The sequence below is a fragment of the Osmerus eperlanus genome, chromosome 25 (genome assembly GCF_963692335.1).
Source record: "Osmerus eperlanus chromosome 25, fOsmEpe2.1, whole genome shotgun sequence".
Classification (NCBI taxonomy): domain Eukaryota; kingdom Metazoa; phylum Chordata; class Actinopteri; order Osmeriformes; family Osmeridae; genus Osmerus; species Osmerus eperlanus.
In genome coordinates this window covers 4,024,173-4,168,351 of record NC_085042.1, presented here as the reverse complement: position 1 = coordinate 4,168,351, position 144,179 = coordinate 4,024,173, and the positions used below count along the sequence as shown (strand labels likewise).

Below are 144,179 nucleotides of genomic sequence, written 5' to 3'. Positions count from 1 at the left end.
GAAGGGTGGTAGGAGGGCCTGACACATACACATGAACACACACACATTTAGAAACACACGCACATGTAGAAACACACAGACATGTAGAAACACACACAAATTTAGAAACACACACACACACGTAGAAACACACACACATTTACAAACACACAGACATGCACACCATTACAGTTTTTCTCAATTGCTAAGACACATTTCTTGAATGTGTACTGTGTTTTCTCCAAACTCTAAACACACATCTTCATACTTACACTGTTTTGGCCAAACCCTTGGCTTTTGACCCAAAATCAAACACAGTAGTCAAAACCATATTATCTGTCGTATAAACCTAACTTTGCATTCAAAATACACACAAAGCCCTCAAATAAATTCAACCTTCTGAATACCTTTTAGACACTGCTGGGAGGAATTGAAAACACTATTATAAAAAGGTTTTCAAGAACCATTGACTATAACGTGTCCCTGAATTTTAGATATGTTCCACCTCATGAGTTTGACATGATGTCATAAAACTCACAATTACTGCAATTGTCCTTCTTACAGGCTGTTTATTTTCTATTTACATTATACAGCAATTGCATTTTGAGCTATTGTTACTGTAGTGGTCACAGTATACAAATAGTAGTACTGTTAGTCAACAACACAAATGTATTGCTGTAAATTGTAATTTGGGGAACAAAGGCTAAGAAAACAAGGAAATAAACAAATAATTTTTACCTGGGTAACAGAGCTTGAGTACAGTACTGTTCATTGTGGGTCAGCATCCTATCTCTGACCAGGGTCAGGCCAGAGATTTTCCTCAACATCACAGGCAATGTTTTCTTTAGCCAAACAGCAGGGAAAATGCCCCTGAATGCCTGAGCCATCCATGACAAGACTCAAGAGCAATGTCCCCACAAACTTCTTCCATGGCTTGGAGAAGGTTGTTCTGTCATAGGGATTTCTGTCATAGTGTGGCATGGATCTCATTTGAGATTGTTGTTGTTCTTCCTCTTCCTCTGCCTCTTCCTCTCCCTTGTCCACCTCCTCTCATTTGGACAATTATTCTTTTTCTTCTGATATTTGCATCCATGATTTCAAAGTACAGATGAGCTTACCTTTGTATTCATTCCAAACCCCTGATTGCTTGTTGAGTATATTTGCTTGTTAGTGCTTACACATGGATAATTGGTTGTTAAGGGTGTTTGAATTGCGCTGTTTTGGGTTTACTTATCAAATGGCAGTGTTTTCTGAATGACATAATGGTGATAATTGTGTCTTAAAGTAAGAGGTGTGTTTAGACTTTTGCAAAGAAGTGTGAATGAACCTGAGAAATGTGTCAAAAAGGGTAAATTGTGTTTAAAGACTGGGGTACATGGTCTTTCTGCTGGGATTTGGCAAAATGGTTTTGTGGGGATGGCTTACACATACCATTTTTGTGTGTTAGCAATCGAGAAAAACTGTAATACACCCACATTCGTTTAACACGCAACAACGTTCAAACCTGGACGCGCTCCCACATTCATAAACACGCCCACATTTATGGACACACACACACATTTATAAACACACACCCGCGCACACAGTCATCCCCACATTTGCAAACGCTCGCACGTGCACACATTTATGCACGCGTACACACACATTCACAACACACACACATTAATACACACACACGCACACACTGCTCTGAGGTAATGGATGGATTGTAAGCGAACGCTGACGTCTTATTCTTTTATAAAACATTGCCTCTGCTGCTCTCGGTGAAAAAAGGTAGTCATGATGTATTTAATAAACAGGATGCCAACGTATATTGTTTATGGACCTGGTTTGGACTGTGTGTGTGTTTACATCTGTGTGTGTGTGCGTGTGTGGACTGGTGTGTGTGTGTGTGTCCGTCCCTAAATCCCCTTATTTGTTTCCTCAGTACTACAGTTCTGTGTTTGATCTGTAAACACTACAGTATTTCTGTGATCAAAGGGTCGTCTCATCAACCTGCCTATCTCCAGTCTAGCCAGCCACTCCAGACAGACCCAGCACCAGGCCCACATCAAAGATCCCTCATTAGTCCACTACACCTCTTCATAGTCCACTACAAAACATGCAGAGGACTTTAATAATGGCCTTGCCTGGCATGGTCAAGCCTTTGTCTGGTCTGGCCTGGTTTGGTCTGGTCTGGTGTGGTGTGGCCTAGCCTGGCGTGATCTGGTCTGGTAGGTTTACTCTAGTTTGATCTGGCCTTTGACTGGCCAGGCATGGTCTGGTCTTATGTGTCTGGTTTGGTTTGGTCTGGCCTTTGTCTGTCCTGACCTGGTGTGTGGTGTGGTGTGGTCTGGACTGGTGTGGTCTGCTCTTGAGACAGAGAGATATTGAGACAGAGAGAGCGAGAGAGGAGGAGGGAGAGAGAGGGAGAGACAGTCAATTATACAGGTCTATAAAGAAGCGTTTAGGGACCAGCAGACAGTCATCCTCCTGTTACCCAGCCCATTCATGCCCCCCACCAGGGACAGGAGGGAGGGGGTGATGGAGTGGCCTATTCCTGCCCCTTTCTGCATTCTCAGGGCCCATATCCCAGCAACAGCACTCGGGGTGTGACCCAGAGTCACATGGTCCCATTCAAGTTCTAACCAGAGGACCCACACACGCGCGGACACAAACACACACCGACGCGCACAGCAGTCAGGACATCAGGACCTGTCACGCTAACTAGAACCCTGACTAGGCTCTCGTGTTCTGCAATTAGCCCCGCCCTCCTCCCAAGGGACTACGCCTAATCACCATCAACAGACAGCGCAAGACAGGAGGTTATCAAACACACTCACACACGAATAATACACAGACACATATCACACACACACACGCACATGCACACTCACACACGAATAATACACAGACACATATCACACACACATGCACACTCACACACGAATAATACACAGACACATATCATACACACATGCACACTCACACACGAATAATACACAGACACATATAATACACACACACGCACACTCACACACACACACACACATATCATACCCACATGCACAAGCACACACATTCGCCTCTTTTTCAACCCCACTGTCAATCATGAGGTCATTAAGACAGCTTATTCATGATGTTCCCTCTCTGTTTTGGTGCAGAATTCATTTTGAATTATTGGTTTGAGGAAAAATATCAAATGTAATGATATTTAATCGTTAATATACAATTGCAGTGACATCATTTTTCATGGTAACTTTGTTTAGTGTCATTTTGGGAACAGTTGGCTGGAAAACACTTCATTGAACACAGCCTATTTCAATAAAACACCAAAGCATTTAAGCCTGATGTATTTTCAATTAAATATGAAAAATACTTTGTAGCCAAGAGAAATTAAGCAACTTACATAGGTGCAGAGAGAGGTTTAGTTGATTCACACACACACACACACATACACACGCACATACACACACTAAGTCTGAATAAGATTTGTTTCTAGTCTCTTCTTCATGTTAATTGATGTATATGCTGCACTTATTATTTACACTGTTATTAATACAAGGCCAGAACTCTAGGGTTAACCTGAACCCTAACCCTGAACTCTAGGGTTAACCTGAACCCTAACCCTGAACTCTAGGGTTAACCTGAACCCTAACCCTGAACTCTAGGGTTAGGCTGAATCCTAACCCTGAACTCTAGGGTTAACCTGAACCCTAACCCTGAACTCTAGGGTTAACCTGAACTCTAACCCTGAGCTTTATGGTTAAACTGAACCCTAACCCTGAGCTTTAGGGTTAAACTGAACCCTAACCCTGAGCTTTAGGGTTAACCCTAAGCTCTTGGGCCAGGTCCGCCAAGAGTTCAGTCTCAGACATAGGCCTACATCACCACTCACCAGAAATCCAGATGACAAACAGCTGTACATCATGTCATCTCAACAGAAAGAGCCCAACCTCTTCCATCCCCTCCTCTCCCCTCCTCTCCCCTCCTCTCCCCTCCAACCTTGCAGACCTTGAATTGTCGCGCCGCTGATGGTGTGAATGCCCCATAAGCCTCTGGAATGGTCCGATCAGACTAAGTTTACAGTAATAGTTACCAGAAGGGCTGGTCAAAGTATAAAGTAGATCCAGAAAGCAGTTCTGCCCCCCTCTGGTCTGTTAGGGTACTGCAGGGTTCCACATAGCTGACCCAATTCAAAATTCCTCAGAAACAGACTTATGGAATGTGTCTCTAGATCATTCACACACTGCACACAGACACACACACACACACACACACACAAATGCACTACATACACAAACGCACACACACACACAGGGCTATTTTGTAAATGTCAGGGGTTCTGAGCAGAGAGAGAGGGAAATAGGGCTGCCGTCTCCATGGGAACCCAGTTGAGATTGATGAGCAGACGTTGTTTACACTATCGCTTATTCAGGATGAAAGATGAGGGCTCCTCTCATTCACTGCCATTGATTTGCACATACACACACACACATACACACCCAACCCCTCCCCCTCAACCCCCCCCCCCACACACACACACACCCTCCCACACACACACCCTTGGTGTCCTTGCTTCTCCAGTAGCCAAGGTTAGTGTCGATGTGTTTTCATGTGAGACTTCAGATCCACAGAAGGTCTCCCATGGAGAGACTGAAATGCAACACTGGGATCCAGTTCTGCACCTGGGGAGAGGGTCGGTCAGGGTGAGGTAGGGTTTGGATTAGGGGTAGGGTGGTAATTCATTAATAATGTAGAATGTTAACAAAGCATTCCATTTAACGGGGCACCCCCTTGACATTACCGTAACAGTAAATCAAGGAAAATATTACCTTGTGCAATGTAATAATTTCAATAATCTGAAACCATGATTCCCCCCCCCCTCTCCAGAGTAGAGTCGAGGATGAACATGTAAAGGTTAAAACAAAATTGACCAATTAAAGCGGGGGGGGGGGGGGGGGGGGTGGAGGAGGGTGGTAAGAAAGAGTTTGGAGGAAAGAGGTGATGAGGGGTGGTGTTGTGGGTTAGGGCCAGGGGTAGTTAGGGCTAGGGTTAGGATCAGTGTTAGAGGAAAGGTTCGGGTTAGGATCAGTGTTAGAGGAAAGGTTCGGGTTAGGATCAGTGTTAGAGGAAAGGTTAGGGTTAGGATCAGTGTTAGAGGAAAGGTTAGGGTTAGGATCAGTGTTAGAGGAAGGGTTCGGGTTAGGATCAGTGTTAGAGGAAAGGTTAGGGTTAGGATCAGTGTTAGAGGAAAGGTTAGGGTTAGGATCAGTGTTAGAGGAAAGGTTAGGGTTAGGATCAGTGTTAGAGGAAAGGTTAGGGTTAGGATCAGTGTTAGAGGAAGGGTTCGGGTTAGGATCAGTGTTAGAGGAAGGGTTCGGGTTAGGATCAGTGTTAGAGGAAAGGTTAGGGTTAGGATCAGTGTTAGAGGAAGGGTTAGGGTTAGGATCAGTGTTAGAGGAAAGGTTAGGGTTAGGATCAGTGTTAGAGGAAAGGTTAGGGTTAGGATCAGTGTTAGAGGAAAGGTTAGGGTTAGGATCAGTGTTAGAGGAAAGGTTAGGGTTAGGATCAGTGTTAGAGGAAAGGTTAGGGTTAGGATCAGTGTTAGAGGAAAGGTTAGGGTTAGGATCAGTGTTAGAGGAAGGGTTCGGGTTAGGATCAGTGTTAGAGGAAGGGTTCGGGTTAGGATCAGTGTTAGAGGAAAGGTTAGGGTTAGGATCAGTGTTAGAGGAAGGGTTCGGGTTAGGATCAGTGTTAGAGGAAAGGTTAGGGTTAGGATCAGTGTTAGAGGAAAGGTTAGGGTTAGGATCAGTGTTAGAGGAAAGGTTAGGGTTAGGATCAGTGTTAGAGGAAGGGTTCGGGTTAGGATCAGTGTTAGAGGAAGGGTTCGGGTTAGGATCAGTGTTAGAGGAAAGGTTCGGGTTAGGATCAGTGTTAGAGGAAGGGTTCGGGTTAGGATCAGTGTTAGAGGAAAGGTTCGGGTTAGGATCAGTGTTAGAGGAAGGGTTCGGGTTAGGGCTTGGTTGCGTGTTCTCAAGAGTTCCAGCAGTGAAAGCTGTCTAAGCACCGCATAGGGACTGCCTGCTACTGCCATACAGGAGAGAGGACCCACTAAAAGCCCAAACTCATTACTATAGTTAGACAACTGTTTGTGTGTGTATGTGTGTTAAAAGCCTGTTTACCCCGTATAGCAGCCAATTAGACACAAAGCCAGCTCCTGTTGTTATAGTCCTGTGAATGGAGATGCACTGCTTAAAGCTTTCAAGAGAGAGCGACCAACGAACACACGCATTACAGTTACAGAGAAAGCCCTGTCATTACCAAAAACGCGCGCGCGCAAACACACACACACACACATTCGCTCTCTCTCTCTGTGAATTAAAAAACGAACTACGCCATGCTTTCAAAACACAACATTCATTATGTTGCGTCGAATTGGCGTGGAACAAGCAGGGAACGGCGGGGCCAAGTCAAGTGCGCTGATTTGGCTGGTTATCCTCGCCACTGTAGACTCATTAACAGCACTCAGCAGGACAGAGAATCAAGATTCATTCACCTCCGGGCGACCACTTAGCACTGGGGGGACAAGCCGGAGCATTGTCTCCATGGCGGGGCGGGGGGGTGGGACGTATCTGGTAATTACAGTTTTTCTCAATTGTTTACACACAAATACTGGTACTTGAGACACAATGACCACAACATGTAACCCATGCACCAACCCCATGAACCAATTCTGCTAAACTACAAGCACAATTCCTGCTTTACACTCAAATTGCAGTTCTAAAACACACTTTTTTCAAAACACTACACACAATTCTCTGCATTTGGCACAATTTTCATGAAGAAAATCTTTTATTTTCACAAGGAACACACTGCCATTCAAATACGCACACTGACTGATCGCATGGACAAACACCTGTCACACAGTTTTACAATTAGCAATCAGAGCTTTAGCATAAAAGGGCAACAGGTGACCTCTTCTGTTTTTGAGCAATGGATGCCAACATTGGAAACAGAGGCAGAGGAGTGAGAGTAAGAGGAGGAGGACGGGGAGGACGAGGATGAGGAAGGCCAAGGACCATAATCTCTGATGAGATCCGAGCCACTTTGGTTGACCATGTAGTCAACCATGGTCTAACAATGAGGGAGGCTGGGCAAAGAGTACAGCCAAATTTGAGTAGGTACACTGTAGCATCCATCATCCGGACTTTCCGAAATGAGAATAGGTAAGAAATCTACTCTCACTACAAAATTGCAGTAGGCCTACTGCATATCAATACAGTAGTCAATGAGTACAGTAGTACAGTATTGCCTGTGGACTGTTCTGTAGGACTGTAAAAATAAAGTATGTTTCAAGTATTTGGAAAATGTATTCCTACTTTGTATTCCTTTCACAGTATTTACAGTATTTTACTATTTGTTTGGCAGAACTGAAAGATTACCAACATAAGGTGGTCGGGAACGTCTTCTGTCTCCTGAACAGGAAACTGAAATCATGAACATGGTCCTAGAAAATAACACCATAACATTACGGCAAATACAAAGAAAAATAATAATAATGTAACTGTATACACTATACAGTAAATTATTCTGTTGTTTTGTATGTAGACCACTGTATGTGCAACTTTGTGTTGGTTGGGATGTACACTGTGTACATTGTTTTTCTGGGAAAAATACGTAAAATATATTTGTTACCGTGTATTTCTGTGTTCTGAGTATAAAAACAATATTCTCAATATTTTACAACACACTTATGTATGTACTGTCTGTAGTAAATGTAACACTGAACAAAAAAGGCCTAACTTACTATGATGAATGAAGTGTTTTCCACTCATCATAGTGTTTTACATTGAGCACATCAGTGTTCAAATGGTTCTTATAAATGTCTATTCATATGATGGTTTGTGTTTGTCATTTGAAAACAAAATACCATTCTGAGATTAAATAACATTGTTTTGAATGTTAAGTTTAATTTTGCAGGAGAAGTGAGGGGTTTTGCCCATTGTGTGTGTGTTTTTTAGATTTGTGTGTAGAGTTCTGAGAGTATGAGGTATGCATTCAGAAAATGTGTGTAACCAATCGAGAAAAACTGTAAACGGCTTCTTATATTATGGAGGCGGCAGCGAGATAAGTCGGACTATGGGTTGGAGGGGAGGAGAGGAGAGGGGAGGGGAGGGGAGGGGAGGAGGAGAGAGCAGGAGAACGAACCGGTGTACAGTAAAACAAAGACGTATGAACTGTCTGGGTGGAGGGTAGAGACGTGGGTGGAGGGGTCTGGGTGGGGTGGGGTGGAGGGACCTGGGTGGGGTTGGGTGGAGGGGCCTGGGTGGGGTGCACGTCGTCTCAGATAGTTTGTCAGGCCAGAATGCAGACTGACAGGCAGAGAGATTTGGGGCCGTCCAGGGACCTCACACTGGCTGCACACAACTCACATAAACACAATCTCCCTTGGCTTTATTCAGACTTGCTCTCTGCTCTATTACACTCAGCACACAGCTGCCACAAACACTCAGACTGCCTATCAACAAGCACGGAGATTGAGGGAGAAACAGAGGGATGAAGGGAGGGAAGGAAGGAAGGACGGAATACAAATGGAAAAAGAGGGACGTTGAAGTTTGAAGAGTGAATGAGAGAGAGAGAGAGAGAGAGAGAGAGAGAGAGAGAGAATGAGAGAATGAGAGAATGAGAGAATGAGAGAATGAGAGAATGAGAGGGAGAGAGGGAGAGAGAGATGTGAGAAACAAACCAAGACAGTGGTTAAGGAGAAGGTGGGGAATGGGATGGGGGATGAGGGAGGGAAGGAGTAGGGCAGGAGGGATGGATGAATGGATGAGGGATGGAAGGGTGACGAATGGAGGGATGAGGGGGATGGAGGGATGAGGGATGGAGAGATCAGGGGGAGGGAGGGAAGGAAGAAGGGAGAGAGGGAGAGAGGGAAGGGACTACCCCTGGACAGACAACAGGCCTGGAGATGGCCGGGTGATTGATAAGAATGAGCAGTAGAATCCTACACAGCCTGACTCTGCTCTTCCAACCCTAACCCTTGCCTGATCATGGTATTGATCCCAGAGCCGTCGATATGCTGCTGCTTTCTGAACGGGCCTGGAACAATTACAGCGCACAGTAACAGTGATTATTTAGAGGCACCACACACACACACACACATGAATCCATCAAATCTGGCTAACTCCAATCTCTCCCCTTGTCTGTGGCATTGGTGTGACATTGCACAGGTCATTAAAAGTAATCTAACCCTAATGTCAGAGGCAAATCTATTTATGTTGATACTATTCATGGGCTCTCTTTCCATGACATTGATCAACACTGTTTGTCTAATAGGAAAATAATAAACAATTACTGGGCCAGACGAGTAATGTAATTGTTTTTCTTCAGTAAATCAGAGGCTCATTCAGCCTGGTGTTAGAATGTGATCAGCTGCTTCTAATCAATGATGTAACAGAGGGGGAGAGAAGGGGGGGGGAGAGAAGAGTGAGGAGAGAACATGGGGGAGAGAAGTGGGGGGGGAGGGAGAGAGAGAAGGAGGAGGGAGAGAGAGGAGGAGGGAGAGAGAGAGAGAGAGAAGGAGGAGGGAGAGAGAAGAGGAGGGAGAGAGAGAGAGAGAGAGAGGAGAAGAGGGGAGGGAGAAGGAAGAGAGGAAGGAGAGAAGGAAGAAAGATGTGGGAACGATCGAGGCGTTCCCTGTGCGCTTATGTTCATCACAATCAGTGGATCAGCCATTGCCTGCTGCGTTTGTTCGTGTTTGTTCTGTCTCAGTATTCCTTTCGACAATATCCAGGACATGTTAAGCTGTGACCCACGGTGGATTGTGTACCAATGACAGACACGGGTCTGCCTGATTGTGCACCACCCGTTGGCTGCGTGTTCGTTTTCTCCATTTCACTCGAAATTCTGTCGTCTGAGCTTCGCACCTCAGACAGAGACGTCGAGACTTTTCATACTACTGCCTGTGATCCGGTCGTTATCCTTTTCAATGTTATTCTCTCTCCAATCAGTCGAATTCTATACCTCCTAACCCGCAAATGACACCCCTAGAACGTGGATTTAATTTCGGACACCATCAATGTACCCTTTCTTGTGGGTCTTGTGTTCTTTGTTTCTGTTGTGATGACGGTAGTTGGGGAGACAAAGTACTGGCGGGAAAAGGCAGTGCCCGGATATGGTACTGGACTTGTGCGGGGGGGGGGGGGGGGGGGGGGGGGGGGGGGGCCCAATCCCGTGACCCTTAAGGGACAGATAATGGGTGTTTTTGCAGAGGAGTCTTGATTTCCCCTTGGTTTATATGCTCTTCTGTTGCTTGTTTTACCTTCAGTTGTTGAGTTCAAGAAACCCCTCCTCTTTGCACCCTACTCAGTTGGGGATCATTGCGTTGTTCGTCATCCCCCACAGTCACCTACTTATGAACCCAGAACCTGAACGTAAAGTCACACTGCTCCGGTGGAGACGGACAGGAAGTTCTTCCGCAAAATAGAGAGAGAGGAGGGTGGAGGGAAGAGAGGAGAGAGAGAGAGAACGCATTAGGGAGGAGTGCGTGAGTCCATGGACATGTAGACAGGAACACAAAGGCGTTCTTCTGTCTGTTTCTCTCTCCGTGTATGCATAATAAAGAGAGATGGAGAACTCAAAGAGGCTTTCTATTTGTTAGGCACTAACAAATAGAAAGCTACAGACAGGTCAATGGAAGGACAGAGATGGACAGAGTGACGTACCGTGATAAATAATTCTGTTCAATTCAAACTTTATTGACAGACTCAGAGTCCAGATACACAGACAAAAAACTAACTGACAGAAACAAAACGACAAAGAAACACAATAAAGGATTCAAGGTTTTAGAAAGAAGCAATGGACATCGCATATATGCTTGTTGTCTTGCCAGGAGACAGCTGTACCATGTCTCCACCTCTGGGATTGGTAGCGTGAAGTGCAGAAGTGGATGTTTGTTCAAACCAAGATGACCTTATTTTCATTTCATTAAGTCTGCAAATAAACGTATACACCTAAAAACTGCTAGGAAGTTATTGACTCCTGCAGTAATAAACATTTCACTTGCACTTTTTCTCTTTTCTCTCATGGCATCATCATAAGGTACTGAAAGTTTCTGTAGAATTCATCACACTCACATTCTAAACTTGCACAAGAGAATGTTAGCTTGTGCATGTATCAATGCAGCATTGCCTATGAATATCATCATCTGCCATTTGTTCGCAGTATAATTTAGATTCAGTCAGTGTGTGTGTGTGTGTGTGTGTGTATGTGTGTGTGTATGTGTGTGTGTATGTGTGTGTGAGAGAGAGAGAGAGAGAGAGAGAGAGAGAGAGAGAGAGAGAGAGAGAGAGAGAGAGAGAGAGAGAGAGAGAGAGAGAGAGAGAGAGAGAGAGAATCTAAATCTTTCAGATTAGGACATATTAGAATATCTCATCATTTTTTACATTTGTTGACGCTGTTTGTTTTAATGTTGACCTACTATCTGGCCTGGGCTGTAATGCAGGGTCTCCATTAAGTTGGTGGAGAGGCTGGGTGGAGAGGAGAGGCTGGGTGATGGATGACACCAGCAGGTCACCTATAAAGCTCAATAACAACAACTGCATCCTCTCTGTCAGCGAGAGACACACGGACACACACACACAGGACACTGACATAAGGTAAGTCTGACAGAAGAAGACCTACCTCTCAGGAAGTGAAGGGAGAGCAATGGAGAGCGAAAGAGAAAAAGAAAGAAAAAAAACTAAATGCACGTGTGTCCATGTTTGTGCACGCGCTCGCGTGTGTGACTGCATTTGCGTTGGGTGCGTGTTGGGTGCCAATCTGTGTGTCTAATTCATGTGAGCGGCATAATCTCATTAGAGCGCATCTGTGTTTGACATTTCAATATAGGTCCGCTAAAAGCCACTCCACTAGTTAACATCAGCATTACCATTCATCTGACACTCCATAGCAACCGCTCGGGGAGGCAGGGGGAGGGGGGGAGTGATTTCCTCTTTATTTCCTAAACACACACTCAAACACACACACACACTCTCAAAGACAGGTTAAAAGGAGGAGAGGACGAGGGAAGAGAAGGTGAAGGAGTAAGGGTGGAGAGAGGAGAGACAGAGGGGTGAGCAAGAGGACAGGAAGGGAAGTAGAGAAGTAGAGAGGGAAGTGGACGGAGAGGGAAGATGGAAGAGAGCGAGTCAGGAGAGAGATGAGAGGAGACAGAGGGGAGAGAAAGAGAGGGGAGAAAGGAAAGAGAGGGGGGAGACTGGAAAGAGAGAGAGAGAGAGGAGCAAAAGGAAAGAGAGAGGAGGGGAGAGACTGGGAAAAGGAGAGAGAGGAGAGGGGAGAGATGAAAGAGAGAGGGACGAGAGGGGAGAGACTGAGAGGGAGAGTCTGATAGACACCAAATGAACTAATTATGATGGGCTCCATTTGGCAGGATAGGGGTCACCCTTTCTCCTCTCCTCGCCTCGCCCCCTCTTCTCCCCCTCCTCTCCCCCTCCTCTCCTCTCTCTCTGACAGTTCAATCTCCCCCTCTCGCCTCCCTGCTCCTCGCCCTAATTGTGAGTGAAGTCTTCTCATTGGATGGTCTCGTCTGGCATCTCCTCAGAGAATGGGGGGGTGGGGGTGGTGGGGGAGGCGGGGCAAATGTCAGAATGTTATCAAAGACAGCAAACAGACCAGACACCATTGGAACATACACACATCTAAACATGCACACTACACATCTAAACGCACATTTGTCCACATAAATACATCCACACAACAGCATAGGACCGACTTGAGAGACAGACAGAGGGAGAGAGAGAGAGAGAGAGAGAGAGAGAGAGAGAGAGAGAGAGAGAGAGAGAGAGGGAGAGACACAAAGACAGAGCGATGAGGGAGGGAAAGAGGAGCGAGGAGAGGGGGAGAGAGGCAGACACAGGGGGGGTAAAGGGAGAGGGTGGGAGACGGGAGAAAAACAGAGAGAGGGGGAGAGAGACAGAGAGACGGAGAGGGGAGAGAGAGGGGGGAGAGAGACAGACACAGAGACAGAGAGAAAAAGAGAGCGTTGACGTGTGCATGTGCAACGTGTGTTCCCAAGCAAATAGATGCAGTATTGACTGGAGCTAGAGAGGATTGCTACACTACACTAGAGAGAAGCAGATCCCCCCCCTCCGCCCTGACACACTACAGCACTCCAATCTAAGCAGAGAGCCCTTGACCTGTACAACCAGGTAGGTGTAGCTGATGGGAGGAAGGCAGGTTAAAGGAACCAAATACTTGTATTTCTGAAGGCCCCCCCCCACCACCACCATCTGACCATCACACCACACGGCCTCCCAGGTCCCCCTTATGCACAAGCCCACCAGCACATCTCATCTCCGGTGTGTGTGTGTGTGTCATGTCGTGGGTGTGTTTGCGTGGGGTGTGTGTGTGTGTGTGACATCTGTGCAGGTCTACTGTGCCGAGCTGAGAGGGTTCTGAAGGGTCAGCTGGTGGAGACTTAGGAGAGCAGCAGCCGTGAGGATAGGACCACTGACCCAGAGATGACAGAGAGAGAGGGAGGGAGAGAGAGGGGGGAGAGAGAGACTAGAGAGAGAACAGACTAATTGAGGGTTAAGGAGAGGCTGATGGCACACTGCAGTTTCCCACGGTACAAGTTTAAACCAACGCAATTACATCTGGAATGATGTTCACCCGGGTCTGGACCCAGAACTCCCTCTGGGTCGCCTCACAGTCGCCATAGATCTGGGTCCAGTTCAGCTTTCCTGAGGAGCTGATGCATACTACACTTCCTAGAATCCTTCTTGTTGATGTAGCTCAGTTACAAATAGCAGGGCACTGCAATGCATGATGGGAGTCAGAGTCTGTTTACACACCCCGACCAGGCCTCTGGTACATTATTAAATTGAATCTCTCTATCTTACACACCCACAGGGACACAGATCCTACTTGAATTGTTGCTGCTTCAATCAAATTCTCCATCATAGGTTATTCTATTCCGTATGGTGTAGTGAATGTTCTAGAGCCCCTATTGCGTAAGAACCAGTCAAGCGGAGTCCAGGTTAGGATCAATATATGAGACACATCTACTGATTACCCAAGAGCAAAAGTGCATTGCTTATGGACACCTACATGTGGTCGGTCTTTGGCTAATTTTATGCATGACGGTGGACCGCAAGATCAGCAAAATGTTGCCTCTGAGAGGATTTACATCAACATAGTTGGTCGTCATTGTGTCGTTGATTTTATCATGTGTAATTTCTTTAGATTAAAGGGTTACATTTCCAGAACGAATTGTGTGCTAACTTTGTTCACACATTTCGTTGGACTGAAGGAGCGACCGTTAGCTTCTGGAAGCTTCCAGCTAGTTTATGGTTCTGTCGCTACATTGGAACTCTTGGGTTCTGATCCTCTTGACATTCACTAGCAGCCTATAGAAACCTCCAATAAATAATATACTATAAACCTAACAAATAAGTCCTAACCTGTATGAGTTATTATATTTCTCAACAAAATTTGACAATTAACATATTTCAAGTGAGAATTTGAAAAATTGATTAATTCACCTGAAAACAGGATAATTTAAGCTAAGGATAACAACTGAGAACAACCTAGCAGTCAGTATAGGTGAGCAGATGGAAGTATGGAAGGAAAGTGTCTTGTGCAGCAGTTGAGTGAAATGGAGTTTGATGGAAAACCGCAGGTCCAACTCCCGTGAAATTCCACATCGTCGTGACGATAATGTGTCCCAACCTTGATATATTCACCTAGCCTGACCTTGAGCTCTGCACAGGCTGGAGAGAGACAGCCAGAGGAGGATCATATTTCCTCATCAGCCCCCCAGCAGAGGAATGGGCCTGGTGCTATTAGCAAGATAATGGCTAACTAGCCTGGCTCTACTGGGGGGCGGTCAGGCACTGAGTCGTAGCATCCACTAGCCCTATTCGCATGCTTAAGTGAGTATGGGAGAAGAAGACATGAGACCAATGGCCACCTCAGCGACCCCCAAAAGATTAGTCCCTCTTTCAGTCTTTCTCTCTTTCACTCTCATACAGACTCACAGGAACACTTTAACGCATGCGCACACACACCTGATACGCACACGCACACACACAGTCTGATGAGATGGGGCTAGATATTCTGGTCAGAAGTAGTCACGTTTGCAAAAAGCAATAGTCAATTACAACAGGCCAGACTGGGGATAATAGCCTGCTGGTTGGAGTGTGTGTGCGAGCGTGTGTGATTGTATGTGTGTATCTATTGAGTGAATATTGGGGTCGTATTCCCTTTTATTTGTGCTACATCTCCATTTCTCAGTTATTCATTTCACAGCAGACAGATCTTCATCATTAGTGAGATTCATCTGGCCCACGGTGAGGAGGGGAGGGGATAGAGGTAGAGAGAGAGACAGCTAGTTAATCTTCAAAACACAAGGAGGAATGGGACTAACAGATAGAGAAAGCCCTGTCCTTCTCTATCATGCGCCAGACTCTCCAATGAATACACCAGCCAGTGAATAGAGAGTGCAGCCTCATATTCAACATCTTTGTTCAGAGGGATGAGATGCTGGCTAAATCAGACACTGCCAAGTTGCATGCATTATTCATGGCCCTGGGCAGCGCAGCATGAAGAAAACTGAGGGGAGCAAAGGGGAGCGGAGGAGAGGATGGGGGAGGAGAGGAGGGAACGAGAAGGGAGGAGAGGAGGGAAGGAGAAAGGAGGAGAGGCCGAGAGAGAGGGGAGGAGAGGAGAAGATGGAAAAAAGACACAGAGAGGAGGAAAGGAGAGGGGAGAGGAGAGGAGAAGAAGAGAGGGGAGGAGTAAAAGAGAGGGGAGGAGAGATAGGGGAGGAGAGGAGGAAAGGAGAGGGGAGGAGAGATAGGGGAGGAGAGGAGGAAAGGAGAGTACAACAATGTCATTTTTAGCTATTTCTTTTTCTATACATTTTAACCTTGCCAATATTGTGCATGTGTGTGTTTACACTGTGATGATGCCCTACGACGGAGGGAGGGAGGGTGTCATGTTATCATTGTTCTCATTGTTGATATCAAATGAACTTCAGGTGGAGAATCAGACCTGATGCTTACAAACACACACACACACAAAGTTATCCCTTCGCTGGCAGTGTTCCTTGCAGTGTTTGTATGTAAGACATGGTCCCAGGCAACAAGGGATGGGTTTTCACTCAAAACCTCATAGATCTCGTTGTGACGGACATAAGGCACCAAATGAGATGAAACCCATTAAAGTAGTGGAGGATCAGTCTGCATAAGTAGCAGAACACTGCCTCCATCTCATCCCTCTCTCATTCCCCATCCTCCTCTCTCTCGCTCGCGTTGCCCCTGCCCTCCCTTCCCGTAGAATTTTATGGACTTAAGTGTCTCTTGTCATCGCCTCATTGGTCAAGACAGAGTTCCTTTACACCTTATTCGCAGAAACAGAGAGAGAGAGAGAGAGAGAGAGAGAGAGAGAGAGAGAGAGAGAGAGAGAGAGAGAGAGAGAGAGAGAGAGAGAGAGAGAGAGAGAGAGAGAGAGAGAGAGTTACAGAGAGTTCTGTAATGCTTGATTAGCTGAATGAGAGGACGAGAGACAATGAATCCCCCAAGAGATGTGGACACTGGTTTAAAACATGCTTGTGCAGGTGCACACCTGGGCCTTTCGCTTGTTCATCCCAAGAGGATTTGGAATGTATACATCAGAGAAAACACGTGTCAATCAAGGAAAGGAGTGGAAGATAAAGAGGAGGAGAAGCAGAAGGACGAGGCTGGAGGAGAGAAGGAACTCTCCTTTGATGTTTTCTTCTACACTCCCTTTGACCAAATCACTCGCTTTCTCTCTCTCCTCCTCCTCCCTCTCTCTCTCTCTCTCTCTCTCTCTCTAATACACACAAATACACACGGACGCACTGATTGAACTACCAATCAGAGTGCTGTCTGTCTAGCTGTCCTCCGGGTAAATAGCAGGGTTTCACTGAGGCAGTATGAGATGGAACCACTGAAAGATGGTTTCAATCAGTTCCTGTAGCTTTGCATCAATCTGAGAACAACGACAACAGCAGGATGACCCGCTCACCATCTATTCCCCTGTAACCCAATAAGGGATGTGTGTGTGTGTGTGTGTGTGTGTGTGTGTGTGTGTGTGTGTGTGTGTGTGTGTGTGTGTGTGTGTGTGCGTGCGTGCGTGCGTGTGTGTGTGTGGAGTGTTGGGAAGGGTCCATACAGAAACCAATCATGCCAACTTGTTTTTATATCTGCTCCTGTCTGTCTGTTTCTCTCTAAGTCCACCTGTCTGTCTGCCTCTAAGGCTGCCTGTTTATGCACTAGACATTTACCCAGAAGCCCTTGCAACCTCATCATGACCCTGCTGTTTCATTATTGGGCAAATGGAAATGCAAATCGCTCGCTTTGCCGCCGACGCCAGACATTTATTAAACTAAAAGGTTTAATTTCCATTTTTCTTTGCATCAGCCTTATTTATAAATGTTGCGCCCTATGAAAGACAGTTATTCTGTCTCTTCTGCGGCATCTTAACTCATTAGCATGGAAATGGCCAATCAATCGCTGCCCCGGCAACACAGGCCTGTTTCCCTGTGTATTGTGTTCTCACTGGCCAGCAGCACAGGCGTGTGCACACACACACACACACACTCACACACACACACTCACAGACTCACACACACATTGCAATAAACATGCAATTTACTTTATGTAGCCTACATTTATTTGGGTGGGGATTAAACACCTAAGAAATAAACGTACAAGTTTAGTGTGTACAATAGTTAGAAATCCATTCATCAGATTATCCTAGCATGGTTAGAAAATTACATAACATTTTAGAGTGTCATATAAAATTGTGAAATAAAATACAAAGTAAAACATTAACTTCTAACGTGATTAACTTCTAAACTAGCTGCTGCATTGGTAAATTGTTCTACCCAATATAATCATTCAATGTGATAGCAGTCCAGTTATAGATTTTGCTGTAGTGGCGTACAGAAATAGAGCTAGCCAGCAAGCCTGTGAGAAGATGTTTTAAACTGGGGGGAACTGTCTGCCAACTACAACCAAAGGATGATGTAATTGTTTTGTTTTGTAATGTACGTGCTGCAGAAACTTGGGTGCCCCGGTAGTTCACCAGAGTAGTGAGTGTATCATGTTGTCTGAGGCCTTACTGCCTCTCATCCCCTCTCTCCCTCTCCCCACATTTCCCTCCAAAAACACACCATCTCTGTCATAAATACATAAAGGCATAAATGCCACCAAAAATGTATCTTAAAAAAAAGTTAGCTCTTCCTTCTGTCCTTTGTATGTAAAATCTGTGTGGATTCATATATCTTCCAAGGCTTGTTTTGTTCTGTCTTCTTAAAACATATTAACTCATTCATGAAAACTAAGAACAATAGTCTGGTTTTAGCAGATCTACATCTGTGGATTAATTGTTTTGCATTTGCATTTAGTCATTTAGCAGACGCTCTTATCCAGAGCGACTTACAGTAAGTACAGGTACATTTTCCCAGAGGCAAGTAGGGTGAAGTGCCTTGCCCAAGGACACAATGTCATTTTTTCACGTCCAGGAATCGAACCAGCATCCTTCTGATTATTAGCCTGACTCCCTAACCGCTCAGCCACATAATTCAACTTGTAAATTTGATCAGGAATCATAACCCCCAAAATTGTATCATTGTATTCTAATTTTGGCAGTTTGACAGCTAGCAGTATAAAAGATAGGTGTGCCTATGTCGTGACTGGCCATACATTCCTGCACAGTAGGTGGCGGTCTATGCCCCTTTAAGTTGGATGCGATCCGTCAAACAAATTCAAAGAAGAAGGGCTTCAAATGACTTCCAAACCTCTAGATGGCGACACGCACAAATTGTGTGGCGAATCTTACACTTAATTTACACTTTGACCTCGAACTGTCCGTCGTCCTTGATGAGAAATCGAACATGAGTTGAACTGACTACGCACTGTACAACTCGGTAGTTAATGATTGGAGTTTCCATTTCCGTAATTGTGTGTCTTAAACCATTTGTAAGCTATCTTGTACCGCACGACAGCGTCTAATTTTATTATGTCGGGAAAGTCAATATTATTTGCATTCCATCGCTGTTTTACAGCAAGGCGTGTGGAAAGGAAAATACTGTCACAGAGCAAGTCTCTATGGAACAACGAAATTGATAAATCATCTAGATGTGGCGCAATTAATCTGTACCATTTCCAAGCTGCACTGACAACCTACACCCCCAAACTTCCGAGTCAGTTGAATTGGCAAATCAACCAACGTGGACTATCATATAAGGTTTGTGTCATGTCAAGTGTGCTAATTGTTTAGATAACCTACACTCACAAACGGATACTGCGTTTCTAACAGCCTTTATGCAAAACGTCCAATGCACTTGTTTTCCCCCTGATACTAAGTAAACAAAACAACTAAAGTGTGTTTATCGTATGACTCCCGTTTGCTGCTCTTGACCTTTTCATCTAGTAAAGCCGGGTACACATGCCGCCAAGAGACATCGGTTCTTCCATGTATTCTTATTAGAATTGCTAGATATCCTTGGTTCAATTCATAGGATAGCCTGGTGTGATGTTTTGTTATACAGTTGTTTAAACATTGTTGGAGTGTGATGAAGTAAGGTCAGGGATCTGAACACATGGAGCATATGTTAGGCTAGTTGTAGGAGAGGGGGGTCGCTGACAGGTGTCGCTGACAAACTCCAATTATTTATTTACCCTTCATATTTACTATTCATCCCAAAATAATTTCATTGTAACACAATGGCTTTTCAGATTTGTTTATTAATAAAAACTTATTTTGTGAAAATAATGAATCCCAAATAAATGGGCTTTCTGCTGAAAATCCTAAAAATATAAACAATAAATCAGGCGCTTTATTTTTACGACACAGTTATGACAGACTTCATATCTCCGTGGCTTCCATTTTTTTCAGGCAGAAACACCATTTGAATCGGACGAGTACCCGCCTCTTCCAGAATACAGAACAGATCCTGAGCCTCCAAAAAAGGAAGTCTACATCATCCTAGCCAAAGGACTTCCATGGACATGCACGGCTGTCGATCTCCTGCACTTCTTCTCCGGTAAAGACTTACAGTTACAGTTACAGTTAGTCATTTAGCAGACGCTCTTATCCAGAGCGACTTACAGTAAGTACAGGGACATTCTCCCCGAGGCAAGTAGGGTGAAGTGCCTTGCCCAAGGACACAACGTCATTTGGCATGACCGGGAATCGAACTGGCAACCTTCAGATTACTAGCCCGCTTCCCTCACCGCTCAGCCACCTGACCTACTCTAAAGACCCTAAAGACTTGAGCTTGACTTGCACAATGGTGCAAGAATCCAACATCCTGCACGAACGGTTGCCTTTTTTCCTGCGTGCGTCGCCCCTACAGGCACCACAAAACCTTTTATCGTTCCTGTTTGTTTTGGAACTCTTTCAGAGTGCCGAGTCCGTGATGGGGTGAAGGGAATCCATCTGACGGTGAACCGAGATGGGAAACCGAGTGGACAGGCCTTCATTGAGGTGGAGCACGAAGAGGATGTCAGCAAAGCCTTGGAGAAACACAGACAGTACCTTGGGCCCCGCTATGTAGAAGGCAAGGGCATTTTTAATTTGTCCTTATTTTTATACCAAAAGTAGCCAGTTTAATTCGAGTTTTAGGTTAACCCTTGTGTTATCTTCGGGTCGTTCTGACCCATCAGTCATTGTGACCCACCGTCGTATTGCGACAACTTTACCGCATACAAAAACAAAGTGAAGCATTTTCTTTTAACCGTTGGGCTGTCTCAGACCCCCCACATTGCAAAGGTTAAAAGAAAATTATTTTTATTTGTTTTTGTATTGGGTAAAATTGGGTAAACGCAACGATGGTTCGTTATGAACCTTTGGGTCATGTGACCCGAAGGCAGCACAAGGGTTAAGTCTTTTTTATTGCAGAATAACATTGTTTCATGCTTTACAGTGGCATGTATTGTCTCTGAGGTGTAGTATTGAAACACTAGAATACGGTAGCTCTGTAGTAATGTGCTGTGTTGTCTGTGTCTCGTCTAGTGTATGAAGTGACTGATGGTGATGCTGAGGCCATCCTGAAAAAGTCCGTTCAGCTCCCGGCCGAGGATGGTGTAGTGCGCCTCCGAGGCCTTCCCTACAGTTGCACTGAAGCAGACATTCTCTTTTTTTTCTCGGGTAAGCTTCCAGCCTCATGGTTTTAAGTTCTTGAAAATGTCTTTCAACGTGGCAGAATCAAACAAAAGTTCTCAACACTTAACCCTCGTGCTGCCTTCGGGTCACATGACCCAAAGGTTCATAACGAACCATCGTTGTGTTTACCCAATTTTACCCAATACAAAAACAAATTAAAATAATTTTCTTTTAACCTTTGCAATGTGGGGGGTCTGAGACAGCCCAACGGTTAAAAGAAAAGGCTTCACTTTGTCTTTGTATGCGGTAAATCTGTCGCAATACGACGGTGGGTCACAATGACTGATGGGTCAGAATGACCCGAAGATAACACAAGGGTTAAAAACTATTATTTTTTGGTCTGAAAAAAAAACAAACTTTCTATCATCCCTAGGTTTGGATGTCGTCAAAAACGGAGTTACTTTTGTCACAGATGGCAAAGGGAGACTTAAGGGGGAGGCGTTCGTGCAGTTCTCCTCCCACGAGATGGTTCAAGAAGCCCTTCAGAGAGACCGGGAGCTCATTGGGAACAGGTAGGCTCATTGTTAACATGTGGATGCCCATAAAGTGCTGCCTTATGACCACAGCTAACCTCCACATTCCTTAGGATTCTGTTTCGCTTTGTTGGAGGGACGTTGCTTGATATACATGATGGTGGGGATGTATTTTTTTTCTGGAAAAACGTATGGGATGTTTTGCATGTCTGAATGTGAGTTTGTGTTTTACAGATATATTGAGGTGTTTCCTAGTCAGAAAGGGGAAATTCTCAACAGGCGCAGGGCGGAGCCCACATCGAGCCGAACCAGTCCTTCCTCTCTCCCCAGGAGACACGACAAGGACGCACATACAAACCCAAGAACCGGTCAGTAACTCCTTCACCAGAACACAGTTCATTGTCACTAAGACAATCATCTTTTCAATAATATTCAGTATTTCAAAATAATTTACCGACATGAAAAGTCTGGACTGCATAAAGATTCACCCACCACCGTTTGACGTGAGCCCCTCTAAATAAGATTTGGTTGAACCAGTAGCCTTCAGAGGTTACACGTGCGCATACACACATTGATGAGTCCCAACTGGATGGCCACTCGCGGGTGAAGCGAGGTCTGGGGAGATTCGAGTTGTGTTGGCTGTGAAGCGAAGTGGACTAGACTCTCTAGCAGGCTGTGTGTTTGTGTGGCCTTCTGTCAGGACACGCGCCTGCTTCGGCCCTACACTACGTCCATATGAGAGGACTGCCCTTTCATGCCACGGGAGAAGACGTTGTTGAGGTATGACACACGCGTTATGCACGGATGTGAAGGGAAGATGGAGTGAAACGAGTTGCTCATGTTTTAAATGGCCTGTAACTGTAAATATCAGAGGTGGATGTGTTGGTTTGTTGCATGATATTCAATGCCGTCGATAACGGTGCCATCTTGCACATTATATTCATCCTTTATGTTTATCTTCATGTTTGTCTTTATTTATAGAAATGACTACTGTGGTCTGATACTGAGTTCCAAAATGAAAGTCACAATGATGACTTGGATCTAGTTAGAGGGAGCAGATGCACAATTATTTGGAAGAATATGTGACCGTGTCGAGTGATCTGAAAATGAATTCAGACGGTGTGATTGGCCGGTGCTTTCCCCAGTTCTTCTCTCCTTTAGCGCTGTCCAGAGTCCTCCTCGAGTGCGGCCCTGACGGCCGGCCCAGCGGAGAGGCGGAAGTTTTCTTCACGTGTCACAAAGATGCTGTCTCTGCCATGTCGAGAGACAAGGCCCGTATTGGTAAGTATGGGTTGAAAATGGATTCTCACTTACAAAATCATAGAAAATCACCCATGTTTTGAAATGTGTGTCGTCATTGCATATTGGGTATACCTGAGGAACACTTTTTATATATTTTTTTCCCCCCTTTGTCCAGATGAGCGATACATCGAGTTGTTCCTGAATTCGGCACCAGTGGAAGATCAGGTGTAACAGTGTGGTGGGGAGAAGGTTGGAGATGCTGGCTCCTTATCTCGTGTCTCCTTGGCCCCTTTCACTTGTTTTCTAGTGGTGCTCTGTGTGGGAGCTCTGTGTGCCTCCCAAACAGAACCACCAGGATACTTGGTCCAAAGAAATACATCCAAAGAATGGGGTCGAACACATGACATCATTAGAAGCCATCATTAGGTTATTAATAATGAATTTGCGAAGTTTGCTAGCATAGCTAATTTAAGATGACCAAGTGAAAATGTTCAAACTTTGCTGGTGTACTGTAGGAAAACCGTGAAAACAAGTGAAACCTGATGTAAATCCTAGAATCTGATTTACATCAAAAACACAAAGGATTGGATTGTGCTTTTTAGGCTGACCTTATGACATTAAGGACCATCTTGACAAAGCAGTTGCAATCGTGTACTGACTGTGACGAATGGTACTGGAAAAACAGAAATTGTTGTTGGTAGAACATCAATGGGATCCTGTGGAATGTGTTATATGTGTTATGTAATATAATGCTTAAGTCATTGAATATCTAGCTGGCTCGATTTCATGAACCCAAAGTCACATCTGGCCGGTGTAGATGACAGCACCTGCAGCCAATATTCAACCCAGAAGGATGATAGAATGAAGATGAGATGTCAGATGAAACTGACAATTTCTGAATTCCAGTAATGCGTCCTTCAAATTCATTCTGTCCAAAGTTGTACTACAAGGCTGTAACACACCATGTCTTGGCTGAATAAATAAAAATAAAAAATCTAACCTATGCTTCATTTTATTATTGGGGAAGTATAACAAACTACTTTCTGGTGGTGAGTACTTATGATGTCAGGTCAGTCCCATTTAATTTAGCTGTGATGTTGCCAGTTGGTCGACATCTGTTGGCTGGTGAAGTGAGTGACTGCAGCTTCCAATCAAATTAACCACAGCTTTAGTGACAGATGGTGTAGTAAAAACCAGCCGAATATCTCCATCATAGATAGCTACTATTATATATTAAACAGTGCACAACTTTAACTGCATAAAAACACACAAGGTTTTTCAGTGTGAGTTTCAATTGAGTTTTGGCAAGACTTACATCATGTGTTTTGGGTAGTTTATGTCCTTTGCTTGTTCTTTTCAATGATTTGAAAGCCCACCTATTATTTTTGGACCACATCTCAAGCAATAGAAGTATCCATTGCTTAACTTCCAGATCATAAATCATAAAATTCCATGCCATATTCCACATGCCATAATTCAATTCAAGTTGAAATAATATTGGATCAATTGAGTTGACTAATGAACTGTACAAAAAAAAAAAGAAAATTCATAAAAGGGGCAGTTCATCTTTTGACCTGAAGATGGTGTTAATTGTCCACATACTTACTAACAAAACCACTACACCCAAGCATTTGGTTGACCTGCCTAATTCTGCTTCCACATCCTTGTACCGCAAGACAGTTTACTATGAACAGGGAGCCTCACCTGCTATTACCAAACACATTCCATGAATTCTTTACTACTTTAGAGATATATGAAGACTTTAAAAAGTAGTAGGGATAGAGAGCATTCCTCTTGAGGCAATTTGACTTCAAACGCATGAGCTGGCTTCAACCTCAAGCCGAGTAGCAGACCAGGGAGGATCTGAAGCACATCATCAGACCTTTGTATCCAGAACTCATTTCAAACTTCAAAACAATGACATGCCATCTTAATGCTTCTGAAAGCACTCACTAACTGTGCCACATGGAACATTTCAAGCTGTAACTCTGTACAGTACAGTACAGTACATAGCAAACATAACATATTAAGAAGAGCATGGAGTCTCCTTGGTACCACCGTATTTAAAAAAATAATAATAATAATTATGAAATGTTTTCCCTGCAGTTCTAAATATGAATTATCATGGCGTGTGACTGTTGTTTTCCCCTCTCAAACGGTGTTGATAGCAGAGGTGTTTGAAGGGGCTTCACATTCTACCTAGTTCTGGGCTTGAAACTGAAATGTCTGGGAGCAACAGTGGCTCAACTGTGAACTTGTAAGCTCCACCAACTCACAGAGCACAGCTGCTCAGTGTTGAAGCGTGTGGCACAAAACCATGACAGCGTCTGTCCTCGGATTGCAAGACTACCAAGCTATCTAGTCTCTCTAAACTGCCCCTGGAAGCCATGAAATTACAATAACTCTTTATGATTTGTGAAATGAGTTTCCATGGCCGAGCAGCAAGCCTAAAATCACATGGATGGATATGCAATGCCAAGTCTCTGCTGGAATGATGTCCAGCTATATTTTATTGGACTCTGGTGGAAACTCTGGAGTGATAATCACGCTTCATCATCTGAGAGATGGTGAAGAATCCAGGTTTGATGTATGCCAGGAGAACACTTCAACACTTCAGGATAACACTTCACTGAGAATGCTCAGTGTAAAGTTCAATGAAGAAGAAATAAAGATCTGGGCCTGATCTTCATCATTCAGGCTAGGCCCCATAGTTCCGCTTAAGGGAAGTCTAAACTTTACAAAACACAATGAGAGCCTACATTTTTTTTGGCTTTCATATTCGTAGCCACATTTTAGGGAAGGCACTTTCCTGTATCGTCATGACAATGCCCACATGCCCAAAGCAAGGTCCACTAACAAATAATTTGTCGAGATTTGAAAAACTTGACCTCCACAGAGCTGTGACCTCAACCTTATTAAACATATGTGGGATGAATTGGGACGCGGGCTGCAAGCCAGGCCTTATATCTCAATATCAGTAACCACAACTCACTAATGCTGTTGTGGTTAATTGGATGGAAATCTCATAGCAATATCTGGAGGAAAGCTTCCCTTGCTACAGCCGTGCCCCAGTGTTTGTCTAGTGTGGTCCCTGCCTCCCGGGTATTTCCTTTTCATTCTCAGTGTCGAGGGTGAAATGGTGAGTCACGCTTTGGGGGGGTGGGGACAAATTTTGTGAGGACAAAAACTGTTGGATTCCAACTTCAAATCTCATACTGTACTGTAGAGGGTTTGAAAGTTAGCAAGCTAGCCATCCGACATTTACCTCATACTCCTTTATGGCTAAATGTTGTGCCACAAACAAAGGTCAAAACTCACCGTAACCATGAGAGCAAGGATTATGAGTAAAGTATGACATGGATTCTAGGAGATGACTTCTTTTTTTAATGAAACACAAGTGGAACGGATCTCTTCCTCTCTCCCCTGCGTCCAAGCTCCCTACACCTGCCTCGTTAGTACTCACCCAGCTGTAGGCTATTGTCACCCTGCCAGGCCTGTTGGCTGTGCCCTGCTTGTGTAAGTTATTTCCTAAGTTATCCTGCCTCTACATGTTTGCCTATTTTAGCTGTTTTGGTTTCTATGTATCTTAGATGCTAAGTTTTGTGTCTTTGAGTTCAATTCACTGTGTTTTGTTACTGCCTCTCATGTGTTTGGGTCCACTTGCTCTGCTACACACCTGACATCCATAGAAGACTGGAGGCTGAAATAGCTCCATATTAATGTCCATGATTTTGGAATGAGTTGTTCACTGAGCAGGTGTCCTCGTACTGAGGAGTCGGTCTTAAAGTGTACCTCATTGACACAGCCTGTATGATTTTCATAGAGAACACAAACACAAATGCATGCCTGGCTGCGGTCTGACAGGGTATCAGACTCATGCCAAATACTGTATAAATCCACCTGCAGTGTGTGATGGGGTGTTAGACGCTTGATCAAACCCTTGCTTAAGGGCTGATAACTAAACAACTGTTCTCTAATCTGTAGTATTTACTTACATTTAAAACGATACGTTTTTTTTTTTTACAATGATGGTGGATCACTGGTTTGAGTTCTAGATTATTGGTGAGTATCACCCAATCAGGTACAAGCTTTGATAACACTGTCCCTTTTTGTCGCTTTCCTGTTCAATTCGCCAGACCATATTAAATAATTTGACGTTATGTTAGATGCAACAACATGCCCTTGAAGAAGGCCTTCAAGTAAGATGTTAAAATATTGCTGCACTTGTATCAAATGTATGTCGTATATGTCTTATTCCGTTAGATGTCGCTATATAATCAAACCATATCACGACTGTACTTTGATGTAACATTTTGTCATAGCCTACTTTTAAATAAGTAGCAGTATAGACTGATAGTACTGTAGGCTACATGTCCAAATGGAATTTTAGGTAATTTCCTCCACTAGTCTACCTATTTTGTCTATTCTTGACACAAATGGATACAATACAAATTTTTGTTAGGCTTGGATGGATGCCTGCATTTGGTAAAAATGGTCTCAACGCTTTGACCTCCCACTTGAGGTGTGACGTTGACAGTGGGATGGTTCTTCCCCAGATAAGTGCGACTCTTAAGGGTCAAGTTGCAGCTTTCAGTTTATTGACCAGGTATACATTCTGTCGACAGGGTGAGAGACAGTAGCCAAAGAACTCATTTCAGGTATGTAGCGTCACTATTTAGTCCGTCCTATGCGCTGAGATTGAATCTAGTCCGACTTCCAGTAGGATGCAAAGGAGAAACCTGTAGTCTATTCAGAGAAGTTGTGGCAGCCCCAAAGTTTTAATGATTGTTGTGTGGCTCTAACCAACTTGGAAATGTTTTCAACCAGTTTAACGCTGCGTTCTAAAATGTATCTCATTCAGGAGACGCATCAACGCGCGCCAGCTGTAACTTCTTGAACTCCGGATTGTGTGGATATCTTATCAAAGACAACTTGAGATGAGTGCCGCCAAAAAGTAAGACTTTAATATTATCATGCTATACAGCTGTCTTTTGTGTAATTCATAGTTGTGCTCCAAAGTGGATTATTAGGAAAGACAATTCAGCCCCATTTGGATTCCCATTCATAATTGGCGTCATTAATTGTCATACACAGCATCGGATAAATTATCTTTAGTTTCGATAGTCATCAGTGTGCAAGGATAAAATACATTTTGAACGTGTCATTAATTTGTATCACGCTGCTAATTATATGGATGTTGCATGAATAGAATGTGCGATTCCTTACTAGGCACATCCATCAGCTATAGTCTTCACTACAGGATTGAAGGATGCTCTCATCGGCAATGTTAGATCCAGTTGCTCTATGTCTATGCCTGTTCAAGACACCAGCTTCCATACTATAACCGAGTGATTATTAGTTGTCAGGACTTACTACATTCCTTAATTAGGCTACATTCTAAAAAAATAACTAGGACTAAAACGGATACATACATTAAATGAAAGGATTTAACATTGTAGATACCACTGGATGTCCAATAATGGTAAAGCATAAAAGGTTCCCTTTACTTTCCCCCACTGTCAGTTACGTTACTGTCTACAATTTGAAGAATGCGTTTTCGCCATCCTTCACCGACAATCAATGTTATATAATCTGTAACTGTAATACTTTATCATATGTTGACTTTGAGTAAACGTTGGACAAACGTAATGGTGTCAAGTTCTGCCGAACAAATTCAGATAAATCTGCTTTGAAAACATCTCAACTAATTTCAAACAAGAAAAAAGGTAAAGCGTTAGGATTCAGGTAATTTTTCTGGAGTAATCTGCAACATGTCAAGGAATAGACTTGAAAAGGTGTAGGCTTATTTGCAAAATAAGGCATTTAAATGTGTCAGCTTGTTATTTCAATGTTTGTTCCATAGGTGGCAAAAGAGTAAGAAGCCTTCGGTTTAATGAATAGACAGTTGACAAGCACTAGGGGACTTGAAGGGAGGCATCAGTAAATCCAGAGAACAGGTAGTCTAACCCTTCCATTCAACGTTTAAATCAAGCTGTATCCATATTTGACAAACCTGTTAATAGAGAAAAGTTTGATACCTTTTACATTTGCATATGAAAAGAATGCCCCCCCCCCTCCAATATGTAATTTTATTTGCTGTCTAATGTTAGCACAGCAAAATAGTGCACCAAATATACAATAACAAAAAATACCTCACATCTTGTGTAATGTGCTGGTTAGTTTTATTGAAGAATCTTCAATAGTTATCACTGAATTCTTTTTATTGGTCTGTGGTGGTGTACAGATTATATGTGATGTCAGTTTCAAAGTAATTCATCTGGTTTATGACATGTGAATCAATGTGTCTGGAAATGTAATGAAGCAGTAGTTACAAAATATATAGAATGGAAATTGTCCTAAAAATTATAAACATTCAATTGGATATCATTTTCATTGAAAGCTGGAACATGGAGGACAATGTCGGCCTAATGATTTCTAATGGCAACAATGAAATATCTAATTTTTCATGTATGCTTTTGACCAAAAATAAACCCGTTCTCAAATCACTTATTCAGTGTGTGTGCCAACACCAGCGCCTGTCCTTTCATCCAGCAGAATGAAACTTGGTCAGTTTCTTTTTCTCTGTGGCCTCTGCTGTAGAGAACACTGAAACGTCCCATGACCTTCATGGAACACCCATCAAAAAGGGTCTGTCTCTCTGACATGGAGGCCTATCTTTTAAAAACGTATATTTTTTTAATGAGACAACATCACCGATTTAACTTTATTTCTGTCTGCATATCCATAATATTGTTAAATGGTTGACAAGTCAACTCAGCCCTCAACTAAAACCTGATATAGCAGAACATGGTTATTTAACAATACAGGTGGAACTGAGTTGTATTGATTAAACTCAGTATAAATACCGTCCACTGGCGAGTTACATCATACTGCAAGCTTTTTGGTGGCATAGATGGTATACACAGTTGGGCACACAGCTTGACTAGCTTGACTAGGAGAGTCAGATGGCTGAGCGGTTAGGGAATCGGGCTATTAATCAGTAGGTTTCCGGTTCAATTCCGGCCGTGCAAAATGATGTTGTGTCCTTGGGCATGGCACTTCACCCTACTTGCCTCGAGGAATGTCCCTGTACTGTAAGTCGCTCTGGATAAGAGCGTCTGCTAAATGACTAAATGTAAATGTAGTTGAGGTGGTGTAGTGTGTAAGTGTGAGTTTATGGGGAGGTGCTATGTTGGTTAAACTCACTCCTCAGTATAATCACAGCCCACCTGCACCAATGAACTGCTAGCTTTCGTGCCAGGTGGTCAGTTGCGTGCATGACTCGGAGGAGCCAAGATCGAACCCCGGATTGGTCAAGCGAAGGAGGAAGTGATCGTGACGAGCTGTTCAATGACACACGATGCATCGTTATTTCTACCCTCGTGTTGACTCTCATTTCTTGAACTAGCAGGCACATTGACGTCACATAAGTGGATCCTAAATACAGTATGTGGACACGTGTTCAGTTTGCAGACTCTTGTTGTCTGTTTGTTGAATATCTCTTTCCAAAATAATGGATATTCACATGGTGTGGGTCCCCACATAGCCTCTGCAGCTGCCTCCACTCTTCCAGGAAAGCTTTCCAGAAGATGTTGGAGCCTTGATGCAGGGCTTGGCTTCCCTTCAATCACAAGAGCATGAGTGAGGTTGGCTCGTGTTTAGAATTCCCACCAAAGGTGTTTGATGAGGTGGAGGTCAGGGCCCTCTGAAGCCAGTCACGTTCTTCCACTTTCATCTCAACAAACCATGTTTGTACGGGGTCAGGGTTTGCCACAAAGTTTCAAGAGCTGAAGTCTGGTTTAGAATGTAGTTTGAGCATTCAGATGTTATGCACCGGAAAGACGTGGCCTAGCCCAATGTCAATACTCCTTCACTAAACTGTACATTACATGACATGGTTGGTACTATGCAATCGGGCATGTAATGTCCTCATGGCAATCGTCAGGCCCAGATTTGTCCATCTGGCAGATGGTGAAGTGTTATAACTCCAGAAAACCTGCTGTTTTAGTCCAATGCAGCAAATTTGAATAGGTTTGAATAGGTTTTGAATAATTTGAATAATTTGAATAATAAATTTGAATAGGTTTGAATAGGTGTTGAATAGGGAGTCAGGTGGCTGAGCGGTTAGAGAATCGGACTAGTAATCAGAAGGTCGCTGGCCGTGTCAAATGACGTTGTGTCCTTGGGCAAGGCACTTCACCCTACTTGCCTCGGGGGAATGTCCCTGTACTTACTGTAAGTCGCTCTGGATAAGAGCGTCTGCTAAATGACTAAATGTAAATGTAATGAATAAAAAAGCCTTTTTTTTTGCAGTTTTGTATGATGAAAAATACCTTCTACTGGGATAACTATCAAATGTATAGCAAAAACTTAACATGGTCTTCAAATGAATGTTTGCTAAGCAGGGTTTTTAATATTTAGCTAGTTTTGCACATTTGTCTCCACTACGCTTTAGAGACATCCAGGGCCATGGTTGAGGCTTACACACCAAGGGCTATTATGTGCTAGTATGATGTCATTAAAGTAAAGCTGGGCTAATCCTTTAAGGGCGGATGAGTGCAAGACAGACTTGATGTCCTGCTCGGTTCGGAAGGAAGGGTTTGGGCGACGGGGGAGGGGTGAGGAATGAGGATGAGATTCATTACGTCTGTGTGTATGTCTGTGAGCAATTATCAGAACAGAAGTTCAACTGACACCGAATCAGACGGTGACTACTGTACCCAAACACTGTGTGCACCGTTGCTCACTGACCCAAAATAAGATCCTGTGCATGACCACAAGCTGTCACTTCCATGGTAGTCACCCTGAATTAGACTCGAAGCTGGCCAATCTAGCCTTCCCTGCCCCCTCTTTGGATGGATTACCTACATTAGTGTGTACCTGCCTATCCCGCTACACTGCCCTTTTCAAGGACGGAAGCCTTCCGCAGATCTTGGGCTGCCCAAGAGCACACAGCCACCAGCACAGAAGACATCACTTTTTCTAGTTTGGGGTGCAGGGAGAAGGAAATTCTGTACATGAGTCTTGGACAGGCAGCGAAATGGACGCTTCCAGCAGCACCAGGCTCACTCCCAGTCCTAACACGCTCCAAGTGAACGAGCCCAAGTTCTACGGCTCCACGCTGTCGCTGGAGGAAAAGTGTGAGCAGTCTTTCTTCTTCTTCTACTACTACAGGATGGAGGACGAGGCGGTGTTGGACCGGGGGGCGTCTTTCGTCAAACATGTCTGCGACGATGAGGAAGTGGAAGGTAAGACCAGTTTGGTTCTATATCGCTCAGAAAGTCACACCACTTACAATTGTTTACATCAAATGGCAGTCGTTTGTATCGAAAAAGTATATAAAAACTACTAAGAACTGTCTGACAAGACATAAGGGACAATACAACTTACTTTAGTGGAAGTAAACTTCCCCCTGAAAGGAGTTGGGAGGTAATTATTATTTAGTTTGAAGAATCATTCTGTAGAAGTGAAACATTTGCTACATAGTCTACATACCTGTCATTGAGCAGTTCAGCAGTTTCTAGAAGGATAACTACTAAGGATACTACTAAGGAGTGTTTTTTCATCACTTACAGTTAGGTCCATAAATATTTGGACATTGACACAATTTTCATCATTTTGGCTCGTATACCACCACAATGGATTTGAAATTAAACAATCAAGATGTGCTTTAAGTGCAGACTTTCAGCTTTAATTTCAGGGTATTTACATCCAAATCTGGTGAACGGTGTAGGAATTACAACACATTTGATTTGTGGCCCCCCCCTTTTTAAGGGACCAAAAGTAATTGGACAATTGGCTGCTCAGCTGTTCCATGGCCAGGTGTATGTTATTCCCTCATGGGAGTTCGTTATTTCATTGACAAGGAGCAGATAAAAGGTCTAGAGTTCATTTCAAGTATGGTATTTGTGTTTGGAATCTGTTGCTGTCAACTCTCAATATGAAGTCCAAAGAGCTGTCATCATCAGTGAAGCAAGCCATCGTTAGGCTGAAAAATCAAAACAAACCTATCAGAGAGATAGCAAAAACATTAGGTGTGGCCAAATCAACTGTTTGGTACATTCTTAAAAAGAAAGAACGCACTGGTGAGCTCAGCAACACCAAAAGACCCGGAAGACCACGGAAAACAACTGTGGTGGATGACAGAAGAATTCTTTCCCTGGTGAAGAAAAACCACTTCACAACAGTTGGCCAGATCAAGAACACTCTCCAGGAGGTAGGCGTATCTGTGTCAAAGTCAAAAATTAAGAGAAGACTTCACCAGAGTAAATACAGAGGGTTCACCACAAGATGTAAACCATTGGTGAGTCTCAAAAACAGGAAGACCAGATTAGAGTTTGCCAAAAAACATCTAAAAGACCCTGTACAGTTCTGGAACAACATCCTATGGACAGATGAGACCAAGATCAACTTGTACCAGAATGATGGGAAGAGAAGAGTATGGAGAAGGGAAGGAACTGCTCATGATCCAAAGCATACCACCTCATCAGTGAAGCATGGTGGAGGTAGTGTTATGGCGTGGGCATGTATGGCTGCCAATGGAACTGGTTCCCTTGTATTTATCGATGATGTGACTGCTGACAAAAGCAGTAGGATGAATTCTGAAGTGTTTCTGGCAATATTATCTGCTCAGATTCAGCCAAATGCTTCAGAACTCATAGGACGGCGCTTCACAGTGCAGATGGACAATGACCCGAAGCATACTGCGAAAGCAACCAAAGAGTTTTTTAAGGCAAAGAAGTGGAATGTTCTGCAATGGCCAAGTCAATCACCTGACCTAAATTCAATTGAGCATGCATTTCACTTGCTAAAGACGAAACTGAAGGGAAAATGCCCCAAGAACAAGCAGGAACTGAAGACAGTTGCAGTAGAGGCCTGGCAGAGCATCACCAGGGACGAAACCCAGCGTCTGGTGATGTCTATGGGTTCCAGACTTCAGGCTGTCATTGACTGCAAAGGATTTGCAACCAAGTATTAAAAGTGACAATTAGATTTATGATTATGTTAGTTTGTCCAATTATTTTTGGTCCCTTAAAAAGGGGGGGGGGGGCACATATAGAATGTGTTGTAATTCCTACACCGTTCACCTGATTTGGATGTAAATACCCTGAAATTAAAGCTGAAAGTCTGCACTTAAAGCACATCTTGATTGTTTCATTTCAAATCCATTGTGGTGGTATACAGAGCCAAAATGATGAAAATTGTGTCAATGTCCAAATATTTATGGACCTAACTGTAAATGCTCACCTAAATAGTTGTAGATGCAGGACGGATCATGTGACCTTTTGTTTACCTGTCTAATCTTCTCTTAGGGCTGTTGGACAACACAGATATAACAATCGTAGTCTATAATACTGTAGTATGGTTACCAGTCCTTTGGTAAGACCACTCTACTCAGTATTGAATACTGACGTCACAGTCCCTCATTGCATTTGTGCATCTATAACTGCCAAATGCCAAACCTTCTGTCGGAATGTAATCTACTTGTGTTCAAATAGCACACATGATACTTTGATGCGGAGCTATGACAGGGAATATATAAATGATATTATTATAAATGAATATAATAAACATCAAGTTTCATGGTAATAAAATTGGAGACGGAAAACCAAAAGCCCAATACAAATATTAACAATTAATTTCAAATGGATATATTTACTCTGTTCCAATCTTGAATCTAAGATCAAACTTTTTTTCAGCTGTGAGTTTGTATGAGCTTGTTGTTGGTAAGTCATGGAGCACTGGCACTTGACACACCATGCAGCCTTTGCTTGGTTACTGGTGGTGGTTGTGGTGCCAAAAATGCAGCTTTGAGTGTTCTTTTAGGAAAAAATCCAGAAATTACATAAATTCTACCCGTAGAAAAGGCGAAGTTGGATACAAAGATGCTCTGGCAGTGTGCAGGTCTTCTTTTCCAGCGCTCTCTCTCTTTCTCTCTCTCTTTCTCTCTCTCTTTCTCTCTCTCTTCCTTCCTGCTCTTACCTCATCTGCTCTTGCCTCATCTATCACTTCCTTTTACTCGGTTACTCATTTTCTTTATCTCTCTCTCTGACTCGCTTTCAAGCTTTACTTCCTCTATCACTCTCCTCTCATTGTTCTCTTTCTATTCCTCAAGCTCTCTCATTGTGCTCTCTCTCTCTCTCTCTCTCTCGCTCTCTCGCTCTCTCGCTCTCTCGCTCTCTCGCTCTCTCGCTCTCTCGCTCTCTCGCTCTCTCTCTCGCTCTCTCTTTCTCAAACCCACCATGTAGTGCAGTGCTTTGTTTTGATTCTAACTCTCTCTTTCACCGGTCCCCTGCTACTTACCTTCCCCATGCCTCTCAATTCAAACGTTGCATAGGGCTCCATCACAGTTATTGCTGAGTAAAGAAGTGTATGCCTTCTGAGGAATGCCACTTCACTTTAGGTCATCCAGTGTGACCTAAAGTGACCTTGACATATGAGGTTATGAGATTAGGATAGGGAGAGGATGCAGAGCGTCTAAGGGAGATGATGCAGGGGATCTTATGCAGAGGGTCTAAGCTCTTTCTTAAAACGTTCCAGCCTCTGTCTCTAGGATACAGGACTAGTTGGCGTCGGAATAAACAACTCACAACACGACCCATTGTGAATGTGCCGGAAGAATGAGTGTCGTTGTTTTCGGAGGATGAAGATAAGCGTTTGTTGTGTTCTGTGGCTTCCTCATGTTGTCATGTGCTGTGTGTGGCCACAGTTTCAGTCAGTATGCTCAATGAACGCTGTTTGAAAGCGATCTAACTGAGCCTTTGTTGAGGAACGCTGGGGGTGACCAGGAGGAGCTCATGGGCTTGGTATTATTATCATCAGTATTAGTAGCGTACCATAGCCATATAGTGTAGTCTGTATGTATTTGGATCTTTTTTTCAAATCCCGTTACAAAGCAAATGCTGGGTTTCACGTTTTATTTTAAGTATATATGTATGTACTGTCTTTCATACAAAACACACAAAACTAATGTCAGCAGACATGTGAGACACCCGACATTTGTAGCCAGGAATCGAACCAACAACCATCTGATTAATAGCCCGACTCCCTAACCGCTCAGCCATCTGACCCCCACATTTATAGTTATTTATAGATAAAGATGGATGGGTTCAGGACATTTTTATAACCAGAGAACTCCTGTATCCAAATTTCCTCTCCGCTTTCCCAGAGTAATAATACAAGCATATCATTTAAACAATACAAGCATGGACTCCCCTAGTTTCAGAACCCTTTAATGAATCTGGGCGCATGATGTGTGGTGGGATAGTAAGAGTCATCAAGAACTATGGATGAAACTTGGCCGGATCTACTTGTGAGGGAATTTGCACGGTATATAAATACTCTCTACTGGGATATATATTTCATAAATATTCGACATAACTACTGCAGACTCACTTCAAATGTGGTCATGTCTGTTAAAAATGGACCCTTTGTTCAAAATGGATGTACAATGGCAAGTCGTGATAAAAGGATTGCCACTCTTTCTCCTTTCAGGACACCACACCGTGTATATTGGTGTACATGTGCCAAAGAGCTACCGGCGCCGGAGACGCCACAGGCGGAGAGCGACCCACAGGGACAGGAAGGAGAGGTTGACGGAGAACGCCTCTGACAAGTCCGACACGGAAAACAATGATGAGGCCAGCAACAGCATCCTCAAACCACTCAGTAAGTTGTGACATGAATCCATGTCAGGCCAGATTACCAGCCCTGGCTGTCCTCTTGTTATTCGCGAGGCCGGGTTGGTCTTTCACGGGCAAAATCCCCCCCCCCCCCCGCCCCCTGGCTTTGACCACTTCTCTGACTCTATTTCGACTGAATGGCTGTGCCTGCATGCTGCAGTAAAGAGAACAAGTGTGTTGGGATTGAACGGTAGTGGTTGAAGTAATGTTCATTTCCATTTTTATAAATCACTGCAACAAAATTGAATCATTTGAGGCTGCTTGGTTTCTCATTGGTTCCTCTTGTGATGGAAACAGAGAATAAAGGTAGATTCAGCTGTGTCATGTTCAAAGGAAGAGACATGTTGCTGCGGCACTTTCTTTACAGGCAATACAGATGTACTGTAAAAGCAACATGGGGCTGTTTTTCATGGACGTTCTTTTGTAGACAGTTTGGGAGGTCCCCTATCTGACATGATATTGTTGATAACGCCTGCAGAACAATAAAATCACAGACATCGAAGAAAAAAAAAAGTCCCTCAAACAATAAAGAGGAAAGACCAGCAAGCTGTGATTAGTGGTGTCAGAAGAGAGTCCAGCTGCGATGTGAGACAGTAGAAAGACACGTGATGCTGCCCTTTAACTCATCTGTCCCTCACGCCCTCCATCCCTCCCCCCCCTCCCTCCATATGGGTGGAAATATGGCTTCACCGGGGGGACTGACTGATCCGTTGGAATCCTCCTGTTTGCTCAGATGGACACTGTCAGACTACATGGACCGGCCTCCTGCCCACTAATGTGCCTCGATTGTAACGCTGTTCGATCCCACTTCATTTGAATGACCAATAGTCATGACCCCAAATTAATTAATTAATTTGCTCTATATTCCCCAAAAGAAGATTGTGAAGATTATCCTTCTGTTTGGATGCGACAGGGTTTCTTTCCTCGTTGTGCTGGTAGAATTGACAAAAGAAAGAGAGAAGTTGAATCATTTAGGCTAAATAATTAGCTTTAAGGCTGCTACTTTAAAAAGAAATTGGCTAATACGTTCACAATAATTGTAGGAATTCATCAAGGATTCGAGAAAATATGCCACATGAAATAACATTTCATCCAAGAGCTAAATTATTCACCCCTTATATTGTACCACTTTACCGTACAATATGTTCCCATTTGAAATGACTAGTGCGATTCGATTTCAATCTTAGTATCCCAATTCGGCAAATGAACTTCAGTAATTCTTACAATATAACGAAAACTAAATAATGAAAAGCATGGGATCAAGATCTTGTCCTGGATTTATACCAGATTACCCCCCTCCACACACCCATTCTATCGACTGTGTAAAACGGTATCAAAGGCAATCCTCTGGCCCCTGAAGCGATGCCTATCCTTCCGGTCGTGCGGGGAACCCTCACTAATCCTGTCTAAGGCTGATAGTTCCCCCCACCCCACCAACTCACTTTACTCCCCCACAAAGCTATAATTAGTCCATCTAACCTCCTTCTCTGCTCCACCAACCTCCTGTGATTAGTCGACATTACAGAGAAAATAAGTGGGGTAAGAGAGCAATGAAGTGATGAAAGCATCTACATTCACAATACTTGTCTACAGTATGGACCACACTCAAACAGTCAATTCAATTCAATATATTTATTTGTCATTGTCATAGAAAACAACGAAATTCTGTTTAGAGCATTCAAACACTGCATAGTTTGACATAAAAAGTGCAATACAAAGTGCAATATCCCTCCAATAAACTTCCCATAAATAACCCCTCAGTCCGAACTGATTGAAATATTCTAACATGTATACACATGTATTACAGTGTTTGAAAGCATATAAAAATGGGAATTAAATGATCAAGTAACATGGTTCAATTGGCTTTAGTGATGTGGTTGCGTCGATTTATCCTATCTGTTTCAAGTTGCCTTTGGAGTTGTGGTGAACCTAATGCACCGTCTTGATTATGCAATTCACTGCCTCAGCAGGCTTCCTGCCACCATACGTGTGATAGTGCGGCTTCTGCAAGGCCTTCCGCAGAACGCCAGCCAGCCCTGAGCCATGAAGGTTGGCCTCTAATCTAGAAATGCTCCTGGGTTGATGTTAACACTTGTCTGCAACATCAACATTTCGGTTGTTTGTGTTATAATTGCCAGGACCAAACTAGTTTCACACCCACTGTGATGTCATCTGCAAAGGTGATCTTTGTTTAAGTTGACGCATGCTTGAATCCGGGTATGCTTTTGCCTCTTTTACATTTAGTCATTTAGCAGACGCTCTTATCCAGAGCGACTTACAGTAAGTACAGGGACATTCCTGCGGGGAATCGAACCGGCAACCTCATTACTAGCCCGATTCCCTAACTGCTCAGCCACCTGACTCCCACTACTTGGCACAAGCATGTTGGTTATTCAAGATGGGGACTGCTCAGATAATAGCAGAAATAGCAGAAAGTATCACTACTGTGTTGGAATTCACTCTGTTGAGATTTTATGAAGTTGTATACTAAATGAATTGCATGTGTAAAGATTTTCTTTTAATGATCTCGATTGGACACTGCTAATAATTCCTGAGAAGTCTTTTTTTCATCACGAAAAATGATCATAACTGAATAGAAAGACTCACTGCACTGGCATGAATATTGTGCACTTGAAGAATGGTCCTTGCCCATTCTTCTGCTTTCAACCCTACCATTTGTGTCCAATAGTGTGGCTCACTGCTATGAATACTAAAAGTCAACCATTGTGATGTTTGAGTAGGGTTCTGAACAAATCCTCTCAGTCCTAGTCTTCTCATCAGATGCTGCTGCTGCTCCCTCATATTGCCACGCACAGTCGTGTACAGTGAATTTGCGGTGAGCAAAGTCTCAAGTTGTCTCAGACATTTCAAAGCAAGCATGGATATCGAGGTATTTTTGTGTGGGATGCATGTGAAGTACGGGACTAAACCGGTCCTGGAGTGGCAGTCCACTATGCGCTCTCCGGGACAGCAGGCATTCTTTCCTTTTCTCCTTTCCCATGAGCCTCCACTGCTGGGACAAAGTCCCCATTGTAACTGCTGTTGGCTCTTGGCTACGGCACACAGAGCTTTGAAAACGCGCTTGAACGATGGATTTTCATTTCCATTTCCCTCCTTTTTTTTCGTGCTTGTTCTCTCTCTCTTTCTTCACTTTCTCTGAGCTTCACCCTTCCTCACCCCCCCACCCCCTTGCCTCCCCCCGTCCCCCTCTCTCGATCCTCTCTTAGCAACCGGGAGACGATATGGTTTCCTAAGCATAGCTCTGCTTGTCCCCAGATGGAAGTTGGTTTGAGTGGGCTGTGGATCCTCCTTCTTCCATCTTACAGTACATGCTGAATGGAAGAGGTGGGAGGAGTCAGATGGCTGAGCGGTGAGGGAGTCGGGCTAGTAATCTGAAGGTTGCCAGTTCGATTCCCGGCCGTGTCAATTGACGTTGTGTCCTTGGGCAAGGCACTTCACCCTACATGCCTCGGGGGGAATGTCCCTGTACTTACTGTAAGTCGCTCTGGATAAGAGCGTCTGCTAAATGACTAAATGTAAATGTAAATGTAAGAGGTCCTATTTTTTACCTGGCCCATCCTGTCTTATGACAGTATTTTCAGTAGTGCTCACTTACTGACAGTTAAATAAAATTGTTGATAAAATCCCAGTCCATGCTTTCAAATATGTAACATTTTCTATGATTTGAAATGTTACATTTGAGTAAACGTACGTGAAAACTGCACAGTAAATGGATCAAACTAAAGAATGCAGCCATGGTTTGCATGCTACTTGATCCAGTGCACTTATCTGGTGCCCCAGTACCACGCATATCTTTTGATTGATATGACACCGCAAGTTCCAATGACATTAGCGTTGTCATGGGTGATTAGCTGAAAATAGGACAGTGGCGTGCAGGAATCTAATTCATTGGCCTAGGACAGTTGGACAGTTGTGTCATGAACCTGTTTAATTGATATGCACAAATAACTGTGGTAGAAGTGAAAATCTGTTGGGATTGTCTAGCACAATAGTGTCTTTGTGCCTTTCCAGTATGGTACTGTTTTGTGTTGAATCTTCTTTGAACTGTAGGTTCATGTCGACAGAACCAAATTTGTTTTAGAAAAAACAAAGGTGTCAAAGAAAGTGACGCGTTTCAATCAAAATAATTATTTTCTCATTTTAACTTGTTGTAGAAAGTTCATACCAACACAATCATCGCCATGTTGGCCTCCTAGTCTAATGTGGAACAGTGCTTTTCCAATGATAATTATATGAATCAGGCAAATCTCTTTATGATCAGTGTTACTCGAGTCACCCTCTTGTCTTTGGAGTCCACAATCATTTGTAGGAGGTGTTTTCATATAGGATGTATTCAATATCAATCTTTTGGAACTCCTTCTGGTCGATTTTTTACAAGAGCACTGGGGCTTGACTAAATATTCAAATTGAAAGACAAGGGGAATGAAAGCAAAAGCTTTCTTGTAAAGAGTTGGGCACTTTGTGAACCATTTCCTAACTGTTAATGAGGGGGGCACCATAGGGCTGCGTGCCAAGCCAAAGGACCAATGGCAAAGAGTGCTGTTTTGGCCATGGAAGCGGCTCTGGGGACACTGTCATTGGGGGACCCCCTCAGCCCCCACTACCTGGGGCTCATTCTGTTAAAGTTGGGGGCCAAGGACAGACATCATTTTCAACTTCTAGCAGGCTCAGGTGGGCTTGTGGAGCTACCGCCCTTCCTTCACCTGATTGGGACTTATTTTCTTCTACTTTCGCTTGAGAGTGTTATGGTAGGGGCTGTCACAAAGATCTCGAGATGTCTAACAACAACAACCAAGAGGAGAAGGAACACGGCTCAGAGGAGAGGCACGAGGAGCTGCTGGTCCAAATCCAGCCGCCTCCGCCGGCTCCTGAGGAAAAGATGAACGGCTTTGGGGGGGAGGACGGAAAGCCCAAACTCAGGCCCGACTCTCAGCAGTCCACGTCCGTGAACCGCAGCATTTTCCCTCTCTCTCCAGTCTCGCCGGCGGCCGAGAGGATCCGGTTCATGCTGGGGGAAGATGACGACGGCCCGGCGTCTCCCCAGCTGTTCACGGAGCTGGACGAGCTGCTGTCTGTGGATGGGCAGGAGATGGAGTGGAAGGAAACGGCCAGGTAAGAGGCTCGAGAGGCTTTTAATATGAATTGGATTGAAATATAGCGGAACTGCAATGTGACCTGATGGACACTCAAAGAAAGATGCATTGACTCACCTGTCTTCAGAATCAGAATACGTTTGAATCGCCAAAAGCACTTTACACAACAAGGAATTTACTGGTGGGGAGGTGCATACAGTAAACATGCATTCATTGATTGATCCGAAAAAGGTTGACAAGCATGATGTACATTTCTGAAAAAAAAAATATTGACATGTCAGAGGGAGTCAGGTGGCTGAGCGGTTAGGGAATCGGGCCAGTTATCTGAAGGTTGCCAGTTCGATTCCCGGCTGTGTCAAATGACATTGTGTCCTTGGGAAAGGCACTTCACCCTACTTGCCTCGTGGGGAATGTCCCTGTACTTACTGTAAGTCGCTCTGGATAAGAGCGTCTGCTAAATGACTAAATATAAATATGTCAGAACTTGTTTGCTACAATGGCGTTCAATAGCATGTTTGACTGTTTGCAATTTCTAGATAAATGCTTTTTGGTGAGTGTCCTTGAAAGAGGTTCATAAGTTCATATGGTAATAGCCTGTTCACTGGTTGGTGACAGGCAGAGCTTATTCAGGAGTACTCTGTATCCTCAGTAACAAGGAGAACCTCTCCAAGGTTTGATTCTTTTTAATATTTTGCTAAGTAAACCACCTCTCTTAGTCCACTTTTCTGAATAATTAACCATTTACTGCATTCCAGAAGGCCAAGATAGATTTACTCGGCAGAAAAATACAATGAACTTGCAGGAGCCCTGGACATGTTCTGAATGAAAAATACTCCCTAATACTTGGCCCTTGGCCAAAGGGACTTGGAATCCAAAATGTCAAAACAGGCTGTGATGTTAGCCGTACTCAAGGGCAAATCCTGATGTCTTAACCTTTGCTTTTACAAACTAATGGATTTCCTGTTTTGAAATGTCATGGGATTTTAAAAATAATAATTGTATTGACCGTGAAAATGATTATTTCACACTTTTAAAGAAGATTTATTTTAGTATCTTCCTTTGAAACCTGTCATTTCAGTTTTTTAAACAAAATCCAGAGAAGGGATAACATTATGGCCTCATGTTTTATATGAATCGATTAATGATCTTCATATTGCACAAGTTCCTTTTGGTAGATAAGCATAATGTTTAGGCCTGCCAGCTCGTTGTCATAGATACAGAAATGCTGTCAGTTTCAGGGGAGGGAGGTTAATTAACTCTTCCCAGAACCAGTGACTGTGGTTCCCATTTAGCCATTTAAACAAGGATTTTTGTTACTGTATTAACTTGACACTTTTGATCTTTTGGCTCCAAATGAGTGAGGGATCATAAATGTATCACAACAAACAATGCAATGAGCTCACTCTAAAGGTTTAAACCTACAGGTTGGTCCCAAATAATTCTTGCAAATTTACCTCACAAACATCGTCTACTACAAAAACAAATGGGGGGGGGGGGGGGGATTCATTGTAAACATATATTTGAATAAAAGCTATGTCATTACATGTATCATAGAATTGTATACATTTCCTATGCATCCATGCATGCTATCCTGATGTTCACCTAAAAGTGGTGAGAAACTATTTTCAAGTGTCCTGTCAATTCATATTAATGTCATTATTTATTATTTTCTTTTTCTAGGTGGATCAAATTTGAAGAGAAAGTGGAGAAGGGTGGCGAGCGCTGGAGTAAACCACATGTGGCCACGTTGTCCTTACACAGCTTGTTTGAGCTGAGGACTTGTATAGAGAAAGGCACCATAATGCTGGATCTAGAAGCTTCCACTCTACCTCAGGTTGTAGGTAAGTAAACAGCCCGGAGTCTGTTATCACACGTCAGAAATGCCAAGCAGTGTGCTTGGCACACTGCTTGGCTTGGTTCCTTTCACATGGCCCTAATGACTGGACCATGACCCCCTCAGTGATCTCCTGAAGGTCCGGAGTGTTCCCTAATCGTGTTGCGCAGGGGACATGCTCTGCTCTGCACCATTTACCATCACCAGTCATCTGAATATAAAAGGGAATTTTCTAATAGGATTTGATTCAAACTGCGATCTTCACATGTGCATATCCCCTATAAATATCGAGCAAAAACTTGTAGTAGATGTTATATGGCATGCATGTGTCAGCTTATCAAGTGGCTGTTATTGAAAGATAAGGCGACACAATTGTTATCAAATGTTTTTGAAGTGAGCTCCTCCATGGCAGGGTGTGGCCCTGGCTGATCAACAGGTTTTTACTGGGCAGAACAAAGGTGCCCCCCTTCCCTCACCCAGTTAATGGTAATCAAGCACTGGGGGGAATGATCAGAAGGCTTGATTGATTGCAGTTTGCAATTCGCTGCAGGCCTCTTGTTGGGGTGATATGCTCCAAACAAAATGACCTACTCCCCTTACATTTATTTTTAAAAGATTCTGTGTATAGACTCCCAATGCATGCTTGAAGCCATAGCTAAAGGCTGCATGAACAATGAGCTGTCAGTGTCTGCCTTTGTTTTCGACTAGAGATGCATCCCACTCTGACACATATCTCTGTAGTTCAATTTGGGGCCACACTCTCCTCTAATACCAGGCATATTCAGTTACTTTATCAATGAGAGGGCTTAAAAGCCTAAGGTAAGGAGCTAGGAGCTGCTGTTCGTTTTGTGAGCTGGGATTCCTCACCAGAATTTTTCTTTTTTTTAAAGCAGTGGTTGTTTCAGCTGTTTCAAAGGCGCCTCCCAGCATGGTGACTTTGGACCCCATGTACCATAAAAAAAATAAGAAAAGTTCAAATACAAACATAAATTGAATGAAAGATAATCAATAATGATTCATAAGCACGTTGAATTTGACCGTAAATAGACTTTGCACTCCACCACTGTAGGTTATCTCGCAAGCAAGGTTAAAGTGGACTGTCAAGGCTAGGAAGCGTTTAGCTGTGAGAAAATTGACGTGACACCATGTCAAACTGACTCCCTGTCCTTCCCCCCCATTTCGAAACAACTCCACCACTGGCCCGCACACAGGACCAGAGGAGGAAGACATATCACTTTGAGATGACTAATGCGACGTAATCGCTGGTGCTCGGTTGAGTTGAGTCGGTCCATGCTCGGAGGCCAAGTGACTTGAATGATGGGCCATTAGTGGCCGTACCATTCAGACAGAGCCCCCGGGGACCCCTAATCTCGCGCACAGGCCGTTGACCCTCTTTTGAAAAATAGAGTCTTTGTTTGAGCCCTCTCTTACGGTGTGGCCCACAGGCTCGCACGCTGCGCCAGAACCTCAGCCTCAATGTGGGTGACATAATGATTTCTGGTTTTGTGTCGTCGAACTTCGTCTGCGTGATTACTGAAGAATATAGATTCAAGTTAGATAATGGCCCTTTGACGGGAATAGAATTTACTATCTCGCAGCAATTATGCATAGGCGCACGCACAAATCATTGAAAAGCATGACAATGGTCTAAGAAAGAAAAGCATAAAGACAATTAAAATGCACAAAAACAAACCATGTGAATATACGTAGATACACTCATTTGGCTACCCTGCCTAATAAGGTGAGTACACTGTAGCCTACCTGTTGGTGGTAATTGGTACAGTTTAGATGCATCAAACCTTCTCCAAAAATCTCACCTTAGAACAAAATTGCCCAAAGGCTATTTTAAGAAACCCATGTACTGTGAGTAGACTGTCATTAACTGTAAGTCCTATCATTCCCCTTTTTACAGGATCCTACATTTGACCTCATTCACTATTTCCCCTGATCTCTCTCCTTTCCTCTCTTCTCCGTGTATAGAGATGATCACCAACAGTCAGATTGAGAGCGGGCTACTGAATGCAGACCTGAAGGACAAGGTGGTTTACACGTTGCTCCGCAAGCACCGCCACCAGACCAAGAAGTCAAATCTACGCTCGCTGGCTGACATCGGAAAGACGGTGTCCAGTGCAAGTAGGCTGTTTTCCAACATGGATAATGGTAATACCGGTGCCAGTTCGGTGCAGTCTTTTTGACCAACCTTTTTAATAGGCTACACAGCTATTTATAATGTTTTGGGTTTTTGGGGTAATGTTTTCTTTACATTGTTCTGTGGGTAAAGAGTGATAAACATAGAGAATTGGAAGACGCCAATGCTATTGGGTAGCATCGCAATGGTACCCAATAGTACCATAATGGTACTGAAGACGTTTGGAGGGAAAAACTGGTTGTTGCTGGTTGCCCTACACATATCCAGCGATTAACTGAGAGTCATTTGTCTGTGAGTGGTTATTTTAGAACGGAAAATTAATGCTATGTCATAAGAAGGTTGTAGACAAGACATAGGGCCTCAATTAGAAAGGGTAAAAGCTATGCTAACACATTCCTCTATCTATCACGTTATCTAATTTTCTATCCTGAATAGAGAATTCAATTGTGCACTAACACGAACACTAATGAACGCTCTAACAATAAAACCATGACAGACAATCACATCATTCCCAGTAACATAAATTAGGTCTTCCAAAAGTATTAACCCATCCTAACACCTAGCTTTACATTTCCACGAATGCAGCCGAATGGGGAGTAGCCAAAGATTTCACTTTCTTCCATCATTTTAGATTGAGACTCCACCACTGTTCAACCAGGCAGTGGTTTTTAGATTTGCATTCTTATTTCTTAAATGACCCCTTAAGCAAGTAACAGTAATGATTATCATTTGTTTGATATGAAGTTACAAATTCATATATTTTTATTGGAAATCCAGGCCTTGATTCATATTCAGAAAATGTGCAAATGAAATGTAATTTTATTACTCTTTTACTGATTGTTCATCACTTGGTTTTATTGATCACTTGGATCACTAAAAGATGATTGGTTATTTATTACCAGTGACATTAATGACCACATAAAGGTTAGCTATTTGTATCGCTGATCATACTGTAGTGGTGTTCAAAGGGTTCTAAAATTTTATTGAATCATATTTTATGATAGTGATTCATTATATTTCCACTCTTCAAAGCTAATTATTACAGTTACCTCAGATTACCTTCATTACATATTCAGTAGAACACCATGCATCACATTTTCTATAAATAAAATCATCTTGTAGATTGCCTTGTTCGGTAGATCCGTCTCTTCCTTCTCAAAACATCTAACTCCTAAAAATATATACTCATGTTTTTCCAATGTCTTGCTGTGGTTAACAAGTTCTCTAAACTAGATTCTATCCACTGGTCTTTCTTCCCTCCTTTTCTCTGTTCCTAACTCACCTCCTGCTTCTGGAAGGGTCTAAACCACTGCTTCTGTTACTTAAAGCTTGTTGTCTTTTTGATAACTTTACAAAACTGCATGAGACAAATATATAAATAGTGCTGTAAATAGTTTCAGTACCACTTTGGGTATAGCTAGCACACTATTGTCGATGGGCATCACTCCACTTAGGAGCCATGCCACTGTCATGTAGAATACAGAATAGCGAAATTTGTATTTGTATTTTTAATATACAAGTTGTATTTCAGTGTCTAGGTTTCTATGTGCAGTGAGTCTAGAATTGAGGTCTTTCTTTTTGTAAAAATATTTGAGCATTTTCTTTGGCCTTGAAGAAATGGTCTCAGAATCAAAGTCTGTCATAGAAGAAAGCCATACAGATTTAAACTTGGCCTGCTGGCTGAACATTAAGCGTGTATACAAATTGTCTATGCTGCACACAAATATAGATACACACTTCGTTAATGGGGGGGGAGTATTTTTTTATCCATTGTCTTTCCAATGTTTAGGCATGGCACTTTTCTACTGGCTGCATCAAACTGACACTCAAGTCATTACTCCTACGTAATTTCAGATGCTACAGTGGCACCAGGATTACCGGTCCAATATTTTCTAACAGTCCCTTTTCCTCAAAATTATACTCGAAGTCATCTACTAACTGCATGTTCTTGTGTTTGGCCCTGTTACAAGTGTCTGTGACCATGTATCTTGACATCCTACTCAGGAAAGTGTTAATCTCTTTGGCTGTAAAGGCTTAGTGTTTTAAATGTGCTTTAGGTAAACCTTTTGGGTGTAAATTGGAGTGAAAGAAAATGTGCGTTTTACTAACACATGGACCCAACAAAGTTTATAACAATACTATACGATGAATTTCTCTCAGCACATTACTGCATATTAAAAGTGCTTATTTTGATTAGAAAACATTCTGTAGTCTGAGGAGTAATTGTCACAATTCAGCTCATTTCATTTGAACAGTTCAGCCTTTGTTATAAATTTACAAAAGGTTCTCTTACTGGATGGATATTCAGTTACTAGAAATATTATCTCTTCACCTACCCACAAGGGTAACACAGGAAATATACAACATGTTGTAGATTATTCATAGAATCTTCATAATGTTGTTACTGCATGCATGACACCTTTACATGTTATAGCCATTTTGGTGCTGTCATAGATGTGGAATAATACATGACACTTTCGGATTGCTTCAGATTTCAAAATCAAAAGTTTCATGTGTGTATATACAAATCAATATCATAAAATCCCTTTTGTTTTTAAATCAAATTAAATTGGATGGATAAATGTGCCATGATTGTAGTTATGAAGTATAATTATATGCATTTAAAGGTGTTATGAATGCTTATGAAGACCTCTATTTAAAGTCAAGTTTTACCAGGGTTGTTATATCCTTTAGCTTGGTCCAATTAACTTTGAGAGGCTTGTTCTTTTCACCCTACGTAACTCCATTCTCTGTCTGTTCTATATTTTCTGCATGCATGAGTGATAAACTGGGCTACTGTCTTTTCTGTAGAATCGGCCGTCTTTCTTTCCATTCAGGCCTCTTTTCATAGTGGAGAAATTAACTGTCAAATTAACCACTCAAGACTGTCTTTTACCAGGTAGTCCTACGCCCTCCCATCGGAACATGACCTCCAGCAGCTTGAATGACATCTCTGACAAGCCTGAGAAGGATCAGGTGAGTGTTTGTTCCCCTGTTGGTCTCACAAACAACAGATGTTTGAATGAAGAGTAATTTGTGAGGTCAATCCTATTTCATCGCAATTTCCTGTTTACTGTGTTTTTTGAAAATGGTACACCATTTCCGAATAATTGTTTTCAAACAGTGTACAATTTCACAACCCCCACCTCCCCCAAAAAAGCCTCAAACCTAAAAAATAAATTAGACCTGGTTTCAAATAAGAGTTAACATGCAGTGAACTGTAAAAATGGCCCTGTACGAAGAATGTATATTTATTGTAAACTCTGTATATATCGACAAACTCTTCACCATGCAATGTCAATTGTGATCCTATGTTCAGCCTCTGAAATCACTGATTTAACCTACTTGTACATTTTAGAACCATGACTAAAGTACACCACATGCCAATCCCTCCTAGATTAGTCCAGTCCAACCTAGCTCAGTTTAATCATTATACTTACTGTACCATCAAGGCCAAGTCACTTTCCAGTCCACCTGATGGTTCACTTGCCCTGTGTCGTTTATCTTTTCAGGAGATCAGATAAAGGATCAGATAAAGGAGAGCCAGGTTTTATTTTCCAAGGGACACTTCTATGGACTTTACTCACTCAAAACAAGGGTTTTCATTGTATAGAGGGAAAGTGTCCTTGAGAGTTATGTGGAAGTGCTGTGAATTAGCCTACAAGACTGTCCCAACTGTGGTATTGTTAGTCAATTAGCAGACTTTAAAGGAAGCAGGACTTTTGGCCTCAATGGGACACACCGGAAAGATAGTTTGTCTATTATTCTGCTTCAGTAGTGATTCAGTAACACCACACAGTCACAGTTAACAGTTGTTGCTAGTCTATCTTACTCGGCAAGGGTGCTCTCACAGAGGGCCTCTATAATCCATGACCAGGTATGGTTGGATTTGCTGGTCCATGCTCTTCTGTATCAGCACACTATAATGCCAGGAATCACTGTCTGTGTGTTCAAGTTTTTTGTGGCAAGATTATCTTGAGAACCGTGCACTGTATGTTCATCCAAACTTTGAAAAGCTTTTAAAAAAAAGCTTTCTAAGACAAACTCATGAAAGACAAGGAGACTTTATAGGCAGTTTTTTGGGCATACCTCACTTGGAAGCTAATTTTGGTATCACTATTACACAGATCCAGCCAGATGAGCAGACTGCTGGCATCATTTTTTGATCAGCTTCTTTCAACAGGGTTTCTTTGAGGTTGTAACGATGGCTAGCTAACAGCAAGACAATATAAGGTTGATACTTTTTCATTAAAGTTAAGTGAATTTTGTTATGTTAGGGAATTAATGTGTTTACTGATGCAAAACCGCTGCCTGCGTCACGCAAACGTGCACAAACCGATTAAGCTGACGGTAAATCATCTAACCGACGTCAGCGGCTGCATCATGGGCACAGCACTCCTGGAATCTATAATTCCAGGAGTCTGTGTGTGTGTGTGTCTGTGTGTGTCTGTGTCACCAAATCAACTGAGTGACATCTTTACAGGCTGCATCAACAGCACAGGCACTAGGGTCCTTAATTTGTTCAAAGATTATTTAAAATTTGATCTCAATTTGGGTTGGAATACAGAAAATATATTTTTTTTCCCCACTGAGATGAATATGATGTCGTTTTAATAGGTTTGATTTCTCACCCTTCTCCACTTTTCTAAGGAACATTTTCGGCACCATTCAAATTGACTGTGTCTCCTCTCACTCTCAAGAATACTTTTTTGTTTAGTTGAAACATTGAACTTGGGTATTATGTATCACAATCCATGCCAGGTCATCTGTAGGTCAGGTCGGCTTCTGTGGGTTAGCTTCGTACAACATGGAGTGTCAATTATACAACTTGGCTCTCAATCAATTAATTAACTTTCATGGCTCTCTCACGGTTGTTTTCAAGACTGGCTCTAGTTGGATTTTAAAATCGAATCACAGGGATCCCTAAGAAGAGCTGATGAACATCCTGTAATCCTCAAGTATAACAACAGAGCCTGATTCCGAAGTCAGATGTATTATTTTACTATGCAATAACTTTCCAATACATTCCTTTTAACCAACATTGTTTTCATCTTGGTCATTGAGATGCCCTTCAGACCCCCATTACATCATATTGGCATTAGAGCTCAATGACACTTTATTGGGTATTATGGCCATCTTAAGAAATCATGTTGAGCAAAGAAAGAAATTTAAAAAACTATTTGGGCAGGCCCGTCAGTCTGACCTTGTACTTGCATAGCTCACCAGAACAGTTGTAAACGTTTTAGTTTTTTTTTACCAACTCCTAAAAATTAAGAAAAAAAAAATGGACAAGGCAGAATTAATCAGACAGTGATTCTTGGTATCCTGGTATTTATCAGGGGTGTTGTTAGACATAAAACTCTACTGGGGCACCGGCCCCTATTCATATCCCTTTTTTTTTCCAAGCGTGCTGCGCACAACGCACTACTCGGCTATAGAAACTCCCCTTGCTTAATCCACTATACAACAGTTCAAGGACGCAAGTTGATATCAGCTTTGGCAGGGACATCAATAGTTAATGCGAGCGCACACATTTTTTTGCATTCATTTGAGCTTCATGTAATATTGTTTTTATGTTTTAGTCAAAATAAGATGATCGGTAGGCATATTATTTATAAACTTTCTTTAGTTTTGTAATGTTTTCTTAGCCTACCTCAATTCTGACTTGTGTGCCGAGTCCGACCACTGGACTGCAGTGGCTATTTGGCAAGCTCAGAAGAGTGCGCTAACATGGAATTCTGCGTGCATCGGTTTGTCTTTTCGGTTAAACTGCTTTGAAGTGTTGATTGGGATACTGCGTTTATTTTTTCCAGGATTATCAATCTAAATTAATGCACTGACTGATGAAGTACATTGTTAAAACTCAAACTTTAGATTTTACTGGGGCACAGCAGATTTATACTGGGGCACGTGCCCCAGTAAAAAGGGTCTAACGACGCCCCTGGTATTTAATCTGCAATTACGCACCATTTGAAATTTACCGGAATTGGTATGGCATTCTGAGCAGCACATTTAATTGAATATGTTCTTTAATTGAATTATAAATAAATGACATATGCCGAAACTTTAAGTATTTACTTAAAGTAAATATAAGTATAAACTAATTAAACTAAATTTAAGTATAAACTAAGTATTTACTTATACAGCTTTACACTAAGTTGTAAAAAAAACTGTACATCTGTACAAAATGTACATCATGGAGACAGGAATGAGATGCATAAAGGTTGTGGGCAGAGCAGCACTTTCTGGTTTGACAAGGAGGATCCCAATTTTAATGTGGCTAAACTGGTAAACTGTGGCTAAAAGTCAGATTCCAAAATGTACGACATCCCCAAATGAGCAAGAATGCCAGTTTTCCTCCTAATCTTGTGTTCACACAGGCAGTAGGGTAGGGGGTATGACCTATGACTCTTGGGGGGGGTATCTTAAAATGTCATCAGTAATTCAACTTTCGACATGGATTGTATATTTTACCGGAACAGTGCAAATTATATAATGTACTCGTAGTAGAAACAGTTTCTTGGGAAACATAAAAAGATGAGTGACTTTAATTGTGTTTGCTTAAAAACAATTTCAGAGTTTAGTGTACAAACGTAGAATGTTGTATTGTTCTGTTTCTGCATCTATTGGAGAACAGTACGGTATGGAGCTCTTTGTCTTTTCTAAGGATATCCATGACTCCATGCTTCTGGGTAAATGTTTTCCAGTTACACTAGACGCAGGTGCTGTTAATAAGTTACACAGTGGTGGACCTTTTAACATGTATGATGTTTGTCATACATTCAAAATCGTGTAAAGCCATGGTACCATTGCCATGGTAGTGAGACACACTTCATTTACATTTCTATTTGGATTTTGTCAATTAAGGTAGCAAATCCCAAAAATGTTTTTGGATTTGTTTAATTCTCTCCTGCTTCTTCCATTTGTTGGGTATAGCTCAGTGTTTTTTTAATCTAGAGGTCACAGGTAACCCTTCACCACCACAACCCCCCTCCCACATACACACACACACACGCACACACACACACACCTCCCCCTTGCCCCCCCCGTACGTCGCTTTGGATAAAAGTGTTTGCTAAATTAATACATTAACTCATACAGCAGGTTCTTGTTAAGTCCTTGATATAGGTGGAAATGCTCATCTGTCTGAAGTAGATTGTCAACCTGCCACAGGATGTAAAGTTTAATTGGAAAAGTCTACCACAAGCTCCTTTGAGAGATTGTCCCAGGATTCGAATGTCCTGCTGATTAAACCAGTTGTTGGTCTCACTGAACAATGTGTGGTCATATGTCGGACTAGGCCGGTTATTGCAACATATACAGCTTTTACTATCTAGTCACCAAATCACTTACCTGCTTTTCTCAGTCTTTCTTTGGTAAGAGAATTGAAGACGACCAGTTGACATTTAATACAATTCCGTCCTACTTTATGTTGCTTGTCTAATTCTAACAGGGGCCCATGCTGGTGTGAAAGTTGGTTCAGGCTATCCTCTTTTGTGTTTTCAGTTGAGGAACAAGTTCATGAAGAAGTTGCCCAGAGACGCGGAGGCCTCAAACGTGTTAGTGGGGGAGGTGGACTTCCTGGATGCCCCGTTCGTGGCGTTTGTGCGTCTGCAGCAGGCTGTGATGCTGGGTGCCCTGACAGAGGTCCCTGTTCCCACCAGGTAGTGGCTCACTGTCGAGGAATCCAGGATTCCATACCTGGTTCTATCTATTATGTACCGGTTTTACATTTGCACAAACCCCCAAATCTTTTTCAATAAGGTTTTTTAATTTGACTTTGAGTATATCATAATAATCCCCTCAACAGTGTTATCTATTGCAAACAGCGATGTCAGAACTTGCAATAAATACCGTCATTGTGATAAGGAAGACAACTATTTGAAATTTTGATGCTGAATGAATGTAATATGATTATTTCAGATATTACAAATACATCTTTTCATTTAAATAGCAAACAAACTCTTTTCTCCGCAGGTTTTTGTTCATCCTTCTTGGACCCAAAGGGAAAGCAAAGTCATATCATGAGATCGGGAGAGCCATTGCCACACTCATGTCAGATGAGGTAAGAACAAACTGAAAACAATAAAATAGTAATTTGAGATATGTAAATACATATAAACAAAGCAATGTACAAGCAGTACATATAGTAATTACAACAGATAATCAAGGATAATCTGTTATGGTGTTCAATGCAGATGAAAAATATATGCTGGAAAAATTCTATTTTAGGGGTTCAATATCTTCCATTGGTGAAAGAAAATTACATCAATGATTCATCAACATGCTACCAGTGTGCGAGGTAATTTTTCAAACCTAACGCGGGTCAGGTTTTTGTTGATGAGTTCCATGCATTCAGCAGCGTTTCCCATCCCAGGTTTGCAATCCAAACCTTCGCATTGTGACGTCTCAGCATTTATACATTCAACCATACAGTATATTGTACCTTTTATTTTTGGTTGCACAGAACTGGAATGACCTACAGGACAAACTCATGCTTGAGTCTTGCCATGGTCTTTTATGTACATAATTATGATGGTCAACAAGACTGTATCATCTTATGTTCCTCTATAGCAATGGTGTTGAATCGTAGCCGGACATGAATGCACTTTTTCATAGAAATTTGTTGTGTTGTGGTTCTTTTTTGTGGGTTTTTTTCCCCCATCTGTGGATTTTGACTTTTGGGAGATTATCGTTTTCCATGTATTTGGCCCTGCTGCCCTGTGGTGTTCTACATGTTTTATTGTTCGTTTCCATTATTTCTGGTTTATTTAACTGTATGGTTCCTTTTTACTGCATTTTCTGTATCGCAATGATTGCCATCATTTTACAAAGGAATTTAAACTTAATTGGTTGTTTTACTTGAATTAATTACCTGTATTGACTTGATACTGAATACAAAAATATTTTAGCATGAATCATTAAAACGTCATAGCAGACAACAATTAAGAATGTGTACATGCTGGGTATACAGTATTTATACTAATTATGTACATGTTAGTTATTCAATATTTAAACTCATTGTCTACATGTTCGGCATAAAGTATGTAAATTACTTGTCTGCATGATCTACATCTGCAATGTAAACAAAACCTTCTCAACCTATTTGGTGACCAACTTTTGTTGAGGCTACACAAGACGTACATGAGGAGGAATGGAAAATAACAAACGTCGATCAGTTTATTCTTTGAGTTACAGAAATGTTAATCAGGGTGCTCTAAATCTCACCCATCAGCTTGGGAAAAAAAACAAACAGGAGAGATGGCATTGCTCCCAGTCTCATTACCCCTGCAACACTGCAACTAACGGATGGATTCACAACATTAGCTGGCTCCAGTTACAGTTTTATTTTTTCCACCACAAGGATTCCCCCCCAGACTTTATATTCTTACAAAAATATTTCTGGGATTACCTTTCGCCTGCTTGCCTATGAACACGAGCAGTACAAAGCCGACCACCCCACTCGATCCTTCTCCTCCCGGGTTGTCCACCCGTTTTGATAGTTTGCTTTTGGATCACTATGAGCCACCATTGTCACCACCATTTAACAGGAGTGCCCCGTACTGATGGCTATGGTTCTTACTTTCCTTTGTCTGTGAAGGTCTTCCACGATATTGCATACAAGTCCAAGGACAGACAAGATCTTCTGGCGGGCATCGATGAGTTTCTCGATGAGGTCATCGTCCTGCCTCCTGGAGAGTGGGACCCTGCCATCAGGATCGAGCCCCCAAAGTCTCTCCCATCCTCTGAGAAAAGGTTACCCGCCACATGGCCACATTATGGCCCCTCATATTCCGTCATGTTCCATTAGAACTGTCATATTTGAAACAACGTTGCATTCATGCCGTTAGGTCAGAGAGATTCATGTTGTGTGGTTTCGTTAGCCAACCCTTGAAGCGAAGGCATACAGTGGGTTTCATCAGTCATCATTTTGAGTGATTCCTGATATTAAAGATACAAAAAGTTACCATGTATTCACTGTATGGCCATAAGCATGTGGACATCTGCTCAGTGTACAGAAACTTTTGTCCATCTCAGTCCAAAATCATGAGTAATAAAAGGAGTTGGTCTCCACTTTGCTGCCCCCTTTCCTGTGGAAGGTTTGTCAGCAGATGCTGGAAAGTCGATGCGGAATTTGTTCCCATTCAGCCACAATAGCATTTGCAGAGGTTGGATAATAATGTTTGCGCAAGGCTTTTTGGTCAAGTCAAGATGACCTTATGGGTGCTGTGAATATTCATGGGTGCTTGCTCGCTTTGAACCAGAAGAAGCTTGTCAGGTCTTAGTGGCTTCAGGTGAAGTGACAGGCGACTAGGACTCCTTCCTGCCACTCAATCTGGGAGCGGGTGGTTAAGTACCCCAGCAGCACTTCCTGTGGCTCCAACGTTCAAGGGCAGAGTTGATGTTGTCACGATACATCCCGAGTGACCCAGCAGCAGGGCAGACATTTTCAAAAGGCCTATGACGGTTTTAGTTGACAAATTCTACTAAAAGGAAATTCTGCTACTCAATATCAGAAAGGGGTCCTTTTTAGGACGAACTCAACACAAGGCCTCTCTTATATCATATCACCGCAACAATTGAGCAATCCAACAGTTTAAGTTTTAACATTTGTTTCCAACCATTATATCTACATCACATCCATTGTCAGCGCTCAAAATATTGAACAGAATGTTATGTTGTCTCACCTAGAAAGAACATGTATGCTGGAGGCGACAATTCCCAGATGAACGGAGATACGCCTTATGATGGAGGCCCTGGAGGGGGAGGAGGGCATGCTGTTGGTGATGAACTGAAAAAGACGGGCAGGTAAACTATAACTGCAAATTATACATGACTGCTTACCATAATGAAATTAACCCTGGTAAGTAGTCTTATCAAACACCTTTTTTGTAAATATCTCTTTTTGGTCACAAATATAAAACAAATGACAGTATATTCTCATGCCTCCCTCAAGCGTGACATTATTTTTTCTTTAAACTCGACAATAAATGAAAAAGTATTGTGTTGTACCAACATACTTCACTGTAGATACCGAATACTGAAAACACACATTCCTTCATAATTTTCTCTTTGAATCAGAATTTACTCCTTGCTGAACAACATGACATGAGAACATAACATATATTTTCCAAAATGCTAAACTATAAATAAAGCCATAGAAATTCCACAAATATTTTATCACAGTGTATGATTAGGATTTCAGTTTATGACCAAACGTTTCAAATATATCTAGATTTGTTGATTGGCTGTAGACATGTTTGATTGGGCTGAGCCAAAATCCGTTTCTCACAAAAAATATGTCAATAAGAAGAGAAACCAGATGTGCCCCTTCTTTTTACAGGTTGTTTGGAGGCCTCATGCTGGATATTAAGAGGAAAGCACCGTTTTTTGCAAGTGATTTTTACGATGTTTTTCACATCCAGGCCCTGTCAGCCATTTTGTTTATTTACCTGGGAACTGTGACAAATGCCATCACGTTTGGTGGTTTGCTCGGGGATGCTACAGACAACATGCAGGTAAGTCATCTTGATTCTGAAACCCTATTTATGGGTCTGTGAGGAAACAATGTGATTAGTAAACAATGTGGTTCATTCTGAATTAAAATGAATTAAAGCAGCAATGCAAGGATCCATATAGAGAGGGAGGTGGATGGGGCGTCAAATGACCATATGGCTTGGCTGTGGTGGTTTTACTGTTTGGCAGGAAACCTCATGTTGACTTTCCTCATCCATTCCCATATGTACTTGATGATGATGTTTAGGATCCTTAAAACTGCAGTGTAGAACTGCAGAGGCAGTCCTCAGTCCTCTGAACTGCAGAGGCAGTCCTCAGTCCTCTGAACTGCCTCTGCAGTCCTCTGAACTGCAGAGGCAGTCCTCTGAACTGCAGAGGCAGTCCTCAGTCCTCTGAACTGCAGAGGCAGTCCTCAGTCCTCTGAACTGCCTCTGCAGTCCTCAGTCCTCTGAACTGCAGAAGCAGTCCTCAGTCCATTGAACTGCCTCTGCAGTCCTCAGTCCTCTGAACTGTAGAGGCAGGCCTTAGTCACCTGAACTGCAGAGGCTGAGTGGTCTGTGTGTTCAGGGTGTGTTGGAGAGCTTCCTTGGCACTGCTGTCTCCGGTGGTGTCTTCTGCCTGCTGGCCGGCCAGCCGCTCACCATCCTCAGCAGTACTGGGCCTGTACTGGTCTTTGAACGGCTGCTTTTCAATTTCAGCAGGTATCCTTACCTACTTGCTTCTCTGTTTGTGTGCATATTTATAGATCTTTTTCCACATATATTTCAAATGTTTTTGTTCGTAGCATATGAAACTCATACAGGGGAAACCCATAGACTGTACACCAGCTTTCTCCAATTGCATGATCATAGTTGGCACAGTACACGAAAGGAATAAGTATAACATCTATATTTCCAGACTTGAACATTTATAAAGAAAGCAGTACAGTTTTACAATTCTCCAACTCAAGTCGTGGAAACTTTTGTAAACACAAATCAATGATAATGGTCTTTACATAAACTGAACAAAGGCTAGAACCTATTCATTTTCAAACACCATGTTCCACTACAGGATTGAATGCATCGAATCATCTGCTGTTGTTTTTCTCCAGGGAAAATGAATTTGACTATCTGGAGTTCCGCTTGTGGATTGGCCTGTGGTCAGCCTTCTTCTGTCTGGTCCTCGTGGCGACCGACGCCAGCTACTTAGTGCAGTATTTCACCCGCTTCACCGAGGAAGGCTTCTCTTGCCTCATCAGCTTCATCTTCATCTATGATGCTTTCAAAAAGATGCTGAAGCTGTGCAATTACTACCCCATCAACCCAGACTATACGATCGACTACGTCACCCAATACGACTGCCTCTGCATGGCTCCGACGATCCTGGGTAAGGTTCTTGTCCGTCGGTTTTTGAATGGTCATTTGGGCTTTTGGTGGTTGCGTGTCTAGGCTAGTATGGGGTTTTTGTGGGCTATGCTGGGTGTCCTTTCTACATGATGTGTTTTCCGTTTGTGCCTCTGTGAAGCAAGAAATTCAAGTCACTTTTTGCAACGATTGCAGAGTTGAACCGAATTACATTTTAGGGGCAGAATGTCAGAAATTATATTTTGAGCATTCGGCAACCAGCAGAAGTGTTTGTCTCATTTGAGTATTATGCATGGCTGACCAAAACACCTGCATGAACACAACATGCTACACCAGTCAAAAGGAAAACGCAGAGGCAACAGAACATTGTAAACAAGCAGCACTTTTTTTTTTTGCACTGATGCATGTTGAATGCTCACTCAAGCAAACTGACATGTTGGCATTCAGCGATTTTTGTGGTTGCTATTACTAGCACACAATATCTAGAAAATTCCTAACTAGGGTCCAAAGTTAGTCCATAAGTTAGCTTTTGGCTAAAAAATGATCCTTTGCAGCCAGACCACCAGAACCTTGATCATTGCCTCAATGGGTGTAGACTGTGTTCCTCTACTCCTACTGAATATGCCAGCTGTATTTGGTTTGACACAGGTGTCGCCTCAAACAGGCTGTTTAGTGAGTGAAAACAGTGGAACAGGCAACGTCCTCAAGTTTCCAAATGTATTTGAATGCAATTTCTGAACTGTATTTAGACCAGCTGGGCCTTCTGACTCGACAAGTTCAATGGACTTCTAACACTTTCCAGATGTTTGACCAAAAGTCTGACCTTTCAGTCTTCCAAAGCTTTATTAGAAAAAGACCTAAAGTTACAATTCTTCCATGAGAATGAGTATGTATTAATTGGGTAAGGAGTCCATTGTAAAATATTTTGTTACTTGATATGTTGAGGAGTCAAATCAAATCAAATTTATTTGTATAGCCCTTTTTACACGCAAGCATGTCACAGAGGGCTTCACATATGCCCATAGAACAGGAGGTGAAACTCCTGTTGTTTAACATTGAAATATGAAGATTGTCCTTTTGGGTTCAAAAGAATATGTAGATCAATTTGTGTGTTGCATCTGAATGACAATTCTTTGTCATTTAGATCTTTCTCTTTTGACAAGTGACGTTAACATATATTTATTAACTTCCCTTTTACACAATGAATGCATAATTCTTACTCACACAATGGCTGGATCTTCTGTATATGACCATATGCATTTTATACTCACACAAAAACACACACAAACATGCACACACGTACACAAACACACACTAACATAAATACGCACTTGCACATGCACGCACACACACACACACAAGCAGTCTCTCTGTAAAATGTGATTGTCGTCATAAACCCAGTGGAGTTTAGTTTTGTCTGTATTAGCAGGTTGGTCCAGCTTCATTCAGACAATGATCCATTTACATATTGATGGAGAGTCTTGTACGTTTGATCAACTTATTATGTGAACAATGTAAATGTAAACATGTTTTGAAAGACTATTATTTAGTTAATGGTCTTTTTCTTTTCTTTTTACAATTCTAATCCAATGATTTACATTTCAGGGTTATTTGTCATGCTCGCAAAGTATATTTTGTAAATATACTAATGATAATATTAGTTGTGACATTTGATCGTGAGGCATGCTGTTGTTTTTCACAGAAAACAGCACTGAAGTTCTGGATGATCCTCTGGATGGCACATCTATCTGGTACTTTAACAACACAGACCTAGTGAGTAAGCCATCAGTAGCCTAACAACACAGACCTAGTGAGTAAGACATCAGTAGCCTAACACAGACCTAGTGAGTAAGCCATCAGTAGCCTAACAACACAGACCTAGTGAGTAAGCCATCAGTAGCCTAACAACACAGACCTAGTGAGTAAGCCATCAGTAGCCTAACAACACAGACCTAGTGAGTAAGCCATCAGTAGCCTGACAACACAGACCTAGTGAGTAAGCCATCAGTAGCCTAACAACACAGACCTAGTGAGTAAGCCATCAGTAGCCTATTCTCTCCATCCTTTGGGAAGAAAGGATGGTGAAAGTGCAGCTTTTTTCCAACAGAATTGTTATTGTATTCCTACTACAAATATCTTTTGGGTATTCTCTTTGTGTTTGTGCTCTGCCAAAAACGGGCTGAAACATTACTGAGTTCCATCATATTTGCTTTACAGCCTTTGAATGCCACATGGTCATCCCTGTCCAAGAAGGAGTGTCTGAAGTATGGAGGGGAACTGGTGGGCAAGGCCTGCGACTTTGTCCCTGATATCGCCCTCATGTCCTTCATCTTGTTCTTTGGTACCTACACATGCTCCATGTGTCTCAAAAAGTTCAAGTTCAGCCCGTTTTTCCCAACCACTGTAAGTTGCTTTAGCCTTCCCTTAAGCTTTTTCCAGTGCATTTGATTTAGCTCTCTGTGCAAGATGGAACTGATGACGTTATACAAAAGGAATCTCCTCATAGCTCCTTGTCGGGTAGACTAGTTGGTTAAAGCATACCCAGGGATAGATTGCCTGTTTGGTAAAACATCTTCTGCCATCAATTACCTGTACATTTGCCTGTTAAGACTACAGAAAGGAGCCAGGCTTTTATTTTGAAAAATGTCTGGTCAGTTCTATGACCATGTAACAAATAGCATTGGTATGATCCTGTGCGGTGTATCTTTTTGAGTGTCTACTTGTCTGTTTTCAAAGGTGAGAAAACTCATCAGTGACTTTGCCATTATCTTGGCCATCTTGATTTTCTGTGGCGTAGATGCACTAGTAGGAGTGGACACCCCCAAACTCATCGTGCCAACTGAATTCAAGGTATTGTGTCTTTCAAATATATACAGTATCTTTCAGTGACCACTCAATAGTTTTAAGAACATAACTTTAAATACAATTACTGTAGCCCCCTTGAAATTGCATAAACCCAATAATCAATTCAATAATACAGTATAGTTGCAGTCTATAAATGTGTATGACATGGGTTGGATACTCTTTCATAGTACAAAAGAATAAGAATATGTTCAGTTCATAGCTGTGTCAATCCAACTAGCTCAGTGTATTCTTACCAGAGTGTGAGATATGTATAGATGTGTTGAATACAAATAATCAATACATAATATCGATGAAACAGATACCCAAACATGCATACAATTATAAAAGGCAGTGAAATTAAACTTGAGCCCAGGTGCACCAGAGCAAAAGTAATATTACATTTTTTAAGTCACTTGTAGCTTGTCCTTGTATATAAACATGCTGTACTTCTGACAGTAGTAGAAAGTGGAGGTCTAAGATGTACAAATGTACAGTCGCCGATTGCAGATCAAATGTGACGCCTTTGAAAGACAGACATATGCACACGTTTGGCTTGTAAAAGTGTAAAACACAAACAACCTGACACTAACGACATTCATAAAATGTGACTTGTAAAATAAGAAACCAAAGGATATCAAAATGACACGAAAAGCTGTTTCAATATTTACAGAAATTATCATGAGTCGTTAATGACGATGAGTTCCTCAGAGTACGTCCCACTTCCCCCACCCCCACCCCCACTAACATATGTTCATTAAGATGCCAGTGAAATGATTTGTGAGCACTAAGTGTCCCTGACAAATGGCTTAATCTGATCCTGGATGTGTGTTGGGTATGTCTTGACGTCAATTCTGTGATGCTTCATCTGAGATGACCAACCAACCTGCTCTTCCAATTCCCCCCCCCCCCAATTTGCAGCCAACGAGCTCCAAGAGGGGCTGGTTCGTGCCTCCCTTTGGAGGTAACCCCTGGTGGGTGTACCTTGCGTCTGCGCTGCCTGCCTTGCTGGTTACCATCCTGCTTTTTATGGATCAGCAGATCACCGCCGTCATCGTCAACAGGAAGGAGCACAAGCTGAAGGTGGGTAAGACCGCTGACGTTGGCGGGCCCATTTGACTCCGGAAAGCATTACCATGGTCCATTAGATACCCGTGGGTACAGGAAAATACGTGCTGGGCTCAGGGGAGGTGCCAGTTGGACACATGCTAAATGCAGTTTTTTTTTTTTTCAAGCAATGACGGACTAGAAGTGTTTTTTTTCCCCCCAGTTGTCCCTGCGGACAGATCGAGCAGATTGAGGGGAAATACATATGACCATAGATGTACAGTCATTATCTGTATGACACTGTTCAACTGATACATTTGAATCTCATGAATCTCTAAGACAATACTGGGCTTAGAAGCAAGTTGATTTCGATGAACTCTTGTCATTTGAGACACTTGTGAACTATTTGAATGTGTTTATTGTACATCTTCCTTTATGTGCATCTCCTCAATAGCTTTTTCTTTCCTGGGGGGGGGGGGTAACAGAAAGGTGCAGGTTATCACCTGGATCTCTTCTGGGTGGCGGTCCTCATGGTGGTCTGCTCCTTCATGGGGTTGCCATGGTACGTGGCTGCTACCGTCATCTCCATCGCACACATCGACAGTTTGAAGATGGAGACGGAGACGTCCGCCCCGGGAGAGCAGCCCAAGTTCCTGGGCGTGAGGTAGGCACGCCACATTTCAAGCATAAACACCGTCTGGTGAGCAAATGTGTGTGTGCAGCACACCAAGTTTATAAACACATCATACTACTCTCATGCTAAGCAGCATATTTACGTTTCATTCACCAATGACAACTATAATTATGATTGATGCTAGTAATTAGCACTTGAACACAATAACATTACTTCTCTGGTCATCCAAATGAGTATTAAGGTGAATTATTTCATGATTAGCACATGCTAGCTCTTGCTAGTAAATCAAATGTTAAGAGCCATCAATAAAGGCCTGCGATATATTTACAATACCACAAAGACGTTTTTCACAGTGGAGAGTCTGTGCCAAATGTTTAGCTTGTTAGTCTTAGCCCTAGGAGGGTGCTGGTGTTACAGCTGTAAGCTGAGCAAACAAACGTGTTGAGCTATCTGTCCCCTAGGAACGTTCAGTTTTCAGTTGTTTTCTCACTTTGGGAGAGTTTTAACAAAGTCACTTGAACTTCAAAAATCTTTTAGTGTTAGCCACAGGCTTTTATTATAGGAATCTGAGTGTTGAGAGTATCTTGCTTCGAAGACATTTTCAACCGAGTTCAAAGAGTTTTTCCAAGACTGAGAATTTGCATTTGGGCACGTTTCACAATGGCACCTTATGCATATTTGCTAAATGTAATTATCCGGTATTATCTATTAATTACAGTAGATTTGACGTGACGTGTGGTTTGTTACTGTAAACGCATTCAAAGGTGTATCAGGTCTATCTATTACTTAGACTTTATTCTGTATGACAAATGTCATTGTTTTTTTTTCTTCAATAGAGAGCAACGAGTAACTGGTGTGTGCGTTTTCATTCTGACTGGACTGTCTGTCCTCATGTCTCCTATACTCAAGGTGAGGATGTTTGTGTCTCATTCGGCTGTGCATTTATTTAGGAATCTGATTTCTGGGGATTGTGTCTATAAATGTGTCTATAATGTGAATCGTTCACACAGAAATGACGCAACCTCACACTCTCAAAATAACGCTCAAAACCCAGAACACTGTAGTACTATTTGTCCACAATGCTTCTTTTTTGACAGTTCTTTTTATAACTTGACAGTTCAGTGACCGTAGACCATCCAGTAAACTGTGCTCACCTTGCTGTTTGTTCCATCAGTTCATACCCATGCCCGTGTTGTATGGAGTCTTCCTCTACATGGGTGTGGCTTCCCTCAACAGTGTGCAGGTAATTTCTGCCCTCTCCCGTTAGAAGGCTTTCTGTGGCAGGTGACTTCTTTAGTTATCATGAGTCATTATTCAAGAAAGGATACAGTCATTTTTGAAAAGACCATCTGAAATACTCCTTCAGGAATGGCTTGGGGTAGTAACTTTGAAACCCATTCACACCAAGCATAAAAAAATCCTTGGACAGTGACACGTCTAGTTATTTTCCTTCCGATAGCAGTTTTAAGGTTGCAGTGCAGACTGTCAGCTTTAATTAAGGGTTATTTAAGTCCAAGTCATGAAAGAAATTTGTTTTACTGTTGGATCATCAAAAGTTAGTGCAGCCATTTCACCAACAGTACTAATCCATGTGTCGGCTTGGTGGTTGTTAATGGCTCATTCGGATACGAACAGCATAATAAGTATAAAGTTACTATGGAATTCATTACAGTTTGGCGGGCAAAGTTATTTAACATACAGACAAATTTAACAAACTTGGTATGGTGAAGGTTGGGCGTTCTAGTGGTAAGTGGGACTCCATGGCCGGTTAGGGAATCGGGCTAGTAATTTGAAGGTTGCCAGTTTGATTAACGGCCGTGCCAAATTACGTTGTGTCCTTGGGAAAGGCACTTCACCCTACTTGCCTCGGGGGGAATGTCCTTGTACTTACTATAAGTCGCTCTGGATAAGAGCGTCTGCTAAATGACTAAAATGTAAACATCCAGTGCCTTCTTCCGCACGTTTATAACCTGTCCCACGAACCCTTCATAACCTCCTCGGCAGTTCATGGATCGTCTTCAGCTGCTCCTGATGCCAGCGAAGCACCAGCCTGACCTGGTGTACCTGCGCCACGTGCCCCTGAGGAAGGTCCACCTCTTCACCTTCATCCAGGTGCTCTGTCTGGCTCTGCTCTGGATCCTCAAGTCCACAGTGGCTGCCATCGTCTTCCCAGTCATGGTAAGGTCCGAGCCTTCATGTTGAGCCTTCCTCTAGCAAAGATAAAGACCAAGATACAAAGTTGTTTTTTTTATTTTTTTTTACATGGTTTTGAGTTGTGTAAAGAAATCCAAAGGGGTCTGGTTATGTTTCTCAAACCTTTCCTCCTTTACAAACCTGTTAAGTTCAACTCGTACCAAAATACAGTACATCTGTATTCAAGTAAAAAGTATTTCATAGATTAATCTAAAAATAAAAATGATATACTGCTATTGATATACATACACAATATCAGATTTATAATACAGAATTCCTGTATTGGTAAGATCCCCATCCACAGATTTTTCAATCTACCCTTTAGACAAAATACTTACAGTATTTACTAAGATATTTTGTTACAACCTGTGTTGTAGAAGAAAAAACAGGTTGTAACAAAATATCTTAGTAAATACTGTAAGTATTTTGTGTTTAATGAAACCTACACCCTTGTTAAACATTCAATCTATTGGTTCTGTGTGGTTTACGTTAGTCAAGATGCTGACTTAACAGCTCTAAAGGGTAGATTGAAACAGCTGTGGATGGGGATCTTACCAATACAGGAATTCTGTATTATAAATCTGATATAGTGTATGTATATCTTCTGGCTGTTACACTGTGGACTGTATTCATGAATGACTTTTGAAATGTCGCTTTTTGCAACTTTTTAGATCCTTGCGCTGGTAGCTGTGAGGAAGTTCATGGACTACATGTTCTCCCAGCACGAGCTCAGCTTCCTGGATGACATCATCCCAGAGAAGGACAAGAAGAAGAAGGAGGATGAGAAAAGGAAGAAGAAGAAGAAGAGGGGGAGCGTCGACAGTGACGTTGACGATGTGAGAATTCTCTCTCTTTTAAATGGTTGACGAAGAAAGCAAATTAATTGGTGGTTTTCTTTATGGAATTATGATGAACAATTTAATTTAAAGGTGTGCGTAGATGTGTGTGCGAGGGTCCTTGTATATACAGACCCTAGCATGGCCTTCCCATAACGGTTGCAGAATTCAGGTTCAGGAAATCTTCTTCCATTGCTGTCTCCCCCCACAGTCTGACTACCCTTACAATGAGAATGTACCCAGCATTAAAATCCCCATGGACATAATGGAGCAAGAGCCCTTCTTAGGCGATAAGGCCTCCGACAGTGAGTACACCTGATCTGTCCTGACCGATGCGCTTTCTCAGAACGGAGGAATTAAAGGGAACTTCCCTTTTCCACCCTCACCACTGCTCTTGCTTTCCAGCTTCCACTTGCCTCAGGGCCTTTCCTTTTGTTGGTCCTCTATCGGAGGACGCGTCCGTCACTACCAGTCTTTCTCACAGCTTAAGTGCATTCCATGAATTGTTGTCCTCGTTCTTTTCTCTAATCTGCTCCTTTGCTCCCTGTCTTTCACGCCACTCCATTTTCTTTCGCCACTTAAACGGCTCCATGAGTTATAATCTCTCTCTTAACCTACAGTCTGAGGCGACGCTTTCACACAGGATAAAAAAAAAAAAGATTGATTCATTTCAGTTCCTGCTCCGATGCTAACTTCTAATTTACTGTGAGGGGGGGAAATTATGTTAGGATAAAAAAAAACAAAAAAAAACAAACCTCACCGTAAGCATGATGTCTAGATACTGTACAGGAAATGCATCTTAACCACGTGTGAGCTAATAGTCCGGGGGAACCTTTCCCTCCACAGGAGACAAGTCCCCATCATGCCAACACCACTCTTCGTGCTGAGAAGCTTCGCTACTACCAGGACAACTGCTTGTCAAGGTGATATCTCGTTCCCAGCCATGAAGCTAGCAACATGCAAGAGTCAGGAAAGGCCACAATAGTCTGTGGGAAAGGGGAGGGGGGGGGGGAGAGAGGGAGGTCTTACTTTCTCATCTGGCATCTTTCAACGTGAAGTCCTGCTGGGGGGGGCAGGGATCTGTCAGTACCTGTGTCATGTAAATCAGACATTACTTCAAAACATTGGCTCATTATTTCCTTGGCATGAATTGATCATTGTAGTCTTTAGATCAGATTTACAGTTTAATCTCGGACGAGCATAACGTACATTACCCTAAAAGAAAAACACCAGCATTGGGGTTGTAATCATCCATCCGCAGTGGCCACAGGCTGTGGATAAGGTCAATTTGGCTGACGCGTGCAGAGCCAATTTCAGAGCAAGATGGCATCTTACTGTAAATCACACAAACATAGATTCACTTAATAGCAGATAGAAGGCATGGCTGTCAGGCTTACATTAGTAGTTCACCCACAGTCTTTCTGACTTGTAAGAGAAATGCAGGACAATTACAGAAGATCAAAGTGATTGCAGTGATTCAGTACATATAGTTTTTGTATAAATGTGAATGAATTAGGATTAATCCAGTTTAATAGGAATGCTCCCCCAATATAAATGTCACTATTGTAAATTGTATGTTCTGTGTGTCTGTTTTACAGCCCTGAAATGAGTCCACTTAAATCTGTGCCTCAGATTAGAATAGACATCGACCCAGATGACAACGGATACTACTGGAAGAGCCACGGGTCAGAGACGTCCCTTTAGACATCACACTGCCTCCCACTAGCCTTGCTCGTCCTCTCACACATGCTGAGAAGACCTAGAATACTCACACTTAAGTTCTCTTTCCTCTTAATTACGTATCTCACTTTTACACAAAACCTAACCAAACCGTCAAGTTTAAAGTTCAACAAATGGGATGCAGGCGTAAACGGAATGAACCCATCAAAGATCAAATAACTTAATTTTCTATAGACTTTTTTGTTGTCTATTGGTGGGGTGTGTCTTGCATACTTGAGCATTGTGTCTGAGAGGTGATTTCCTTACTACTGTTCTATGCAATCCTTATACCATCTTGATTGATAGATATGCTGCAGCTTTTTATGACCACACAGGGAGTCCCTTCCTGATCTGTTTTGTATTGCTCTTTGACTTTTTATATGTAAAAAGTACAATGTAAAAGGAATGACTGTAATCAATTTCAAATTGTAGCAGGAGAGAATATTTTTATTTCACTTTTCTTTGTAGCTCTACCTCTTGTTTTAAGTTCAAGGCATTATATAAAACAAATGCCATGAGTTGATTTTGGATGCAGCATGACATTTTAATATTTGTTGATCTCTCCATTGTGTTCATTTAGGGAAAATGGTTCAAGAAATATATATTACTGTACTTTGATTAAAAAATAGAGAAGTAACAAATTATTGTAATTTAATTCATGTTTAAACAATATTTGGTCTTTGATTATTTTGTATTTTTCATTGCAGTGATTGTAACTCATGGTTAATTTTCTCATGTTTGTTTAAAATGTGTTCACATCAACACATTCTCTTTTATTATGTGTTCAACTAACTTGACACAGTACATGTAATCTTGGAAAATAATTCCACTGTTGTATTTTTCTCCCCTTTCCTTACTTCCTGATTTTTCTTACTTCCTGCTCTTGTCGTGTTCAGCTTTGTGTCTTTAAGTATGTACAACATTCCTCCAGATAACTATTTGTTTTCTTAAGCCAAACTTGATCAAACTACGATACATATCAAACAACTGCTTGCACTGCACACAATTAATTTACCGAAGTGGCTTAACAGAGGGGGATCCAATCATTGCAATCAAATCATCCTACAAGGGAACGAAACTAAATGAATGTCAACCCTTGAAAGTGGAGAGCTGGGCTTCAGCCTACAGAGCATCTCACAGTTGCCATTTAACTGGCACTGAGGAGTCAGACCATGTGCAGAATTTGGAACAAGGTACAGCTGTTCTCCTTGGCATTGAAACTAACTTTCAATGCAAAGAAGTGAAGTGCAGGTACCCATGTTCCAGCCCTTTCATTCCAGCGTGCGTGCTGGTTTGGCCACTCCTGGACCCCAGATACAGCCTGCACGTAGACTTTGGCCAGCCACCGAGTTGAGCCATGCATGTCCCTGTTATGGGATAAAAAAATAAAAAAAAGGTTTTGTTTGCAATCTGGAATTTTTGGTTGACTATTGATGGTCAGTATTGCTCGGTGAGTGCCAACATGGCTTATGTGGCAACATATTTGATAACATATGTCAATCCTGAAGAGCATATCAACTCCATATGTTTTATGTCTGTGACCATTTAACCTTTTTCTTTCTATGGATATCCTGTATATAAAGTAATATTGGAACACAAGATGCAAGATATTATTTCTTATCATACAGCGTTTTATCTGTCTCAATAGATCAGCACAAAATAATTTATACAGTTTGAAAATCAGTATTATAACCATTGAGTGTGGATATAAGTAACTTATGTCTGGGACATACTTAGTTGAAATATACATTGTATACAGTAATATACAGTAAGCATGTTGGACTATTTCTGTAACATGTAAGTACAATAAACTAAAGTTTAATTAGTGTTGAATACTGATACAATTGGAATTATGAAATGATTTATTTTAGACTTTCTATTTTTCAAATGAAATGTATATTAAAAACGAACTGAATTAATCAAATGTACATCGTATCTTGTCCATCCCTCTTCTGTTTCAACTTGTAGTAGAACACCAATTAAATTGGGTTATATAAAAAGGTAACAATAGCGTTAGCAAGGCTTTAACGAAATGCTGTTCATACAAATATTTAAGGCTGTATCAAGAATTTACTTTAAAATAAGAAACAGATATACTTTGTTACTGCGTGGAAAGACAAATACATTGCAAGGCTGTTTGTAACATCTTTATATATTAAATACTTGCAATCTAATTATATTACAATATCAACAATCACTGTGTTTCTATAATGTCAATTATAAATTTTGCCAACTGTAAGGTAGATCAAAAAACAGCTTTATTCATTGACAAAGACTAGCCGAAGTCTTTTTCTGGGTAATACAAATGGCACCCCCCTGTGCCATATGCAGTAATGTGCATCTACAAAGATGCATATGAAAAGAATCATGAAATGAACAACTTGAATATGATTGTTTGAGGAATTTGTAGTTTAGAGGCTAAAAATAAGATTGGCAAAATATGGATATATTTGAAATACAACCAATATATAGAAACAGTATAATAGCAACCCTGACCTGCAAAATCGTTTTGAGAACTCATAGGGTTGTAAAGGAGAATGGAAATGAAAATGTAAAGCTGTTATTAGAAACACACAGTATGAAGGCAAACAGTGACTGTAGCTCAGTGGTAGAGCCCCAGGTCTGACCATTACATTTAGTCATTTAGCAGACGCTTTTATCCAGAGCGACTTACAGTAAGTACAGGGACATTCCCCCGAGGCAAGTAGGGTGAAGTGCCTTGCCCAAGAACACAACGTCATTTTGCACAGCCTGGGAATCTAACCAGCAACCTTCTGATTACTAGCCCGATTCCCTAACCGCTCAGCCACCTGACTCCCTATGTATGTGACCATGTTGCTTTGGATAAAAGTGCAGGCCTTGATATATAATTTACTGCCAAATAAAACATAAGTAGTTTCTACTTTTTATATCAAGAGACACAAACATGTTTCTGTTGAAAGAAATAACGAATCTCAATATTTCCTGACCAAAGACTTTAGAATTTACTAACCATTATTAATCTATAGGTTTGATTATGTCCAGGTAGAGATCAATAACTTGCCTAATTTGAAACGAGATGTTTCTATTACTGATTATTACACTAAAAGCAATTATATCACCATTGAAAGTTCTCTAACAGGATATGCCATTAGTAAATTGACAAACAGCTGAGTTAAGTATTAAACCTTACCAATACCAAAGCAACTTCAAAGGCAAATAAAGCATGCTATGTTGGGGAAAACGGTTTCATTGAAATGCACTCTAACATGGTGAATACCTCTTACCTTAGCTGACAGTGCCCCCTACTGCTGATATGGCATTGGCTCAATCGGAGGAGTGTAATTAACATTTTGGACTTTCGATAACATTTAGAGGACAACCTGGAGAGTCCATATTTATAATTGTTATAATCCAATTTAAATTAGGCCTACATAAACATTTCAAAATGCTATTGCATATCTACCCATATACTAATAATTACAATTATAGGCGAACATCTGCTTTTCCTGTGATGAAAAATTCGGGTAGCCTATATATAGGCTACCAGAATTTTTTTTTTAATAGTATGTTTATAAACCAACAACTAGCTACTACATTTACATTTACATTTAGCAGACGCTCTTATCCAGAGCGATTTACAGTAAGTACAGGGACATTCCAGCTACTAATAAACATGATTAATCCACCACCCCCCTGGTCGTGACACTACAGCGTAATCCCCCTCGTCTCTACTGGGTTGCGCGAGTTGTACTGTTTCATTAGTTGAGGCATCATTAGAAGGGCGCTTACAGGATTACGCACATATGAGACGGCAATACCAGTTATCATTTCGCCTATTTCACGGCCGTTCAAAGACACTTTTAGTCGTTATTTGAAGGAAAACTTCACTTATTCACAGGATTCATTTAATAAATTAATGGACATTTCGCTCCTGCGTTTAACAAAGGTAAGTGTATTTGAGTGGGCAGAAACAATGTTTGTATTGTTTTATTTAAAATATTGAATTATATAACCTGTTTTTACTATATTAAAAATAAATCAACTTTTCTGACTATCCATCTTTATGACTTCGCCATCGTTTGATAGGCTATTGACTGTATCGTTTATATTCCACTACAAATATGTCGTTGCAGTATTTAGTTTTTTCGAGACTAAAGTCAATGACCCCGTTATCGAAAAATTCAGTGTCGGTTTTTAGGTCCGCTTTGCAAAGGTGATATTCTATAACCTATTTGTAAATGAATATGCAAAGTGCTTCAGTGAGAGTTAATCTCGAAGTGCAACACAGTTTCCTCCAATCATTTCAAAACCCTTTCTTTTTGCGTCGTCCTAACTTGCAAAGCCAAAAAAATTAAATATAAAAGTGGGCCATGAGAGCAGAACGTTAAAAACGGCTATAACAAAACACTCATCAAGACTCTAATGGGAAACTCATTGCCTTGAAGGACCATAGGACAAGTACATACAATAATAAGGCAGGGAGTGTAGGAAATAAATCCCACCTATGGACTGGAAATCAAAATCATACTTAGTTTATAGCCCTTTTTAAGGGCAAACTAACTAAATCTAAACTCTCAAAGACCACAAGAAAACTCACTGAAACTCAGAAAGAAACCTCAGGGTGTGCAGTTTGGAGAGGGATCTGGCAGTTGGTCATGCAAAATGCTGCAGACTATGGCTGGAAACTTTTCCAAAGGATAAAAATCCATCTAAAAAACTAAATAGTCTGTGTCACACAATTGCCCTGCAGGGCATCAACACGTCCTTTAGAAATGATCCAGAAGATGGTATGGAAGAAGTGGGGATGGTGGCAGCAATTGCACAATATGCAGGAACATGGGTTCAACACTGCTGAGAATGAGTGTTCTGGGTCTGTGAATGCATGCAGTATTATGTCCCCTAAAGGGGGAGGTCTAGACCTCTAATCAACACATCTGGTGTGATTGTGGAAAGGAGGTCCGCTGAAGTCTGAGTGTCATGCCCGAAGTATCTTGCCAAGAGAGTGCAGCATTCCCAGCTTGGAGATACCAAAGTTTTGTTTCAATTTACAAAATAGTGTTCTACTTGTTGTGCAGTTCCAGTTCTTGCTCGATCGATGGCTGCAGGGCTTAGCACAGATCAACATGGCAGCAAACACGTTTCGATTTATTGGTTGAGAAACGCTCATCCCAGGGGCGTAGCCAGAATAATCTTTTTGGGTAGGCCTAGAAAAATATGGATAGGCATCTTTTCATTTTTTTTGTTACTTATTTACTTTGCGATGTGCACCCGGTGCACCCGGTAGGCCTTAGAACAAATTGGGTAGGCCTGTGCATACACAGGCCTACCCGTGGCTACGCCCCTGGCTCATCCAAACAACTTTCCAGTTGATGCAAAACCTCATTGAGTGTTGAGCAATACACCTGCCGAATTTCAACTTCATATAATTCCCGGTTCTAGAGATAATCAAGACACAGACAGAGACTCCTGCCTTTATAGTTAGGATCAGTGCAGTGCCCACATTTCATTCCTTGTACATTAAGTTTTGTACTTCAAAGCCAATTTTGGGGCTCGTGAAAAGTGTACAAGGATCTATTTGAAATTCATTAGAGTTGTAATTCACTGCATGCAATTTGCATGCTTCCATTGCATGATGTTTTCATTCCGACACCACACGTACGAACATTATCCTTCACACTGATGACTATGAAGACCACACATCATGGTATTTATCCCAAGGACCATGTGTTTGGTTACATTTGGATTATATTACTGAGATCAACATTATTAACTACATCCAGTATAACTAGCAAAATATTAAAATAATGTATAGTTTACTATCTAGTTTCTGTTTAGTAAAAAAAACGATATAAAGAAAAGCATTTCAAGTGTTTTGCAGTCAAAGAAGAATTTGGGTTTAAGCTTGATTGCTCTTGTGGAATGTTCATAAGGTTTTCCCATCAATCCAAAAATTCCTGTTACTATAACTCCTACTCCAAACCATTATTGCAAATGACACTGATAAGTCCCCATTCATTTTTGCTAATTCCCACAAAATGTCTATTCCCCTTTCATATCAAAATAACGTCAAGTTCTAAACCTTTTCTCCCGTTTTCAGGTGTAAAATGAATGACGGACTTGAGACAAACATCACTTTTGTATATGACAACAGGACTTTTACAGACACCTTCAAGGAACACCTCATACCCAAGAGCAACATAACCTATGTGGGATTTTACCTTCACCAGCCATCCATAGCAGCCATATTTATAGTGTCCTACCTTCTAATCTTCCTGGTGTGCATGGTTGGAAATGGAGTTGTGTGTTTTCTTGTGCTGCGGAGCAAAAACATGCGGACTGTCACCAACCTGTTCATTCTCAACCTGGCAGTCAGTGACCTTCTAGTTGGGATCTTCTGTATGCCTACCACACTTCTTGATAACATAATTACAGGTGAGTAACAAGACGCTTTTATCCCAATATATCTATGTTTCATCCCCACCACACCCCTCTCTAAACTAGGGCTCGTTGTTTGTCGATGTTGAAGGCGATTGAATGCAAAAGTGGCAGGGTTACCTAGCCAGCAACTTGCCTCTTGATGAACTGACTGAGAAATGTTTACAGCTACTGTCTGACATAAAAACAGATGTTTCAGGTAATATAGGCCTTTTTAGGCAGGTGATGGTAGCAGTGGCATTTTCCAGTTTGCTGTTAAATGCTTAGTCATGTATATACTATCATTCATTGTAAAATGTTGTATTTATTTTATGTTTTTGTTTCCAATGATGTAGTATTCCTTCATGCTATGTGTGTGCTTTGTGATATGTTGGCACTTCACATTCTCCAGGAGAGTGCTCGATCGTCTCATTACAGAGAGGTCAGGGAAGAATTTGTACAGTTCTCCTATATTGGCCCAAATGGGGGCCAATATAGGAGACCTATTACAATATTTGTATTACAATGTTTAAGCTTCTGTTAACTTTGACAGGATGGCCATTTGGAAGTTTGGTGTGCAAGATGAGTGGCATGGTTCAAGGAATCTCGGTTTCCGCATCGGTCTTCACTCTTGTTGCCATTGCTGTTGACAGGTAATGCCAATATATTTTGTTGTTGTGTAATGTATTGGATCACATCCTGCATTTCATGGTTAAACATTTTAATGAGACATTCTCACCCAACATTCTCAAAAAAATTACTGCAGAATACTTATTAGGTTCTGATACAGGTACCTAAGCATTGTTGATATGGGTAGATCATTAATTATCAAAGTGATGGTTTAGTCAAAGACTGTCAAAATCCCCCCGAAACTATAAAATATTTCTGCCATATCACAGACAATCACAAAGACCTTTAGAACATCAGCTCACATATGTACACATATTAGCTAGTTTTCAAGTAACGCATCTGTTAAAATATTTAGCATTCTGGATAACTGTTTTAATGCAGGACTACACAGCTAATTCAGTATCTGACTGCTATGACATGAAGGACTAGCCGTGGGTAATATAGAGTAACAGTGCAGCAGCTAGTTTAGAAGATAGTGTTTCACTTTGTATTTTCATAAATAATTCACAAATTCAACATCAATTTAGGACATTATGAATGTAAATCTCAACGCTGTTCATACTGTAGGAGTGAAAAACGAAACACCACTTTTCCACTGTAATAGACTTGTCTTTTTTACCCCCCTTTTCAGATTCCGATGCATCGTCTACCCTTTCAAGCAAAAACTTGCTCTGTCAACAGCCACAGTGATCATAGTGATCATCTGGGTCCTGGCTGTGTCCATCATGTGTCCCTCTGGGGTCATGCTACAAGTGACAAAGGAGCAAACCGTCCGTATCCTACTGGGAGACGGCAACCAAACACGCCCTTTTTACTGGTGCAGAGAAAACTGGCCAAGCCAAGAAATGCGTAAGATTTACACCACAGTTCTGTTTGCCAACATCTACCTTGCGCCTTTATCCCTCATTGTGATCATGTACGCCCGTATCGGCATTACTCTGTTTAAAACTGCGGTTCCAACGGTTGGCAAGCCTGGCCACGATAACCGCAATATGGTGTCAAAGAAAAAACTGAGGGTCATTAAGATGCTTTTGATCGTAGCATTACTGTTCATCGTGTCCTGGCTCCCCTTGTGGACACTGATGATGCTGAGTGACTATGCCAGACTCACCGAGCATCAGCACCGAGTCATAAACATTTACATTTACCCCTTTGCACACTGGCTGGCTTTCTTCAACAGTAGCGTGAACCCGATTATTTACGGGTTCTTCAATGAGAATTTCCGCCGGGGGTTCCAGGCGGTCTTCAAGTTCAGCTTGGGCACGGCCGAGGGGCACGGCCGACAGACCTACTCACACGGAGCGCTGGAAAACTCTGTGCTGCCCGCCAGCCCCCAGGCCAGCACAAAGCCTTTGTCCATCAACACTGTGGACGACAATGGACGGGTCATTGAGCAAGATGTAGTCATGGATGATCTGAAAAGGGTCTCTCGAAGCAGTGATAGTGTGACTGTGTTCTCTATTTGAGGAGAGGATTGTAAACATCCTCTGGGGGGGAAGTTGTGTAAAACATTTGACGTCATGCAAAAACATGACGCAAACATGGTGGTTTCATGAGTTCATTCTGGTTGTACTGCATTTACTTCATCAAGATGCTTCAGTCGGACTTATGTAACTCTGAAATGGAGGATGTGTTTATATGACATTCTATTGAGCTCTTAGCTTGATTTTATATCTCAAAACATCTCATTCAACTGAGTTCTCATAGAGACTATACAGTGCAGTTTTAGTGGTGCCCTATTGAATCGGTACATTTTCAGTACATGTTTAACATTATGTTATGTGATTACTAGCCTTGTGAGTCATTTAGCATTTTTACTTTCTGCAAAAGTCTGTACTGTATTGTACTAGTAACTTTGGGAATTAATGAGTTTAAGCAAAGACAATAAATCAAACATTTTTTGGAAGTCTGCCGCTTATATGAAAACTATTTGACATTCTGATCATATCTCAAAGAACAGTGAAATAGTAGTAGTAATAGTGAAAATGAGTGTGGATTACCTGATAAACCAGTACAACGAAGCGTGCAACAAACACTAAATGCTTAATTATGAGGGGGTTCTATAGGGTCATATAATTGACCATTAATTGCTGGCATTCCTTGTCCTATGGACACTGACATGAAATCTCAACAGTAGATCTTATTGAGGGCTAAACAATACGGAAAGCCAGTGAACTTAATGAGCCATGCCCCTCGATGAATAGCTTGCTGTTCTATTGATTTGTGTATTTAATAAATCCACTATGCCATTCTTTTATATTGCATGCTGTAAACCTTAAAAGGAAAGGTCTCAAGATGTAAATACATTAACATTCGTCTTACCATGGATATCAAGTCACTAATGATGATTGGGATCTCATGATGTTATTCATGGTTGTTGCTTCTGCACTCCTATTGGTTCATGTCTGGTTCAATATAAATGCCAGTTGTCTAGTATAAATAGAAGACATCTAAAGATGAAGTATTTGTTGCATTGTACAACGTCTAAGAATCCTAGACATTAGCGATGTGGCTTTAGCTATGTCCTGTGACGTAGGCCAATAACAGCAACTATAATCTAATCTGCTTTGGGTGACCCTGTGATTGGAGGGAAAGGACTGGCTGAGAATTACTGCCACATCTTTCTATACTCGACTCTTCTGTCATCTACATTGGTTGGCTACTGTCTTTAAATAAAATGTTGGTCTCATGTCATTGTTCTCTTTAAAAACTACAAGGCAAACAATGATTACACACTTCTCATATTGACATACACTTGTCACACATTTATACAGTTTTCATACAGACATGAAACCGAAACCATATACCTGATTTGGCATTAGCTGTAAGGGTGACATTTTCAGTGCACTGAGCTAGGAACAACTGGGACAGCTTACATCTTTGTCAATTAATACAGGAAACACCTGTCCAGAGGCTTTTGGAAACGATGTCCAATGTTGTACCTTCAGTTTTAAACCTACATAAACTACATACAATTTGTGAAATGTTTAAAAGGTCATTGCCACACTTTCTTACAGATATGAATAAAAACAGCCACGTTATTATTCAACGTATTTAGAGGAAGACCTTGTATTAACCTAACATTGGGATTTGGATTTAAAGAACTGCCCAGGGCCTGTTTGTTATCAAAATATCCATGTTTATTCCTTGTGTGGATGGATGTGACATCAGCTCCCTTTGCTGAATGACAGTCGTGCACTCAGTCAGCTGTGCTGTGAACTGTAGCGTGAAGTCTGTGCATGGCTGCTCACAGAATTCTCTCTCTCCACACTACTGGGGTATTCTACCCCCCCCCCCCCCCCCCCTCATTATCAATTCTGCTCCAGTGTATCCCTGACTGTCCCCTTCCAGCATCACTACAATATAGGTCAGTGCCAGCCGTATTCGTACAACTACCCTGTACCGCCGTGACTCCACGGATACATCTGTTAGTGCTTGGATGACCGGTAACCTCGATCCTGACCTTTGCGATAAACTGTTTCAGGTCTCAATGATCCAGCCCGACACAGGTACATCGGGAAAAACATGAAGTTTATGGCCTCTGACTTATCGACATCCCTACCCCAGTTTACCACCAACGTGTGCATGACAAAGTTGGCATGATAGAAAAGAGGACGGTTACATAATACACATTTTACCATCGCTGGTATTAACTACAGTCAACATGTTCTGACCTTTTGGGTCGAACACCAATTGCATTTAATTTGTTGTTTGATCTGTCATATGGGTCAGATTAAACCTACTTTGTTGTTAGTTGTGTAACATTCTATTAATACAACACAAAAATAAAATTGTGTACTCTATTCAGTCCATGGCACTGGCAACGAACGAGTTGGAGCAGTGATGTTAAGTCTAGAGGAGCATGTGGTCTGAATTTTGTTTGTATATTTCATACCTTTCCTACTGTTAAACACGATACTGAAATATTTAGAGTAGGCCTATGGCACATTTGCCTTTAAATTAAGAAATAATGCCTGCCACATTGTTATATTGAAAGGCAATTTTTCTTATTATAGCAGAAACGTCGGTTAATTAGTTGAGGTCAAGTTGTCTATTCGAGTGTAGATCCTTGTATTTCGGGACTGGGAAATTGGTGAACGGAGCTTACCTTTAAGAGCGAGATAACGACAACTAGGACGCTTTCGGCACAACACGGGCCAGGTTACCAATCCCACCATGGTGTGCTACTCCTTCCATGTTCCAGTGTTGGAATAACCTCCACGCCCAACCACGCACCTCTCCGTTCCTATGGACCATCCGCCATGGCCTCAAGACGCTGCACTTCAAGCTTCACCTCGACTAACTACAGTTTAGCCTTGCTTGAGGCACGCACTTCATTCTTATCATGGCAGCCAACCTAAAAAAAACTTCACATATTTGTTTGGTGCTTTTCTTTCTTTGGGAAATGTATACATTTTCTATACTGACATTGTAGCACAGACGCGCAACAGATTCACCCAATCAACTGCAGGTGTGTTAATTGAAGTCCATGAGGCGTTCCCCTATGGCGACATAAGAGTTGCATGCCTTCACTAACACTCATGCTTACAAAACCACATCTTGCTATGTACCTGCATATTGTACAAAATGTTGTCACAGTCCACCATATCCAGCTCCTGTCTGTATTGTTCATGTCTACCAAGGATTTGCTCCCTACCTTATTTGCTCCCTATCTGGTCAAGGGCAATGAGTTTCCTATTCAATAGAAGCACTCTGCCAAAGTCTATCTCAAACTATTTCCAATGCAATAAATGGTTACATCAAAATGTGTTTCCTGACTGAACTGGATCTCTGTATCTTGTCCCTTCTATGTGATACATTTAGAAGCAATAAATATATTAACCCTCGTGCTGCCTTCGGGTCACATGACCCAAAGGTTCATAACGAACCATTGTTGTGTTTACCCAATTTTACCCAATACAAAAACAAATAAAAATAATTTTCTTTTAACCATTCCAATGTGGGGGGTCTGAGACAGCCCGACAGTTAAAAGAAAATGCTTCACTTTGTTTTTGTATGAGGTAAATTTGTCGCAATACGACGGTGGGTCACAATGACTGATGGGTCAGAATGACCCGAAGATAACACAAGGGTTAAGCAAATGTGGGTGGTGTGTGTAACTTAATTCAAGCCAACATGATATGGATGAAGAGTGACAAAATAATTAGTATATTGTTTTATTACTACAGTATGTGCTCCCCATACAAAAAACAGCATCAGTAGTGTACATTTTATTTCCTTCTACAAAAACAAGTAGAGTAGACAAGCAATTAGAGATGAGAAGAACTTCTATGCATCAGCTCCTAAATGCTTTAAATACATGGGTAGCTCTGGGGATGCGTAAAGTTCATCATACTCTATGCAGAACGCATCTGTCTGAGATTTAGGGATTGTCAATATAACATCTAAAATACTAGTATCTTCTTGATCATTAAAAGCTTTGCATAACATTAGCAGCAGTGTCATATAGGCAGGGAGTAAACAAAATGAAATAGTAAAAAAAAAAAAATAGCATTGTGTGTTTCAAAATGGTTAAACACAATTTAAAATGTCTAATATCTATTTTTGCCTTGCTTGTGCAAAATACCAATCCTCACGTCTTGTTAAACATGTGAAAACACAATTGATCAACTAAACAATTGATCTACTCTACAGTTGGCTGTGATGAATACAACCGTGTTTAAGGCCTTCTCAAAACAGCTGTGAGAAACAGCTTTCTCAACTGAAACATTTTAAAAGCATGTCATGTACAACCTGTTTGCACATTTTTCTTTCCAGACCAACCACTGTGTACTCTTCAAGTCCCAATTCCTTTATAATGGAAGCATTGGCCTGTGAATGATGTGGACCTACCGGTTATTTCTTTTAATTTAGTATACAGTACTATGTACACCTCACTGAACATAGAAGTGAGAAGAACCATTTACTCTCAATAAATAGAATGCTCTCAATCCTATATACAAGTATAGTTAGTACGGTGGTTGCACAATGAACTCTGCTGATACATAATACACAGTTTCATTGCTATTGCAGTCAAATGCATCGTGGTTGTGACAAAATAATTTTATAATAAATAGCTCTCCTCTCAGCTCTTTCTCAAAGCTTTCTTCAGACAAAGTTGAAGATACAGTAAAATATGTTCCACCTTAATGGACTTTAAGTCTAACTTTGTGTGTTTATAATAGTTTGGATCACACTTGGAGATAAATGTGTTCCCGACAATCTCCACATTTTATTATTGGGACACTATGTTGAGTTGTGTTGAGTTATGATGTCGTGAACATATCAAAACAGTAACATAGTTTAGCCATAAACCATGGCCTTGTACACAAAAAGTTACTGATGTGAAATACATCTCCTCAGATTTTCATCAGTGAGGCTTTTTATGGCTTTTATAACTTTGACATATTTTTGTAAACAAATTGGTTGAAGATATATGCTTTATTAGCATGATAGTTAAGTGTGATAGGAAAGACAGGTGAGTGACAGGGGCAGACATACAGTAAGGGGCCCAGGCCAGATCTGAACCCATGCCGCTTCAATAAGGCCTATGTGATACACGCTCTGCCCTAATGAGCCACAGGGGCGCCCCATTTTTTATAACATTATGTTACGTTGTAATAATGTAATTATAGCGTTCTGCAAAGTATTCATACTTTATCATTTTTGCATTATAGTATTATAGTATTTATTATTTTTATTAAAATGGATAACGATTTTATGTATCAACAGTACCCCAAAATAAGAAACATATTTGTTCAAATGTATACAAAGTTAAATATCTAGACATTATGTAAGTATCAATCCATACACTGACATCACACTCCAAACTGAGCTTAGATATATATTGCTTCCTGTGAGCATCCTTGAGATGTCTCTAGAACATTATTGGAGTTCACATGGCAGAAGTAAGAGGATTGAGATGATTTTAAAAGGCACACAAGGGAGAAGGTTATAGAAAATAGACAGGAGGATATCAAGAATCCCAGTATTTAAGGTTCCCAAGGTTAAAAGATCTTCTGCAGGGATGACAAACTGCTATGGGAGAGTTGGTTGGACCAAAGCCACTTTGGCTGAAGAATACACTGAATAAAAGGCATCTGACAGACCTCATGGAATTCGCCAAACCATACTTAAAGGAATCTGAGAGCATAAGGAAAAAGATGATCTGGTCTGATGAGACAAAATATGTTACTCAGTGGCCTAAACACCAATCGCTACATCTGGAGGAAACCAGATACCGCTGGCTAATGCCGTCCCTGTGGTGAAGCAGGTTGGTGACAACCTGCTTCACGCTACGTGAACACTTCTGAGCAGCAGGGACTGGGACCCTGGTCACGACTGAGCAAATAATAAACAAAGCGAGAAATATAATTTCTTCACGAGAGCCACCTCTGGAGGATACGCAACATTCTCGAAGGGGACAAGTGTCGGTACAAGCCTGTTAATGTCCTTGAGTGGCCTAGCCCAAGCCCAGAAATCTGTGGAAATACCTTAAGGTCACAGTTCATTAGCATTTCCCACCTCTGAATAAGCTTGAGCAAGAAAGAATAGGAGAAACGTTCTAAATCCAGGTGTTCAAAGCTGGTAGAGTAATACCCGAGAAGACTCAAAGCTGTGGTCAAAGGTGCGTCTACAAAGTACTATATAAAGGTCCTGAAATATTTTAGCTTTTTGTTTATATCTGAATAGGGCCTTATTTTGCAAGTAATGACCAACCAAAACAAGACTAGAACTGAAAGCGGTTAAAAAGTTAGGGAGTCAGGTGGCTGAGCGGTGAGGGAATCGGGCTAGTAATCAGAAGGTTGCTGGTTCGATCCCCGGCTCTGCCAAATGACGTTGTGTCCTTGGGCAAGGCACTTCACCCTACTTGCCTCGGGGGGAATGTCCCTGTACTTACTGTAAGTCGCTCTGGATAAGAGCGTCTGCTAAATGACTAAATGTAAATGTAAAAGTATGAAATGCCATCATGTTAAACAGCACAAATTGTTCTTTCATTATACAAATCGTGTTTGCAGGTTCATATTTAAGATTTTGACTCGTTTTTTTTTTTTACATTGACAGACATCTGCTAATGCTGAAATTATACAGTACATACACAGTTTCTACATGAATGTTCGACATGAAAATATAATTGTAAGATCTATATTTGTAATGGAATAAAGGGTCCCAGTAACCATACAAATTCACTGGATCTTTAAATTCTATACATCTAGACTAGATGCATAAATTCTATATAACTAGAATTTGGAGTACTGCTGTTAATGTCTCTTGGCTTCAGTCCATATGCATTTATTAAGATCTTTGGAGCATTTTACTTCAAACAGCCTTACCAAAAGTAAAGTTCCAGACAAGTGTTGGGGGGAGAAGATTATGGATATTTTTGTTTTTTTTTGTTTGTTTTTTAAAGGAAAGTGAACCAGCACTTTTTTTTTTATTATCTCTGTCTGTCACAAACGCTCCGTTTTTCTGGTATTTGTGTTGGCGTGAGGTGAAACCCCTGTATGAAGCCGGGTGTCTGAATATCAGAGAAGGGGAGGGGCTTCAGCTTCATCTCACCACCTCGGAGAACGCCGTGGGCCACCTGCTCTCTCTGCCGCGGTTCATCCTTTCAACCTCGGCGGCGTCCGCTCGTTGGTCAGCCAGGAGGCTGTGGGAGGACGCCATGGCAACCGGCTTGCTGTGCGCTAGGACCCACTTCTGGGAGATGTGCGGCTGCAAGGGGCCTTTTTTGGGGGGGGCGGTCGACATGTGTTTCGCGGCGCTGCCCGGTTTCGGAGGTTCTTTCGGGCCTTGGCGGGAACGGAGAGGAGCGGCCTGGCTGCTGTTGGAGTCGGCCGAGGCAGTTAATATCTCGAGGAGCTTGGAGGCGGACCCGAATCGAACGTGTTCATCCATCTCTGTGGCTTCGATGAGGAGTGGCGTGAGAGTGCCTGTGCGCTTGCTGCAGGAGTCACAACACAGTTTGTTGTAGCCGGGGATGGAGCAGTATCGAGCCAACACGTCCATTTGGCAAAATATGGATTTATCGCCATTACAGGGTTCATCTGCAAGTCAAGGATTAAAGCATCTATTATCATTTAGGATTTTTATGACTGGACTGAAATCACAAATTAAGTTAGTTGTGCCCTTAGTCAATTTGCATTTAGTCAATTTGCACCTATCTAGCTAGGTGTTTACAAGTAAACACGATTCTGCACAGAAGCTGTATTGTGGTAAATAAATGTTCATAAAGTATGGCTCTAAGTAAGTATAGCGTGCATTTCCTGACTCAAAGGTATCTGACTTGCATGAAAACACATCGAGACAGCCATGTTGCATCGTCTAACCATCTATCGCGTGAATACACTTTAGCAACCGTGTCTGAGATCGTGCTGGTCTTCTCCTGTGCCTTACCACGGCAAGGTCCAGATCTGCAGGGTCTTAGGGCCTCCGGCCTCTCTCCGTTGCATTGATCTCCAATCCGGCATGTAACGATACGCTTCTCCACCCCCTCACCGCACGTCACTGAGCACTGCAAAAGATTCAAACGCAGACACTGGCTTTAGTCCAAACTATGGAACAGTCTGTCGACAGCAACATTTAGGACAAGAAACCAAGGCTTGTCCAGACGATGACATGAAAAGTGTCACATGCTCCCGTTCCTTAGCCAGCGTCTGTGCTGGCCATGTGAACCAACAGAGGTGCTGCCGCATCATTCCAGGTGGACAACAACTTTGAGCACTTAGAGCGTCAACAAGCGACATTGTAACAAACTGCAAATGTGGACTTTGCGACCAGTCTGCAAACGCCTTTGTAAGGAGAGATTGACCTTTTAACAAATCGAAGCGACAAAGCGTTTGCAGACCTGTCGAAAAGTCCCCATTTGGTTTCTTATATACTACAACAATACGTGGGAAAATCCCAAATCAAACACTACGAATCCGGAGCAGACGCCATGATGTCAAGGTCAATCGCTACATCTCCAAGGCAACCGCTTGTTGCTAGGTCCGTAAAAAACGTTTGCAGACCTCTGCGAACTTTCAGAAGTCCGCAAACGCTTTTGCGGACTTCTGAGAACTTCTCTGGACCAATAAGAACAGCGTATTGGTCTAATTATAATAATAGTATATAAGAAACATCGATGTATACCTCTGACCAGTCTGCAGTCCTCCAGTGGGCTGGGCAAGGCGTTCTGTTACACGGCCTTCGACTCTCAGGCTTCTCTCCACTGCAGTACTTGCTGTGAACCGACCGGTTGGTCCCCTCGTGGAGGAACTGCACACAGCGAACTGTCCGGATCTGGAAACCAAGGCTGCCACAGGTCTTCGTGCAATATTCCCACTCTTCAGAGATCCACCTAGAACAATACAAAGACGAATGGGATCACTGAAATTCAACGAGAACACGCTGGGAGGTACGGTATAGATGGACAAGGTCAACAGTGCCCCCCAAAAAGTTGAAAAGGACCCAGAGATTAAATGTGACATTGCCTCACGATATCTTGATTGCAAGAATTATAGCATAGCAGTTGTAGCCAAGCAACCAATATTTGATATGTTCAGGGTAGCTTTGCATGACATCTGCAGAGTTCATGAAAGAGTGAGAGTAGCAGGGTGTGGGAGAGATGGATGGTTGGTTCTTTTTCAAGAACCTTAGAACCTATTCCAGCAGAAGTTGGTCCGCTTACATGCTTCCTTAGTAGCTCAGCCTCAAAAAAACGTTTGATGTATCCCTTTTGATGTCTCTTGGCTTTTGGAGCGTCTTTGTTACAAACCAGCCCTCGTTCCCATCCTCACTCAGCCAGCCGGCAAGGACGAGGCTAAGACCTTGGATTTTCAGTCAAAGTTCCTCATGTTAGTTCAGTTCATGTCATTCATGAGCGGGAAACGTATTCCCTTCGGATCCTTCTCTGCTTTCAGAAGCATGGTTCTCCGAAGCTACTTTAAGTATGGTGTTTTGGAGTGACTCCACTCCCAAGTCAAGCCTATCAGGTTGACATGGTGTCATGGAGGAGTTTCATATGATGCTGTCTAATGGCAGACAGGTAAAATGCCTGGTACTCACTGTGGTTTGGTGCAGTCCTGGAGGTTACACATTCGGCGGATAGGTTTGGGCTTCTTACTGACATCACAATAGCTTCGGTGGACCATCTTGCTGTCTCCCTTCTTTCTGCATCCGTATTTAGTGTACTGATAACCTACACCAAAACAGGACGCTTTTACTATGCTTGAGTTTGGTTATCACATTAATCCCAACATTGAGATATCGTTAAACTTCATATAGCTTATATGAATATATATGTTTACCTCCAGCACATGGTCTGGAGCATTGAGACCAACTCTTCAAAGCCCACTCAAAGGTGTCGTCTTGGATGACATTGTTGTTATTGATTGGCACAGAGTCTTCATGAATTATGTATTTATACATGAGCGTGGACCTGGTCTCATTGTCCTTAGGTATTATCTGTAAAACATAGAAAAGAGTAATTGTCATCTGTGTTAAAATGGTAAAATATTTAATCAGGATTTTTTTTAGGACTCAAGAGTTCAAGGAAAAACTCAATGTTTCCTTCTGTGATTTGAAGTGTTGACTGAGCAGGTGTCTATATTGAGCAGGTTTGTAATTTACAGAGGAAAACAAACGCATGTTATCGAGAGCATCTGTCAAGAAGCATCAGCTTCATAATTGTTATGACCTAGACTATAAACTGTGTCTCACAAAGTTTTCTCATTGCATACGATAATAAATCATTTATCATGTATAATATTTCCAAGATCAGAGCTTCTACTTTGTAAACTGTACTTGTCTTGGTGTTAAGATGTTCAGTTAATCTTGTCATGTACGGTTTTAATGAGATGTAGTGTATCAACACTAACTAGGGAAGGACGAATGATAGTTACCAGAACAACCACTGCGTCGTGTAATGGTCCATCCGTATGCAAAGTCTCCACGTCATCCTCAATGATGTAGTCCCACTCCACGCCGAGGTCGATGAAGCTCTTTGACTTGGCTTCCTCTCCCTTACCATTCAGAATGTAATGCCCTGTTGCTTGGTTCTTGATGGCTGCAATCAATCATTTGTTAGGAGCTAATGACACTATTTTATTTACCATGCCCTTAAAAAAAAGTAGTTTGATCAATATCCATATATAGCTGGATCAAAACAGAAATAAACAACAAGAAGAGTCATATTTGTATCATTCTATCATTATCATTCATTTGATTTATAATTAAACATTTTCACAATGCAGAAACCTCACAAATTAAATTGGGAACTACTGTACTCTAAGGATTTATAGTTAGTTTTGTATATATTCTATACAAATATATGTATATTTGTATGCATATATACTGTATTTAATATTTACAGTATATATAATGTATATATACTGTCTATACATACATACATACACAGTGTATGTATATGATTTGAAATAATAGGAATAATATTATGTATTCAACTTTACAGCCTGGATTCCAAGTTAATAAACAGAAAATCCAATTAGCTACACATAATACGCCACAACATTTCACAGGTGTGAAAAGTAATTTATTAATTCAGGCTGTAGAGTAGATTTTTTTGAAAGGTGTGTAGATATTCTATATCTACTCTATACCTATTTATGTCCATCGATATGATTCATTGGTCTGTTTATTAAATGTCTTATTTTATACTAACATCTACAGTAGGTAAGATTTCTGTTGACATGCATGACATCCTGACCAATGACTCAGTATGGGGACACAGTTGGACATGACAAGACTACCAGAGCAAATGAAAAACTGTGTCAGGCATATCTTAATCTTTATCCATCAATAACTGTCACCTTATGATAGGTGACACCATAATGAATACGCTTCAATGTGCTATGCATGAATGCACGTTCTATTTGAGCAGGGAAGAAGAGCTGTCTCTACAGGCTGGGTATGGAGGGTTTGTTACAGTGCAAAGTTGTGGTTTTCCTGAGAAAACATTACCAAGCTATTTCAATGAAGACATCTAGATGGTGCCGTGAGGAGTGAGCTAGTGCACAGTTGGGATGAAACAGACTTGTCTTTGAGTCTGGGGATGGGTAAAGCTCAGTGGCAGAGCATCTGACTGCATCTGAATCACAGGTTCAAAAATCCCCCTGTATGTCGCTTTGGATAAATCGTCAGCTAAATGAACAGATTATTCGAGTGTGAATTATTGTCCCTTTGACAGATATGGAGTTTGCACCTGGGCAATGAGGCACACAATTATATTTAGCCATGACTGACTACTTTTCAAATGAATTTTGCTACAAATATCCATATTGTAGAGACTTTCTGAGAAATTAGAGATCAGAATTAACATTTCCTTTTCTATTGTAGCCGTACAATATTTCATTTTGATGTTATCAGCTTTCCTACTGATTTGACTTAGTCAGTGTGTGTGCATTGTACATTTTGGGCTGGCTGAAAGTTTTGTTCCTTGAAATGCTTGAAAGAATCCTCACAAGTATCACAGCAACAAGAGGGGGGAAACTGGGCGTATTAAACATGCCCACTTGCTGAGGATAAAACCATGGAAACATGGCGGCATCAACTTGCTGTATGATAGTACTATCAAGAATTCTGTAGACAGAATTCTATAACAAAGCGATGTCATATAGATATGACAACGCGTAAATACATCAGGCAGCCACATACATAACTTAAAGCTGTTCAGTAGTCTAAATGTACGTGTAAATACTAGGCTTCTCAATGTTTGCTGCCCAAGTTTATGAACTCTTTACCAGACTCACAGGGTCACATGTAGAGCCTTTCAGCCAAATATTTAGATAAAAAAAAGTGAATAAAAAAAGAGGTTAATATTGCTGCAACACTGAGCAGCTAGGAGAAGAGTCCATGATCTATTTTGAACAGCACTGTGTGTTGTTGTTGCTTTTTAACAGAGTCCCGTTGTGTAAGAGACAGCAAGATGCTGTCACAAAACAAAACACTCTGGAGGACATTCTGTATGAGTAGTATGCATACTTCAGTAAGCAATATTTTATATTCATGACAGTTAATTTAGGCCCATTCTAGTTCATCTTAATTTGCCATCAAACATTCAACAGAAGGACTCACACTTACCAAGAATATGAGGGGAAGCCTCGTGTTCTTGGATGATCATATGTCTAGCCCCAGGTGGAATGAGAAACATCTTAAGGTAACCTTTGCACGTATGTGTATCAGCAGAAGAAGCAAAATCGTTTGGGAAAGATAAAAGAAGCAGGTTAGTTAGCAGGAACCAAAATAATTGTTCATAAGTTTGCAGAGGTGGACATCACTGTGATCTGGCGATTTTTACATTTTGGAAAAAATCGTAACTTCGATGGCATCAATCAATGGCCAGAGAAGTCTATGAAGTACAATACAGTACAACAAGCCGAAGCATGGCAAAAAAAGCTCTTCATTCATTTCAGTTCATTACAGTGAAGTAAAAGTACAATCTAATCATCAATGTCGATGGTAAATTCAGACATACACTGATGCCGTTACCAGTAATGGGAGAAATAAATGAAAGGACCTTGAGCCATATTTCCGCAAAGCACAGCAAGAGCTACAGAGCCGTCTTCATTTTCTATTCATATAATGTCCACCACTCTGCAAACCGTCCAAGACTTACCAAACACATTTCTAGAATCCTCTGTTTCATTGAGGCACACATTTCGCGCTCCTTTAGGTAGGGAAAACGCTCCTCTCGTCTTCCCTTGAAATCAAATAAATCAGTTAGTTGTCTTTGAAGTGTTTCCTGGTTCTTCATTGTTTTTTTTCTCGGCTACCGGATTAAGGGTTTTGATTAGTGTAGCAGAAGAAAAGGTATTTGCATTAGAAAAAGTAAGCAAACAGTCATGGCAGAATTGACCCTTGTGTGAATATCTTTTCGCCTTGGCAGGAGTGACACTTCTGATTCCTAGAAAACACATTTTAATTTGTTGTGGCCTTAAAGCCAATAATGGATGTAGATGAAAAGTGTTACAAAGTTCACAATTTAGCAGACACAGCAAGCAAACTTGCATTTTTTCTTGCATGACCAGAATTAGTGTTGGTTCATGATTTAAGACTCCTAACCTTTTATGTTTCATTGGGTGTGATAAAAATATATTTATGCTGATTTCATTCTGGTTAGAGGGAAATGTTCCCAGATGTTGTTTTGTGTGTGTTGTGTCTGCAATGCCCCCAAGGAAATCATACTACCAATTCAACCTAAATGGCTTCCACAAACTCAAAAAATGCTGCCACATTTGGAAGAGGAATACTGCCATTACCATGGCAGCAGACTGTCATGCCTGAGTCAAATACTGTTATAATTTTATAATGTATGTGTCATATACGTAGAATAATATACTTGATTTCTTATATCCCGTATAATGACACAAACTGAATTGTGTAATCCATTGATACTAGAATACTTTAGCATGTACTTAATCATGGTCTAATGCTAACATAATGTATATGAGCCACCAAAGAAAATTATTGTGATATGGTATTTGTTCACCTCCCTGTTTTAACCTTGCTAAATGACTTGCAGTAGCTGTATGAGCAGTTAGTTGAAGGAAAAACAGTACAAAGAGGAAGGAAGAACAGTTAGATCAGGCAACACTGGATACTTGCAGATTGTGTTTTCCAACAAAGGGATTTCTTTGTGGCATCTCTTGCTTAACTGTTTTCCTGTTAAAAAATGTGAGTGATTAGCGTTACACAAGACAGTTAGAGATGAGAGGTTATTTCAATGTGGTTTTGGTTAGGCTAAATTCAATGTTGATAAATCCTTTATGATGCTTACATATTGTACATTTCCAAATCCTGAAGAATTTAACAGGGAATTGCATATTGTGGTCTATGTGACCCTATACATGTATGTCATATTATATTATAAATTGTACTTATTCACTGTGTGTTTATGACATAAATCTTGCTCAAAGATTATTTGAATGTACGCATTATGATGGATTTATGAAGACCTCACTGAACCTTTTCAAAGTAATTTAACCATCACATTCTGTCAGTCTATCACCTGTATATTATTATGCGTTATGATCCACATAGGAAATTCATGTTAAGAGTTGACATTAGAAATTTGCCCGAAAAAAGAAATCACCCTCATGACTTCATCTTCCTCATTAGCTACCTTTGCTTGGCATTTGTCAACAAAGTATAATAATAGCAACAGTCCTACTAACAAATCTGTAGGTGTTTCTTTTCATCATCCCAGTCCTGCAGTATGTGTGTGCCATGTGGGTGGCAGCAATGAGAATTCATCTCATTGAGTCTTGGAAGGTGTACAAGTTATCATATGTCGACTTTTTTCCAAATTCTTGATATCAACAACCCTGTCGTAAGTCACTTAAGGAAGGAACAGCTTGGACAACAAAAAGCCATACCTATGATGCCAATTAATAAAACAACCATTTTTTTAAGACGTTCAAAACATTTCCCATAACACTACAGTGCTGATAGGCTAGGTAAAACTCATAGACACATATTCAAGTCTCTTCTCTTGTTAAATGAAAACTTGCTTTGAATATCAGTATCAAAGATTTGGAATTGTAGAATTATATTCATATTCACAACTGCTTGTCTAGAAAAGGGGAAGATTAAGTTACTACAGCAGCAAAGTGGTCAACTGTCAAGACTTTGATTTAATTTGACATTACAGTACTTGACCGAGGCACAGTATATTCAAAATGTAAATTGTAAAGGCATGCATTACTGAAAACACAAGGGGGGAAATTACCTTAACTTTCTCTGATAAAAGAACCTGGATGAAATTCAGGCACAGGTAACTGTGGATAACTAAAGAATATCAATTAGACTACTTCATCTAGCGAATCCCATTTGAGGATGGTCGGCTATCCTGTTGTTTGGTAGTTCCAAGTGCTAAAGTCACTATTACATTCTTAAGATGAAAATAGTATTGTATAATTGTCATTGCTCATATTCATGTTGTAACAGACAGCAATACTGTCTGTTGTAAATGAAGAGCTGAGCTTAGGCAGGAAACTAGGCGGTCGTTGGCTACTTTGGCTGCCTCAAAAAGTCTGCCTTTCTGACAAAAACCCTACTAACCCTAACACTCTGCAGTTGATGAGTGCTATGTATGTAGCTCCATGCCTTCACGGGCCATTCATGCATGTAATGTTAAGGGTAGCATGGCCCTATCGATCCAGATGTTCTGACATAACAGTCCTGACCTGATCAGATTCAGGAGCCAACTGTGAATTCTCTGTGGATGTTCTGGATATTTACGACGCAGTGGGTACCACCCCGTAAATACTTTTAACACAAAATAATAATAAACAAACATCCACAAGGGCGTGAAGATGTTGAGATAACTGGAGGAAACAGAAAGTATATTTTCTCTCGAAGACAGCAGATACAGTGATGGAGGCCCTGGCAGGTTTGGAAAACCATACTCCATGTGGTCTGTGAAGTGAGGGTTTAACATTTTTTTTTTCTGGCATTTGTTCCAAGACAGTTTGTAAGTAAAGTGTAAGAGGATAGGCAGGGAGACAGAGAGAAAGGAAGAGGAAGACACTCAGCAAAGGGCCCAGATTCGAGGCCACTGCTGTAAGGCCTCAGCCTACATGGTACGCGCATTCATCCGGTGAGGAGAATTTGTGTGAGTAAGTTAGTATGACCTTGAGACTTGGAATGAAATGTCAGGATTTAAGGGGAAGCAGTTGCTCTGCTGTGCACATAGTTTAGGCAGGTCAGGCGTATAGTTTGTTCAGCCTTTTTTGATATAGATAATGCACAGTGATTTAGATCAAATCACAATCAAGTAAACATGTCGGTAAATATGCCAGGGTAAACTGGAGAGGTCATTCTCCCCTGCAGTCCCTGGGCAAGTCAGCACTGGTATTATAATTGGGAACAAATAAGAATGCAAACCATAAATACCTGTACAGTACACATAAACATGTACTGTTTATACACATATTAGTACCGCACACACATGTTAAATGTCCCACTCCAAAACAACAACCCTAGATACCTTTCACAGACAGCCTGCATTGTATTTAGGAATTTCTGAACGTATTGCAAAAACGTAGACATTGAGAAACAAAGTGAGAGGACAGGTGCATACAAGACAGTCATGAGCATTGGGGATTGCGATTCGTTCCGATGTAACATGGCACCTACCAGCTTTTTTGGGGGTTCGAGTGAACGTTCCTTTGACCGTGCGGCAGTGGGAGTTGTCGCCTCCGCAAACGCCACATTTATCCTCCACTTTGTTGGACCCAATTTCTTTGTCACATCCAACTTTCTGAGGAGAACAATTAGATACACACGCGTTTCATCTTTAACCGTTTGGATGAAAAGAATCGGATGAAGGACTGGGAACTCTTATCTGACAAGAGGATGTTTCCTGGCAAGTCTTGGCCAGCTGGGTTCAGCTGCCAACCAACAATTTACAGTTTTGACAATGCTTCATTTGCTATTGGCAAAAGACGACTGGCTGCAACAATTTGTCATCAGAGAAGCTCTGAGGCAAAAATATTTTGGGGTTCATAAAAACAAACTTCATATCAATAATTGTACTGTTTTCTAACTTACTATAAACATGATCAACACATGAAAGACTCAGAAGGTGAATGTTTTTCAGTTTGGAAAATAGTTCCCTTTTTGAAAACACACATTCGGCTTACCACACATTCTCCACGCACACAGATGCTGTAAGGGTCTTTATAGGAACACCGTGTCCCATCATGCACCAGCAGCTTCATGTAGGCCACGTCACCTGTTTCCTTGGACTGGCAGTACAGATGACATCTCCTATTAGCTAGAATAAGTACAATAGAACACCATGAAAATAGATACCTTTTAACACAAAACATTACAATAAAACTTTTACTTTAAAGGCCCTTATACCACTTGCCTTCAGAAACTGAATTGACCTAAGGGAAAGGTGCCCAATCTAAGTTATTTTTGGTCCTGTTCCTCTTGGCTGTTTCCTAGTGATCCCGCATTAAGCCAGAATAATCATCTCTGTGAGGAGTTTAATCATGTAAGTATATTGCAAGCCAACGTGGGTGTTTTCACAGTAGTGTCCCATCTCGTTTCAAAGGGCCAAGTATTCACCTTGGATATCTTTCTTAGTACACTCAACACGCTTTTCTCTGCTCACCCAACAGGACCAAGGTAGGGGAAAAGATTAGGAGCAAACATTGTCACATTCACACTCCGTCTGCATCTCAACCCCCCCTACACACGCACACACACACAACCAGATCAAGAGTGTAGAACACAACGTGAGGGTAATGTAGATCCTGTGCTTTGCGGTTAGTGCTTTCAACAGCACATCCCGTGTTTCTTTGGATTAGGCTGTACTTCCTGTGACGAACTGCCTTCAAGCACCCCCCCCCCACCCCCCCGCCCCACACCCACCCTCCCACCCCCAGCAGCCATACTCAGAAGTCGGAGAAGCCAGGGCAGCAGAGGACATGAGAACCCTGGGTATCATCTCACACTTACAGTCTGGATGCTCGTAGGGCAGCCAGTGGTGTTTGCTGTTCTGGTACTCAAAGTGGGAGTTGCGGAGCTGGCACTGCTGGGCCCTGAAGTCCTCAAAGTGCTTGAGGCAGTCGTTAGTGTTGCAGAGCTGGTACTCAAAGTTCACTCCCGGACAATCCTGGCCTCCGTTTGAAGGACTGTTTTTTTGGTAAAAGACCAAAGTCGAATCAGATGAAGTACACAATCTAGGTGTCTGTGTGTGTTCACAGTGAATCATGTGAACAAACCACCTTTGCTACAGATTAAACTAAATGATGCAACTACCTCAGTGGTTTGCACATGAAAATGTATAGCGCTACAGTCTGCCCACAGAATATCTGACCTTCAAATGAATGCATGCTAACTATGACAGGTCTGCAAATGTGTGTATTAGTCGCACTTACGACGGCGCGTTACATTGGCGTGTTCGGAAGCGGACTCCGGTACCACAGGAACGCGAACAGGAGCCATACTTGCTCCAGGAACCCCAGGCGCCATCTTGCTTCACCTGGTTGGCGTTCTTCCACATGCAGTGACCTTTGTAGCACCACTGTGCGAGTTCGAGGGATGGAGGAGAGACTCAAGTCACCAGAACAAAGGGAGACCACCGTCGCAGAGGAAGAACTAGACTGGGACTCACTTTGCCAGGTGCACATTCTGTCCCATCGAGGGGGGGGCCTTTCTTGGTCTTGCAGAAGTACGGGTTGTCCGGGTGACTACACCACAACTGCTTACATGGGTCGAATGTGCGAAACTAGGAGCGGGGAGAATGAAAACATGTCATCGCTTGGCAGCCATTTTCAACCTGGAATGTAAACAACCAGGGAGCTTTACACAGCGAAGCACTACTGTCAAAAGTGAAGAGCCAATCTCTATGCATAACTTTATTTTGATATATATATATATACTGTGTGTATATATATATAATATTGAACAGGACTGGGGAGCATGTTACTGAAGAGAATTGACTGACCACCGTAACAGGGTAAATGTAACAACAAGAGCAAAATGTGAAAACCCTCATACAGTAGAACAAGAGCGCAATGACATGCAGTGCAACACATTTTGGGTCAAATTTGCGTAAACATTGACTTAAGCAATATACTGTCAAGAGGAAAAAGGTCACATCATTGTGAGACGTGTCAAAATATAGAGCAACATTCAAAAAGAAAGGTCCAGTTGTCCAGTGATATTAGAGTTCCTGCAGTTCAACTCACTGAGGTACAGATTTTGTATCCCACTCCAAAGTCAAACCGACACTGCTCATCCATGGAGTAGTTGATGCCAGGAAGTTCAGGTAGTTGGGGCCAATCGTGTTTAAAGGGGTCATCGAGGAGACAGTCATAGGAACTGTAAGACACAGACAATCACTGAAGACTAAAACGATGAACAGCATTCACTAGATTTGTAGAGCAAAATATTGACTATTGACTATATTGAACATTGACGGCGATGGTGTCTAACATTTAAAAACTGAAATAATGCCGCAAAGATGGATAATTATTGTCAAGATGGTGGATTTGTCTGGTACAGATACAGATAAACATCTACTTGTCCTCATTCGTAGGTTGGAGGTTTGTCGCAGACCCAGGGTTCATTAGGTCTACACAGGAGAGGGAACCTTCAAAATCATTTCAATCCATACAATTGATTGCCATCACCTCTGGATATACTCGCAGAGTTAATGAGCACACTCCACTTATCAATCATACATGCTTGGTGCCACTGGAAAATCCAATATTTGTAAATTAAAACCAAAGCCTGCAGTCAATGATATTATTACAGTGCACATGCATGGCTAAAGCTGGGCCTATCGATTATTATTATAATCAACTATTCAATACAGAAACGACCGATTACTCGTGTGGAACATTCAATATATTTCATGTTTTATTGCTGCACTAATCTTTCACAACATGGCTTGTAATCAAGTAGTCTTCATCACACAAACTGTCATGACCAACTATTAGTTTACACTCTGGTAGCAGAATAAAGATTTGATCATGGTTTGGTTTGCTAATTTGGGGTATTGTCTGGTATCGTGTGGAAGGATAATTTATTGGACTCATTTTGAATTTGGGTGCATTTAAAATACACGTTTTTAAGGACGCCTTGTCTTTTGAAATCTTCTGTAAGTGACATAAGTAATATGTAACATCAGAAAGTACTTGCCAGGCCATCACTGAAAATATGAATTTGTTCCTAATGATTCTGCCTGGTTAAATAAAGTTAAGTAAAAAAATATTAAAAAGTGACACTTACTGGATGTATCTCTTAAGTTCCTGACCACTGCACATTGACCAATGGTAGCGATGGAAGGCGGCCTGGACCAGGGGAGCCATGACACTGCCCATGGCTGTCTCGTCTCCACAGCGGTTCCCCTGTCCGTCATGTTCCATCCCCAGTCTGTCACCAGCACAACACACAAGACCAGCTAAATCATGTGGATTACATTTAGTGTGGGTTGTATTCACTCAGATGTACTGCATACATTGTGCAACAAACTGGGTGAGTGCATTTCCTCACCCCGTAGGCAAACCCACACACAAAACACATGTACATTAGTACATATGGACACTAATTTGCATCCATTCACATCCTCTCACCATTAAACGGAAAAGTAATTATTAGTTAGCTCAAATTAGTGTCACCCTGGATACGGGTTTGGTAAATGTGTTGGTTGGTAAATAAACAATAGCATTAAAAGAAGCTAGTCTCACCAGTCCATTGCCTAAGGCTATGATGCAGAAAGGTCATTTATGGCAATGGAGTCTGAAGGCATTCACACTGGTGAAAACATTGTGCACAAACCCCGTATTATTCAGAAAAATGTCATCTCACATAGGAGACACAAATCCCTACAAGTAAGGATTTTTCATTCATACAGACACCCGCAAGGGAACTCAAATGCACATACTCGCAATATACAAGTCATGCACGACACACAACCATAAAACATTCCCGCTCACAGAAGAAAGACAGCACACAGACTCTTATTCGAGAACCTACACGTGCCCTGTCTCATGGGCCACCACGAAGGCGGAGGAGAAGCCGTCTTCGTGGTTCAGGGTGCAGCTCCGCACGGGGTGGCACATGCCTGTCACCGGGGCGTACCCTGCAACGACAGGAAGAGAGGGAGGAGGGACTGTAAGCTACAGAGAGGAGACAACGACAGGAAGAGATGGAGGAAGGACTGTAAGCTACAGATAGGAGACAACGAGGAAGAGAGGGAGGAGGGACTGTAAGCTACAGAGAGGAGACAACGACAGGAAGAGATGGAGGAAGGACTGTAAGCTACAGATAGGAGACAACGAGGAAGAGAGGGAGGAGAGATGATGAAATGACGGAGAGGACGGGGTGTAGACTAGGAAGGGGCAAGACGGCGAAAGAGACGAAGATGGCAGGAGACAAATAATTGACGCTGCCAGCTGCTCTGTTCAACAGAGGCCTGGAGGTCTGGGCGCTCACATCCCCCAAAGCTTGTGCCTCTCCATAGGTCTACAGCAGAGATTACCTACATTATTCACACCATGACAACCCATTACCCAGGGATCCCCTCCCCCCCCGCCCCGCAAACCTGACAACCAACCCAAACACGTCTCAGAACACTCTCGGATGAGGCATACATTTGGATTTAGAAATATGAAAGATTTTTTATGAGCGAGTTGATTTGCTTGCTACTTTTGCAGATGTATACAAATGTTCTACATGGTGAAAGGCTATTTACATTAGTCATTTAGCAGACGCTCTTATCCAGAGCGACTCACAGTAAGTACAGGGGCATTCCCCTGAGGCAAGTAGGGTGAAGTGCCTTGCCCAAGGACACAACGTCATTTGGCACGGCCGGGAATCGAACTGGCAACCTTCAGATTACTAGCCCGATTCCCTAACCGCTCAGCCACTTGACTCCCTATTTGGGGGGCGTTGAGGACACTAGATTGGCAACAGATGGGATCTAACAGTGTCTCTAAATCCTGGGATGGGTCCAGTGGGATTGTGCAGTTCTGTACACAAATCTACCCAAATTATTATTGTCAGCAGGGTAGTACACTACCATGGATGTGGTGTTCGACACAAGATTTAGTGAGCTGACGTTCAGATAGGAGTTTTCTCATTATCATCGTGCACTCTCTGTACCCACTTACGTTTACAGTCTTCTCCATGTTTTTTGGAGTTGTGAGTCCGAACATGAATGCATTTGGAGAGAATCCCTCTTAGATAAAGTATGGTAAATTGTGTGAAGATGTATTCCACACTGATATTGGAGGCCCGCGTTTCAAATAACACGTTATCAAATAGTGATACGTGTCAGTGAAGTTGTTTTACGTGACGTATTTACATTTTAATAAGATGTTTGGAATAAAAGCTTTTAACATCAGTGTGTGTTTCAGTGAGTGACTCTGATTTGACATTTTTTATCAAATGTTTGGTATAATAGAAATGAAGGGCTGTTATCACAATTCTACATTTTGTAGCATAGTTACAGCTCAGATTTCTGACTAACCAAATGTTTGTTCAACTATAAGTGTGCATTCAGTCAGTTCAGTCATGAGCTACAAAGCATACTGATAAAAAAACAAACTTTTCGTATTATATTTTCATTGCCGTTTAGAGGCTTTGTCCCAAAACAGAACAATGGTGACCTATTTAGGCTCAGTAGTTTTAGTTGGTCCCCTTCCACAAACACATATCCATCTGTATTCATTTGAGAAAACACCTGACATAAATGTGGCAGATGTCTGTGGCCAATCACCCTCACCTGTTCAGCTGTTTCACCCCCACCACCCCCAACCCCGACATCATTCAATGTTAATGTCATTCATTCCGTGTGGGTTCCCCTCACCCTGCATGCCGGTGGGGCCGAACCCCTGCCTGGTGAGAAAGATAGCATGGTCGTGGTGCTCCGAGTGGTCCGGGTCAGCTTTCTGCTGCACGAAAGCCCAGCGACACACGTTCTCCAGACTCCTCGATGGGTTGCCTCGCTCGATGAGGCTGATGGACTGGCAGGGGAGAGCGTCGTTAGAGACCAACATTGGCAACAAACACACGCACAACCCAACCTCCCGAAGGTGACTAAAAACGGATGCCTCTACAGAATTGCATTGGTGTACTAAACACAAACTAAATGAATAACGTTTACAGTGAGCCCTGCATATTGGTCATATAGGACCATGTAATTCGTAAACAAGATCAGAGGCAGGCCAATGTATAAACATGAAAAAATATTTACCATATGTATTTTATATCGTATATCAAGTAAGACAATACATCCAGTGCCATGCATATTCTCTGGTCTAATGAGACGAAAGTCTCCTTTGACTGAATTACTGCCAACATTTTTACATGGGACGGGGTGAAGAATTCAACCTTTCGTTCATCTAACCTTGGCATAGCCCAGCATGATCATCCGCACCAAGACAACATTAATATGGATACCCAGTGAGTCGTCATGGTAGATCTCATTTACCTGGGAGAGACAAGAGAGATAAGAAAGGAAACAGCCAATTAAAAACAAAAATACAATTGCTCCTTCCTCAAAGTTTATGGGTATTTCAGCATACTCTTATACGACACTTTAAGACACATTTATTCTAGTGCCTACATATTCACTAGTCTGGTGCTATACTAGATATAAATATTTTTTTAAATTTGATTTTGTTTATCATCCTGGTGACTATCAATGCAATGAAATAATGTATGTATCTATCAATTCAGTTTTTTTTATATTCTTCTAGTCTTTTAGTGGAATCACAGTTGATGCTTGATAAGAAATACACGTGATTAGATGTACAACTTGTTCGCCGTCGCAGAGAGCTGCAAGAATAATGCCCGTCCAAGTGTAGTCAAGGCACTGTATTAACAATACAATGGGTACTACAGTGGCAAATCTGGTTCTCCTAATGATCTTGGTCCGGTTTCCCGATTATGATGGCTGGACGATGCATGTAAGGTTGCATCGTGACTTTATAAGGATGGAGTTACATCTGTTTCCCATACCAACACGTAGATTGATCATTAGAAAGTGCATCTTTAGTACATCGTTAGAAGGGCAGTTCAAGGCGCTGAATGGCATCTTATTCAACCTTTCATACCCCAACACTGTATTTGAAAATGTATCATCAAAGATATCATTGATATCATGTCTGCCAGAGTAAGCTTTCTAATATGATATGAGAAATGCTTCTCCTGCTAAACATATTGATGCTAGAACATACTTTGTATACACTGCTAGGGAGATTGAAGGCACAATCTTCAAAATATCTTGGTGAAACCCTGTTTTCTACTTGGTAAATTCATGCCCATAGAAGTCTTTACCAGAAAAGCACACAGGCCAGGGAGACTCAACTTATACTAGAGACCCAATTTGCAATAAATAGAGTACAATATAACGTATACACAGAGTACAATGTCACAATATGAAACCTCCACTGGCATCACCACGATTTTCTCTAGCCTGAGGAATTGTCTTCCAATGTATCTGCATCGTTGCATCAATGTTTTCCAAAAGGGAACAGGATGTAAATGGCTAACTATATTTTAGGCCACAAAGTGATAAACCACATGCATGAGAGCACACATGTTTGTTGATAATGTAGTTCAGGATGGAATAGGTCAAAGTAAACTCTTGATATCATTTACAAGATATATAAGTGGTTCTGCTGTTTTACGCGTTAATGCCGTCGGCCAGTCTGTGGGTGTTCCACATCGACACCTACACAGTTGATCCTGAATGAACATCTGCAATGTATTTGGCTCCAGTTCTGGTGTAAAAACCATGGTTACTTCACTAAGGCTACCCATGGACGAAGACATGCACATGTTTTATTTAGCAGACGATGCACATGGGTATTTCCACATCTGCGGAGGCTCTCACAGAGATATGACACCCCCTGCTCACCCCAACATCTAAGACGTTTCTGGTTGCGCATATTTACATGCTGACGAAGCACAACACAAATGTGTCTTTATACGTCACAAAAACAGATCAGCTGTGTGATAAGATGATAAGGCCAGAGCTTATCAAACTGACAAACTTTAAATGTTAAAACGAATTCCAGTAATGGGCTGTTTAATTGTTCGCCAATAAACATTCCCTTGGTCATCTTTGGAGTTCCTGATATAACAATTAGCACATTTTAAGCTTGAAATGCATTTCTTGAGAAAAGTAGGTAGGCCTATAGCTGCTCATTGATGTATTTGCAATAATGTGTTGCAATATTGTTTTGCATCTTGTAGTCTGTTTGGGTGGGAGGGCCCAATATTCCCAACAGATGGTGACAGAGTTAATGTCGGGTTACGGTAAAGTAGCGATGTCAATCACCATGTCCATCTCTCATTGTTTATGGAGACTTTGTGTGGGCGTTCTCTCCTGACATGCTGAGAGGAAGAGCAGTACGACAGCATGGCACCCCAACAGCTCAGCAGAAACCTTACGAACGCCGGCGCTTGGATTCGCTTCAAACAAAGAGGGTATTGTGGCCACAAAAGGGGGAGGGAAGAAGTAGAGAGAGAGAGAGAGAGAGAGAGAGAGAGAGAGAGAGAGAGAGAGAGAGAGAGAGAGAGAGAGAGAGAGAGAGAGAGGAGAAATGGGGTATTCAAGTGCAAGATTCAAATGTTCACTGGCATATAAACGCAGATTGCCTCAACAGTCTGTCAGCTAGGGGCAGTTGGCCTGTCAGAGGCAATTCAACCAGCACGGCTGCTGGTTTAGTGCTGGTTGGAGTTTCTGAAGCTTCAATCTTCTGTTTGCCATTTCCATTTAAGTGTTGTCTTTTTATGTGCTCTTGGCATATTTGTTTTTGTAGCCTACTAGAGGGGTTTTCGGACGGTGTAGCATTCTGTATGCCTACATTTGGTATGTATTTCACCATAAATCCTTGTATATTTTCTTTCGTCATTTTGTGTAGGTGTTTTTTATTCACGCTTGGTTGTGATCTCTCAAGTCCAGCAATAGCAACTTAAGACAGGTCTCATCCATGCTCCCTTGCTCCACGCTTTTACGTCAGGTCCTTGTGTATGGGACCGGCCAGAGACAAACTCTACTTTTAACCCTTGTGCTGCCTTCGGGTCACATGACCCAAAGGTTCATAATGAACCATCATTGTGTTTACCCAATTTTACCCAATACAAAAACAAATAAAAATTATTTTCTTTTAACCTTTGCAATGTGGGGGGTCTGAGACAGCCCAACGGATAAAAGAAAATGCTTCACTTTGTTTTTGCATGCGGTAAAGTTGTCGCAATACGACGGTGGGTCACAATGACTGATGGGTCAGAATGACCCGAAGATAACACAAGGGTTAAATAAATAAACACTCGTCAATTTAATTCCGACAAAAATGTCAACCAGCAAGCAGTGGTCCAGTCTTTCAGCTGCCAGACAGCAGATTACACAATGCGGGATCATACCTCTGAGCAGACCGGTTTCGCATAGACTCCATGAATGTACTCATTATTTTCTTTATCGTTTGTGCTTCGCTAAACAAAACTAACGGAGACACGCCACAACACTCACTCATTACACCCTCACAGTGCTGCACAGTGCGCCCCACATCCACACCCAGTCGATCAACGAGGGCTGTCCTTGGCTCTTTCTGCCTCCCCCCTTCTGGATTCGCCTGTGTGCGTGAGACTGTTTGCAACATTCAATAACCAACTGGTGACTAGTTCAGCACTCGACTGTGTTTCTGGCTATAAATTGTAATTCATTGGTTTTCTTGTTAAATGTTGCAAAAGTGATGGTCTTTTTCAAATCTTTACCATTATTGGGTATGCTAATAAAACTGCTAAATAAGATAAGGGGTATCATTTGAACGGAATGTGTTATACTTTTAAAATACTTTTTATTGCAGCTTGTTAGTTCAACATGTCGTTTTTCTTCGATTGGTGAAATGTAAATAACGTGGATCCTAAGTAGAAATATAGAAAATACAGTCATGTCTTAGAGAACACATTATTTGTTGTATGGTGTACACATGGGAGTGATTCTTTGAACTCTTTGAAATTATTTGTTGTTTTCTATGTACAAATGAGATGATGCTGAAGTGACTTGTATGTGATTTCTTTCTGTAATCTTTGGGAAATGTCACATTAAAGATGGCACTAGAACTGACCCAGCACTAACTTCAGTGCATTGTACTTCCTTATTTATTTACAGGAGTTTACAGTAGGGCCTACATATGTTAGCCTCAGACCCCTTGACTGACCTACTACCATTGGCTGAATGGGTTGAAAGTCATACAAGTCAAAGGGGATGGCCACAGAGCCATTCATCTCATACCAGGTTTGGGAGACATCATTTTCCTCTTTCCTCTTTCTGGATGTACAGTAGCTGACTCAGCGCGGCACCCCAGGCTCATCAACTGAAACTCACCATCAATTAGCTTCACAAACCGCGACCAGTAGGTGGCAGTCTTGACAATGTAACTCAATGGTCATTCTGAACTGTCCATGGGGCGGAGAGGCCGAGTCTCCACCTCGCAGAGCCACAAGCCCAACCAGTTGAGCTTTAGTCTTTGTGACAGGCAGAATGGAGAAAAAGTGTGGCTTTCTTGGTGATCTAAACATTCCTGCCGTAAAATGGTAATCATGGTAACCATTATTTGATGTATTCATGCAACACAATGCATGGATTGCACAGACCGACCGTTCGATAATTTAAGATATATAGCCTACAACACAGGTACCCAGGATGTAGGGATAAACATTTTTATAATGTTATTGTGGAGGTGGAGACATGGACCTTATAAAAATGCCCTAATATATATTTCCCTTTCCAAAAGTGTCCTTGGAAATTGTTTACACATCCTCTCCATCATCACCTGACAGACCGAATCATGTCCAAGTGTATTTCTGGTGACAAGACAGTGATCTGCAGAAGGGGATATTGTGATGATAGCGGCTTCTGGAGTAATGATGAGATGAGAACAGACATCAGTGGGGGAGAGCGGGGGGGTCGAGGGTCGAAAAGGAGCAGACAGGAAAAGGAGCAAGACAGTGAGTGACAGCCAGGGAGAGAAGAGAGAGATGCATGCAGGCATGTCCACGGGGGAGCAGGGAGGCGTTAGGAAGATGTGTCGGGAGGTGGTGGCGTCGAGAGGAGGAGGAGGTGGCGGGTGGCGGAGTTGTCGGGAAGAGGAGGTGTCGGGGTTGGAGGACTTGTCGGGAAGAGGAGGTGTCGAGAGGAGGCGGGGTCGGAGGATGCCGGGAGGAGGAGCGGGACGCGACCTGACTCGGCGCCCCCTCCCGCTAAGCGGCCTCTCTCCGCCAAGCGATTGCGTCGGCCAAAGCGTCAGCTTACCCGAACCCACGCTTGACGTCCGCTCGATGGGAGTTCAAAGCAGCGAGGGGGGTCACGGTGGAAGCGGGCGGCGTTTACTTACGATGTTCATGAGGGTGAGAAGGTAGTTCTGGACGTGCTCCTTGCCGTGGAAGCGCACCACTGAGTCGTCCACTCCCAGCAGAACTTCTATGTTGTAGTCGTCGTCTCCGGCGTGACGGCGCCGCCGGACTGTCTGGTTGACCTGTTTGGCAACATTATCCAACACTCCTGGGATGTCTATCTCCGGTTCTGGGAGGACAACAGAGAACAAGACCATGAGGCCAGCACAGTACTGCTATAAGTACTTTAACTTACTTTAACTTCTAAACTCTCTGCAGAACCAGAGACGCCAAAGTAAGCCTAATTATTCATTACTAATAATAATTACTGTAATGAGTATTAATACTATTGCGAGATAAACAGAAAGAGAGAGAGATTGCAGCCAATATTATACAATATTGCTTTATTATATTTTCCCTAAAATATGATTCTCTTCAAGAAGAGTGATGATAATAACTAGTTGAATAATGGAAAACCACACAATAATAAACAATATAAATATGATCCAAAAGGTTTCATGAAATATTGAAAAGGTAGATAGATTAATCAAGAATGTACAATCAACTGGCCTTTCGGGTCTCCCAACCAATCTATGCCATGCAAGCTTCTGAATCTTCACATTTCAGTCCCAGCGACACTAACGCCAGCAGACACTGGCACTGATTGATTGTGCGGAGTGGCTCAAAGAAATGTCCGTGACCTCAGCCATGGTCCTGGCTTCGACAGAGTTAGCATTGTGGAGCGCATTCCTCCTCTCCTGCGCTCTCGTCATGACACAGGCATTCTTGTGCGACAGGACCAGGCTCAGGCCCAGGCCCCAGAGTCAACACGCTCTCTGAGGTACCTACTTCAAACGTGCGGGACTTCCCCTCATCTGCACACACATGCTTTCCTTACAAGTGCCAAAGTGTCTCAGATCCTAATTCCTCACACACACACACACACACACACACACACACTCGGACGGAGACGAACACGCAGGCTCACGCGCCCCAACCGCTGGGGGCGAGGCAGCCCCCTTCCCTTGAGACGCCCCCCCGACTGAAGTGCAGGGAGCAGGGGTTGGTTAGTGGAGCTCACACGTGGCACAGTGGCTTGGGGGGGAGCCATGCTGCAAGCTACAAATGACTTCTCTATTGGATTCCTACCTGTACTGTTTATCTCCAGCTAATAATCCACTCCCTCCCTTGTCTCATCCCCTAATAAAATGTGATGATTACAAAGTTGGGTACCGGAAAGGCATGTATTCATGAACACTAAGAAAGGGAATGTCTTGTGTCGATTTAAATTCAGTCTACAAACACTTCAAAGCCATGCTCTGTTAATCAAACAGATAAAGGTTTGCGGAACGGACAGGTATTTTACAGAAATGGTTATTTACTTTCACAACAGACTCTCAGACCTAATACAAAAGACCAATTACAATAGCAGACTTTTTTTCCAAAGATAGAATGTTTGTTATTAAGTCATAGCTGCCATAAACATTTTGATTAGCACATCACTTTCCAATATATTCAATTTAACGCAGGTCTACTTTTAAAAGAGCAAAAAAAAAATCTCCCTGTCTAGTTACTTTTCCATGTATTTCCATTAGGTAGCTTAGGTAACTGAATATAACAATGTGTTTCATAGGCTGGGTTTGATCTGGCACTCGCAATTTATTTGTCATGCAAACAGCTTTCTCAGCCCTTCTGCCACATGTACCACAAGTTAATTACATTGGCTTTGATGACTGGAAGAAATCTTTGTAGTTTCCTTTTGTGAAGTGCCCCGACTGAGTCGAAATGCGCAAGCAGCAAAAGTTACCCAACAGTGCGTTCTCTCTGAAAGGAGAAAAAATGCTGTTAGAAGCATTTTACAATTTAAGTCCCATGAAATTATTTCCATGTGTCAGCGGGTGGAATTAAAGGGTACCTGCTGAGCTCGTGCACTCAGGAGATACTGCGCTTCATGGTTTTATGTTGGCAAGCGCTTCCCCTGTAAAAGGAGTGTGTGTGTGTGTGTTGTGCAGACCCTGACCACCCGAATGCCTCTGGGTACTACAGTTTGCAGCCACTGCTACTGAGAGGTTATATGACAGGCAAACTAGGTTGACTGAACACCCCCAAATGAGCGTCAAACTAGGTCAAACAAGCAAACTTTTTCAAAAATAATCATAATCAAAGAAGCAGGAAAAGAAATCCCCAAAATGTATGATAACGAGTGATGTACCTGAAGAACATTCTAACTCTTCTTTCCTCTGTGCAGGCTTGGGCTCCCATTCATAAGTGCTGTCTAGGCTGCATTCTAATTTAGATGAATACTCACAGAATACTTTTCATAGAACTACCCTTCAAGATTTCTATGTGATTTCTAGGTATGTAAGATAATATAGCTAGCCGCTGAATAGCTTATAAAATGCGAAATACCTCAAAGTCATTGACCTGAGCTTCTAAATGTTGTATTTTATTTAAACAATCTGTTTCGGTTTTTCTCTAATTTAAGCTTTGAGAAAGTTGATTAACAAATAACATAATTATGATCAAGTTGCACGATACATCAACAAAGATCAGTGATATGTCAGAAGAGGTATATTTAAAAAATCTAAGGAAAGCAGAAAAATCTAAGCTTTCCACTTTCAAAACAATGAGAAGACTATTTTTTTTTTTTTTTACTTAAGTGGGGAATATTTTACTTTTATTGAATTCCATTCTCCATGTCTCTATCCTGATGACTGGACCATAAGTCACAGGTGTCATTTCCACTCCCAAGTGTTCCTTCTAATAGCAATTGATGTTTGGGAATGGTGGTATTTATACTTAGAAGTGAGTTTAACCAATTCCACCTTTTTTACACTCATCCCATACACTTCCACAGATACTTGCAGTTTGAGTTGAGATTCAAGTTGCAAGGCGACATATCTTTCTAGCTATCTGGTTCAGTAATGCAATTTCCATACACAGATCATCCACTGCACATGAATTTCTTCCACATAAGGTCTTATTACAGTCCAATTGACATGACATTTGCACTACTAATGACAATTCACCCCAAATGTAATACAGTCACCAAGGCAATTGTGTTCAATCCTACCTTCCACCTGGCAGTCCATGGAGCTCTCCAAGGGGGCCTGGAGCACTGCGGACCTCCTGTAGACGATGTGGACCCTGCCTTGCTCTTCCTGCTCCTGGATGCCCCTCTCCAGCGGCTCGATGAAGTACTCGTCTAAGTCAGTGCGAATCATTCCTGCCTGGGAGTCACATCGCATGAAGCAAGAATGTCAGCTGCTGTGAAAACTAGGGAAGATCTACAACCTTTAGTTTTAAGTAGTCTCCTCTTTTCCATTTTTTGTTATTTTAAGGTTCGTAAGACATGGCTAAGATGGACGGGCAGGACCCAAACTGTTATCTTGATTTGAGACAAAAGTCAAGACACAGCACATTTGTTTCAAAGCACAAACCCCAACATCTGTCTAATTCACTGTCCCCTGGGTTCAGGGAAAGATACAATATTTAAACAAGATCCAAATGCTTGTGCCAAGAGGACTTCCTCAGCCAACTATTCCCTAAAAACACTAGCTCTCAGATATTTACAGTTCTTTTACCTCAATGAAATGAAAATTTTAAGAAAGTTCCCTTTCCTAAGTAACCAGGACAGACACTTAAAAAGTGCATTTAGAGCCATCTGCCTACTGAGTCACCCCTGATGATTCTTGCTTAGTTCCCTAAAATTTAAGCAAGCTGTAAAAAAGAATTCTTATATCACAGAATGGAAACATCAAAATGTATGCTGGACATCACATGCATTCACATACAATTTGGTAAAAACAAAACAACAACAATTCACAGTAAATTAAACCTTTAAATGTGTTCATGTTAATTGCATGCAACTGAGCCGATAGTCACGGAAATGTAATTTTAGTTTAAGGCTAAAGTGTGGATATGTGTTATGTGCATGTGCACACTCGTCACCCGCTCGCCTTCTGGAACACTCCCTCCGTTCATGTCCTCCGTTCTCCAACCCTAGCACAGGCCTCATGTACACAGACCTGCCTCTCAGAGGCCAGGTTGGAATGTGCTCGAAAATCTGATTCTCTTACTCTCCTGGCTTTAACTTGGCCCTGGCCTCCTCACTACCATCCTGTGTGCTCCGGAGAGAGTACAGTTTTGCCTCATTCCAGCCAAGATTTTCCCAATGGCTTCCTATTTTCACAGAAAAGGACTCGGAGAGCAATTTCACTGCGTTGTAAGTCATCGATAAGGCCAATATTGTATCATAACAATTTTGACGTTTTTTCCTCGTAAGACCAATTCCTATTCTAACAGCCGAGACTCAGATATGAACGTGTTTTTTCTCTCTCCTTAAATTCACTTTTTAATAGCAATAACAAAGTTCCTAGATGTTTTCCTGGTTTAGGTGGGCAATATCTGTGGAACGAATGAGCTGGCTAACCAAAGTTGAAAGTGGCAAGAAATGCATCTCAATTATGCTGGCGCTGTTTACTGTCCCGGCAGTCTAAAATCAAACGCTCCAGTCATGTGATATATTCCATGCCGTCTCAGACACGTGTTGCGGAGATTCCACATTTGCCACGGTCGGGGGCAGGTGGGGCAGGTTATGGGAATGTCAGGAGGAGGTGTTGGGAGGAGGAGGGGTATATCAAGAGAAGTGCCACGCCTCTTAAATGGCCTCTTCATGAGGGATTTCAAACACAATCAAATATTCTTAAAACACCATTTGAATGAAGACTATCAACAAGACGAATCTTACACAATTATAAACACAATATAAAGAGCAAACAGCAGCACCTCACATCATTTGCAATGGTAGGTATAATATTATGTCAAGATTGACATTCGTAGCCCCCACATCTCAGAGACAATACTCTGTCAATCAGTTTCTATCAATATCCCGCTTAATTTGTGTGCATGAAAGTTTGTTGCCAATACTTGGACAGATTGAGGGGCCCTACAATACAGTCCTCTAAAATCTAGTGCTTTCTTTATGGAATGGAATGTAGTGCACAATTTGCCAAGCATAATGGATGTCACTTGGATATAACAGAAGAGTATTACATTTCAGGGCAGCGTGATGGTAAGCCAGATGAACCAGTGGCCAATGACCAGGGTATGGCATCCACACAGCAAGGAGAAATAGGGACCATTGTGCCGAAATGCTGTTGGTTGGTAAGAGAATGCCCATAAAACTTAGTCAAGGAAAACACATCTTGACAAGTTGTCTAAACATTTACTAACATGAAAGACAATATTCTAAGATGAACCTTTTCTTCTTCCCCACGGAGCCACCTAGAGGAAACAGGGAGGGATGGCAGAATCGGTTGAGCATTGAGCAGGCACACCATCACTTGGCGGATAGGTGTTGCCTTTTCCTTCCCTTTTCAAACCAACTGGTTCCAGAATGATCCAAATAAAACTCATAATTTGTGAGGTTTAGATGTGTTTTCATCTGATCAGTGAACAAGGTGACTGAAGACTTGAAAGTAGTGTGCTAAAAAGTGTCTGTTAGAAGTGTTTGGCTGATGCAACAGCTGTACAATCTAGTTTTAATCTCAGTGAGTGTATTTGTTCAACTGAACAACTGCTTGAGAGTTAACTCGGGGTTTGTTCAGCCTCTATTAGGACAAAAAATAAGTGTGAATAGGGGTTCAAAAACTATTAAATAGATCCATGAACATAATTAAATTCCCAATTCAAACAAATATAACCTAATAAGAAAATATTTAATAAAAGGATGCTTAAACCAGCCTCTCTGTAACCAATGGGTTGTGATTACATTTATAATATCATAATTAAATTATTATTATATTAATATTAAGGACAACCTATATCCTGGTTATGGTTTCCCGATTGCCCACTATTAAATGCCACATAATACACAAAACCTAAATATTCCTGTGCATATATAAAAGATAAACGTGACTGTTTTGTTGCTTCTTCCACCTTGTGTGTTGAAAAATCCAATCAAGAGCTTCCTTAATGTTGCAGACATATGCCAAGTGACCAAAACGGTCAGCCTATTGTTTCATCAATACAAGCTCCTGACGAGATCAAGAGTGTGTGTACCATCAGTTTAATATCCCCAGAACCAGCCCAAGCCAAGCAGACACCCCCCCCCCTCTGCCAAGACAAACATACAGGACTCAACTGAAGGGGCCAGTTTTTCAAAGACAGCCCTTCCAGTATAAACTTCTTAAGGAGCCGTTATAAACGTGCTTTCTTAAAAAAATATGGTACTGCCACTTTGAAAAAGGCCTGAATTCAGCCAAGACACTACCACCTTTCACCCTCCATGTTGTTTAAAGGTGTGTTTGCTCAAACCTTCGTCATCATTACCTGCCATTTTCATCAGGTCTAAAAAGAACTTACAGGAAAAATCACACATGCAGATTTCTAACATTTTAAAAAGAGCGAGAGAAAAAAGTAAGTCAAAGTCATCCATCCCAAGGAGGATGCAAGTATAAATGCAAGTATGGATGGAAGTATAGATGCTAAATGATAATAAACAAGCTTGGCTGGAGGCAGGGAGGAGGGCGGGGGGGACTTCAGTACAGCGGAACAAATAATCTTTTGCAGGGCACCATAAAAATATAAATAGCTGAACTAAGGTACTTAAACCCTTTAAACCCCAAATTAGGGGCCATGACCGGCCTTTCTACATTTCACTGTAACTCTGAATATTTGTATTATATAGCCTGTTTTTGAAAACTGGGTATTTTTGCTGAAATGCCAAGTCACCACTGCAACTCAGATTAGATATCACCTATCACTTAGATATCACCACTTCAAACTGTGACAGGTGAGCAAATGCGCACTCTTAGATCTGCCACCCCATAATAATAAAAGGACCCATCTGGCCACCTTATATGAAATGTTCTGGATAAGCGACTGAAAACAGAACTATTTAACTACAGTTCTTAATACTATGAGTACAATAATACGTCACATTTCACCCTCCACAAACTCAATCCCTTTAAGTTTCCTTATAAACTTTGAAGTAAAAGTTTAAAAGAAATCTCTGTTTTATTTTTGTAAGCTGCTATGACAGGCGTCACACATTGTGGCAAAAAAAGACCAGGCTATAGACGTGCAATGAAAACGTGTTTGTAAATGGGTCAACACAAAACACTACACAGGAAAAATTAAAACATAGCTTGCAATACCGTTTTCTTTTTCTTTCTTTAAAGGTCAAAAACGGTCACCTGTTGTGGTATCTGAGAAATTGACGATTTGGTACGTGAAGTATGTGAGATCTTGTTGTGGCTCTGTCTTCTAACAAAGACTTCCCCTGCAGAATCTCACGATTTATAAAGTAGTAGTCCAGTTGATATCGTTTTTGTTGACTTGATCTGTTGATCTGGGGAATAATGCTGTATTGTAGTTTAGATCACGCTATTGTTAGACAGGCCTTGCACTTCTAGTCCTTGATAATCTGCTATACTGATGCTTATAATTCCTTATAATCAAGCACTATTTGTACATCGCTTTTGATAACAGTGTCTGCTAAATGAATACACGTAAATGTAATATTTGTTGTGGGAGTGCTTTCCAGTATTATTGGAAAGACTAAAGCATTGAGTAGGTAATACTGGATGATGTTTGATGAGATGTATGAAGGTCAGAAAAAGCAGAGGTCATGCTGGGTGTAGCCTCATTTTCTATAAATTTTGAAAAAAGAACATTTAATCTGGCTCAATCATTTCTTTTTGTACAGCCCTCCAAACAGGGCAAACATTTACCTACTACTTTGAGATGTTGGTAACAAGTCAACACTTTACCTAAAATAAAACCAAGAATCTGTGAATGGGCTTCAATGTCTGTTTAAAACAACAACAGAAAATGTGCGTCCCCTTGGGTTTATGTAGGTCACGATTAAAAATGTATAAACACATAAATATATCAATAAAAGTGCCCAGAAGCACACACCAAACTACCACTTACTAGCCCCTACTGAAAAAAAAAATCTTTAAAAGAAATAACTTAGCTTTGCATATCCTGGGGTACCTCCCCTTGTGTACCTCAAACCATATCTATCCAAACAGCTTTGTAGTCAAGACTGCAACAGGCAAGTTTTTGGCTAAACGGATAAAATAAATCAAGATCCATTACTGAATACTACTCTTGTGCCTCCCCAAATTGCTGTAGATTTTCGAGGCATGCCTTCATAACTTAAGGGCTTAAGTTGACATTAATAATGTATTCTTTAACTATAAAGTAGGAATCTGTATTGGGTTAAGGGAAGTGTATAGTACAGTATTGGTACAAAAAAACTGTACAACTACATGCAACTACAGTTCAAATACCGTCACTTGACTAACTGAGACATGATCCACAAATTGAGTCGATCACAACAACATTAAATTCATACTCAGAGTGACCTTCTGGACAGTGTCGTTACGACCATTATCCTTCATGTGGCCAAGACATGAAGAGCATTCAACTTTCACCTCGTCACCCAGGCTGAGGCGTGTTTACTTGAAAGCATCAGGCGCTCACTGGGGCTATACAATTAGTTTTTCCCCAACAACTCTAACACAACCGTTTTAAGACACGTCAGTTTCAGACACAGAGGTTTCAGTGGATGTTGTTCCATCAGTGCAACATCCATTCTTATGAATTATGTGTGCCCTTGATAAGAAACACCACTGAGCTGCCTTGTTAGTTGATTTATCAAACTAGACCCATCCAAATTGCATTCCTCCGGTATTAATTGTGACCCCTGTTGCACTTCTTATATCAATCATGTAGCCACTGATTGCCTCCACAATACACCACACAGTGACAGCCTACAAACCATCTTTGAATCGACACCTTCCAGACATATTCTGCGGACCTTCAGCTTGTTCTGAACTCCGGAGCAGGATCAGTTTGGCTGGGTTTGGGATCAAGATGGCACGAGAAATAAGTGAGGTCGCTGCTGTCACCCCTGCACCCTGCAGCCGAGGCCACAGACACCGGGCATGCTGCCACGTCATTGTTATAGACACATAAGTACGTTTGGGGTAGCAAATAGCAGCAGCAAACATCCATACAGATAAACTGTCATCAATTCGGAGAAACTGCCCCCACAATGGTACAGACATCATCCAGTTTGTACCTCACCATAGGAGATGAGAACTGACAACACGTTGAGTAATTGAGCAGATAGCCGAGCAAATATCAATGCATTTAGGCTGGAATTTGTATGTCAAGATACAAATGTGGAGTCGTTATGGTATGATATTTTTGCAAAGTATCAGAATAAAGATCTACGCCAATCATTCAATCAGTCCCTCTTTCTTTAGAGTGTCCACGACAATGTGTGACATACACCGTACAGGCATGACCCCTTGACCCCTACCAGAAGGGAGTCAGGCAGCTCTGTAATGCAGAGGAGGGAATTTTCCTGCATGGCTTGAGTCGTTGGAGGGACGGGGCCAAAGCAAATCAATATCAAGGTTGTTTTAATTGATCACCTATGATGAGTGATCACCTATGATTCTTAATTATTTCGATTCTGATGGGAGCGGTCTATTCCAGGATGACAGTGCCACCTACACAGGGCATGAGGGGGTCTCTGATTTGGTTGTTGAGAAAATCTAGTTCACAGTTGTATGCATTTGCAAGCTATATGCTTGCCAGGTCACCTGAATCTGTCCTGCACACTGGGAACCAAGAGGCTGGAGGCTAGCAGATGAGAGAATAATAAGAAGTCAAACATGAAGACTGCTGGACATTGACAAAATGTCATGTTAACAAGTCAGCTTACAACTTGCAACAAATTGCATTCTTCCCTTAATTGGTCTTGTCTGCCTGTTAAGTTACGTGTGCCATAGTTCCTTTTTTTGCGCAGGAAACTGAGAAACGGACATAACTAGCCATAGGTCTCCTTCTTGACTTTTCTTTTATGACAGACTTGCTGTACTTGTAAATCTCCCCCCATCCTTCTGGAAAGCTACTGTATATATAGACCAGGTGTGTTCCAAGGATTAAACACTGTCATTAGATCTTTTGAAACAGAAGAACAGGTCCAGCTACAGACTGCACAGGCAGCATACTATTTGGGAGGAATCTGAACAATGCAGCGACATCCTAGGTTTCAGAAAGGAACCATTAGTTACAACACTATTATTGTTGTCCGATTATAGAAGATGAAGGTGCACCGTTCCTCTGTTTAATCACAATTTGGATTAACAAGCAAGCCTGCGCATGCTTTCCTAGCCCATGTTTGTCATCGCCCGTGCACAAGATGCAAATGTAAATACTACTTGTCCTTGGCGGTAACGTGGTAAAAATCATTTCTTTCTTTGCCACATAATTCCTTCATATCATTGGTATAGATTTGTATGCTTTAGAAATATACTTCAAACAGCATCACTAATTAGTCACAGAACCGTTTTTCACTTCAATTACTGGTGTGGTGGTAATGCCATTTATTTCATAAAGCGAATCAGTTCGGATAAACTATTAGTCACCCATATTTTTTAATTACAAGATTCAGCCAAGACCATGTTGTTGATTGTGGCTCTTTGATATGTATTTAAAATATATAATAAATCATATTTGAAATATGTATTGAAAAAAAAGCCACTATCCTCACAGCAGTCCTCCTAAAACTCCCATATCCTTCTCCATATACTTTGCCAAATACACTTGAGGTGGCATGAAAAATAGCAAATGACAGGAGAGTTTGCTTTTTGACAGCTGCAGGACTGAAGAGTTCTAGGCATGACATCCCACAAAGGACATACTTCCACAGACTGAGTGTAGTGGCAACATTTAGCTTTGAGGCACTGCAATGCTGTGTTTTCACTACCTGTAGTCTGTCAACCTTCTTAAGAGCAAGGCTGGCCCCTGTCCCTACAACATCCTCCAAAAAGCCAACATTCATTTTCTACTCCATAGCAATGCTTTCAGAACAGAGGAATTGCACACAATATTTCATGAACTTTTATCAAGGAGCTATTTAAACACTTCTTCCAATAATTCTTTCCACAGGTCGCACGTTTCACTGTCACATGGAGCAGTCTCGCAGTGTACCGGTATATCACTGTGGAAACCCCAACCCGATGATGTTCTTTTCTCCCAGCTGCTTTTTAACACTCGTCTCTCTTCTTCCCAGCCAGAAGACAGGAAATCTTCGCTTCATGTGCTTTCGGAACAAGGCTGCAGCTGTGCTGTGTCTGACTACCACACTCTGGTTCGAATTAAGAACACTTAAACCTGCACCTACAGACAGCGGGTTAGGCCTACCTCTGGAGATCAAACACAAGGACAAGAGCATCATTAGATTTGCTGTTTTGGTAACATTTCTCAGTGTTTGGGAAAATAATTCAAATATATTAATAATTCCCATTTACTGCTCTTGAATAAGAACAGTCACTGTGTTAGATCTATGTTTTCCAATATTTCATTTTTATTTTTCAATATATTCAGACTTGTTGGTAAGCAACTCACAACTGCTACTGAAGCAGTTATACCCACAAAAGACAGATACCTAAAAAACACACCAACACTGGTCACATTGTAACCACTCATTCATGAAAAGACAAACAACATCACCAAAATGTTAACAACAATACAGATACACATTTCAACACTTCTCAAGTCCTTGCATAGGGACAAGTACAGCCCGCTGAGTAATCCAACCAATGCCATGACGAACACGTGTCCTTGAATGTATCAAATTCAAGCTTAAAAAGACACCTAACCTCACAACCTATTTAGTATTTATTTTTCAAAATTCATTTTGTATTCCTAAAAAGGAATACAAAAAATATCACTGGGGCTGCCATGCACTGACAGTGATGTCATCATGGACAGGACCCCAGGTCATGAAGATCGGAGATGTCAACTCTTCCTCACTCTTCCTCAACACTGCAGCTCCTCAGGGGTGTGGGTTCAGCCCTCTGCTCTACTCCCTGTTCCCCCTCGACCGTGTGGCCAGGCTCAGCTCCAACGTCATCACTGAGTCTGCTGACGCCACCACCCCCACCAGCCTCCCCCTCAATGTCAGTGCAACTGAGGCGATGATTCAGGAATCAGGGGAGCGAGCCCCCCATTCCAACCCTATTCACGTCAAAAGAGCGGTGGTGGGCGTGGCCAGGAGCGGTGGTGGGCGTGGTCAGAAGATAAAGTGGGCGTGGTCTGGAAGCATGGCGTTTGCATGTTCTCCTCATGCAACAGAAGAACAGATCGCTCTCCGGCCCATGTCCCAGGCCAGGACATGTGTGAGCACTTGGACTGGGCTCCTGGGTGATGCTAATATGGCTGCCCCCTGCTCCTGGCTGCCCCCTGCTCCTGGCTGCCCCCTGCTCCTGGCTGCCCCCTGCTCCTGGCTGCCCCCTGCTCCTGGCTGCCCCCTGCTCCTGGCTGCCCCCTGCTCCTGGCTGCCCCCTGCTCCTGGCTGCCCCCTGCTCCTGGCTGCCCCCTGCTCCTGGCTGCCCCCTGCTCCTGGCTGCCCCCTGAGGAAGGACGTCAGACTGGGAGAAACGCAGAGGGCGAATGTCATCGGTGACAATGACAATCCATCAAAAAAGATATCGAACATCCTGGATGATTCCCTCGCATGCATTACATAACTATTCTGTTTGGCTAACACCTTCGGCTTGAGACTTCTCATGCCCCAGCGTACCACTGACAGACAAAAAACCCTTCCTGCTTACTGCCATACGCTTGCACAAAGCATCTTTGTAACAATGTGACTTACATTTCGGAATTGCTGCCTCTCCACTATTCCTATTGTTGTATCCCGTTCCTGTACAGCGTACGAAATATCTATATCGTTATATCCATTTCAATTCTGTTCGTTCTTTATTTTTGTACCTACACTCTGTATATTTACTTTATTGTGTGCAACACCTGCATATATACGTGCAACACCTGCCCTTATTAAGAGTTGCTGCTGGAACAAAGTAATTTCCCTATGGGGCTGAATAAATAACACCTTATCAAGTTTTATATTTACACCTCTAGAATGGTGACGACGTCCCACCGACACCTATTTTTACTTAGAAGCCTTTGGAAATTCAAGATGTGAACCCCAGTCCTCACCGGCTCCGACAGCCGCGCTTGTGAACCCCTCCGAGCTGGCATGGGAACGGCTCGGCAGCAGATGTGACGACTCCACAGAGGGTGGCTGAACTCAGCTATACATCACAGGTTCTGCACTCCCACCCATTAAATCCATCTATAGTAAAAGCAGCCTCGCACAAAAGCATATCATTAAAGCCCCCCCTCCCCTCTCGCCCCCCTGCAATAGTATCACAGTCCCAACCTCGTCATCAAGGAAACATTATAGGAGTATTAGGATCTGCACTAGCAAGCATAACAGTTTCAACCCCCCTCCCCACCCCCAAGTCATCAAATCCAATTTGATTTCTTTTACCCTTTTTACAAGTAATGTCACAGAGGGCTTCACAGACGCCCATAGAACTGCACCTAAACCAAACGAAAACCCTCAAGGAAGACAAGGAAAAACTCTGAGAAAAAACGAAGTAACCTTGAGGAGCAATTCAAGGAGGGATCCCCTCCTCCAGACACGGTTGGTGATACTGTGAGGTGAAGACTACAGTCTGGATACAATTATGCAGTGAGAATAGAGATAAAAGTAGAAATGTATGAGTGAATGGATGGTAAAACTCATATGCTGAAACAAACAGTCCTCAGGTGTGTATGTGTGTGTAGATCCTTGTTTGCCTGTTGTTTACCAGCAGATTACTTGTTTCTCCCTGTGTCCTTTATTGTGTTATTATTATATTTACATAATAACAAAAACAATATTATAATTATATTGTTAAGGTTCCTATTACTTGTTGCTCAATTTTCGAGTTGGTTTCCTGATCTTCAGAGGAGGTTTAACTTGGTATGATGAGATGAAGTAGATATTTATAGCCTTCCCCTGAGGAAATTGTGCAGGTTTACAAACATACCAACATGAAAGCCCACACACACAAACACACACACACATAAGAGTGCTTCTATATACTATTCACTAACTTCAAGCCTGTGAATTGCATTGTTTGCTTTTATGAAACTAGCCTAAAGGAAACCACTTGGGTGTTTCTTATAGACTGTTCTCACGCTTTTTACCATCATCTTTTAGAGGGATACTAAGAACGTTTTGGGCTGAAAGTCACCCCTGGCCAAGTGCATTATGGGAGGTAATGGTGAAGATAAGGATGCAAGGTTTGTCAACCAAAATGACTGCCCATGTTTTATGAGAGGAACTGGCCAGGGAGTAATACGTCACAGTAGCACTGAGCAATGGACGACCACTCACCCGTGACAAACACCGCGACAAAAGCTCGTCCAGCTGTCTGCAAAAGGGATATCTGATGCACAATGTACTTTAAAAGTGCTGACTTGTGAAAGAAGAGCAAAGTTATGACCATCTTAAAGCCACTGACCCTCATTTGAAAAGGTCGACCATCTTTTGTGGTGGGACAGAGGGGTGGTGATGGTGGGGGGGGTAGCAGGGTTTACTGCTAAAGTAGAGAGAACGCTTACCAGTCCATCACAGTTGCTAATAGCGACCGAGGCCCCGGGAACATCGGTGATGTCTCCGATGAAGGTGCAGTCCGTTTTGAGCTGCTCTCGCCTCAGTATCCTCTCAGTGCCGCCGTCGGACACGTTCCTGCGGCCGTTAGCGCCTCCGGTGACGTTGCTCTCGCCCGCGTCAAAGCTCCGGACCTCGTCGTGCCACTCCACCATGGCGCCGGGGGCGATCAGCCTGTCGTTGGGACGCAGACGCAGGTGAAACTCCTTTCCGAAGGCGGTGACGTTGAAGAAAAGGCGCTCGTCGCCGCGTTCCGTTTCGTCAGACCGGAGGTCCCTCTTCACCCGCTGCTTGTGATTGGCCGAGAGGAGATGCGACAGGTAGCGTCCCTGAGAGTCCGTGCTGATTGGCGTGATGAGACCATACTCCTTCAGCCTGCTCCTAAGCAGATCTGCGAGAGCACACAAGGAGAGACAGAAAACCTAAGTTTCCCATTCAACACATTTTGGCCTTTGCCTATTTTGTACGCAGCTGATGTAATCTTATTTCATATTTTTGAGGGTCTCAACAAAGCTGGAAGACACTCAAGAATAGACCTGGAAGAAACTCAAACCAATAAAACGTGGATGGTTTTGATCATTCATTTCAGCAAGATGTTAGAGAACAAGCCTGTTGTGTATAATTGAAAACATAACACAATGTTTGATGTTGTAAATTATGGTTTGTTAAAAGTCTCGTGAGACAGGAAATTCTTATGACCACAATCCTAACTACCAATGCACAAGCAAGGTTTATTTGTGCTTTTTCACACATTTTGTAGGCAAAAGTTATTACTTTGCAAAAACAGAGCTTAAACGCAAAAGTGAGCTTCACATATTTGTTGCGTCAAACTGTGATGAATGGTGTGGACATATGCAATCTTTGACAAATGCATTAAGAATACATTATGACTACTTACTGCAAACAGAATGCAACCTTCATATAACTTAACATTTGTTTCTCAGGTGTTTCCTTTCGCATAACAATCACAGGTCATTGAGAAGTCAGAACTTGCAACTCTCATCCATTGGGGGTTCATTAGGACAGAGCTCAGAGAAGCCTCTCTATTTTGCTCTGTGCTTTTGGTACATTTTTCTAGTCTATCAATTATTTCCTTGTTTGCAGATTTGTCTGAGGTCTTTCTTAGTATGTCAGGGGTGGGGAGGGGGGGTTGTGGCGGGGAGGGTGTTGTGGGGGGATGACAATCTGTCAGGGTTTATAAATAAGGAGAATGAAGCATCTCAACTTTAAGCCACTTTAAGGCAGCCAGCAGATAAGCAGGATGTGTAGGGATCCTGCTAAGATCTCTTTGCAGTTCACTTGTTTCTTAACCTCAAAATAGCTAACAGATGTGCAGGATTTGAGGTTTCTCTTGTCTGCTCAAATCCTTGAAATGATTTAGTGATGTAATAAAAAGGTGTATTACAACACATTTACATATCCCACATTGCTTCATGAGTGCACATGTTGTGCTTTTAGTTCAAGATGTAGCATTGAAATAAACGTCTTACCTTCTTCATCTACTTCACCAGCCTGTAAAGAAAACCAGTATATGGTTAGATATCAATCAGGCAAATGAGAAGCCATTTACGAATTAGTTCTAACCGGGATTACACCATTTCCTTCTATCCTGAAAGTTCTGGCAAAACCTACTTTCTATTTGAGTGCCTGTTATACAGGCTGAATAGTATAAAAACATTATTTTCAAAGTCAGACTGCGGGTCAAGTCACTGACCAGCAAACTCTCGAGTTTTTCAGGTTCAGAAATTCGACAGTTAAATGATGATTGCAATTATGAAACACACTTTAAAGTTAGCAGCAACTTTATATTCAGTTCCTATTCAATCTCAACTTTACGAAATGTAGAAACAGTAAGCTAAGGAGACAAGCACTTACCTTGAAAGCTGAAGTCACACTCACAAGTCCTACAACTACTAACATTAGTGACAGGAGAACCATCACGAGTTTTGTTACTTGTTACGCAAAAACACCAAACTATTCCAAATTAGCAGTTTAAAGAAACACTTTCACTACTCAAAGAACGAAAACAGCCGAAAAGTAATCCCGCTCTTCAAGACAGACTTAGACAATTTGCAACTGAATTTGAAAGTAAATCAGAGTTGAATAAACTTTAGAGCGAGTTGCAACAGTTAGGTCAATGTCGGGTGCCGTTTCAAAGAGTTTGTTAGTGAACCATCCCTACCAGACTATTTAGGGTGAGCCCTTGTTGATCGAACAGAGCGGTATGAGCTTGCAACCTGGTATTTCGCTCTGGCTAATAAACGCCAGATCAACCCTACCGTGACGTCACCGTCTTCTCTCTCTCTCTTTCTCTCTCTCTCTCTCTCTCTCTCTCTCTCTCTCTCTCTCTCTCTCTCTCTCTCTCTCTCTCTCTCTCTCTCTCTCTCTCTATCGGAACACATGGTGCAGAAAGAGAGGGACAGGGAAAGAAAACTCATGAAAGTTGTTTCCTACGGAGTTCGGGACGTGACGTGTGGGAAAATCGTGGGCACCCGGATAGTATTTTGTGGCCATGATTTAGTAATTACAAGAACAATATAGTCCGCTAGCAGACACATTTGCGGTATTGCTTTTGTTTGATAATACTCATAGCACCGACATTTGCCTCAAAGAAGGTCGGACCGTAAGCACACATCTCAATAACTGAACTGGTTATTGAGTTTTGATGTTCGTACACAATAAAGCACCAACGTCTTAACTCAATATGCACACTGATGTAGGCTAGACTACATAAACTCGATTGTCAGCTCATGACATATGACTTGACACATTAGTCTGACAAACAGTTAAGCAGAAAGCTTAGTAAACGATGCCAATAAATCAAAACACATCTGTGGTAATTTAGCAAACGAATTTAAGTTTGTTTGTTTGTTTCAGTTCAGCACTGTCTCTAGAGACAGCTCCTCTCTCATCGGGCACCATAACTTGACAGCAGAATACGTTTTACATGGGCAACAGAACGAACGTGTCAATTATTTTATTGAGTTTTCTGTGGTTCAACTGGTTCAAGAGTTGGCCTATTCATCATATTTTTTGTTTGGTTGAGTGCGGATATGATTCGGATGCATTAAACATATGATACACTTCCTCATGCTGTGTGTTGACCTGCCAGATACAGGCTGCGTCCAGACTGTAACATTTTAGTTTGTACTTTTAGTTGGTATTGCAGCTGCCCTGACAAGGTGCTTGCTGTTGCATGCAGCATGCATACTATTCGAACTGTTTGAGACTATATATCCTACCTTATGCATAAGTGGAGCAGGTTTGTACTGGTCCATTATTGCACTGTATATCCCAGAAAAACATTGGCTTGCATACTACAAATGTTTCAGGATGTTGTAGGGCACCATGACATGTTTGGCATAGGGTATTAAACATCCAACACACCTGATTCAAATGAATGGGTTGTTTTCAGACTTCTGCTTAGCTTGATAATCCATTCATTTGAACCAGGTGTGTTGGAAGAGAGAAACATCAAAAACATAGGGCAGAGGTTCCCAAGGACCAGGACTAAGAAAAACTGCAAAGGCATACTAAATAGTATGGTAGTATGGGTATTGGAACATCGTAGGCTAAATCACACATGCTTGAATAGATGATTTTATGAACAAAAAGAGATAAACTGATAGAGGGCGCGCTTTGTTCTATATTTGAGAATCAATTCAGTACAAATATATGGGAGGAAAATATTAGGCTGCATGTTAGACTGTCAAGACTGGGCTCTCTGTAGGAAAGAGAAGGAAACTCCTGTTCTCCATCAGCCTGTCTGTCTTGTTATGTTCTACTACCCAAACAGAGAATACGCTTCTGCTACGAGCACCAAGCCTGGAACAAGGCCATGAGTTTAGTGCAATGCACAGGTTCCACCTTAGTAACATGATCAAGAACTTGCCAAAACTAAGAATTAAACTCCAAATCGTCAATACAATTCAACGAAATCGCTGATTACGGATGATCAACTCCTATCTAATTCTATCCAATTGATAGTGTAGCATCAAATGATTGCCATATAGCTCACTGGATTGCTTTTGTTCTTAGATGTTGTTGTCTGGATTCATTTGTGTCTTTGGCATACATCCGCAGCCGGAGAGCTCAGTACAGTATAGATAAGTGAGCCGTGTCTCAACCATGCATGAAACTGGTAGTGAACCCCGGAATTCAATAGGGGACAATGCCTTTTTCCTGACGGTCCTTTTAAGTGGTGCAAGAGTTAGTATTCAAAGGCCTTTTCACACTGGAAAGTTAATGCGATACAACACCATATAACCAGGCTCTCTGATAGAACACCTGGCCCTTTCATTTCAACATACATGAGTCATTTGAACAGATATGAGAAAAATGCCTTGAATCAGAGCAGGATTGGGAGGACCCACTATCGAACGTTAGTCTAATGTGATGATGGTGGAGCCTCCCAACAAAGGCTACAGAGGAATAGCAGGAATTGCATTGGCACCTGACTATTTCCAGCTGACATCTCTGGCACTCAGACAAGGATTACTGTCCAATTTATCCCTTTCTTCCCATTCTAAAGCCAGTCTAAACAGCTAGGCACTTCAAAGAACTATACGAATAGGGTCCAAAAGACCTGTGCACTTCAATGGAAGTGGCTTAATTTAGCTCAGTTTGAAATCATTTGAATACAGAATAGAAAGGCATTTGGTTCGCCCAGCTGTTTGATTTGAGAGGAACTCCACTTCTCCCAAGTATGGGACACTGGGGATCCAGATAAAGGCCAAAGACATCCATCATGCCCTAAAAGAGAAAAGGAGGCTACAGTACAATTTCAGACGGCTCCAGAGGAATGTTGTTTATTTACCAGTATGTTATGGATTTACCCAATTACATAAGGGGAAGTTCAACTTCAGTTCAGCTTTAATCTGAATACACAAAGTATATTAGGAAGTGTCCCTTTGGAATAGCTTGGAGTGATTTATGAATGACAGGCACTATGACAAAAGTGATCATCAGCCATCAGGGGAGTTCTAAACAGAGTGAAAAGTCAGGAGGAGTCAAAGATGTACTCCCAGGAAACCACTTCCTTCAAATTATTACACAACTTGGATTCATACTTTATTGTAATGGATACAAAGTTTGAAACGTTAAGAAAGGCAAAAGATAAAAGGAAAATGGTCATAACTGATACAATTTTATTGCTCTGGTGAGAGAGAGATAAAACCACAAAGACAATGTGCACAGAAATCTAGGATCACAACTGAGTTGGCAAGCAAAATGCACACGACACATGCAAAACAATTTTGTCTTTCAATATCAACCATGTCATAAAAGGATATGCCATCAAGAACAATCACAGATAGCTAGCGAAATAGATAGAGCTCAATAGCAATGTTAATGACTTATGAAGACAAAAATCAAGAGCAGCACTTTAGTTCACCAGCATAAACTCTGTGCTGCTTGGCAATAGCATACAAAAGTATAATTCACCTTTGAAAAATGTACTGAAAAATCTAAAACACTGCTCATGTAAAGTCTGAATGGTCAGAAAAATAATGTCAAATTGGCAACAATTTGTAGCCTCTCTTGGTAACGCTATAGCGGAACAGCACAGAAGGGAAAGGCACCTTGCTTTGATCTTCTCCCTGCCAACTCAGGTGAGTTTCGTGTAAAGTTCGCCATAGAGTCGGTGGATCAGGTTATGAGTGTATCAGGAGGAATGTTGTATGTGTAGAAGCCTTTGTAATGTACATATGAAAATGGCACAGACCTTTATTTACAGTAAATTAATTTCATTTAATATGATTGTTGTATCATCGTAAAATCTTTTCCATCCACAACATTTCCTGACTTCTATGCTCCTCGCATTGGTGTTTAATATCTCAAGCAGAAGTGTTTATTTTGTTGGAGGTAATTGCACACCTTCCCCAACATATTCAATTATTCCACCCATAGGAGTCCCGCAAACTCTGTGCGGAACCTCAAAATACAAATTGCTGTCCCAATGTTTATCACCTAACAACATCCTCCTTTGCATGTTGCTTTTGCGTTATGGAGACAAAGAGGCCTTTAGTGGCTAATATTTCAACAACAAAAAGTGTGATTTTTAAGAACATTACAGTATACCTGTACCACAGACATTTTAGCCAGTAACAATATCAAGATGTTCATTAAGAGATACTGTTTTTTATGTAAGGTATTACAAGTGTGTGTGTATAGATAGTTTTCCTCCTCCCTTCTCCAATAAGAAATCTACAATAACAGTATGGAGGGAGCTTTCACATCTGAATTTCTGTGGAATACCCCTTTAATCCGACATTTCACTGAGGACTGCGCAACTGAGAAGAAACATAACTTTCGATTATAATTTACCATGGTCTTACTGAGACAGTAGATGAAAAACAGATTACCAACAGGCCACGGACCTCAGGTCTTCCAGGGCACTGCATAGGCCTGTAATGATTGTTATATAATAGCCTGATTGTGGGTATTTGATCCAAGCTGCAATCATTTTGCACTGTTTCTTTTCACATTCATGTTTCCATACAAATAATACTGTTGTTGTGTTTGCATTTAGATTGCATTCAGATCTGCTGTATCAGGGTTTCGGGACATTAGCTCAATCATTCATAAAACTCACACCCAAAAATAGCGGCCAAGATGACTCACAATTATTTGCAGTTGTAGGGCATGAATACAGTATTATTGTTAGATTTGAAGATATTTTAATACATTTCATTTCACTAGGGGACTATGTTATATGAAATGCATTGACTTTTTCTATGCATGCAGTCGCAAAGATATGAACACAGTTTTTAAGAACCATCATAATGAAAGCATTAGCAAGTATATAATTTATTTTACTACGTTATAAAATTAAATGTACAAGTTTAAAATATAGTTTTATCATCTATTAAGTAAAAATATTTGGGTAAACAAATAAGCGTATTTTTTCCAACCCTTTGCCCTCTTTTCTACATCAATCTAGTGGTGAATACAGGGCTAACACTCAATCTCCAACACAAGAACCCAATTCAAACTGGTGGGTGAGCATTTGGGCACACCAAAAGCAGAGAGCCAAAGAAACAAAAACATCAAAAGTTCTCTAAAAAGGATATTTCTCTTTTTGATAAGTGCTGTGCATCCTCATCTCACTCGTCATCGCTCCTACTCTCGTCGGATTGGTCCTGCAAAAGACACAAGACACAGTGACATCATCAATACCAATGGACCCTGCAGGGCCACGCTGTCACCCCTGGATACATCAACACTCCCGGAAACCAGGATGGAGAAGCAGGGGTAGGATGATTATACCATACAGTCTGGACAACTATTTACTTGTGTGAGACCCCACGTGGGTATGTGGTCCCTTTGAAATACTAACACGATCCTCAGAAGGGAAAACAACTGCTCTCAGAAGGGTTTGATGGAGCATAAATGTACGTTGTTGATCTCCAGGATTACAACAGAGCAAACAAAACCAAGAGAATGAAGACACGTAAAGCTAAAGAACAAGTCAAACCACGGCATAATTTGTGCCTCAACCGTTCCACAACCCCCCTTCTAGCCTACAGCACTGAAGAAATGATTCGATAAAAGTGTCACAGCCAGAAACGGACGAGGCAAGAGGAACATGGGAGGATCATTCCATTCGTCTTTCAAGTCGAGGTAACACAGCCATGGGATTGGTGCACCTACGTTGTCCTCTTTGTCGTCTTCGCTGTCGTCGTCACTGACCACCGGCTTGGCTTTGCTCCGGCTCTGGCGCTTCTTGCCTTTGTCACCGCCGTGCTCGTCCTTCTTGCTCAGCTTTATCTTCACGCGCACCGACGTGGCTGTCGACGGGGGAAAATAGAAATAGAGTTAGCCTGAAGGTGACAATCGAAGGTTATATTTTGCGCCTGTTTCGCTCGTCCGCCGCGTGTTCAAGATCGGTGTTAAGGGGTTAAGACTTCCTACACTTCTTCTGTGGTGTGTTTTACATGTGTATTCATTCAGCAGATGTTTTTATCCCAGCCCTCCGGTGTGCTAGCCAACGCGCCAGGGTATGCTAACACTCCATGCTAACTGCTAGCATTCTGGTGCGTGCACGGATTTAGTGGGGGCTGACAGTGCATCGTATCGTAGTCTGGGGGCCTTGAGAACAACCAGCCATCTTACACTCATTCTCAGAGTCTTCGTCCTCATCCTCTTCCTCCTCGCTGTCCTCTTCACTCTCCTCCTCCTTGACAATTCTTTGTCTGGCACTTTTGAAGACCGACTGGAGCACGATGGAATCTTCATAGATCTGAGACATAGAAACAAGTGTTACAGCACGCCACGTCTAACATGGGACTAATTGGTCCCAAACGTACAGTGAAAATGTCCAGGACGATACACTCAGGAGGGGAGCTGACCTGGGAACCTTCTAGATTGAACGTTTGGGCATTATGGCAGAGCAACATCACGTCTTTCTCCAGGTCCCCCACACTCCGGTACTTATGGTTCCTTACACGTTCCTGGGAAACAATACAACACTTTCACCTTCTTTCAGTCAGGGAAAATAGATTTAAACCTAAACCTTTAATGGTTCCAGTGCTGTGGAATTGGGCAACAGGAAATGGAAAACTTCCAAATCAATACCTAACCCAAAATAAATTCTTACAACGGACCAATGAAGAAGGCAGTCTGACAACAGGGGCTAACTGTACCTTGATTTTCTTGAAATCCATAGGTTTCCTGATCAGCTCATAGTATTCTGGAAGCTCCTTTCTTGACGGTAGTTGAACAAATACCTCACTTAGCTGGCGCCCTGACCTGTTTACAGGTTAGACAAGTATGTTGTATACAAATGCTCAAACATCTTGAAGTCTTGTAAGATCACAGGTCCAAACACAAAACTGATTGTTAGGTAAAAAACATGCATTCACCGCAACCAAAACTACCCAGCAATTACTGGACCTTACCCATCTTTGTAGTTGATGACAGTGTCGATGATGCCATTCATCTGTTTGGTGAGTTTGGGAGGGTTGGGGGACAGCTTCTCTGCGGGTGGGCGTCCGCGGCGCTTCTTGGCTTTCGGGGCCCCCTCGTCCCTCTCCGGGTCCTTGTCCTGGCGTCTCCTGCGCTTGCGTTTCTTTACCCGGATCTCCTCCTCCATTTCTTCCAGATTCCCGTCCTCGACGGCCTGTGGAAGGACAGCGCTTTTCATTGGGAAAGGGCTTGGCTCCAAGACTAGTTAGCCCGTCCTATGTTTGTGTATAAGTTCACTTCCCGTAGTTATATCAATGTACAAATATAAATGCTGGCATGCGATTAGTTTGACAAAAATAAATTACTGCTATAAACAAATCGCATTAAATGCATTCTCTTGCGAATCGTCTTATCAGAGTTCTGTATATAAGTAACAGAGCTGTACCATAGATTGCCTTTTTCCGTGTAAAAAAAAATAAAAATCTGTCTCTTCTATAAGTTGTGTGAACCCTTTCCATGGTAACATACCCGCAGCCACTGTTTCTCAGTCAGCGCGTCGCTGTAATCCACGTCCCGTCGGCTGCGCGAGCCACGCCCGAAGATCTTGTCCTCCTCCTCTTCATAGGTCAGCCGCTCCACCTCCGCGTCGTCCTTGATGATCCAGGATGGCAGCTCGTCCTCCTCCATCAGACGGGGCCTTCGCTTGGGGTTCCTGGCATCCTCGCGACGACGGTCCATGTCCATGCGCTAGGGCGAAGATGACATTCTTTGAATTAACAAATGAACAAAGTTCTGTACACGATCAGCAAAAAGGTTGGATTGACATTTGTTTCAGTCACAAAGATTTACCTCGATTTAAGGGTCCGAAGGTTCTCTCTTAAAACAAAAATAAATATATTTTCCTGCAATATTTCTTGATATTACATAAGTAACCATAAAGTCACAAAAAAATTGACATTTATTCAAATAAATGAACATTTAATTAGTTGTCATTTAAATCACAATGTTCTCTGTCAATTGGTGTGTCACTAGCGCTACAATGCTCCCTCCCAACACTGTAACACAAGTCATCAGTTAGTCTGTGCTCTGTCTACCCTTCTTACTTTAGTTCATTTCTTCCACATTTGCTAAAGCTACGTCTGATGTTGTATTTGGTTTCCACAAGGGGGCATTTTGTATAGATCTGTCTTATAGCTCATAGCTAAAATAATGTGAATGATATTCTACTGTTAATAATGTAGTAATGATCAAAGAGTTGGCCGCCCAGACAGGTGTCTCCGCCAAGTTCAAGTTTATCATTGCTAACTCAGAAAAATGCAATCCACTGAAAGTTGGCTTTGAAAATAACAGTACGCAGGCCAGAACACTGGGATATATTTCACTGACCATGAATTGCTCAAACTCATCTTCGCTTCGGGCGATCATCTGGTTGAGGGTTTCATCATCAGGGACCTCGTCCTCCTCCTGCCATCAAACAGAGGTCCGATGTAGCCGTCCGTTGAAGGTTGCAGTGACGTGTTAACAGTTAGTACAACTTGGATAGACTTGATTTTGCGCAGGGTTAGGGCTTGAGGCTCATCCAAGACAACTTGAAACCGTTAACAACATTGGGAGACAGTAAACTGCCTTTGAGGACAGATCAAAAGATACAAATCGGAAACATCTGTACACTTTACCGAACACATTTAGAACTCCGAAACCTAGGATTTAACTTGATCACAATCCTATACGACTACAATTCTTTACAAAGTACAACTGTCGAGCAGCTCTAGCATTTTCAACCATTATGGACAAAAAAAGGGAATAGTTAGATTTAGATTGGCCTACCATTTCCTGTTTGTGCACATCTTCACCGACCTCGTTTTGTTCCTCGTGCTCCAGGATGGCTTGGAGGAAGACACGGCGCTCCTGGCCTGAGGACTTCTGGTCGAACATGCCCGCCTGGATGACCTTCTGGTCCACGTTCAGCTTGTACTTGGCCGCCGCCAGGATCTTCTCCTCCACGCTGTTGACCGTGCACAGACGCAGCACGCGCACCTCGTTCTTCTGCCCAATCCGGTGGGCGCGATCCTGGGCCTGGAGGTCCTGGGGTCAGCCGACCAGAACCGGGGGGGATGGAAGAAGCATTTCAACCTTGAGACGTTCATCGAATTGTATACAGAAGAGAAAAGATACCCCGATTCTATATCTATCCTATCTAGATCCTACTCTGGCTGACCTGGTGAGGGTTCCAGTCGCTGTCGAAGATGACAACGGTGTCTGCAGCCTGCAGGTTGAGGCCCAAACCTCCAGCTCTGGTGCTCAGAAGGAAGACGAAGTACTGAGATCCCTTCTCGTTGAACTTTTGGAGCAGCGCAGCCCGATCTTCTGACTTGGTGGTACCTAAAACGGAACAATATTCTCTCAGGCTCAAATCTGGGGAACCGCTCTGAGGTACAGCGGGTGGTGGTCCGAGGCCGTGCGTACACTTTCATTCTCTTTTATTCGTCTATCCCAACAATGGCAGAGCAGTTCGGACGCATCTTGTATCGTTTCGAATTCCTTCAAAAAACGATTTTCAACATGCACGGTGTGCAAGCTTGCTCACCGTCGAGACGCAGGTAGAGGAAGTTCCGGTATGCAAAGTAGTCCTCCATGATGGTCATGAGGGAGGTCATCTGACAGAAGAGCAGCACCCTGTGATTGGTGGCGTGGAGCTTGGGCAAGATGCGGTCCAGAAGCTCAAACTTGCCAGATGCCCGGTACAGATCGTGACTGGGAGGAACACAGGTAAAGCTTCAAGGTCAAATCCATATTTCAGGTGTGGAAGGATGAAAAGTGTTGGAAAACGACAAAACTATTTTGTGGTAATGACCAGGCACGTCACTGAAATGGATTCCCTGTCTCAACAGGGTACACTCCCGAGTAGCTTACCCGCTAATGACGCCGTTGGGATAACCCAAGTGTTCGGCAAAAGACTCCTTTGAAAGAAGAGTTTGCCAAAATGTCAGTTAGTTACATTTAACAAGAATAGTTCTTCTTGTCACAACACTTAGCTGTGTATGCAGGGCCCACTTCTTTGGGCCTGCGGTACAAACCTCAATGTGCTGAAACATGTAGGGGTGGTTGCAAATCTTCTTCAGCTGCATAATAGTATTCATCAAGGTCTTGGCTCCTCCTTTGCCCTAACGAAAGTTAAAGGAAGGCAAATCAAGGCAAAACGAAGACAACGAACCATTGATAATGACTTGCTACAATCCTATTGATGGGGAAAGATTCAAGAGAGCCAAGCTTTCCAGTCTGTTGAGACTAACCCTTAAGAAAATACATGAACTTGAAATGAGTTCTAATCCTGTGTAATCATTTACTATGGATAAAAATAAATCTATTAAAAAAAAAAAAAGATCTATAAAGCCTGTCCTCTTCAACTGCAAGATAAGATTTGTGCTGGTCACCCTGTAGAATAGATGGTAAAAGCAAGCCAGGATCTAAAGCAACTCTTGCAGCAAAAAAAACAGAGGACTAATGAGGAGAGAAAGCATAAGAGACACAGACAAGGGGACAGTTTCAGTCTCTAACCTTCTTGTCCTTCTCTGAACCATCGGTGAGGAGGATGCCTTTCTGCATGTGGCGGTAAAGAACCTTCTGAATGGCAGACATGTCACATTTGATGACATACTCGACCTGGGCAGACGAACGACAACATCAATCAGACAGAGGGGTATGGACACCATGAACGAAAAGTGTATGGGGGGGTCATTTTTAATGACCGTAATAAAATTTTCCTTACCAATGTCAAGAAAGTTAGCTGAATTTTTAAATAACCCCAACAAACCTTCTCTGGCAACTGAGACTCAACTTCCTTCTTCAGTCTTCGTAACAGGAACGGACGAAGCACCTTGTGTAAGCGGCGGATGATCAGAATGGTCTCCTCCTCGTTCAGGTCCACCTAGAGAGAAACAGCTTTCAGTACAACATGCACTGAGAGCACTAACAAGCCTTCACCAGGGTGGTTGGAACTTAAAGTGAAATAAACAATTGATGCATTATGGTAGTACCAACCAATTCAGGGCTTGAATTAACTTCTCAATACGCTTATATTTCATCATATTTTTCATCTAATTTAGAAGTAAATATACTTGATAAGTTTCATTTTTGGTCCAATCACAATACCTTATCTGCACATTTGAGCGTCTAGTTTCTGTAAAGAAAAGTGAAATCATGTCTCAAAAACACTGCCCTTTGAGAGCCTCACCCTTTCTCCCGTCATGGCAAAGGGAGCGTTGAACCACTGCTCAAAGGTGTTGCAGCTCTTGAAGATGGTGGGCAGGAGGAAGTTGAGCAGCGCCCACAGCTCGGGCAGCTTGTTCTGGAGGGGCGTGCCTGTCAGGAGGATGCGTCTTGGGGCCAGGTAGTGGGTGTTCAGGACCTGGGTCAGCTTACAGTGGTGGTTCTTCATGCGATGGCCTTCGTCCACAATCATGTACTTCCAACGGATCTGTAGAGAAGTGAGGAGCTGGTGATTGGGGAATCTGTGTGGGAATCTGTTGACTGGCTGTGTCAAGTGTGTGTGTGTTAACTGAGACCAGGTGTGTGTGTGTGTGTCTAAGAGAGGAAAGTTCATCTGTCAAACCTTGGCGAGGATTTGCTTGTCCTTGATGATGTACTCGTACGTGGTAAGGAGAACGTTGAACTTCCCACAACGGAGCTGAGGTACAAGTGACCTCCGCATAGCAGGGGTGCCCTTTCAGAGGTCATCAAAACAAAGATGTTTACACACACACACACACTGAGATAGTTGAGGGAGCATAAAACATCTTGAAAATTTGTCAGAGAATTTATGCAGCTCACCTTGTAGGCAATTTTGATTATGGACGGCGACCACTTATCAAGCTCGTAAGCCCAGTTTGACAAGGTCCTACGTGAAACAAGAGAGTGACTTGCTACTGAGGGATCAACTTGCATTTAATTTTAACGAGAAAGGGACCTTCTGATTCATCTGTATGTCAAAGTTGACTTTTTACTTCAAGTAAAAGTGCGTTCTGTGAACACTTAAAATACAGTAAACGTTCACCAGCATTTAACTCTGTAATCTATGCGAACGGAACTAATTTGTGTAGTTCGACTTACGAAAGCGGGACAATGATTAAAAATGGTCCGTTCAGTCTCTTGTTTTCCATCAAGTAGGTGATGAGGGCAATGGTCTGAATAGTCTTGCCAAGGCCCATCTCGTCAGCCAGTATGCCGTTTAGGTTGTTGTTGTACAATGATACCATCCACTCCAGTCCTTGGATCTAAACACAAGACACAAGGACACCGAGTTACTTATATGAATACACATAATCCAATGAGTAATCGACTTGCTTGTTTAATTTGACGAAATGTTAACTATTTCACTTCAAATTGCATTGACTGAACACGTGCACTAAAGTTCACCCCTAACATTAAATCAATCATCCGAATGTCTGCCGACAATCAAGTGGGGGTCATGGGGTTTATTTTTTATATATTTAGTCTAATCATTATCAATAACATACATTCTAATGTTAAGAGTAAACAACGTTTTAGCAACGGTTCAACGGTTCAACCGTTTTGGTTTCCTGAACACACCGAGAGCGCTTGATGTCGGCGCACCGTACCTGGTAATGTTTGAGCGTTCCATTAATCAGCAGGGACGACTGCTTCTCCACCCTCTCCATGATGGCATGAGCCACTCCATAGTAGGACTGCGTGGAGGTCTCTCCAGTGGGAACGCTGTACTCGTCATCCACATCTTGTTTGGCCGACCTGGAAGGAAGGGATGTCATTGGATGGCATGACCGGACGGAAAGACTTTTTAACCAATGTTAAAACAATTCAAATGTCATGTGATTGGGTCGACAAATGCTGCTATACGATGAATGCATGACGTTACACTGTGCAAGCTTAGGATAATATGCATTATTTTCGAGATTGTGAGATTTGCTTATTTTTAAAGACTAATGAAATAGTACACAGCCTGAAGCCTTGACTTTTTAGGTCAAATTAATTTCAGCCTCAGGACACACCAGGTTTAGAGGGAAGTTATATCTGTTATATATTTGTGAAATAATTACATACTCAATAATGTGTTTGGTTGCAAACTCTTCGTCGGTGTTCGGATCAAGGATTTTCTTCTCCTCAGATTCCGCTCTGGAGAAAACCTCCTCCTCATCCTTCAAAAACAAAATAAAAGAAGTGTATCTTAGAAGTTCCCTTCGAAGTGCAGGGAGTCTGAATGCAAAAAATCCCAGGGGTCTTTGACGGCCAGATACAGATAACAGCCAGTTACAGTCTAAAAGAGTGGGACTCAAACCCTGTAGTGACTGTGAGATCAAAAGTGGGGGTTTGCCATGAAACAATCACAGAGGTGACAAGGCAAGGGCACCCACCTCTTCCTCAAACTCAGAGCCACTCTCCTCACTGTCTGATCGAGGGGCAACTTCATATCTGTATTCAGGAGGGAAACAGACCAGACAAACATAAAAGACCACTCTACTTGTAACAAACCAATGAATTGCTCAGTTAATTATTAAACAATTTGACTAAAAGTACAGTGCCTGTCAAAAGTTTGGAAACACCTAGTCTTTTACAGTTTTTCTGTTCCTATTGTTTATATGCAACAAACTAGACATATTAACGGTATGAAGATTTACTTTGACCAAAATGTACAGATATTGGTACAAAAGCTTAATTTTCATCAAACTGTCACAAAAGGCATATTTGGAGAACATGCAAAGTCATTATATGCATGTAGGTTAAATGCCGTACAGACCGTGACTGAGCGATTGATTGATTGATTAAGTGATGGAATTCATGCATTAAAAACAATGACGCGAGGTGGTGCATGTGTCTCTCAAAACTGAATAAAGGATAGGTGTTTCCGAACTTTTGAAAGGTACTGTACATTCATGTTTGTTATAAACCATACAGCGTGGTGAAGGTCTGTACATTTTGGGATCAAAAACAGTGAGGCAGACACTGTTAGCTTGTCTTGTTTCATTACTGAAAAAAAAAAAAGAAAATAATCTACACAATTAACATATCTAAAGTTCGATTCTCTTACCCAGGGTTCATTTCTAGCCAGGCTTCCAGTTGGCTGGACTTGGGGGCGTCGGTCCCTTGGAGAACTCTTCCAGTCTCCGTCTGAATGACTTTGACAGGAAGTTCACTCATCTGGCTGCTCTCATCCATGGGCTGCCATGCCAACAGAGCAAGTCAGTCGTTATTAAGATAACATTTAATTAATACCCAAGTGGAGAAATGTGCATGTTTCCGGAAAAGGAGGGCGAGCAGAATACACATTTAATGGACAAATTAATAAATATATAAAATAACCGATACGAAAATAGAAACAACAAGTCAGTTGTTTTGCACCAAAAGTGCTGGCCACTTGTCCATTTTGAAAATGAGAAGGAACAACATCCATCAAACACCATATACAGAAACAACATGATTAGTTCAGTTGCAGCTCCAAGTTTCTTTTTAACCTTACATCTTAAAACCAGGCACACATAGGCTTTTCAAAATAGGGCTTTTCAAATATTTCCCAGACGTGGATTCCCAAGATGGATTCTGGATTCGAACTTACTTCTCCGTCAGGTCCAATTGCGCTCGCAACGTCACCATCCCCATCCACGTTCTGTGAACCAAGCACACAAGACTGCCATCACACACCCTCTCAAACGGCGGTCACAAAAAAACGACGGCGCCGAAAGCCTTTTGGACCTTTCTCTTCTTCTTCTTCTTTTTCTTCTTCTTCTTCTCCTTGGCAGCCTGGGCGGCTTTGTGTTCGTACACCAGGTCGGTCAGGTTGGACACATACTCGTCGGTCTGCTGCAGCAGGTAGGCCAGACGCTTGTCTTTCTTCTGGTCGATCAGTTTACGGTAGCCCTCTTCATCCTCGTTCTTGGGGTCAGACAGAATGCGGTTAGGTCGTTCATATTGTTGGGAATGTGTCGGGAAAGCACATACGGAGTTTTAAAAGGATGTGGGAATATGTGTGAAAACGAGCTGAAGTCATGATGCATAAATCTCTTACCATGAGCGCTCTCATTCGCTCTTTCTCGATTCTCTCGGCCTCCTTCTTTTGCTCTCTTTCGGTGTTGGTGTGCCAGGTGGCGATGGCTTTGGATAACTTCTGGATCTTTCCGGCCATGGACCTGTGGAATTCTTTGAAATCCTTGGCATGCTGAAGGATGCTATTCAGGTACTCCTGTAGGGAAAAAAACAGATATTTGTACGATGGTATTGGTGTTCCAAAAATGGGGTGTGATGGCATGGAGTCGTTGAAGATGACACTGGATTATTGCACCCACATGCGTGGTACAATATAAAAGACGTGAAGAACTTGAGAAAAAAAAAACAACAAAAAATCTGAAATTCCGGCAAATTCTACGGACGTTCTCCTTGAAAACAAGGGAACACGAGCGGTGGATGAGTAACGTTCGTCAGGTTTCACCTGGTGTTTCTGACGCCGCTTCCGCTCCTGCTCGATCTTCTGCTGCTTCTCCAGCTTCTCCGTCATGCGCGCCTCCCTCAGGGTCTGCCGCTTGCTGCGCTTGTAGGCCTTGGAGTTGAGCGCCGTCTCTAGCGTGGTGCTCCTGCGCATGCAGGCCACGACATCCTGCCTCAGCTAAAGGGAAGAGGAGAATAGAGAAGTAGCTAGAGGGGGGAGTGGTACTCCAGGGGCTTCTTACCACATTTTAGGACGTACTGGACGTTTTTGTTGTTGTTTCAATCGATGAAATATATTCTACATTGAACGTGAACAGTTGACAACCATCATTGTACACAACGTTTTTTGGTGGAACATATACGGATAGTTGAGATGAGGTCATGTCATTGTTTTCCTTACCGTTTTCCTTATGGTGTTTGAGTGGTCACAGTCACAAATATGCGGGCCTACCATCAAAGTGCAAGCGAGCCCCTGCTACACGTGTCAGCGTGATAGTTAGGTGATTGTGAATAAGCTGTAGTCTTGTTGGCGTGCTGCCTGGTCCAGGAGACACCAGCAGCGTGCTCTTCTGGTGTCTCAGCCAAGCCCCCGACCCCAAAGATGTTCCGAACATGGCTCACAACTACTGGTTTGACAAATATCAGCCGTTTCTCTCCTTCCACCACCAAAAAATGCACTTCTGACCCTTGATTTTCCGCTGTACCTCCTATTTGCACCAGTTGTATATGACTTAAGGACGGATAAAAGCGTTGGATGAAAATGACTCGGATGTCAACTTGTTTTACCTGGCGTTGGAAGTTGAGCAGTCGCAAGGCTTTCAGCTCCACAGAGGCTTTCGTCCTCAGGTCCGGTGGGAGAGAGCCTGGGAGACTCTCCAGCTCCTGGATCCGGTGGACGATCCTAGCCTGCAGCCTGCGAAGAGGAACATTCTGAGACCAGGCCCCAATTCAATCAATTTCAGGGAAAGGAAAACGGCATTGCACTATCCCAAAAGGGTTTGCTAACGTCGAAAATACGTCAAACTCAATGAAAAACACTTTTCAATGATTTAATGACCCCCCCCACCCCCCCAAAAAAAACGCCACACGACATCCGCCAAGCAGGACTGTGATTAGTGTAAGTGAACACAGAAGTCAGTTTATTGACTCGTATATCATTGTATCTGGCTTTAGAGAAGTGTGGATTATACCCGCATTAAGGGATGATGATAAGCTATAAGGGATAATGATGAGCTATAATAGTTAATGAGGTACAGTAGCTACACTGCTATGCAGCGATGTTGTAAGTGATACGATCAACGTTTATAACCCAAAGTTGCGTCACAAAGTCGCAATATTATTGTGAGCCATTGGAAACAATGTAACCTATCTTAGGGTGTAGCGATTATCTGAAACATTTTATGATACAAGTTGTGTTGAAACACTAGTTCAATGGATTGTTGTATTGTTGACGCAGTTGACCATAATTATAGTTTGGTCGGCACTTTCATTCAAAAGTCTCCAAAACTGATTGGTTATATTTCCACCGTATCCCAAGATTGCAAAGTCCTTTGACACATCAACTTACACTGTAAATACCATGCCACAGGTAAAGGATTATATACATCTGAACCCAATGCAAGCCATATAAACGCAAACATGGGTTCATTGGTTCTGTTGTCTGGGGAAGATGCAGACGGAGACAGGGGGAGGTACCTGTACTCTCTCTCCTGCAGGATCTCCACAGGGTCCAGCCCTTGGGGCTTCTGGATGGGCGTGATACGGTTCTGTTTCTGCTGCATCTGAAGGATGGGCGATGGCTGCCCCAGGGCCGGCTGGGCAGTAGAGGGGCCAGGCATGGGCCCAGGTGGCACTACCGGAGGCTGAATTGGAGCTGGAGATGGTCGTCCACTAGCGGACGGGGCAAGGAGCTTCTGAGGGTTGCAGGAAGAATCGCTGCTCAGGCCTGGAGAAATAATGGACACTGAAATCTAGTCAAATGCTCAAAACAGATAAGCCTACAAAAGGTCGTCTATGGTACTTCTGCGCCCTACTGTCATAGCAGTGTCAACTTCTACACATGCCACGGGCAGCCAGTTTATCCATGTGTGGGCTAGGTGGCTTGTCAGTGGTCTATTCACATCAAGCAGTTGTCTAAAAAAAACAGGCCGTTGAGGGAAATCAAAATACACTGCCAAATACTTCTCCGTTGCTCATATGCACACCTATGTGTTATGAGACACATTTTCATTGGAAGGCTTTAATCAGGCATGTACAAAGTGTGCATTGAAATTCAGACCAAATTGTTTCTCAGCGCATCATTACGCCCACGGTGTATTTACTATCTGACGGTTGTCGGTTAATTCCAGATCTATAACATTATTCCATTGTGCCATACTGACCTTCATGTGGTTGTTTGGACCCAGCACTCTGGGCATGGCCTTGCATGGCAGTGGTGGGGCAGGGGCTTGACTGGGTACCGCCAACTGGTGGCATTAGCATGACTGTGAACACATGGAGTCTCTTTCTAGAACCCGGATTGCTATGACATCCAAGTGATTCGTGTTTTTATAGTGATTTTCATTCATTCACAATTCACGTTACCTAACAGAACTGTCTTTGCGGCTTTCCAGCATTACACAGTAATATCACGGAGAGTTGTCTTGGAGGTGTTGATCATCAACGTACCTGGAGGTCTGTTGTAGAGGTTGGCGCTCGCTGGCGACTGCTGCTGCATGGTGGGAAGGCTCCTCTTTCCTTGCACAGCCAGCTGCAGGTTCTCCGGCAAGGGCTGGCCCCGCCCCAGGATCTTATAGGCCAAGATCTGGGCCCGTAGCTGTTGAAGTTGAACAGGGCTGAAGGAGGAGGGGCCCCGCCCCTGCGGCCCCATAGGCATGGCTGCCTGGGGGTCCATGGGCACCAAGGGGCCCGACTGGGTGGGTGGCATCTGAGGCGGTGTTGGACCCCCACCCCCTGACATTGGGCTGGTGGTGTGCTCGTGGACCGCCATTGGAGAGGGATGGGGGGACAGATATCCTAGGAAGAAGAGGGGGAGCTGAATGTCTCAGGGATCTTGAATATGTGTTTGAGTGTTACCTTTGAACGTAAAAGTCTATTCAATGAGTGTCAGCAGTTTACCTTGGCTGTGCTGGTCCATGGGACTCCGTGGTGGCCCCATGCCACTGTGGAGAGACCTCATCCCAACTCCCTTCATCTGACCATAGTGTATCTCATCTACCATGGTCTTGTCATGCATTCCTTCCATGGGCTGAAAAGGCCGTCAGACATCAAAATATGAATTATGATGAAATCGCAATAATCAAAAGAGATTAATTTCTCTCAAATGGTATGGATAAAAACAGATACATTATTATAAAAATGACATATGTAACTGCCAGTCAATGAGTGTTAGAAACTTAAAATAATAATAATTGTAGGATCCCTTTTATATCCATTTATGTCCAATGTTGCATGTTTTAAAATCGAATTAAACTATTATTGTAATTTTGTGTTTTGAACAACAACAAAAATGACATACAAACATTCTCTCTGGGAAAAATAACTAGCTAGATTGATTATTTAAATTAGCCAGCTACTTCTGGAACACACTTCCCTCTGACTCTGACACTTCCACGTAGTGATAGAAGGGCTTGGGTACTGTACCTTGTGCATGGGGTACACATTGTCCTGGGAGTAGTCCCCCCCTCCTTGGTTCTGCATGGTATAAGGCCCACTGGAAGGCCCAGGGCTGGGGCCCATCATACTGTGAACCGAGCCAGGAGAAGGACCTGGACCAGGGCTAGGTCCCAGGACAGGCCCTGGGGATTGCCCCGCCCCTGGAGACTGACCAGGATGGGACATACTCCCAGTCAGGTCGGTAGAAGTGGACATCTACCAGTAGAGTTAGGTCTGCTGGAAAAACATAAAAAGATTCATTAATTAGCCATACAGGCTAGGCTACACAAACGACTCCCTAAATTAAAGAACTTTATTCATAGTTGTTCTTAACTATATAGTCAGGCATTCATCAAGACCATGTCTAACTATTCCAATGGATACCTGATATGTTAACATACTCAAATAACTGACATTGACATTGATACATAATCTAACACATTGTGTTTTCGTTGAGTAGCATATTAGTGTTAGCACTACTTGTTGCAATAACGATGGAAATGACTGATGAAAATATCTGTGCTGGGAATGTGGCATTCCTTACCTTAGGCTAATTACATTTCTACACAAACGCATTGCTATCTGTCAAATTACAATACGGTAGGTACATTTGAAATTGAGGTCTGCGTCAGACGGCGACTTGTAGCTAGCCTAGGTTGTAGCCTTGATGGTTCGGTTTAATCGGAGGTGGTAGGTACTTGATCTGAAAAGTTTTGAAACCCCTGTTTCTAGTTTGTTATGTATTGAATACTGGCAGATATCGCTTACTGTACTAGACTAGTCTAGCAATCTTTCAGAGTTAGCTGATTGGATAATGGCTTCCCCCCTACACTCAACTGAACTTCGTGTCTCAACAACATGGTGGTGGCCATTGCTAGCTATAGTTAACTCATAACTGGCTTAATCGAAAAGATTACGACCACCAAATGCAACAACAAAACGGATATGAAGTGAAACTGACAGCCTCATCTACGCTGGTTCGTTGGTTCTAGCTAAGCTAATGCTAACTTTTATCGCAGAAATTAGCCAGTGTTTTCTAGCTAGCCAGCCTGTACAGTACTTACAGTAGCTACAGTATGCGTTCCTAAGCGAGTAGCTACTATTATAACGGAGCAAACAATAAAAAGTTAACTCTGGGATTGTTTTGCTTTAAAATAAGTAGATTTTAACTTGGTTACTCTACCTTTATGTCGAATTGAAAAAGTCTAGAAAATGCATTGGAAAACCGAATGTCTACTTTAGATGACGGCTGTTGGTAACGTCTGTATCCCCTCTGCTTATAACTTGTAGGATATTTTTTATGTTTGCATATCTAATTTGTCAGGACCACAGGAAATACCTCCCCATACGTATAATGATTGGTTTAACAAAACGTCAATTATCCCTCGGTTCTAGGACTGCTGAAATCTACGCAGTACGTACAGTTAAGGAAATGTTATACATTTAAAACATGTGTGGAGATATTATCAACACCCATGGTGAGATATGTTTCTGAGATATATACTGAATAGCCTAAATTGGCTGACTACTGATACATGACTTCCAACCAATGACTGTAAATATACTATGAATGTCTGCTATTTTCAACACGTTTCAATTATTGTTGACAACATCCAGTGAACGATCATCAAGCATTATTACTAGTCTTGCATGGTGGTGGAAATTGTACTAATCTTTTATCTCTAATCATAAAAATACTAATTCCGCATTCGTTTCAAGGATCATTAGCCTATTAATCAACCTAGATTTTGCTCAGAGACTATAAAAAGACGGCAAACATTACAGGTATACACCATTGCGCAGATTGCCCCCAATTTGTCATCTAAGTGTTGGCTTTTCATAACAACCTAAGGGCAAGTTTGCTTGACTATTTTCTAAAACCTCCGCTTACCTATATAGACTTACACCGAAAAGGCAGAAGGGGGCAGCAGTGTTTAAGACAATCACATGGTCGGCTATCATATATAGGCTACCGGTTACAAGGCATTGCATTACCCAGAATAATCGCAACTGACACTAAATATTGCCCGCCACACAAGCAAGAGCCATTCCTGAGCTCTAAACAAACATGTCGTTTTTTTGAGTTATTGCCAAGCTCAATTTACATTGCAGAAAACCTAATGATGGAGAAAGGCAGGCTATGCAAATACGCACAGGTTCAGTTACATGTGTATTCCTTAACATCAAAACCTTTGCTTTTGTTTCAAAGCTGTTATCACAGGTCCTTTTAGTTGTTTGAAATTGGAAGACTTTGTTTAGCCTAAAGGCCTATATGAGAGAGAAAAAGACGTGTGTGTGTGTTTGTGATTTGGACACAATATAACTCTTGATGTTTATTTACATTTACTGTACCACTCCTGAATAGTAGCATTCTATTGATATTGTATAGGCGGGAGCACTATATTTAATGTATTTGTCAGTTGTTATGCCTAATTCTGCTACACATATGGATTGCTTGTATAGATATACACAATAAACACACCCACCGCGTTCTTTCCCACCTAACAATGGTCTAGCATATTGTGACATAAAATGTGTCAGACTATTAATAGTACGGCATATTTTAAGTATATAGCACGATTACAAGGTTGGCGCACACGTAGGTGATGAACAATACATTCCTATTTCGGTAACCTTACTTGAATCATAGGACAAAAGCTAGGTACACATATGAGAGAATTTAAGTATATTTGAATAACCTTTAGATAAATAAACAAAGCACTTGTCTGAACTTTTATCAAGACTTCCCCTCTTCCAAAAGCATATCCTTTATTAAAGGCCTGGAAAAGGATGTTCACAGGGTTCCCAATGTAAATTTAATCAAATTGACAGCCTTAATTAACTCAAGTGGTTAAACCCACCACTTCAAATTAGGGTTGCACCAGGAAAGGCTCAGCCCACAGTCATTTGACAGGAAAAAATCAGTGGTTGTGGTTTCTATTCACCTTGAAATCCTTCCAAGGTGCAGCATACAGATTCACCAGCAGTATATTGTTTAAAGCCCATTGTTCCTAAACTGAATAGACCAACCGAAGCCATGCTACACTCGAGAAACAAGTGGCTTTTGATTAAATAGAAATGGAACAGAAATGTTTACTGCAATGGGTCATGGTAATGGGTTAGTGGAACCTTTTGTGGGTGTTAAAATTAAAATGTATATTCAACTATCATAATGGGTATTAGCAATGTGGTGATGTAAATCAAATAGCCTAACATGATGGTAGGTCTCAGTCAATTCTCTTATTCACTTTCTATATCTGCTTATTATTATATTACTGATTTTTATTTTATTCTGTCTCTATATATGTTTTTCAGACCACTTATTTCAACATCTATATTTATTTAAAAGCATTGGCGAGTATTTTTTGATTTGGTAAACTGATTCCTGACATGTAGCCGAGCCTGGACATTTGTGTAACTGATCTCAATTGCTTCATTGGGTTTAGTCATTAGACACTTTCTTAGTGAAATATATGCCTATAGTGTGTATTGGGTCAAATACACAAGTTTATAGCTACATACCTATTTATACACTACAACCTTGCTGTAGTGACAGCAAGTTGTGTGACTGGAGTGATTGTGCTATCTTACCTCTCTCCAGGGTGTTTAGATAGATATATTTAAAAAAATAAACGTTAAAATGTTTGTATTTATTTTGTGTTGTAAGAATTTTTTGGATGTCTGTGTTTTTTTTGTTGTTTTCTTGTTACCTACGTTTAATGTTTTTCCAGTCTTCTACTGTCCCATTTTGGTGAGTCTGTGTGACTTGTGACCTCTTAGATGACAGGACTGGCACCCGGTGTGGTCTTCTGCTGCTTTAAGCCCATCTGCTTCAAGGTACCACGTGTTGCATGTTCAGAGATGCTCTTCTGCATACCTCGGTTGTAACTACTTTTTATTTTTTGCGTTACTGTTGCTTTTCTATCATCTCGAACCAGTCTGGCCATTCTACTCTGACCT

At 42.0% G+C, this 144,179-nt stretch overlaps 5 protein-coding genes across 10 annotated transcripts; 3 read left to right on the top strand and 2 right to left on the bottom strand.

Annotated features, from left to right (window-relative positions):
* The first annotated feature begins 18,846 nt into the window (after positions 1 to 18,846).
* On the top strand, positions 18,847 to 23,873 carry grsf1 (G-rich RNA sequence binding factor 1). Its single transcript, XM_062451217.1, has 9 exons — positions 18,847 to 19,239; positions 19,891 to 20,038; positions 20,399 to 20,554; positions 21,010 to 21,144; positions 21,533 to 21,671; positions 21,867 to 22,000; positions 22,333 to 22,412; positions 22,778 to 22,913; positions 23,050 to 23,873. Exons 1-9 carry the CDS (start codon positions 19,012 to 19,014, stop codon positions 23,103 to 23,105), a joined length of 1,212 nt encoding a protein of 403 aa, XP_062307201.1. The 5' UTR covers positions 18,847 to 19,011; the 3' UTR covers positions 23,106 to 23,873.
* A 3,625-nt stretch (positions 23,874 to 27,498) lies between these two features.
* slc4a4a (solute carrier family 4 member 4a) lies at positions 27,499 to 68,289 on the top strand. 3 transcript variants are annotated; one of them, XM_062451184.1, is made up of 27 exons: positions 27,499 to 27,532; positions 27,736 to 27,828; positions 32,049 to 32,122; positions 36,369 to 36,542; positions 41,554 to 41,689; positions 43,351 to 43,511; positions 45,485 to 45,637; positions 48,553 to 48,629; positions 53,160 to 53,317; positions 53,631 to 53,718; positions 55,255 to 55,409; positions 56,346 to 56,462; positions 56,998 to 57,172; positions 57,738 to 57,871; positions 58,261 to 58,535; positions 60,216 to 60,286; positions 60,731 to 60,916; positions 61,250 to 61,363; positions 62,276 to 62,437; positions 62,887 to 63,065; positions 63,872 to 63,944; positions 64,210 to 64,278; positions 65,040 to 65,213; positions 65,900 to 66,064; positions 66,276 to 66,369; positions 66,911 to 66,987; positions 67,663 to 68,289. In XM_062451184.1, exons 2-26 carry the CDS (start codon positions 27,812 to 27,814, stop codon positions 66,949 to 66,951), a joined length of 3,222 nt encoding a protein of 1,073 aa, XP_062307168.1. In that variant the 5' UTR covers positions 27,499 to 27,532; positions 27,736 to 27,811; the 3' UTR covers positions 66,952 to 66,987; positions 67,663 to 68,289. The 3 variants fall into 3 exon arrangements, with proteins under 3 accessions (XP_062307168.1, XP_062307167.1, XP_062307166.1); XM_062451183.1 differs by having other exon boundaries at positions 45,485 to 45,664; XM_062451182.1 differs by lacking the exon at positions 66,276 to 66,369.
* Positions 68,290 to 71,541: 3,252 nt separating this feature from the next.
* npffr2a (neuropeptide FF receptor 2a) lies at positions 71,542 to 76,697 on the top strand. Its single transcript, XM_062451215.1, has 4 exons — positions 71,542 to 71,711; positions 73,863 to 74,197; positions 74,733 to 74,832; positions 75,441 to 76,697. Exons 2-4 carry the CDS (start codon positions 73,870 to 73,872, stop codon positions 76,273 to 76,275), a joined length of 1,263 nt encoding a protein of 420 aa, XP_062307199.1. The 5' UTR covers positions 71,542 to 71,711; positions 73,863 to 73,869; the 3' UTR covers positions 76,276 to 76,697.
* Positions 76,698 to 82,820: 6,123 nt separating this feature from the next.
* Positions 82,821 to 121,410, bottom strand: adamts3 (ADAM metallopeptidase with thrombospondin type 1 motif, 3). 2 transcript variants are annotated; one of them, XM_062451180.1, is made up of 22 exons: positions 121,083 to 121,410; positions 120,698 to 120,719; positions 119,159 to 119,598; positions 107,748 to 107,904; positions 104,677 to 104,864; positions 99,678 to 99,761; positions 99,138 to 99,294; positions 97,304 to 97,409; positions 96,557 to 96,700; positions 95,512 to 95,644; positions 94,935 to 95,048; positions 94,699 to 94,844; positions 94,277 to 94,452; positions 93,451 to 93,584; positions 92,945 to 93,068; positions 89,424 to 89,507; positions 86,692 to 86,855; positions 86,098 to 86,254; positions 85,856 to 85,988; positions 84,941 to 85,148; positions 84,206 to 84,323; positions 82,821 to 83,856 (listed from the first exon to the last, which is right to left on the bottom strand). In XM_062451180.1, exons 1-22 carry the CDS (start codon positions 121,143 to 121,145, stop codon positions 83,360 to 83,362), a joined length of 3,549 nt encoding a protein of 1,182 aa, XP_062307164.1. In that variant the 5' UTR covers positions 121,146 to 121,410; the 3' UTR covers positions 82,821 to 83,359. The 2 variants fall into 2 exon arrangements, with proteins under 2 accessions (XP_062307164.1, XP_062307165.1); XM_062451181.1 differs by lacking the exon at positions 89,424 to 89,507 and adding an exon at positions 88,889 to 88,969.
* Positions 121,411 to 124,242: 2,832 nt separating this feature from the next.
* On the bottom strand, positions 124,243 to 141,543 carry smarca2 (SWI/SNF related, matrix associated, actin dependent regulator of chromatin, subfamily a, member 2). 3 transcript variants are annotated; one of them, XM_062451171.1, is made up of 34 exons: positions 141,403 to 141,543; positions 140,208 to 140,456; positions 139,683 to 139,812; positions 139,233 to 139,580; positions 138,947 to 139,048; positions 138,261 to 138,510; positions 137,352 to 137,478; positions 136,570 to 136,743; positions 136,150 to 136,323; positions 135,837 to 136,016; positions 135,700 to 135,750; positions 135,175 to 135,305; positions 134,501 to 134,558; positions 134,190 to 134,284; positions 133,730 to 133,877; positions 133,221 to 133,384; positions 132,942 to 133,008; positions 132,724 to 132,834; positions 132,346 to 132,588; positions 131,926 to 132,039; positions 131,670 to 131,774; positions 131,189 to 131,275; positions 131,025 to 131,071; positions 130,699 to 130,865; positions 130,330 to 130,493; positions 129,939 to 130,196; positions 129,498 to 129,575; positions 128,640 to 128,858; positions 128,105 to 128,325; positions 127,850 to 127,955; positions 127,556 to 127,657; positions 127,320 to 127,446; positions 126,858 to 126,994; positions 124,243 to 126,346 (listed from the first exon to the last, which is right to left on the bottom strand). In XM_062451171.1, exons 2-34 carry the CDS (start codon positions 140,433 to 140,435, stop codon positions 126,311 to 126,313), a joined length of 4,749 nt encoding a protein of 1,582 aa, XP_062307155.1. In that variant the 5' UTR covers positions 140,436 to 140,456; positions 141,403 to 141,543; the 3' UTR covers positions 124,243 to 126,310. The 3 variants fall into 3 exon arrangements, with proteins under 3 accessions (XP_062307155.1, XP_062307157.1, XP_062307156.1); XM_062451173.1 differs by having other exon boundaries at positions 138,947 to 139,030; positions 141,403 to 141,542; XM_062451172.1 differs by having other exon boundaries at positions 140,208 to 140,453; positions 141,403 to 141,533.
* Positions 141,544 to 144,179: the final 2,636 nt, after the last annotated feature.

Bases quoted from the DNA above. Each gene is read 5' to 3' on its own strand.
- grsf1 (XM_062451217.1), top strand. From the start codon at position 19,012: ATGTCGGGAAAGTCAATATTATTTGCATTCCATCGCTGTTTTACAGCA. The intron at 21,145-21,532 runs GTAAGCTTCCAG...TATCATCCCTAG, and splicing joins CATTCTCTTTTTTTTCTCGG to GTTTGGATGTCGTCAAAAAC. The intron at 22,413-22,777 runs GTATGACACACG...TGCTTTCCCCAG, and splicing joins CGGGAGAAGACGTTGTTGAG to TTCTTCTCTCCTTTAGCGCT.
- slc4a4a (XM_062451182.1), top strand. The intron at 63,066-63,871 runs GTAGGCACGCCA...TTTCTTCAATAG, and splicing joins CCCAAGTTCCTGGGCGTGAG to AGAGCAACGAGTAACTGGTG. The intron at 65,214-65,899 runs GTAAGGTCCGAG...GCAACTTTTTAG, and splicing joins CCATCGTCTTCCCAGTCATG to ATCCTTGCGCTGGTAGCTGT.
- npffr2a (XM_062451215.1), top strand. From the start codon at position 73,870: ATGAATGACGGACTTGAGACAAACATCACTTTTGTATATGACAACAGG. The intron at 74,198-74,732 runs GTGAGTAACAAG...TAACTTTGACAG, and splicing joins TCTTGATAACATAATTACAG to GATGGCCATTTGGAAGTTTG. The intron at 74,833-75,440 runs GTAATGCCAATA...CCCCCTTTTCAG, and splicing joins GTTGCCATTGCTGTTGACAG to ATTCCGATGCATCGTCTACC.
- adamts3 (XM_062451180.1), bottom strand. From the start codon at position 121,145: ATGGTTCTCCTGTCACTAATGTTAGTAGTTGTAGGACTTGTGAGTGTG. The intron at 93,585-94,276 runs GTAAGTGTGAGA...TACTTATTCTAG, and splicing joins GCCCTACGAGCATCCAGACT to CTAATAGGAGATGTCATCTG. The intron at 83,857-84,205 runs GTAAGGCACAGG...CTTGACTTGCAG, and splicing joins CAGATCTGGACCTTGCCGTG to ATGAACCCTGTAATGGCGAT.
- smarca2 (XM_062451171.1), bottom strand. From the start codon at position 140,435: ATGTCCACTTCTACCGACCTGACTGGGAGTATGTCCCATCCTGGTCAG. The intron at 133,878-134,189 runs GTATGTAATTAT...CCTTCCTTCCAG, and splicing joins GCAACCAAACACATTATTGA to GTCGGCCAAACAAGATGTGG. The intron at 132,589-132,723 runs GTTTGACAGATG...ACTTCTCTACAG, and splicing joins ACAAGCAAATCCTCGCCAAG to ATCCGTTGGAAGTACATGAT.